At 40.8% G+C, this 132,985-nt stretch overlaps 1 protein-coding gene across 1 annotated transcript; it reads left to right on the top strand.

The window, feature by feature from the left end:
- The first annotated feature begins 58,177 nt into the window (after window positions 1–58,177).
- zfpm2b (zinc finger protein, FOG family member 2b) lies at window positions 58,178–132,736 on the top strand. The gene is made up of 9 exons (XM_060903925.1): window positions 58,178–58,229; window positions 68,715–68,867; window positions 73,179–73,280; window positions 88,031–88,155; window positions 94,863–94,959; window positions 125,373–125,517; window positions 128,320–128,327; window positions 129,936–130,160; window positions 130,518–132,736. Exons 1-9 carry the CDS (start codon window positions 58,178–58,180, stop codon window positions 132,734–132,736), a joined length of 3,126 nt encoding a protein of 1,041 aa, XP_060759908.1.
- The last annotated feature ends 249 nt before the right edge of the window (window positions 132,737–132,985 follow it).

The following is a 132,985-nucleotide window of genomic DNA, read 5'->3' as shown; positions in this document are numbered from 1 at the left end:
CTTAGGTAAAATACCCAGATGCTGGGGTCGTACAAGCCAGTGCATACTTTGTGCTGGTCCCAAGCCTGGATAGACTGGGGTTGGGTTGTGTCAGTAAGGGCATCCAGTGTAAAAACCTATCCAGTGTAAAACCAAATCAAAAATGCAGAACAGATCTGTTGTGGCGACCCGTAACGGGAGAGCTGAAAGAAGAAGAAGGAAGTTCCGACCAGCACACAAAACTATTATTAGGATGCAGTGCTGCAGCACAGCAACCTATGGGCTCCCCTAGGGGAGCCCATAGGTTGCAGTGCAAAGCACTGCAACTATTGTTCTTCTACGTGTTTCTTCTTCTTCTTCTTATATTTCTTATTATTCCTACGCAAATTTTGATTTCGAATAACTCAATAACCGTACGTCGCACACAGACAAACAATATATCAAAACGTGCGGCTCGATCGGACTCGCTATGCTATTACTTTTCTCTCCAGATTGCGATTTTTTCGCGACGTAGTCACGAAAAAATCGCCCAAAAAAACCCCATTCATTTCTATGGAATGAATTGAAAAAAAAGCACTTTTTCAAACATCCGCTGCTCTGGCATGCTTTCACCTAGAGACGTGATTCAAACTCTAAAATGTAGGAAAACTTCTCCTCTGTGGATCTGGCATTGAACTTTTCTGCTGGGTTCTACACTTTCGGATCAGTCCCAGCTCAAACGCCATGTGGGTTCTGGGAGAAAATCTGGCTTTTGAATGGGTGTCTATTGCGTTACACACCAGTGAGGGTCGTTAAGCTTAGAGTGGAGAGAGGTTGAAAATAAAGCTCAAACTTTCTCGCTTAAACTGTGTTTTCATCCACAAATTTCACTCTACAGACATGATTTTCTCAAAAGTAGTAGGAAAACTTGTCCTGATTCACACAATGTGTCTACCTAAACGATAGGATTTACGGTTTTTGAATGAGAAGCCTCAAAGTGAGGAGAGCACAGGTGAGCGGCCTCATTGACTCCTATTTTAAACGTGGCTGAAAAGTCACTCGTTTTTAACTTCCTGTAGCGTCCTCATTTTTAAGAATACAGACAAAAAAATTATATCATTTTATTCAGGAGACCCTTCTAGCGCTCACTGTGAAAGAATTTTGTGAATAGCTGCTTTCGTTGTCGAGTTATTTGTGATTGTTCGAGGCCTACTCCTTAGCAAAACACAGCAGACACCTGACATAATCTTGTGTGTGTGTCTTAACTCTCCTGTTCAGGCCCGTCACCATGCCGATTGGGGCCAGTGACGGGGCAGAGGGGGGCTGCTGTCTCAAGCACACACACAAATCATGCTCAAAATTTCAAACTTAAACTGTTTTCAGCCACAAACTTCACACTACAGACATAATTTTCTCAAAAGTAGTAGTCACACTTGTCCCAAAAAAAACCCATTCATTTCTATGGAATTAATTGGAAAAAAAAGCACTTTTTCAAACATCCGCTGCTCTGAGAAACTGAGAAGAGGGCAGCCGACAGGCCTCACCTTAGCCGCCCACTTTATTAGGAACTCTTCTGTTCGTACATACAAACTACAAACACTCTTCTTAGAGTTTATTTTATTTTTAAAAGGGACAGTGCACAAATTAAACATTATCCTTGTGGTAAGGACAGATGTCTGTCCCAGGTTAAAGCAGTACATGCTAATTTCCGCCTGTAGTCACTTTGTTTATACTGTTGAATAGCTCTTCTTCATGACGGCTGCTGTCTCAAGCACACACATAATCATTGCATTGAAACATCATTGCGGGTCACACATTCACGGCCAGCGAACATGCGTGACCGAATTGCTTCGCGCACTGCATCCTCTCACAATTTCCCCCGGGGAATTGTCCGGTCTAGTTGTCTATTGTTCCATACTTGCCAACTCTACTGATTCATGCGGTAGTCGACTGATTTTGACAGGTGAATGCCGTCAATTAGTCCTGGGTATGACTTTAAACTGCAATCGGTGGTGAGTCTCAGGTCTGGGAAGACTTAAGTATTGGGGAAAGTGGAGTTACCCCTTGATCACCATTGCTCCCAGGTTTGCTCTGACTCGGAGTGGTAGCACCTGCCTGGGTTCCAGCTATGGGCTAAATAGTCCATCACCAATAAGGCATTAGCAGCAGGGCACTTTTCAGTGCAATACAGCAGATGAACTCAACAGGGTCAATGGCACACCACCAGATGGCATACGGACGAGCCACTCAAATGGCCAACGGATGGCAACTGACTTGCAGAGTGATGTCACTGTGGGAAAAATTCCATACCTGTCAGGTCTGTGGCACTTTTGTGCACCATTTGGCATCAGGTCTGTAGGTCCAGAGAGACAACACGATGGGGGCTTGACATCGTTTGTCTTACCTTACTGTGCAAGGCACTTTGTTATGAGAGGAGAATAGTATGCGAGAGCTCACGAGGCCAGACATTCTGTGGCAGCTCGGCCAGGCCATTCGTGCCGCTGGTACGGGCAACTCTGTCGCTCTTGTGCGTGGCCTATCTGTGTTTCTGTGCATCTTAATAAAGCAGTCATCATTGCTAGTGATGGACAGCCAACGATTTACTGTCAAATAATTTTAGTTCTAAAAAAATACTGCATTACAAAATAATCAGTGAACACTGTTGGATTCATTCGTCTGATCTCGCTTCAGCTGTTTTCAGTACAGGGGATGCAAGTATATAATGTCAAATAGTCATATTAAGTGAAGCCGAGGACAGACATGCTTTACAAACGGCGCCCCATAGCCAGTGGAACGGTGCGATAATAATGTTGAATCTAAATTGTATCACTCTATTGTGTCATTCCATTCGTTCTCATTATGGTTCTAGCCAATCATCAATGAACTCGCGTTACAACAAATCGTGCCAGTGTGTGTAAAAACCAAATACACTGGTGATCGCAAACAATGAAAACTCAGAAGAAAAAAGATTTGCTATGACAACAAGTTTAAAGAGACTTGGTTGTCAGATCAGCCAGCATCAAAGCATCGAGGCAAGGTGAGAAACATACATTTTGTGAAGTATGCCGGTCCGATTTCTCGATCAATTTTCTTCAAATATGGCACTCAGAATGCAGGAGAATGCACCATTTTACACCTTTTTTTTCAAACGTTTTTTGGGAGAGCATGCCCCCTGACTCACCGAGAAGGGCACAACTATATCACACAATCTGATCTACCACTTTTCATTCTCGGGGGTTAGCAAGTATGTTCTTCTGCTCCCAAGGTAAACTCCTTACTTGGCAGTGCTCCTCTCTAAACTCCTTTCTCCATTTCTAAACACATCATTTATTTGCTGCCAGGTCTTAACCAATCATACAAGAATATATCCATTTCTTTGTTTTGAATTGACCAATCATGTTTGTCTCCCCACACCCTTATATGTGAGTAAATACTCATACTTGACCTTAGAATAAACTAAGAAACATCTCTGAACCTGGGTTCTGTCTTCAGTGATGTCACTCCTGGGCCTGTGAAGAAACCAATCGCTGAGCAGGAGATGCGCAGGGATTATATATTAATATTAATATTATTAATTATTGTGTGGAGGGCTTCATACAAGGGACTATCAACATCTTGTCCTAAGTCTTAAAATAAAATGATTCAATTCTACATAATTGTATAGAATGTATTTGTATACTGTAGCATTATAATTTCCTTTCACTTGAACTAAGAGGCTCAAACCTGTTCGAGTATGACAAAGCCCCCATGCACAAAGCAAACTCCATGAAGACAGTGTTGCCAATTTTGCAACTTTGTTGGCTTTTTGACCTTCCCTAGTGACAAAAAAAGCTTATCTAACGACAAATTTGGTGACTTCTCGCAACTTCATTCTTGTTATTGAGCAACATCAAAAATCACCTTGAACTGATTTGTGAATGACACAATTTAGACATTTCAGAGAGCTAATAGTAACTTCGAGTGAGATATTTTTAGCAACACTGGACATGAAATATGCAAATTAGACATGGTTACATGTTGTGCGATGCTATCCTACAATCTAGTGACTTTTAGCAACATTTCAAAGAGCCTATAGTGAGTTCTGGTGAGATTTATTTTGGTAACATTGCATGAAGACATGGCGTGTTAAGTTTGGAGTACACAGAGCCCTGATCTTAACCCAAATGAACACTTTTGGGATGAACTGGAGCCTCCTCACCCAAAATCAGTGACTGATCTCACTAATGCTCTTGTAGCTGAATGAACACAGATCCACCTTGAATTAAAAAAAAAAAAACTTTTAATGTAAAGGCAAAACTTCTTCTTCTTTTGGCTACTCCCAATTAGGGGTCGCCACAGCAGATCTTTTGTCTCCATTGCTCCCTGTCTTCTGCATCCTCCTCTACCACATCTGCCACTTTCATGTCCTGTCTCATCACATCCATGTATCTCCTCTTTGGCCTTCCTCGTTTTCGTGTGCCTGGCAGCTCCATCCTCAACATTCTCCTTCCAACATGCGCCGCATCTCTTCTCAGGATGTGCCCATACCATCTCAGTCCCATCTCTCTTAGCTTAATTCCCAAGCTCTCCACATGTGCTGTCTGTCCCTCTGATGTGCTCGTTCCTTATCCTGTCCAACCTCATTACTCCCATTGCAAACCTTAAAATCCTCAACTCCGCCACCTCCAACTTTGCCTCCTGTCTCTTCGTTAAGGGTACGGTCTCCAATCCATACATCACAGCTGGTCTCACTACTGTCTTATACAACTTACCTTTCACTTTTGCTGGGACTTTCCTATCACAAATGACTCCCGAAATCCTTCTCCAACTGCTCCACCCTGCCCAACCCTTTTAATGTAAAGGCAAGCCAATAGTTAAAAAAGATGAAAGAGCAAAAAATGTCCAATTTAGCTTATATGGATTGTTTAATTAACATTCACATTCAAATTAAGCTATTTCATGCTTTTCAACACCAACTGAAACAAATAAACCTATAAAACTGTCCTTGCAGTTCTCACTGTTGTACCACTAGAGGGCAGCATTTCTATAAAATACTTACATAAGTATTCCTCATTGTTCTGTTGATGCAATGTATTGTACTTTAAGCATCCAGAGAAAAGCACATCACGTGATCAGACTATGAGCTTGTTCTATAATCAGACAAAGGCAAACTGATATTAACATGTATCTCTTTCAAATCAACGAGGACATTTTCAATGTTAGCTGATAAAGCTGAAAAGTCCTTTTCATGAGACAAGTCATCAAACTGTCCCCATTCATCTGCTGTAAAATACCACAGGGCGTCTGCTTTGTACAGACTGACACATGAAGATAAAAAGTGAGAAGGATGTTACACACATCACTGAATCTTAATATCAAAACGCCCTTGCTGTTGGACACGTTTACACTCGGCAACCTTTTCACATGTTTTCTTCTTCTGAAAGTAAGAAAATATGGACATTATACTGAACAATGTGGTTTGTTCAAACTATTGTTCTTTGGAAAACCTTCTGTGTGTGAAAAAAGTAAGTGGATTCTTTAGAATTACCTGCACTTGTGTATAAATTATGGTCTGACCTTCATCTAAGTTGCAATAATGGAAAAAACCACAATTTGTTTTATCCATCCATCCATTATCTGTAGCCGCTTATCCTGTTCTACAGGGTCACAGGCAAGCTGGAGCCTATCCCAGCTGACTATGGGCGAGAGGTGGGGTACACCCTGGACAAGTCTTGTTTTAACTAGTAACACATAAATTATTGCTTTGTTCTTGTCTTTGTTTGGCAAATATTCAACTCTGTTCATGGGTCTACCATACGCAAAACATTGAACAGATTGTCTATGTCCAAGCAGGACACCATGGATGAAGGAGCTGCTTTCCAAAAAAAAAAAAAAACCCAAAAACATTGCTGCATTGTCTGAAGTTTGCCAAAGAGCACTGTGACACTCCACAATACTGCTGTGAAGATGTTTTGTGGACTCATGAAACAAGGGTTGAACTATTCAGGAAGAACACACAGCAATATAAGGGTCATTCTAGAATTCGAGGTACATTTTGCATCTTTGAGATAAACCTTTTGTTATTTTCCAGAAAAGACATCTTTATTGAATCAGTTTTGGACAATAATGCAAATTTTGACAAACTTTCACCAATAGCAATGCTTGATGTACATTTTAGACCCAATTTATCCATAAAACATTAACTAAATGACTCCCACCCCTTCCATTATTGGCTGCCTTCAACTCCTGATTCAGCTTGAAAAAACAGGAAGTGATTCAGTCTAACAATCTGTTTTTGGGACTTATTCTATTCACTGTTATAAAATCAATTGCATAGAAAGTCTAAATAATTTTTTTAATTCATCCCAATGTTCTTGTCAACTCTGATATAAAACCACATCAAAGCCACAAAGACTTTTAATAATGCGCATGACACCTGCACCAAGTGATGTCACTTCCTCTGGCGGGAAACTTCAGAAAGGCAGTGAGGGAGAGAGTATTATGTTTCTTCTGTCATTAATTTGAACAAAATGTTGAGTATTTTACACCAACAGTAGATTAATTATCCATCAAATCTGTTATTGTGATCTTGGAGTGAATCTTTCACTCATTTTTAAAAATAATAATATGATTAAAATCCATAAAATTCTGGTTTTTATACATGCCATGTGGTAGCTAGTTTGAGGTTAGCATGTGGAGTTAAGACACAAAATGGTGGAAAATATCAACTCCGTTAGCATCAATTCTGTTAATGGATTGCCCAGTTTAATGACAACAGAGTTGATGATGACAGACAGAGTCAACACTTCAAATATACATAGTTTGCACATGACGTCACAGAGTCGGGGATTCCCTAGTGGCGGCCATCTTGTGGGTCAAGCTTACCGTACGGGTCACTGAGCACACATTGTAATGCGCGAGTACAAAGTCTTCAAAAGAACCCAAGCAGGCTATTTAAAGCTAGCAATGGTGCACACCTGTTGTATTCACTGCTGTCGTAATAGGTCAGATGATGAAGTCAAGCGGAGCTTTTATGGAATTCCCACTGTATGGGAGCATGAAGGCAAGCAAACAAAGAAACTCAGCATACAAAGGAGAAATCTATGGCTTGCGAGAATCAACCGCAAAGATTATCAGCCTTCCAAACACAGCAAAGTCTGCTCTGATCATTTTCTAAGTGGTAAGTTGTTTAAATAAACAATCAATTGTGTTTAAGTTTGTTTTTAGAAACCAAAACATCGTGTATCGCGCAGATCCGATTTTTTTTTTTAGGGGGGGCATTGGAGTGTCTGATTATAATTTCAAAGTAAATTCTGTATTAAAATTACTAAATAAGCAAATCCGTTACAGTCCATGAAACATAGGAAGTATAAGGATGAGAAAAAAACAGTAAATCGGAAAGCTGCGCACATTTGCACAAAGCTGCGCAAATGTGCGCAGCTTTCCGATTTACTGTTTTTTTCTCATCCTTATACTTCCTATGTTTCATGGACTGCATGATAAATATTATTTATATGCAGTGTTGAGAGCTCTAAAATTCCAATGTTTACATACCTTGGCTGTAATTAGGACACGACTGTCACTTGTTTTTATATGGTGGACTTCACGGACCCAGCCACAGACAAAATAATTGTATGACTCCAGCGACTTGTATGCTTTGAGGTCGTCAAGTGTGTAGGCACTTTTACTATTCACGAAATAGTTCACAATATCAGGGTACGATATGGATGGCAGCCCTGCATAGTCACTTGAAAATGCATCTTTGTCCACTTCGTAGGGGTCAATTCCCCCAATCAAGGCCAGTTTGGCTGCATACTGTTGTCGTGAGATGTCGTCCAATGTATCTATATACTTCTGTTTGCTTGATTTTGCCGACATTGATCTTTATTTTAGAAAACTGACTATATAACTTCATAAATTCGTCCGAGATAATGTAGCCGGTAATGGCAATGGTCCGTTTTGTTTGACCCACAAGATGGCGGCTGGAGGGCTTTCCCCGCAATGCCGTGACGTCAGTGAAAACTATCTATACTTGCAGTTATAGAATGGCATAAATGGGACATGTGAAAACATCATCCCAGTGGTAAAGTACGGTTGAAGGAGCATCATGATTTGGAGTGGCTTTGCTGCCTTGAGCCCTGGACAGCTTGCCATCTTCGACAGGAAAATGAATTCCCAAGATTATCAAGGTATCCTACAGGATAATGATAATGTCAGGTCAGTTGAAGCTGAGTAGAAGTTAGGAGATGCAGCAGGACAATGATGCTAAACATTGAAGTACATCTACAACAGGATTGTTTTAAAAAAGGAAAATCCACTTTTTGGAGTGGCCCAGTCAGAGCCCAGACCTTCACCCAATAGAGAATGATTCACACCAGACATTCTAGGAATATGGCTGAGCAGAAGCAGTTCTGTCACAAAGAATGATCAGAATGCCTCCTGAACGTGTGCAGGTGTGATCCACAGGTATCAGAAGCACTTTGAGATTACTGCTGCCAAAGAAGGTTGAACCAAAATAAGTTATTCAATCCAAGGGTTCACTTATTTTTTCTCCCAGCACTGGAAATGTTTAATCGGTGAGTTGAATAAAGACATGATAAACTATAACTGTTTGTGTGTTACTAGTTAAAACAGATAGTCTTCATTCAATATTGTAACTTAGCTGAAGATCAGACCATATTTTAAGATCAATTTATACATATATGCAGGTAATTCCAAAGGGTTCACTTACTTTTTCTTGCCACTATACATATATGGTATATAAAACTGTACTGGAGCGATGGATATCTTCCAAATGATACAGTGTTGTGATGATGGTGGTTGAGAGCGCTGTCGAAGACGTGTCTGAATGTCATAGGTGTTGTTAAGATGTGGCAAGGGGGTGGAGTCATCCTGGAATAGACTACGCCCATCAGGACAGACTATTCATCATAGGATAAAGGTGATCAGGAAGAAGAACTTTGGGTTGATTTGCAGTGATGCTTCACTCGAAGGGGAGAAGTGGAGCCAAAATATGCCAGCGAAATAAATAAATCCCTCTCACACACACACACACACACACCCTCCTTAGTGTCTTTTTATAGCATTTCCGTATTGATGAATTGGTAAAAGCTACAATGAGGTGGCATCTAACTACAGAGTTGATGAGGATCAGGGATGAATGAGGTCACTAATGACCTGAGGTATGCACTTGATGGGGGAATAATATGAGAGAATTTGGTTTGCCACAAATGAAGGATAAATGTGCAAAATGATCCTGCGAAGTCAGGGATTTGATTGGCTTTGTGAGCTCCAACAATCCACCATCCTGCAGCCTGCTGGACCGATAAACATCAGCATGCTTGATGAAAGCTTGTCAACCCGGAGAGTGCCTTTACAGCTGATGACTGACAAGTGTGCAATCTCTCAGATGCCACGTTTCCTTTTCCAGATGTTTTCGAGTCTCTTCTCACTCGTTATCTTTTTGGAGTTTTTTTGGGTAAATAACATTTTGTCTGAGCCGTGCACTGCATTGTAGTCGAACATCTCGACTGATGCGTCCTTTTCTGACAACCATCTGTGCAAAATAGCTGTTTTTTTTCTTACACAATTAGGAATTTTAGAGTTTCGCATTAGACCCAGTCTCGTGCATCACTCTTGGAAACACGCAATGTGCACGACAAGTCTCATCAACAAAAGTGCCATATGGATTGAAGAGGTGCTTTATGGGAAACATATGGGCAAAGTAATTAACAATTACACCAAGCAACTTCACCAAGTTAAATAGCAACTCCAGAGAGACGTCTCGCTAATCTAATGACAGTTTGTTTACTTCGCTGAAACAATGTAGCTTGCATGCATTTACACTCACACTCAGTGACACTTTTCTGCCATTTTATTCTTTAATATTTCACATCTTTTTTTGGATACGTGACCAAACTGTGGAATAATAACTATCTATTAACTGAGTGTGAGGTCTTTATGGGAAAATAATAGACATCAGTCTGATATTTTCCCATAAAGACCAAGTAAGCAAGGTTAATAAGGAGTTTATGATGTGTGTTTTTTTTATTTCTAAAATTAAAAGAGACAGTCATTATAATGAGGCGTGACGCTGCTTTCAGTCACATCATATTTGTAACATAGTTGAGTCATGCATGCAGAATAATCAGCTAGCAGTGTCAGAACTGAATTTCTGTTTGCGGTTAGCGGTTTCTGAATGTTCGTCGCTGCTCATTTCTTGAACAACTCAGTAACTTGTTTGTCTTTTGTGTTTCGGCTGTATTTGATTCTGTTTAGTTTTCCAATTAATCTTTTTTTGTCAGGTTTTTTTTTTTTTTGTGCAAAATTCAAAGCTGGTGCCTTGGAAAGAAAGTCCGTTAATTGCCCACAGGCATTACGGGAAAATTCTGCCCGCCAAGGAACCAATCAGAATGCACTGAAATATCTTGAAAAATAGGAAAGTTATTAAGAAAAAACATTTGATCTCATTGGTTAATGAGGCCCATTTTGGACCATGTGATCCTCCAGGGTTTCCCCAGGTTTGACCACCATAAATTTAAGACTTTTTTAAGACCTTTTTAAGACCACTTAAATGAGAATTAAGACCTACATTGCACCCATTATGCGGTCGTAGAACACCAGATCAAATTCCCAATAATGACAAATGTTTCAAGTAAAAATACTTTTATTATAAAAGTTATATACTTAAAAGTCATTATGTGCATTGCTTGTCGAATCTTCACATTCAAGACAAAAAAACAAGTCTAAACCTGGAAGAAAGGAGCACAACGTAGGGTACAAGTCATGGCCTTAAAGGTACACAAAAATGCAATAGGCATACCAATACATTAATGCCAAAGGTGTGCACTCACCAGTCAAAAAGCCAAACTGAGGGCCTAACTCAAGGCCTAAAGAACTGTCTCTAAACTAATTATGGCCATGCACCCAGAGATGATAAACAGACAAACTCTTTGTCTTAGTTTCCCAGCATTCAACTTGCTTCAACCATTTTACATTTTCATCTCATCTCATTATCTCTAGCCGCTTTATCCTGTTCTACAGGGTCGCAGGCAAGCTGGAGCCTATCCCAGCTGACTACAGGCGAAAGGCGGGGTACACCCTGGACAAGTCGCCAGGTCATCACAGGGCTGACACACAGACAACCATTCACACTCACATTCACACCTACGGTCAATTTAGAGTCACCAGTTAACCTAACCTGCATGTCTTTGGACTGTGGGGGAAACCGGAGCACCCGGAGGAAACCCACGCGGACACGGGGAGAACATGCAAACTCCGCACAGAAAGGCCCTCGCCGGCCACAGGGCTCGAACCCAGACCTTCTTGCTGTGAGGCGACAGCGCTAACCACTACACCACCGTGCCGTTTACATTTTGAAGGATAAAAAGAAATGTAAATACTCCTAGTAAACAAGGGAGGGAGGGAAGACATAGATGTGGAGATGGATAGATAAGAGACACAATGAGATAAATAGATAGATAGGAAAGAGGTATACAGATGGATAAGAGATTGATAGGAGAGAGCGACAGACATAATATAGATAGATAACAGAGTGGTAGACAGACATAAGAGATAGATAGGAGAGAGGAGAGGAAAGATAAAAAGATATAGATAATCCACCACTTGCCTCGTTAACGTCTTTGACCAACTCCTTTGTTATATAAGGAGCAAGACTGAATTTTGTTATGTAAGACGTTTTGTTTTTTCCACAGGAGAATGTTGTAGCGACTTCTGAGTCTGGGAACACAGCCTTAAAGAGTTCGCTTATGCCCTCATTCAAGCTGTACGAGTGGTGTTCGGTAATTGTTTTTAAAATCCAGAGCACCTCTGCCCGAAGTGTCAGGGTTCCACCGACACCCATCATGCCACTGCTCGGCCCTTGTGTTGTTGCTAGCCTTGCCGATGATGGCTGGCTTGGCTGATGCTGCTGACGTTTGACAGTGGTGCTAGTGCCAACTCCAGGTGCATTCGGAGATTGAACCGTGCAGAACTGAGCGATTGGCTGGTGGCGGTGGAGGGCAGATGCGATGTGCTTTGAGCTCTTCATGTGAGACTCTAAAGTGAAATGACCTATAGTGGACAACTTGAAGGTCTTTCGACAAACACAGCATCTTGCTTCAACGTCGCTTCCAGGAACCTCCCTCACCCAATCATGATATCTTTCATCTGAAAGCCACTGCTGATTAAAACGACACTTCCCCATGCTGTGACTCGCGGAGTCTCCTCTCCACCACGGACTCCGACGATTGCGCTGGTGTGAAAATGTATAAATATTATTTCTTTCTTTGCGCATACTCCAAGAAATTCACTGATGTTACGCAAAACCCACGTTTTCACATTGTAGAATAGTATGAGTAAATTTAAGACATTTGTTTAAAAAATTAAGACTTGGGCAAAGCAATTTAAGACTTTTTAAGGCCTTAATTTTGGAATATTAAATTTAAGACTTTTTTAAGACTTTTAAGACCTCGCGGCTACCATGTCCTCACACAGAATATTATGGCAGTTTTCAAAAAATTAAGCCATTTTTTTTTTCAATCTTTGATTTGTGATATCTCAAGAACAGATAAACATTTTAATTCTGTAAAAAAAAAAAAACATGTTCTGCATTCAATTCTGAATTCAATGAGAGCAGTTTCAAGCAATTTGGATTAAATTTGAATTTTCTCCTAATATGCCTACTTTTATGTTTTAAGTGAAATCAGTTGATTCGTTCCTTGTTTTCATTTAAAAATTGAAAGTAAATGTGATCATACCAGTATTTCTGTAGATATGTGGGAGAGATGGACTGACACAAGTTAATCTGTCTGTCTGTCTGTCTGTCTGTCTCAGGAAATACAGAAACCTACAGATACTTCAAATATACAAATACATACATATACAAATATTTGCCTATTAGATCACAATTAACGGATGTAGACATGAGAGTTCTCCAGTAAAAGACAAAAACAAAGGTACTAAATAAAATATCTGTAAATAACTGATTGATATTATGCAGATTTCTTTCTCTTACCATTTTTTTTATGTCGCACACATCAGTCATCACATATCGTCAGAAATGTGCGTTTTCCCAACAGCATGGAGATCCTATAAACCCCTGTGCAGGTACAGGAGACAAACACTGAGCCAATGTCAGAGTAATTACTCCTTATCTCCTTATATGCAAGGAATATAATCTGTTTCAGCTAAAATAGCCATTTCTGATCAGCGGCGTCTCGGCGGAGCTGTTTAGGAATTCAGTGCATTTTTATTTGATCTAATCACGCCATCGAAATATTCATGACACACAATGATATCTCGCAGCGGCAGGCTGACATCCATTAGGCAGGAAACACGGGTAATTTATTAGCACTTTATCTGGACCTGAAAAGGCCTTTCACTCTTTGAGAAACGGGGAAAAATAGTTTTTCAGTGATACCAAATGATTTATAGTGGTCAGTTGTGATTTGCAATTGGGGGGGGGGCTTAATTAAAATGTATGCTTCCAATTTCATGCACAGAGCTTTAACATGGCAAATTAGCATCACATTACTTTTCTGCATGTTTTTAGTTCAGAGAGTCGATATACAGTACGGTGCATAAGTTTTAGGCCCTGTATGTTTTTCTTCATACAAACTTTGTTATAGATTTCTATTTTATAGCTACTACATTATCGAGTCAGTACAGAAACATTTTAGAGTCCAAACGTTCGTTTCTTTTTCCAGCACAAAATTAAATGTTACAGAAAAAAAAGTTTGTATCTGAGCAGCATGCTCCATAAGAGATCATTTTTCAGATGATAAAAGAAAACATAATGAAGGCTGCTGGGTTTTGGTGCAAAATGAAGAAGCGAGTGTGACAGTCAAAGTGTCCAGAAGAACTGTGGCTGGTTCTGGAAGATGCTCAGTAAAACCTACAGCTCATTTCCGCATAAAACTGCACTCACTGGACCTGAGACTACTATTTTTTTTTTTTTAAAGCAAAGGTCCGTCTCACACCAAATACTGACTTTGTTTCATTTATTATGGCTTACCGATTATTGTTTACAGTATTGTGTTAATGTTGAAACATTTTGTTTCATTATTTGTAAGCCATTTTATATTCATGTCTGGCTTTTTAATAATACGCATGACATCTGCACCGAGTGATGTCACTTCTTCTGGTGGGAAACTTCAGAAAGGCCATAAGGTATGTTCTGTTTCTTCTCTCATTAACTTCTCCAAAATGTTGAGGATTTTACACCAACAGTAGGTTAATTATTTGTCAACTCTGTTATTGTGGTATTGGTGTGGATCTCACAGTCATTTTTTTTAAAACAAAAATATGATTAAAATCCATAGAATTCTGTTTTTATACATGCCGTGTGGTAGCTAGTTTGAGGTTATCATGTAGAGTTAAGACAAAAATTGGTGGAAAATGTCAACTCTATTATCGTCAGTTTTGTTAATAGATTGCCCAGTTTAAAGTTAACAGAGTCAACAATGACTAACAGAGTCGACACTTGAAATATGCTCAGCGTAAATGAGTCCACCCCCTTTGAAAAGTAACATTTTAAACATCTCAATGAACACAATTTCCAAAATGTTGACAAGACAAAGTTTAATATAACATCTGTTTAACTTATAACATGAAAGTAAGGTTAATAATATAACTTAGATTACACATTTTTTTTCAGTTTTACTTAAATTAGGGTGGTGCAAAAATGAGTACACCCCACAACAAAAACTATTACATCTAGTACTTTGTATGGCCTCCATGATTTTTAATGACAGCACCAAGTCTTCTAGGCATGGAATGAACAAGTTGGCGACATTTTGCAACATCAACCTTTTTCCATTCTTCCACAATGACCTCTTTTAGTGACTGGATGCTGGATGGAGAGTGATGCTCAACTTGTCTCTTCAGAATTCCCCATAGGCGTTCAATTGAGTTCAGATCAGGAGACATACTTGGCCACTGAATCACTTTCACCCTGTTCTTCTTCAGAAATCCAACAGTGGCCTTAGATGTGTGTTTAGTCATGTTGGAAAAGTGCACGATGACCAAGGGCATGGAGTGATGGCAGCATCTTCTCTTTCAGTATAGAGCAATACATCTGTGAATTCATGATGCCATCAATGAAATGCAGCTCCCCGACACCAGCAGCACTCATGCAGCCCACATAAGGACACTGCCACCACTATGTTTCACTGTAGGCACCAGGCATTTTTCTTTGTATTCCTCACCTTTCCGACGCCATACAGTTTTGAAGCCATCAGTTCCCAAAACATTTATCTTGGTCTCATCACTCCAGAGTATAGAGTCCCAGTAGTCTTCATCTTTGTCAGCATGGGCCCTGGCAAACTCTAGGTGGGCTTTTTTGTGCCTGGGCTTTAGGAGAGTTTCTTTTGTTGACGGCATCCATGCATGCTATTCCTCTGCAGTGTACGCTGTATTGTGTCACGGGAAATAGTCACCCCAGTTTGGCTTTCTACTTCTTTAGACAACTGCAGTGAACTTGCATGCTGATTTTCTTCAACCCTTCTCATCAGAAGACGCTCCTGTCTTGGAGTTAACTTCCGTGGAAGACCTGGACGTCTCTGTGAGATGGTTGCAGTTCCATCTTTCTTAAATTTTTGTACCACTTTTGCTACAGTATTCTGACTGATAAGTAAAGCTTTGCTGATCTTGTAGCCTTCACCTTTGTGGTGTAAAGAAATTATTTTCTTTGGGGAATTCTGAAGAGACAAGTTGAGCATCACTCTCCATCCAGCATCCAGTCACTAAAAGAGGTCATTGTTGAAGAATGGAAAAAGATTAATGTTGCAAAATGTCGCCAACTTGTTCATTCCATGCCTAGAAGACTTGGTGCTGTCATTAAAAATCATGGAGGCCATACAAAGTACTAGATGTAGTAGCTTTTGTTGTGGGGTGTACTCATTTTTGCACCACCCTAATTTGAGTAAAACTGAAAAAATGTGTAATCTAAGTTATATTATTAACCTTACTTTCACGTTATAAGTTAAACAGATGTTATATTAAACTTTGTCTTGTCAACATTTTGGAAATTGTTTGTGTTCATTGAGATATTGTTTAAAATGTTACTTTTCAAAGGGGGTGGACTCATTTACGCTCAGCACTGTATATATATCTTGTGTTTGTTTATGCTAGCATTCCAACATGGTGTGAAATATAAGCATTGGAGGACGGTGAAAGTAGAAATGTGTGACAAACACCAAAAAAAGATCATAACTTCTCTTACTCTGCTCTATTTGTCAGTTGGCTAGTCGTCTGTCAGTGAACAGGCTAATTACTTCACAAGTATTAGCAGCTGCGGTGTACAGAAACACAAGCAGCTAAAGTCTAAGAGGACACAGGGATGCTAAAAGCATGTGAACTCTCAGAAAATATTACAGACAACACAACAAACTTCATTGCTACTATCAAAGAAGTTCTAGTGTTTCTTCTAACAGCTGTTTGAGCTTGAATGCTAACACGTTTCATTTAGCACAGAGGCTTTTGTCTTCAGCAAGCTGCTCAATTAAGTTGAACTCCCACCACTAAAGCTGCCTCCAGGCTCTGATCTAAAGCTTGATAAGACCAGAATAAATCAATATGAGCATTGTAAAGGTTAAATGGTGTTACATTTACGCTTGGTGTAGCAACGGCGCGGATCCGCTGCATTTAACAGCATTTTATTCCACAGACACTTGGAACGCTTTGTATTTAGAGCAAAATTCAGTCCATTTTATAATTCCTCCAGACCTTGGTTTTAATGTTTCTAATCCAGCAAGTGTTCAGCAATCAATCTAAATCAAATATGCTTATATATATATATATATATATCAGACCTGTTTACTCCTACGATTTGTCCGTAGTTCCTACGATTTTTCAAAACAAAATACGGACTACGAATTCTTGTCCAAAAACTATGATTTATGGCTGAAATGTTGCCAAATGTTTCATCAGGCTTTCGTCTAAACGGGGGAACAGGGGTGCTGCGCCCTCTTACTCTCGGCGTACGCCCCCTTACCGACTCCGTGAAAACATCCCAGCAACACTACGTGACAATGTGTCTGATCATCAAATACGTTATAATTGCTCCAAAAATATTCCAATCATAGTAGATACACCGCCAGACGGTGCAAAAACAATCCGAATTGGTGTTTTCCAGACTGAGGCGCCATGTTGTTTAGTTGTTTACTTGTCACGGCTGCTCTCGCGAGATTTGACATGGGTTACATACAAGGTCAGCTGACTTGTAGAGCGAGATTTCTCGAGACTGAATGACCTTTCACCCACCGGTGCGGGAGCTTTTGACAGAAGTAGTTCGCGAGTTGTTTTTGTTGACACTTGGGCATTTAAAGATGTCATCCCGCGGCACGAAGTGGAAGAAAGCCAAAGACTGTCCGGGGCAGAAGAAGATTACTTCTTTCTTTTTCAATGTTGACAGACAATTTGTTACAATTTCCCTCTCAGATAGCCTCAGAATGTCCCATTGGAGCATTTTTCAAAGGCTTTGCACGGCGGGGGGGGGCAACCGGCACCATCTCCCCCCCCCCCCCCCGCTTCGCTCCCTCGCCATGGTGAGTGCCCTCATACTAAATTTTTCTAGAAAAACCCTGTTCATGACTTACTTTATAATCATATTTATTGTGGGAATCGAACATCGATCGTATCGTCATGGGCGCGGCCATGTTTAATCACGTTTAAGCCACGTTTACCATACGTTGCATTGTGGGAAGGTTCCATTGTTTCAACTTTGGTTTCTGAGCACACAATCATGGCGGCTGCGAAGCGAAAGGCATTATTGATAGTCCTGCAAAGAAATACCAGAAGTCGTCGCAAAAATATAAAGACTCCCATCACGATCTGTGGCCATGCCTTACATCATCTAAGAAAGGGAACATGTACGTTCATTGCAACGTTTGTAATGTAGATTTTTCTTGTGCGCACACGGGTCAGAATGACTGCAAGAGACACGTCGGTACAAAGCAACATACAGAGATACTGAAATAATGAAATGTATGAGGAGTCAACAAGTAGACCTTAGAGTCTAGGCTTGGTAATATGAGGATTATGGAGCAGATCTAGAATCTTACATGGGTTTGCTTTTTGGTTCTCACAGGCGCTTAACTTGACAGAAAAAATAAGACCAGTGCTAGATTTTAATTTTTAAAATTTTGTTCATGTAATCTATCACTTACTTTCAACTTGAATGAGTACTATTATCTAATAGGCTGCTTTCTACTTTTTGTCTTCGATACAATACATAGATTGGACCCCAGTAAAATTCCTACTGACAGCTTACCAAAACTACTGACAAGATACTGCAAGACTACTGACAGGGCAAATTTGGGGTAAACAGGTCTGAGATATATATATATATATATATATATATATATATATATATATATATATATATATATATATATATATATATAATATGTAAAAGGCCCTGTAATGTTCACACACACTTTCAAAAACAATTAAACCAATGACATAAGTGTAATTACTGGCACTAAATTACTGCCACTAATTACTAGCCTCTGTAAGCAAACAGCTTAGGATCTCTCTCTCACACACACACACACACACACACTTTGCTAGCAGTAAGTCTGGAATATTTGATTCAAAAACACGCCTCAGTTTAATTTAATGATTTTCTTTTACTTTGGGGCTTCTGCAAGGTTTAGGTTGAGGAGCAAATGGCAAATGTTACACTGGTGTGTGTGCGTGTGTGTGTGCGTGCTTATACTTGCTACATATTGATGATCAGAATATGGTTTTTGGGACATTTTTGGGAAATGAAGACATTTTGGTGGGTCCTCACTTTTTCACAGGGCTGTTTGAGGGTTGAGGCCTCGTTTTAGGTTTTGGGTTAGAATGAGGTTTAGGTTTGGGTTAAGGTAAGGGGCGGGGTTAGGGTAAGGGACAGGGTTATGGTAAGGGGCGGGGTAAAGGAATTAGTTATGAGGGTTAAGGTTAGGGTGAGGGCCTAAGGAATGTATTAAGTCAATGAGTCCCCACAATGATTGAAGTACAAGTGTGTGTGTGTGTGTGTGTGTGTGTGTGTGTGTGTGTGTGTGTGTGTGTGTGTGTGTGTGTGTGAGAGAGAGAGATAGATTGTTTTTTCCCATGTCTTGTCTCTTGAACTCTGACTTTCTCTTTTTTTTCATCTGATTCTGGCTCTCACTCTGATGCTCATCATTAACTCTCATCCTTTATATCATTTCTGTCTGTCTTTCTGTCTTACTCTGATTTTATTTCTCTCTCTCTCTCTCTCTGAAGCTGATCTACAGTATCTCCACCGTAAACCGTCTCTCATCCTTTCATCTCCTGAGCTGTGTTTCATTATTCTGTCTCGTCTCTTCTCCCTGCTGTCCCTCTCACTTGGCAGTTATTTACAGATTACCTTCTCTCTTTAAGCTCTTATCAAAACCTCGACTCCTTTATGAGGTTAAAGGTTAAAACCAGGGTGAGCGTTTCCTCCTATTCCCCCCTGAACAAGCCTTCATGAGCTCCCACTAAATGGTTCAAACTGAGACCAAAAAGAACCTAAAAAGGATTTTCACCCACATGTGGCTGACTGACTCAAACTGACCAGACACAGTGCATTAAAATCTAATTTCCTGTATACAACACAGACAATGTTCAGTAGTCAACATCTTGATGCTCAGAGTTATAAGAATAAAACTGTTATTTCACAACAGACCTGCATCTCCATCAGTGTTGTTCATACTGATCAAAAGAGAGAGAGAGAAATATTTGAAAATGTACATATGGAAACAGGTGGAAATTACCGTAAAACTTTAAGACATGGTCTGGGGAAAATGGGGCAGGACACTACACAAGTCATAAGTAAAGCAATAGGGATAAAATGTAAAGATTTTGGACAATCAATATGCTGTGTCCAGTTTATTACGCAAAGATTGAGTTAAAGTTTAATATCAACAACGTGCAAGATTCAGATTGGCCCTCATTTTATTTTCCTCTTCCTTCCTAAACCTACTGCACATTATTATCTTTCACATTATTATTATTATTATTATTATTATTATTATTAACACAAGTTGGCCTAGTGGTTAGCGTGTCCGCCTCTTGATTGCGAGTTCTACTCACGGTCAGGTCATACCAAAGACCATCATAAAAATGGTACCTACTGCCGTCTGGCAAGGCACACTGCAATACAGATGTGAGTGGGGAGTCAAACTCTCGCGGTTACCAGAGGACTAGCCCCCCACTGTAACCCTAGTTAGGTAATAGGCGAGAGGCCGAGGGCTACGGAAACGGGGATCGGTGCCACCCTATGTGCCACATGGCATGGGAAGGACTATTATTATTATCTCATCTGGCCGACAGGTGATGAGTTTATGCCATAATGTGTTGTCCGTCTGGTATTGTCCATATTTCACGAAAATCACTTTTTCTCTCTCAATTCTTCACCAATTTTGATTCTTTTTGGCAGGAAGGTAGGTCTGCCTGGGGTACATATAGCTTCCACCCAAATTTGCATAATTGCAATTCATAATGAAGATATGGTGTAATTAATCAATCCCTAACGAGCAGTTTCCACACAAATCGCTTCTTCTCTCTCAATTCCTTGCCGTTTTGGATTCTTTCTGGCATGAAGGTAGGGGTACCTAGGGTGCATAGAACTTCTACCCAAATTTGCTTAATTACAATTATTAATTAAGTTATGGACTAATTAAGCCTTAATGAGCAGTTCAAGAAAAATCACTTCTTGGTCAGTTCCTCACCGTTTTGGATTCTTTCTGGTAAATAGGTCAGTATTCCTAGGGTGGATATCACTTCTATATATAGCTTGTATATAGTGTATATAGCTTGTAACATTTATCACGCAAGGAAGGTGGCCCACTTTAGATCGTTCCTTCTGGACTAGATGGGGCCGGAGTGAGCTACGCCATCATTGATGGTTTTGTTATTATTATTATTATTATTATTATTATTATTATTATTATTATTTGTTGTTGTTGTATGGGTAACTTATGTTTGACAGAAATTTTTTTTAAACAAGAGCACTTGTTCCTGACTCACGCTTCCTGAAATTGTCTGTAATAAAAGAGATGATGACAGACATGTTGTCACTTTACGCTTTCTTCCTTGTCCTGACACGCTGATGTAATTGAGACAGAACTGAACAGATATAATTACAGTGAAAGTTAATTACTACCTGCAGTGATGCTCAAACATCGGCTAATTAACACATCGGCTTTGAAGCTGATAAACTGTCACAGTGGTATGGAGTGTCTTCACTGAAAACAAACAGTCTGATGATGACTGAGTTTATTTTGGACATATGTGCAACTAAGTCATAGGAACTGGACTTTTCTAGTGTTTCTGTGCACATCAGTGGCAGTTCATATTAAATTAACATTACCACCACTACAACCACCACCACCACCACCAACAACAACAACAACAACAATAACAATTCTTCTGAGGTTCCATCTTTCATATGGACTGTGATTAAAAGTTGGGTTTCTGCCAGGAAACACACAAATTTAACTGAACTTGACTAATTCTGCCAAGAAGAGTGGTCAAATCTCCAACCAGAACTCTCCAGATGCTTGCTGATGGCAATCAAAAGTGTCTTCATCAAGGTGAAACTTGCTAAGGAACATTTAACCAAATACTGTATTCGGTGTGCTGTATGTATAATTCTGTCCCTGTTTTGATTCCAGGAAATGCAAAATAAATTAAAACTTGTGCAACAAATTCTTGTGTTTTTCTATTAAAGATGTATGATGTACAATCTTTCTGACACTGAAAAAGAGCAGTTCAAAGAAATCACTGAAAGCCCAGTATTGCCATGAGATACATGTCCATATCTGTAAACTTCTGACTCAACTGCAGTAAATACACTGTCAGGAATAGGGCTACAAACAGTCAGAGTCCATTTCTGTCCCCCAAGGTACAGTCGACATTAATGTACCCCCTAGGGCTCATTATTGGACCTCAAGGTCATCGGCGTCGCCAGGGGTATTTTACTGGGGCACGTGCCCCAGTATAGATCTGTAGTGCCCCAGTAAAAAAAATCCAGTGACGAAACGCTCTGAATTTTAAACTTGGGAATAGCTGCAATTTAATTAATTCATAACGTGGGGTAGGCTAACCGATGCGCGAAGAAGACCATCTACAATGCTTTTACATTGGTAGTTTTGGCTGGCCTCGCGCACACTAAGCAATGTGAAAAAAGTGTGCGCGTGACATGAGTAACATCTTGGTTGCTATGGGGACCGCAGACTCCAGCAGCCCTCAGATGCAATGAAATTCAGAGCAGGGGAAACCATCTCTCCGTGTTTTTCAACTGTTTACAGGTTAGTAGACAGTAATTCCACTGTCATTTTTGTAACGCTGTAGAATTAATATGTGTTGGGACATTGTTTTCGTGTTGTCTTGATTTTTTGTTTGAAACGAAGGGATATTGAAAAGTTTGCATTCATTCCGTCGTCTGCAACGTGGCAAGCCGCGAGCCCTCAGTTTGCGTGTTGCCAGATCGCGTTGATAGTTTTGTGATGGACTGTGTGAAGATAGCCACCTAACGTAATGACACACAACTGTTGTTTTGGAGGCTACGTCCAGTTGAGTATTGTAATTGAATTATTGAACCGAATTTCAATTGCACATGCACGCGCTCTGCGCACACACACACGCGCGCGCGCACAGACACACACGCGCGCGCGCACACACACACACACACAGTAGGCCTAGCGCTTGGAGAGGCGTTTTGGACTGCCATTCTGAGCAAGCCTCCACCCTACTTGTGTAGGCTACTGGCAGGTGTTTATTAGTCAAAAACACGCTGGTCATGCCAGTTGAAGTCTATCAATGCCATGATAGAACATTTTCCTGCTGTGCTTCAGTGCCTCTCCAGCATCAACAACCCTACGGCTGTAGGTCTCCATGTCAAACTTGCTAGGTTTTCCACTGTGTACCTGTTGATGATGTTTAAGACGTTGTTGTCGGTGACTGAAAACCTACATAAGTTTTTGCAAAGTGAAACGGTAGACATGGCAAAAGCTGAAGAATACAAGTGTGCTGTGTGTGACACTTTAAAAGACATGCGCACAGAGGAAAAGGCTGCTGAGGTATATGACGCCGCAAAGGCCTTCTGTGAAGCCAACCAAGTCCCAGTGACGTGTGCTGTGCCTAGACAGAGGCAGAAACAGAAGCGCATGGATGACTATGTTGTGGAGTCCAGTTGTGGGGCACTGAGTGACCTAGGCAATGCAGAGAAGCTGAGAGAATCCTTGTATATACCTTGCCTTGACAGGATGGTTGTTGAAATGGAGCAGCGTTTTTCTTCTCTCAACAGCAAGGTGCTAAAAGGTGTTATGGCTTGTAATCCAGGATCAAAAAACTTCCTCTGTGAGGAAGACCTCAGAGGTCTGGCAGAGCATTACAATGTTGATGTTAATCATGAGGAAGTGTTAGTGGCTAAAAATTATCTGTCCAGAAAGCAGGAAAACCTTCCAATTAAAGACATGCAATGTCTTTTAGGCTTGTTGGATCATGTCATGTTTCCAACATTGACACAGGTCATTCAGATATCCCTGACCATTCCAGTGTCCAGCTGCTCATGTGAACGAACTTTCAGTGTGCTTAGACGCCTCCACACTTGGCTAAGAAGCACAATGGGGCAAGAAAGACTTCATAATCTAGCCATCTTGACAGTTGAGAGAGAGGAACTCTCTAAGTTGAACCACTGTCAAGTGATTGACTGCTTTGCCAAAATGAAGCCAAGGCGTTACCGATTAAAAATGATTGTTTTGCTTGCCAACTGAGGCCCAACTTTATCTGTGTTTTTGTACTACAACTACACACACACACACACACACACACACACACACACACACACACACACACACAGTGGTGCTTTTAGAGGCTTTTGGATTGTGTTTAGAGATGTTCAATGCTGAAAATGCGTGTGCTTACAAAGATATGTTTGGTGATTTAAAAGGTATCAAGTGTGAATACTGTTGGCCATTAAGTACTCTTGGTTGAGTTTAAAAACTCGGCGGTGTTGTATTGTATGTTAATATGTTCTTTTACAATATTACCAACAGTATAAGTATTACATTGCTATTATCACAAATGTTGCAAATATTCATACTGTTATTATTAAATGATTGACCTGGATTCAGTGTCCTCGTAATCATTTTGAGTTTTACAGCTCTAGTGACTAGTTTTAAGCAGGCCGTTTCTAAATATAAATATCAATATATAAATATATATTACATAAAATATAATATATATGACATAAAATGTAATATATATTATATAAAAAATATAAATATAAATATAAATATAGTGCAAAATTTTTAGCTCGCGCGCTTCGCGCGCTCGCATACATTTCCTGTGCCCCTTTTGTGCCCCAGTATGGTCTTGGGTCTAGTGACGCCCCTGCTCAAGGTAACTATGTGTACCTTTTTAGAGCCAAAAACATACAGATATGTTCCCAATCAGTATGTAAAGAGTACAAATAAATACCTTAGAGGGTACTGATCCAGTGACAAGCTGGTGTACCAATAAAGGTACAATAATGTAGTTTATTTTCTGAGAGTGTAAATAAATCGTACCATATAACAAAAGACGGGCAGACAGATGGCTAGACAGGAATACAGACAGATTAATGGATGACAGACAGATGGACAGATAGAAGGACAGAGAGACAGACTGATGGATGGAAGCCTAGACATATGGACAGACAGACAGACAGACACACAGATAGACAGGCACATAGACAGACAGATAGGCAGACAAACACACAGACAGAGACAGACAAACACAGACAGACAGACAGACAGATAGGCAGACAAACAGACAGACAGATAAACAGACAGACAAACACACAGACAGATAGATAGACAAAAACACACAGACAGACATACAGACAGAGAGACACATAGACAGACAGACAGACAGACAGACACAAACAGACAGACGGACACATAAACTGGCAGACAGACAGACAAACAGACAGACAAACACACAGACAGATATAAATAGACAAACATAGATGGACAGACAGAGAGACACATTAACAGACAGAAATATAAACAGACAGACAGAGAGATCAATCTATGGATTAGTTAAGAATATCTTCAAGGTCATAAGACAGTCATAACTGTCGTGACTCCCATTACCTAAACATCATACCAAAGCTTCCTGACCTTTGACCCCCGTGCATCTGACGGGAGAGATGAAAGGCGCAGCTGAGGCAGTGTGAGATGCCAGTGTGTATAGCGGATGGTAATTATGGACTTTTTCCCTTTGATAAACACACAGACAGACAAACAGACAGAGAAACATACAGACAGATAAACAGACAGACATAGACAGACAGAAATATAAACAGACAGACAGAGAGATCAATCCATGGATTAGTTAAGAATATCTTCAAGGTCATAAGACAGTCATAACTGTCGTGACTCCCATTACCTAAACATCATACCAAAAGCTTCCTGACCTTTGACCCCTGTACGTCTGATGGGAGAAATGAGAGGTGCGGCTGAGGCAGTGTGAGATGCCAGTGTGTATAGCGGATGGTAATTATGGACTTTTTCCCTTTGATAATCTGGCTTGCTGTCCCACAGGGAGCTAATTAAACAGCAGGGGCATTCATTAAGTGCGCACCTGTCTAACGAAGATAATGAAGTGCACAAAGTTCACCAGAGCTGAAAATGTCACCGACGTTTCCGTTCAGCTCCCAACACCTCAGACCCTCACAAGAGCCCAGATTCATCAGCAATCCTTATTGTTTATCACACACTTCATCAGTTTCTCTCCTGCGTCCATCAGGTGCTGCAGTCGGTTTCGCTATTTATCCTATTTACCCATCTGCTGATGTGGGGGCTGAGTGGGAGCACACTGGGGGTAGATTTATTTACTCAGTTCTGTGCTGTTTACGTTACCAGATCCTCCACTCGGTCTGACACGCGTGTGAAAGACACACGATAACGGTGAGAAAAAAAGAGAGGCCGGTGAGAGAATGACTACTTATAGCTATGATAATGTATGGAAACATCCCATAACATTAAATGTAATTATACAGGGATAAAAAGTATGACATCATGAACATTAATACAGTGGAGGAAATAATTATTTGATCCCTTGCTGATTTTGTAAGTTTGCCCACTGGCAAAGATATGAACAGTCTATAGTTTTAAGGGTAGGTTTATTTTAACAGTGAGAGAGAGAATATCAAAAAGAAAATCCAGAAAATCACATTTTATAAAATATATAAATTGATTTGCATTTCGTTGAGTGAAATAAGTATTTGATCCCCTACCAACCATTAAGAGTTCTGGCTCCCATAGACCAGTTAGACACTCCTAATCAACTCGTTACCTGCATTAAAGACAGCTGTCTTAAATTGACACCTGTATAAAAGACACCAGTCCACAGAATCAATCAATCAATCAATCAATCAATCAATCAATCAATCAATCAATCAATCAATCAATCAATCAATCAATCAATCAGACTCCAATCTCTCCAACATGGGCAAGCCCAAAGAGCTGTCTAAGGATGTCAGGGACAAGATTGTAGAGCTTCACAAGGCTGGACTGGGCTACAAAACCATAAGCAAGAAGCTGGGTGAGAAGGAGACAACTGTTGGCGCAATAGTTCGAAAATGGAAGAAATACAAAATGACCATCAATCGACCTTGGTCTGGGGCCCCACGCAAGATCTCACCTTGTGGGGTATCAAGGATCACGAGAAAGGTGAGAAATCAGCCTAGAACTACACGGGAGGAGCTTGTGAATGATCTTAAGGCAGCTGGGACCACAGTCACCAAGAAAACCATTGGTAACACATTATGCCATAATGGATTAAAATCCTGCAGTGCCCGCAAGGTCCCCCTGCTCAAGAAGGCACATGTGCAGGCACAAGTTTGCCAATGAACACCTGAATGATTCTGAGAGTGATTGGGAGAAGGTGCTGTGGTCAGATGAGACCAAAATCAAGCTCTTTGGCATTAACTCAACTCACCGTGTTTGGAGGAAGAAAAATGCTGACTACGACCCAAAGAACGCCATCCCCACTGTCAAGCATGGAGGTGGAAACATTATGCTTTGGGGGTGTTTCTCTACTAAGGGCACAGGACTACTTCACCGCATCAACAGAAGAATGGATGCGGTCATGTACCGTAAAATCCTGAGTGACAACCTCCTTCCCTCTGACAGGACACTGAAAATGGGTTGTGGATGGGTCTTCCAGCACGACAATGACCATACAGCCAAGGCAACAAAGGAGTGGCTCAAGAAGAAGCACATTAAGGTCATGGAGTGGCCTAGCCAGTCTCCGGACCTTAATCCCATAGAAAACCTATGGAGGGAGCTGAAGCTCCGAGTTGCGAAGTGACAGCCTCAAAACCTTGATGATCTAGAGATGATCTGCAAAGAGGAGTGGACCAAAAGTCCTCCTGACATGTGCGCAAACCTGGTCATCAACTACAAGAAACATCTGACCGCTGTGCTTGCCAACAAGGGTTTTGCCACCAAATACTAAATCTTGTTTGCTAGAGGGTTCAAATACTTATTTCACTCAAAGAAATGCAAATCAGTTTATATCTTTTATATGAAGTTATTTTCTGGATTTTCTTTTTGATGTTTTGTCTCTCCCAGTTAAAATAAACCTACCATTAAAATTATAGAATGTTCATTTCTTTGTCAGTGGACAAACTTACAAAATCAGCAAGGGATCAAATAATTATTTCCTCCACTGTATGGTTACAGAGATGGAGACAGAGATGTTTGTTTAACGTTTATGGAAGGAGTTTCCAGTGTCAGCTGTCATGTAAAGGTTTCAGCTTCAGGACAGATGAGTTTGCTCTTTTTTTTTTTGCAGTTTCTCTAGAACATGACAAGCTGTGTTTTTGTCTTATTAACACTAGCTGTAATGCAAGCGATATCCAAAGCTAACGCGTTTTGCAGACATTCCACAGCACTGATATTAATAAAGAAATGTTGCTAGCATCGGGAAATTGCTGGGCATCAGAGATATAATACTTACACCAAACACCAATAACAGCGCTCAGCTGTCACTGATGATTTTCCTAGAACAGCACTCCTCATCCTCGGTCTTCTTCCTTACTTATCAGCTTCATTTATTCCAGATGCGAAGACAGACTGTTGTAAATTTTACGTGAAAGAAAGAGATGAGAAAGTTTTCCCAGCATGACAATTTGACATTAATTTGTTTAAAGAAGATTTTAGATGTTACGAATTTTTCAACATTATATATCATGGATTGCATTAAAGAGTGGTGCATATGCTATTACAATAACAAGCGGCTGTTGGTTTATTGTTTTTTTTTTCTATGATTTGTTAATTTGACAGCAGACATGTTCAGGAAACGGTGATACTGTTTATAGCTGATATCCTTGTCTCATTCTGTCCATGAGCCAGTTTTATAGTGACACGTAAACTCATATAATCTTGTCGTTAAATAAATCCTGATTAATTGGCTCTACTCTCACACACATGATGAAGGTAAAGACACAGAAGCCGACACATTTGTGTGTTCTCGGTAAGCGTTAAAGGTTAAAGTGTGACACCATTGCTCGTCCTCAGCGATTAACCTCTGAATGCCAATCTCCCAGACAGCAAAGCGGCCATGTTTGCGATGATTAGCAGGCAACCCCTCGAGGCTTTCATTAATGAGGCTACACCCCGAGCAAGCAATTCATAACAAATTTTAATGTGGCGTCTGAATTAATTAAGCTCACAGTCAGAGACGCAGGAGGCTCCCTCGTCTGCGTATGACCTAGTGAGAAGTGCGCTAATCATTCTTTTCAGGTTTAGCGCTTACACGTGTAATTAACTCCCATTAATAGCCAGATAAATGGAGCACTTTTCAAAAGGAAGGTGATGTCTCAATAAAGGCAGCGGAACTTCACTCCTACATCAGCTCACAAGAAGGGTTTATTTATTTTTCATTTTTTTTAATGTAATCAATTACCAAGTGCTAATGCTAATCAAACACCATTCCACCATTTTTCACTCATATAAATGTAAATAATGTGTGAAGGCACTGGGAATGATGTATAAGCCATTACATTAAGAAATGTACCCAGTGAGTATCAGGTGTGAAACGATGTTAATTTATGTAGTGTGTGAGGAGTGTGTATGTGGTAGCATTTGATTTTAATATTAACTCAGTGATGAGTGAACAGATCGATTTCAGTCTCATACGAGGATTTCTTGATCAACCAGAATAGATCTTTGTCTGTTTCAAATGAACAAATTAAGTCTTGGAGGAAAAAAAATTAATTTCATTATAACTGATCAAATTAAAAAGAAATTTCTGGACCTGATGAACCACACAGCACTTTACACATGTGAATCTTTACACATGGCTCATTTTTCACATGATTCTTTAGAAATGACTCATTTATTTACATATGAATCTTTAAAAATGGCTCATTTTTCACATGATTCTTTAAGAATGACTCGTTTATTTACATGTGATTCTTTACACATGACTCATTTTTCACGTGATTCTTTAGAAATGACTCGTTTATTTACATGTGATTCTTTACACATGACTCATTTTTCACGTGATTCTTTAGAAATGACTCATTTATTTACATGTGAATCTTTACAAATGGCTCATTTTTCACATGATTCTTTAGAAATGACTCGTTTATTTACATGTGATTCTTTACACATGACTTATTTTTCACATGTGATTCTTTAGAAATGACTCGTTTATTTACATGTGAATCTTTACACATGACTCATTTTTCACAATTCTTTAGAAATGACTCGTTTATTTACATGTGATTCTTTAGACATGACTTGTTTATTACACATGATTTTTGCACGACTGATTTATTTTCACATACAATTCTTTCAAAGTGATTCCTTTATTTACATGTGAATCTTTGCACATGACTCATTTATTTTCACATGCGATCCTTTACACATTTTCACTTGTTTCTTTAGAAATTATTCATTTATTTACATGTGATTATTTATACATCACTCATTTATTTACACGTGATTCTTTACAAATCATGTGTAAATAAATGAGTGATGTATAAAGAAACAAGTGAAAATATATAAAGGATCGCATGTGAAAATAAATGAGTCATGTGCAAAGATTCACATGTAAATAATGAATCATTTCTAAATAATCGTATGTGAAAATAAATCAGTATAAATACATGTAAATGATTAAATATGTAATCATCTTTAAAGAAAATATGTAATCATTTAATTTAAAAATGATTACATATTTACTTCCATGTGATTTTATCAGACAATTCATTTATTTTCACATGTAATTATTTCTCCACAAGATCCATTTATTTTCATGTGATTCTTTAGAAATGATTCATTTATTTTTACTTTCATTCTTTACACAAATTACTCATATTTATTTTCACATGTAATTATTTCTTCACAAGATTCATTTATTTTCATGTGCGATTCTTGAGAAATTATTAATTTATTTTCACCTGTGATTCTTTACACAAATGACTCATTTAATTTCACATATATTTTTATACATGATTAATTTATTTCCACATGTGATGTTTTGCACACAACTCATTTACTTTCACATGTGATTATTTTCACATGATCAAGGTACTTTCACGTATGCTTTCACAAATGTCATTTACTTTCATGTGATTCGTTTGACAATTTGTTTATTTTCAAATGTGATTTTTAATGAATCATTTATTTTAAGATGTGACAAAAAACACTTGCTTATTTTCAACAAATAATTAGTTTACTTTCACATGTGATTTTTTAAAATGAGTCATTGCTTTTTACATGTGCTTTCTCACATGATTCATTTATTTTCATGATACTTATTACACATTTATTTTCACTTGTGATCATTACAGATGATTGATTTACTTTCCCATGTGATTTTTGCATATTCATTTATTTTCAAATCTTACTTTTTCACATGGAGAGCATTCATTTGTATTTACTTCTTTCTATGCGATTTCATGATCTAGTTTATTTTCACATGTTGACTTCTTATCATGTGGTAACTTTTCATATGTGGTTTCATTTTTCAGATGTTATTTTCTCACACTCATAATTGAAAGCCTTATTTCCAAAACCCGCTAAGTCCAGTTAAAACCAAAACAAAATACTAAAGCATTAAATGTACCAAAAATCTTGTTGCCCGTCATAATAAATGAGAGTTACAATGAAAACCACTTAAGTCCAACATTAGGAATTTTATGTAAAATTTATTCTGTTTTCAAAATTTGCGAAGTCCCAGCAGCTGTCAGGTTCATAACTTGCTAAGTCCTTCAGCCACAGTACCAGGACTGCTTTCTCACAGGGTCTTCTGCCTTTTCAATGAGTCTTTATGCAATATTGAGTATGGAAATTAAAATACTTAATTCTTAGACACTTAGAATAGAGTAGAATAGAATAGAATAGAATAGAATAGAATGCCTTTATTGTCACTATACACATGTACAATGAGATTAAAGCATCTCCAATAACAGTGCAAACAGTGTGGAGAGAGAGAGCGAGAGAGAGAGAGGAAGGGAAAAAAGGGGGGGGGGGGGTGTTGGGGGGTAAGGTGCACAGTCCTGAGGTGTATGTGTTGTGTTACACATTATGGAGTGAGGTATTGCTCATTGCACATTATAAAGTATTGCACAGAGAGAGTCACATTATAAAGTATTGCACATTATAAATTATTGCACGAGAGGGTCACATTATAAAATAAAATATTACACATTATGAAGTTATGCAAGGTAAGGTAAGGTGCACAGTCCTGAGGTGTATGTGTTGTGTGTAAGGTACACAGTCCTGAGGTGTATGTGCTGTGTGTAAGGTGCACAGTCCTGAGGTGTATGTGCTGTGTGTAAGGTGCACAGTCCTGAGGTGTATGTGCTGTGTGTAAGGTGCACAGTCCTGAGGTGTATGTGCTGTGTGTAAGGTGCACAGTCCTGAGGTGTATGTGTTGTGTGTAAGGTGCACAGTCCTGAGGTGTATGTGCTGTGTGTAAGGTGCACAGTCCTGAGGTGTATGTGCTGTGTGTAAGGTGCACAGTCCTGAGGTGTATGTGTTGTGTGTAAGGTGCACAGTCCTGAGGTGTATGTGCTGTGTGTAAGGTGCACAGTCCTGAGGTGTATGTGCTGTGTGTAAGGTGCACAGTCCTGAGGTGTATGTGTTGTGTGTAAGGTGCACAGTCCTGAGGTGTATGTGCTGTGTGTAAGGTGCACAGTCCTGAGGTGTACGGTATGTGTTGTGTGTAAGGTGCACGGTCCTGAGGTGAATGTGTTGCGTTTCACATTATGGAGTGAGGTAATGTGTCCTACATAACATCGTTTTTGCAGCTTTATTATTCTTAGCATTAATTAAGTCAATTTGATAATAAATGTTAATTTACTGACTAACAGACCATAAGTCATCTTAGATTCCTAGAATCTGGTGCCTGGGACACTGATGCAGTGATATTCGGTGATACTGGCCGGCACTGCACTGTTCCCAATATTAAGGAGAATTTCAAAGAAATTATGCATGGGCTTTACTTTGAGCAAACATATTTGAACACTATATAACATTTTATTGCTCATATCTCATTTTACTTACACTCACCGGCCACTTTAATAGGAACTTGTTCTTGATTCTAAGATCCCTGTTCTTGGCTGCAGGAGTGGAACCCAATGTGCTCATCTGTTTTCTGTTGCATGCTGAGATGTTTTTCAGCTCACCGCAGTTGTAAGGAGTTGCTGTGAATTGTTATATCCTTCCTGGCAAAAAAAGCTCGAACCAGTCGGGACATTTTCCTCTGACCTCTCTTATCAACAAGGCGTTTGTTTACTTTCCACCCACAGAACTGTCCCTCCCTCACTCGATGTTTTTAGTTTTTCACACCATTCTGTGTAAACTCTAGAGACTGCTGTGTGTGAAAATCCCAGGAGATCAGCAGTTTCTGAAATACTCAAACCAGTCCATCTAGTGCCAACCAACCCCCATACCACAGTGAAAGAAAGTCACACTTTGAAATCACAAGTTTTCCCATTCTGATGTTTGAACACTGTGAACGTTAACTGAAGCTCTTGATTTGTATCTGCATGATTTGATGCATCAAGGGATCAGCTGATTAGAGAACCGCATAAGGTGGCACGGTGGTGTAGTGGTTAGCACTGTCACCTCACAACAAGAAGGTTCTGGGTTCGAGCCCATTGGCCGGCGAGGGCCTTTCTGTGTGGAGTTTGCATGTTCTCCCCATGTCCTCCGGTTTCCTCTGGGTGCTCCGGTTTCCCCCACAGTCCAAAGACATGCAGGTTAGGCTAATTGGTGGCTCTAAATTGACCGTCGGTGTGAATGTGAGTGTGAATGGTTGTTTGTCTCTGTGTGTCAGCCCTGTGATGATCTGATGACTTGTCCAGGGTGTAACCCACCTCTCACCCATAGTCAGCTGGGATAGGCTCCACCTTGCCCGTGACCCTGTACAGGATAAGCAGTTACAAATAATGGATGGATGGATAACCGCATAAAATAGCAGGTGGATGGGTGTTCCTAATAAAGTGGCCGGTGAGTTTTATTGAAACTAAACGATTAAGAAGAAATTGTGATATTTCTCTGATTGTGCTACTAAATGAACCCTTCAGTTCTTTGTCACATGTAATCACATTTTTTTTCATGATGTCTGGTGTTGATTTGCGTTCACATGTTCAGGACACGACATGGAGAAATAGACCCTCATATACATTATTCATATAATGATGATCATATATGAAATGTATGTGATTTTTCCATTCGAGAAGGATTTGTTTGGGGTTTTTTTCATTGCATACTATTGTATATAGAAAGTCCAATTCCAAGATTTTTGAAACTCCATGTTGACTGATATTGAAGGCGAGCTGCACTGCACTGTTTGTGTTTGAGAGAAAGAGAGGTACGAGAGCTAGCGAGTGTGGAGTAAAAGTAACCGTGAACATGTGTATGTGTGTGACTTTCTTTGCACCCCTGGCACTTGCTCTTTCCCTTTCCATCAGCTACTATTTTCAGGGGGCGTGCAGTAATTTCATGGCTCGTTGAGAGCGAGCAAAACCTCACTGTTCACTTCCACTTCGCCCGAAGCCTTTTAATGAAGTTATTAATCCAGCAAACAGAAAACTCTCTCCTCTCTGTAATGCCGAGGTGCATAATTCACGCAGTTTGTCTGCAGTCGTGCCACAACAAACCGTGTAATGACAAATTTATTGCTGTTTTTTTTTTTAAATCAAAAACTTTAGCAAGTGTGACCTGTAAAGCAGAGGCAGAATCTAGTGTCTAGTTTCTCACAACACTTCTGCTTCCTTTGGAATTGCTGTACAATCAGTGAAAAGGCAGATGAGGGTAGATTACAGATGTAAGCATCGGGAAGCTTGGACAACTGATTAGACACCACACTTGAGTTGCTGATTCTTGTCAGTATTGTATTTGACCTGGACTCGGGTTTCCATAATATTCAAGCAATGATTAAAGGGTCCAAGCATTTCAGTGACAGACTCAGTGGCTGTCGGAATGCTTGAGTTCGGCTCCACTGTGCTATTAATGCTTATAATATCCTATATATTTTTTTCTTTTCATGTTTTCATGAAGTGCCTGAACCAGAATATTCAAATTTCTCCCAGATTAAAAGAATCAGCAACAAAAATTATAATTTAATGTCAGTCAGCTCAAATGTTTTGATTCTTCTAATCCAGCACTCAGGGTGTAAGATTTGGGAATTTTACCCAAATTTTGTTTTTGCATTTTTTCCTAACTGACTGAAATTTTTTATATATTTTCCCATTTTAGCAACAAAAATGAGGAAAATGTGATGTTTTATTCTAGAGACTATTTTCATTTTTTTTAAATTGAATATTGGTGTCCAAAACTGGTGTAATCAGAGCACAAACATCAAACAGTGGAAGTATGGCCAAACACCCCCCCTCCCCCCCCCCCCCCCCAAAAAAAAAAAAAAAACCAATAACACCACCAACAACAACAACAGCAACACCTACATCAACACCACTAATAACACCATCAACAGCAACACCTACATCAACACCACCGACAACACCATCACCACCAACAGCAACACCTACATCAAAAACAACAACAGCAACTTCTACATCACCACCAACAACAGCAACAACACCAACACCTACATCAGCACCACCACCAACACCATCACCAACAACACCAACAGCAACATCTACATCAATACCACCAACAATACTACCAACACCTACATCAACACCACCAACAACAGCAACACCTACATCACCACCACCAACACCACCAACAATACTTACATCAACACCACGAACACTACCAACTACACCACCAACAACAACACCTACACTACCATCATCATCATCATCAACAACAACAACAACAACATGTATGTTTACTATGCACATGAATGCATTTAATAATAATAATAATAATAATAATATCATCACATTATCTCTAGCCGCTTTATCCTTCTACAGGGTCGCAGGCAAGCTGGAGCCTATCCCAGCTGACTACGGGCGAAAGGCGGGGTACACCCTGGACAAGTCGCCAGGTCATCACAGGGCTGACACATAGACACAGACAACCATTCACACTCACATTCACACCTACGGTCAATTTAGAGTCACCAGTTAACCTAACCTGCATGTCTTTGGACTGTGGGGGAAACTGGAGCACCCGGAGGAAACCCACGCGGACACGGGGAGAACATGCAAACTCCGCACAGAAAGGCCCTCGCCGGCCCCGGGGCTCGAACCCAGGACCTTCTTGCTGTGAGGCGACAGCGCTAACCACTACACCACCGTGCCGCCCATAATAATAATAATAATAATAATAATAATACATTATGTTCAGGTGGTAACTTTTAGACTGAGGTTAAACTCAGTTTATGTTTTGTTTTTATAAAATAAAGATATGTTTAATCATAGAATAATTTAAATCATAACCCACCAACATAAAACATTATATTACAGTCGGTCATCTCACAGGAAACATGAATATTTATAAATGGCAAAATGTAAACATCTGAGTGGTTGAGACTGAAGCCCTTGACAAAGATTCTGTGTAAGTTCTTATGCAGGTCTGAACATTAAAATCACAATGAGAGATTAAAGTTGTCACATGATTATGGAGCTCATTTTTTGCACGAGTTTTTTTTTCTTTTCATTTTATAGCAAGAAGGTGTCTGAGATCATATTTTGCCAATTTATTTTTATCAAAGGAACTAAAAATGAACTTCAAATACATCCCCTGTCATCCCTGAGGCAAAAACGCCTGGAAAAAAAATAGTATTACATGCAACTCATCACATCCCATTTCATGCCATAATTGCATCAGATATTTTTTCGAGGGTCTTCATGAACGGGAGAAGGTGACGTTGGAAAGGTGCTGAGCCTCGAACATGAGCGCAGCATCGTGTAACTGAATGAATCTGTTTTAATTTAATCTTTACCTCACTACTCAAATCAGTTTGCTCAGACAGACAGAGGAAATTTAGTATTCAGTATTGTACAATAATTTGAATATTTTCTTATTAGCAAGGTTTTGTACTCACTCAGTATAAGTTAAACTCTGACTTACAGCAGCTATGTGTAAAATTCTGCAGTTAAAGGTCTCATTGCATCGTTTTTTCATTAATTGTGCGGTGGTCTCTAGTATGAATGAATGCCCTGTGAGCCGGTTTTGGTGAAAAAAAATGCTGTGGTTCTCCTGTTTCAGGCTGTTCTAGTTTGGTGGAAGAGTGGGTGGTGGGAGAATGACAGGATTTCAGCTCTTACTCATTAATATTCATGACATGTAAACATGTTACCTCTGATTGGCTAACAGCAATCAGTAAAGGTGTTACCTCTGATTAGCTAACAGCACTGTGACGCTACCTCCAGTGGGTCAGAACAAGTAGATGTGGGTGTCTTTGTAAAAACTGTTTTGATTGGCTATTATGGTCTCGACATCGATGTTTTGACCAATAACAATGTAGATAACACGAATTTTACATCACATTCAACAAGATTTAAACGAGACTAAAGATGGCGACTTACAAATAATGTGTAAACATCGTTGGCATTAATAAAGTTTGAACAGCATGAAGGAACATACCCCAACCCCCCGAAATTAATAAAAAAAATTCTCAACGGATTTGGCATAATATAAAAAGGTCGTTTTTTACTCAGAAAAAGCGGAAATCCGCCGAAAAGCAGAAAACTCTCAGCCCTGCCTAGCTTGTGACCATGTCATGCATGCTAACGTGGAGAATATGAACATGCTATTTTGTAACAAAAACCTTCAAACAAAAAGTTCATGTTTTACTGACAGCTTGTGAGCTGGTGGTCGATCGTCTTGACTACAGATGCAAGTATTAAAAACAACCTCGAAGCAAAACCACTACTGAAGGCACCAAAGTTTGAAAAGTCACTGTGGTTGAAATGATCAGAACACAGTACTAATGCTGCATTATACTTCGCTGGTGGTGTTCCAAAGATAAATTCCAACCATTTCTTCTTCACCTCTTCTATCTTGCAACGTTGCTCTGCTTAGGTTTCGTTTTTATCGGCGGCTCCAGCCCGACTTTGGACACTCGTAACTCGGGCAGGGGAGGTCCCAGCCTCCCCAAACTTGGCAGCCAGAGACCTCTGCCCTCTCCCCAATGAACCAGCACTGCCAGGGCAGGCTAGCCCCGCGCCTCAGGAAGTAATTCGCCCCGAGGCGAGCTGCGGCGCTCGGCTTAGGTTTCGTTTCTGTCGGTGACTCCAGCCCGACTTTGAATGCTCATAACTCGCGCAGGGGAGGTCCCAGCCTCCCCAAACCTGCAATGTTGATGTATTACTGCCACAAATAACACAGGCACGAACTTGTTCAGCCATGTTTTCAACTTGCTGTTAGGTCCTCTTCATTAGCTACTGACGAGATGGGCTCTGCTATCAGTGTTGCGAGATACTGCTGACGTTTTCCAGCACAAAATATGTTCAAAACCCGCCAAAATGCACTTAAAACCACCCGAAATGTAAAATGTACTTGATGCCTATCTTGTAAAATAAAAATATGCAGCTAAAGACCAGTATACTATTTGTAAATCGAACAACAATGCAAACAACTTCTAAATGGCAACATGAGCCCGTCAGTGCTGGAGGTGAAAAATCTACTGTCTGGTACTCGGCTCCGTATGGTTGAATCAGATTATAACTCTGCAATCATCTGCTGTGTTCTGAATCCTACATGCACCAGTAGGTGACGCACACGCATAATATGTAGGCTATGTTAGGCTACGATGCATATCTAACATCTGCATTGCTGAGGTTATTTATTTTTTATTTGTCTTTTATTTATCTCATCTCATTTTCTCTAGCCGCTTTATCCTTCTACAGGGTCGCAGGCAAGCTGGAGCCTATCCCAGCTGACTACGGGCGAAAGGCGGGGTACACCCTGGACAAGTCGCCAGGTCATCACAGGGCTGATACATAGACACAGACAACCATTCACACTCACATTCACACCTACGGTCAATTTAGAGTCACCAGTTAACCTAACCTGCATGTCTTTGGACTGTGGGGGAAACCGGAGCACCCGGAGGAAACCCACGTGGACACGGGGAGAACATGCAAACTCCACACAGAAAGGCCCTCGCCGGCCACGGGGCTCGAACCCGGACCTTCTTGCTATGAGGCGACAGCGCTAACCACTACACCACCGTGCCGCCCTCCCTAGTTATTCTGCTTAATTTATTTTTGTCTACATCCATGTATTTTCTTCATCTGTTATCCTGATTTTTGTGGATTTGTTAGATTGTACCCGTTTTATATACTTCAATTAAAAAAAAGTTAGGCTACGATGCATGGCTGAATGTAACATGAGAAGAGAAAATGGAGAATGGATTGCGTCATTCTTAGTGCATTCCCACTCCTTTCTGTACTTTTTTTTGTATTTTGCCCACTTTGGCATCTTGACTAGCCATCGTTCACTAACTGCACTCTGTGTCGTGTGATGCCTACGATCTCTGATTGGGTCACAAAAGTGTTTAATATGGATTGGATTGGCTGTAGACTAGTGGACGTAGATAGTACATAGAATGTGCTGCTTCAAAGTCCTTCTAAGGCTATGTAAGTGTCTCTGGCTGCATTCTCACACAGAACGTTGGTGCAAAATATTTATAAACATCTGATAAAAACCTGCCGAATTAACGTCAAACCTGCCCGATTTTTGTCAATCAGCCCAAGCCATTTTTTGCCCGCAAAGTAGAATTCAAAACCGCCCAATCTGGCAACACTGTCTGCTATCTCTCCTCGCGCTTAAATCCGAACTTTCTTCCCATGGGCGGTCACAAGCCAAGGTGGGCGAGGCCATGAATACTAATTTTCGAAGTGATGTAAGTTCGTAGGGCTTTTTCAGATCCGCTCGTTTTTCCGACTATTTTCTTTCATAAGCTAATACAGGGAATGGGAGTAGAATTACATTTTCACATGCAGCATGCATATGCAACTCGGAGTGAACTGTGGTATTTCAAACAGAGCCAGTATTAAACGTTTTTGGTGGAAGGGTACCTTTAATATAATGAGAAAAGTCTGATTGACCCAGTAAACTGCTTAAATTCATATTTTTCTTCATTTGCTGCCTTTTATGATGCATAACCAAGTCTGAAACAATCCCTAGTACTCTACAATCACATAACAAACCCTTTAAAATGATCACGCTGCTGTACACTGTCACCCAATTAACATTTAAAATGTTTGCTTCTTTTTTTTTATAGCATCAGTAATACATTTGTAAGCAATACCGTACATATTTATTATGCATCCCAAACTGCATTAGTCAAGTCAAGTCAACTTTATTGTCAAATATGCTATACATGCTCGACATACAGCACAGATGAAATTTCAGTCCTCTCTGACCCACGGTGCAAACAGGCAATGCAATAAATAAAAATAGAATAATTGAAATAAATAATATAAACAGTATAAACACTCTAGATAAGAACTAGACATAGACTAAACACTCATATATATATATATATATATATATATATATATATATATATATATATATATATATATATATATATATATGCACACACATATAAATTGGAGCAATAAACAGTCAAGGGCACTTGAGGTATAGCAGGTAAACATGAAATAAGCAGTATAAACAATAAACTAATAGCTGTTAAGGTGAGGTAGTGCGGAATAGTGCAAATGAGTGAGGTAAAGTGAAATGTGCAGTCCCTGAGTTCAGTGTGTTAATGAACGTTGAGTGTGTGTGTGTGTGTGTATGTGTGTGTTGGGGGGGAACTGTGAAGGTGACATGTCAGATTCTGAAGGGGGGGGCAGGGGTGTGTGCAAGCAGAATCTGTGGCAGGGGCAGAGGGGGGAGGAGGGGCAGAACAGGGAGGGAGTTGAGCCTCCTGACCGCCTGGTGAAAGAAACTGTTCTTGAGCCTGCTGGTTTTGGCCCGGAGACTCCGCAGTCTCCTCCCCGACGGCAGCAGACTGAAGAGGCTGTGAGATGGGTGGGTGGGGTCACCTGCAATCCTGATGGCTTTGCGGGTGAGGCGGAAGTTATAGATATCCATTAGAGAAGGGAGAGAGATACCAATGATCCTCTCAGCTGCTCTCATGATGCGCTCCAGAGTCTTGCAGCAGGACACGGTGCAGGCGCCATACCACACGGTGATGCAGCTGGTCAAGATGTTCTCGATGGTGCCTCTGTAGAAAGTGTGCATGATGGGGGCCGGGACTCTTGCTTTCCTCAGTTTGTGGAGGAAGTACAGATGCTGTTGGGCTTTTTTGGCCAGTGATGCGGTGTTGTTGTTCCAGGGACAGGTCTTCAGAGATGTGGACACCCAGAAACTTGGTGCTGCTCACCCTCTCCACTGCAGCACCGTCGATAGTTAGTGGAGCATGCTGGGTGTGCGCTCTCCTGAAGTCCACGACAATCTCCTTCGTCTTCTCCATGTTCAGGCAGAGATTGTTGTCCTTGCACCACATGGCCAAGCGGCTCACCTCACTCCTGTAGATTGTCTCATCCCCATTGTCGATGAGACCCACCACAGTCGTGTCATCCACAAACTTAATGAAAAGATTAGAGCTGGATGTTGGTGTGCAGTCATGGGTCAGCAGAGTGAAGAGGAGGGGGCTCAGCACACATCCTTGGGGGGGGGCCCCGTGTTCAATGTGATGGTGCTGGAGGAGTTGCTGCCGACCCGTACAGCCTGTGGTCTCCCCCCCAGGAAATCCAGCAGCCAGTTCCACAGGGAGGTGTTGAGTCCCAGCTGGTCCAGTTTATGAATGAGCTGCTGAGGAATGATTGTGTTGAATGCTGAGCTAAAGTCTATGAACAGCATTCTGACATATGAGTCTTTTGTCTCCAGGTGGGTGAGGGCTGAGTGGAGGGCAGTGGAGATGGCGTCATCGGTCGAACGGTTGGAATGATATGCAAACTGGAAAGGGTCCAGGACGGGGGGGAGGGCAGACTTGATATGCCGCATTGACTAGCCGCTCGAAGCACTTCATGAGGATGGGAGTGAGTGCAACAGGGCGGTAGTCATTGAAGCAGGAGGGAGACTGCTTCTTCGGGACCGGGATGATGGTGGTGGCTTTGAGGCATGTGGGGACAACAGCCTGGCTCAATGAGATGTTGAAGATGTCTGTAAAGACATCTGTGAGCTCCTCAGCACAGTCTCTCAGGACACGACCAGGAATGTTATCAGGACCCGGGGCTTTCCGTGCATTTGTTGTCATACATTACATATACAAAACAAGATATCTGAATACCAAGGACACCACAGAAGTCCTGATTGGCTCCTGGTTGGTGCCAGTCACCATATAGTTGGACTTGTTTCATGCCTGAAGCTGGGGCATGATGAGAATTTGAGTTGGAGTATGATTTATGTGCGACTGCGAGTTGGCCTAGTGGTTAGCGTGTCTGCCTTTCGATCAGGAGATTGTGAGATCTACTTGCAGTCAGGTCATACCAAAGACCATCATAAAAATGGTACCTATTGCCATCTGGTGAGGCACGCTGCAATACAGATGTGAGTGGGGAGTCAAACTCTCGCGGTTACCAGAGGACTCACCCCCTACTGTAACCCTAGTTGTATAGGTGAGAGGCTGAGGGAAATGGAGATCGGCGCTGCCCAATGCGCCTTAAGGGCCTGGTTAGTACTGGGATGGGAGATTGCCTGGGAAGACCAGGGCATGGCGTGAGAAGGACTTACGATTTATGTGCACAAATTTCCCACCAATATCGACTGTCACAAGACCATCAGAGTGACTTGCAGCAGCTCAGGAACATCATATTATAGCAAGATTCTATATTATTGTATCCACATTCACTGGATATAAGCAATCGTGCACTCTGATTGGCTACTCTACTACTAGGATATCAGCTCATATACCATGAGTAGAGAAAAACAAAATGGCAGTGCGTGTTGCTGAACCAACTGAGGATGAAATAAAAACTCTACTTGAAAACAAAACCCCAAAAATTGTTATCAAGTATTTAAAAGAAACAGAAATAGCTAAAAGAATATAGTCCCCCCCCATATCTCCTGTTCCACACTCCAGCCCAGTCGGTGGCGGTAATGCACCTTTAAGTTGGTTTGCCAACCGCCAAAAGAAGAAGAAGAAAACTTAAAAAAAACACAAAAAACAACAAAATATGGAATAAAATTATTTGACGGTGAGTGTATTTTTTATTTTTCAAGAATTATTATTATTGCATTTTTCACAAATTTCTCTTGTCATTTCGCTGGCTTGTTTGCATTCTAAGCGGAAATTATTTTGTCAGACGTTTTGTATAAAGTTTTTATTTGTCAAATTTTGAAAAATTAAAAATAAAAATTCTGTGTTTCTCAAAACCAGTGAATGTAGATAGAATAAAACAGTTATTCCACTCAATCTCGTCATACATGGATTATAGCCAACTTGGTGCTACACGACTCATCGGCTATCAGCTTATGTACGACTCGATTTTATGGAATAACTGTTAATTATCTTTCATTTTTAACAAAATATACTATTCACTGCAACAGTAAAGCTCAGTCTTAAACGTAATAACGCATACCAGAGAACACTAATAGTTCCAGCTTGTTTTTATGTAGAAATATATTAACAATTTGTACGTTAAAAGAAAATCTTACCTTGTGGTTGCATCCTAGCGATTCACATTACGAATGCTAATCGATTTTATACATTTGCAGTTATTGACTTCCTACCAGTTCAGGAACATAAGATACAAGCATAATTGCATGTTACTTTTTTAATTACACATGAATGGTTGCAAGTTGGCATTGCATTGTTTATGTTTTATCTTGCTTCTGTCATGTTTAAGTGATAACGCCAAGTAATTTCCATGCCCTCACCCTTAATTATAACTGAATTATATGAGATGGAAATATCCATCTCATCTGGTTTATCGCCTATGGGTAAGCAAACCAAGCAAACACCCACCAGTTATACAGCTCCCCAGGTAATAGATGCCAGGCTGAGAACACTATCTGCAAATGAGGATTCATTTAACAAACAAGTGAAATTTGATAAAGCATGAATTAGTCAATGAACGTAAACAATATTAAACATTCTCTGCTGTCGATATAGTCACAACACAATGGACCTGTGTGATGAATGTTTCCATACTAGAAGGTTCTCATAACTAATACAGCGTCATCTTTGTCACCTTATCTCCCCCACCTTAACCTTTCTGAGTTAGATATGGGTTTTTACGTTTTGTCGTGTGTGATTGTATGTCAAAGAAGAGTTAAAATAAAATTCATTTTAACTCCATGTGTATTTTTTGTCTTGTTGGTACTTAAAAACAAGCATTCTTGATTACTGACCACATTAACCACATGAACTTTTTTAGTAGTCTCATGCTACATGTTTCACTACTCAGCATTATTGTTATCTTGTAGATTGTAGTAGTATAGCGTCCAGTCACTGTGCTTTAAAATTACTACTACTACTACTACTACTACTACTAGCTCCGGTTTCCCCCACAGTCCAAAGACATGCAGGTTAGGTTAACTGGTGACTCGAAATTGACCATAGGTGTGAATGTGAGTGTGAATGGTTGTCTGTGTCTATGTGTCAGCCCTGTGATGACCTGGCGACTTGTCCAGGGTGTACCCCGCCTTTCGCCCGTAGTCAGCTGGGATAGGCTCCAGCTTGCCTGCGACCCTGTAGAAGGATAAAGCGGCTAGAGATAATGAGATGAGATGAGACTACTACTACTACGATGCATTTACAACCCCAATTCCACAAAGTTGAGACACTGTGTAAAACATAAATAAAAAACAGAATATGATGATGTGCAAATCTTGGAAACCCTATATTTAATTGAAAATAGTACAAAGACAACATATCAAATGTTGAAACTGAGAAATTTTATTGTATTTTGAAAAATATATGCTCATTTTGAATTTGATGTCAGTAACACGTTTCAGAAAAGTTGGGACAGGGGTAACAAAAGACTGAAAAAGTTGTGTAATGCTAAAAAAAAACCTAATTAGGTTAATTGGCAACAGGTCTGATTGGGTATAAAAAGAGCATCCCAGAGAAGCGGAGTCTCTCAGAAGTAAAGATGGGGAGGGGTTCACCGCTCTGTGAAAGACTGCGTGGGCAAACAGTGCAACAATTTAAGAATAACGTTCCTCAATGTAAAATTGCAAATAATTTGTGGATCACATCATCTATGGTCCATAATATCATTAAAAGATTCAGAGAATCTGGAGAAATCTCTGTATGCAAGAGACAAGGCTGAAAACTGACACTGGATGCCTGTGATCTTCAGGCCCTCAGGAGACACTGCATTAAAAGCAGACATGCGTCTGTAGTGGAAACCACTGTATGGGCTCACAAACACCAGAAAACCATCATTTTTTATCATCTAATAAGTAAATTCAGCTCATGTTCCCTTCACACAGCAGGGTTTCAGCAGTGATTAATTGACATAAGCCCTCTTTTAGCCGGCAACACATGACTGACAGCAACTAAACAAATATTCCAATTTGTCTTATTAAGAACATGACACTGTGCTGGATCTTTCCAATTAGTGAACAAGCTATATGTTGAGACATCAGGCCTCATTTACCAATCTTTTCAAAAATTTGTGTATAAATGTTTGCCAAAGCTAAACTAAAATGTTCCAACAGGTTTACAAAAGTTTTAAAAAAACTGATTTTCTTGGTACTTGCATGTGTATATATATGTTGATCACCTATAACATGCAAAGCATGACCCTGACACACCTCATTTGTATGTCATGATGCCCACAAAACTCCAGAAAAGTTCAAGGGCACTGACAGCTGTGAACATGAAATGAGCGATCAGGCTGAAAAACACTCACCTCACTCACTCACTCACTCACTCACTCACGGCGGCCACAGCCGAGCCGCACGCCAGACGCTCCAATCGTGTCGATCCGCCAGGCAGGTTTTAAGCTTGGTCGTGCTGGTGGCACCAACATCCCTCCTTAGTGTGTCCACGAAGGTGGCCGCGGGACGGCCTCTGCCTCTGTGACCATGTGATGGTTCCCACAGTATGAGTTTGGAGGCAGTGATGTCGCTGTGTCGGAAGCAATGCCCGACGAGACCGAGTCGTCGCCATGCCACCTTGTCGGATATTTTTGGGAGGTTGCCGTAGAGTTCTTTGTTGGTGATGTGGTCCTGCCAGCTGATGTTTAGCGCCTTGCGTAGCATTCTGGTGTAGCAGCCATCCAAGGATCTTTCAGAAGTTGACGTGAGTGACCAACACTCAGAACCGTAGAGCAGAACTGACTCCACGGTAGCCACAAAAAGCCTACGCTTGAGGCTCGCAGGTACCCCTGACTTCCACACGTTACTCATTGAATTGAGGGCCTGCCAAGCAAGGGCCTTGTGAACCTTGATATCCTGTTCGCTGGAGTTGACCCATGAACCCAGGTACTTGAAATCCTCCACTACTTTGAGAGCCATCCCTTCACTTGTGAAGATAGGAGACGGAAGGGTTATGCTACGTGTCATTACCTTGGTCTTCCAGTCATTGAGGACTAGCCCTATTCGGCGGCACTCTCTCTCGACGGAGGCTAGAAGATCTTGCGCCTGGGTTGCGTCATTTGATATCAATGCGATGTCATCGGCAAAAGCCAGATCTGTAATGGCAATTGCTTGATGTCTGCTTGAGCGCCTAGGTCTCACTGTGAAGCCCAGTTCTAGCTCTCTGTCTTTGATCGCCATTCGAAGAGCATAGTCTAGGACGATGACAAACAAGAAGGGGGCAAGGGTGTCACCCTGCAAAATGCCAGCGGTAATAGCAAACTCCTTAGTATCTCCATCAGGAGTTACGACTTTCGCACACGTGTTGGAATACATTACTTCGATTGCCCTTAATAGCCTCGGAGGGATACCATACGCCCTTAGGATCCTGATCATCTTTCCTCTATGAATGGAATCAAACGCCTTCTTGAAATCTACGAATGTTAGTACGGCTGGAAGGTTATTCTTTCGAGTCTCCTCAAGGATTCTCCTCAGTGCCAGGATATGGCTGACTGTGGACCTGCCCTCTCGGAAACCATTCTGACTGTCACGGAGGAAGAGATCGATTGAACCTCGGATCCTGTTCAAAATCATGCGGTTATACATCTTTGTGATGATACAGTTTAAGCTTATCCCGCGATAATTGTCAGGAAGTGACATGTTGCCAGCCTTCGGTACGGGGAAGATGTCTGAAAGGGACCACTGCCTGGGTATTGCTTCGTGCATGAGAGCCTGATTGCAAAACTTGATAATAATATCATCCAAGTCGCAGTTCTTGATCACTTCAGGGGGAATATCATCGGGTCCAGGACTTTTTCCCGCCTTTAGGGAGTTCTTTACATGCCTAAATTCATCCATGGAAAAGGGGCCATCGTCTATATCAAGATCTGGAATGACATCTTCGATAACATCATCCTCTCCATCGATGTCCAGTACTCGACCAAGGAGATTTCTAAAGTGTGTAAACCATGTAGAAATCCGTTCCTCCGGACTAGCTCCGGACACGCAACTGCCTTCAGCTTTCTTCTTCCATCCACTTATTTCGTTTATCACTTGCCATGCTTCGCTGTTTTGACAGTCAGCACTCGCAGCTTCCATCCTAGCAGCTTTCTCTTCCAGATCTTCAGCTTGCAGATGGTCATATATCCTATACAGCTCGTTCCTCGCGCGGACAATCTCTTCAGATGACCTCTGGGACTTGATTGCATAGTCCAATTTTTCACGCGCTTCTACCACGGCGGGATGACTAGATCTTCGTGGCTTGTTTACCCTTGCCTTAAGGGGAACGCAGGATTTAGCTGCATCAGCAATGGCATCTATGAAATTCTGGTAACTCTCGGTTGGATCCTCAGTCATCTCTAAAGCCTGGAAGCGGTTCTTCACCTCAATAGTGTACTGGGCTTGTATTTCAGGAGACACGGTCAAGCTTTTCCAGACATAGTGAGCACGTTTCGGTTGCTGCTTGGACACCCGCAAACTCAGGCGCAGTCTAATGGAAACCAACCGGTGGTCGGAGCCAATGCTAGCAAAGCCGTTATAAGCCTCACAGTTGAGTACACTATTACGCCACTTTTTTCTCGTCAGGATATAGTCTAACTGTCTCTTGGCTTGGGTGGCACGATCCTCAAATGTCCACATTTTTCCAGGACGCGTCTTAAATCTTGTGTTCGATGCAATGAGGTTATTCTCCGTGAGTAACTCGGCTAGATATTCACCGTTCCTGTTCGTAGGCTGGTGGAATGGGTAACGAGCATCCTCGGGTCCAAGTCTTGCAAGACTTGGAAAACACTCACCGGCTACTTTATTAGGAACACCCATCCATGCACCTGCGGCTTTTTGCAGTTCTCTAATCAGCCAATCCCTTGACAGCAGCACAATACATAAAATCATGCAGATACAAATCAAGAGCTTTAGTTAATGTTCACTTCAAACATCAGAATGGGAAAACTTGTGATCTCAAAGTGTGACTTTCTTTCACTGTGGTATGGGTGTTGGTTTGAGCCAGATGAACTGGTTTGAGTATTTCAGAAACTGCTGATCTCCTGGGGTTTTCACACACAACAGTCTCTAGAGTTTACACAGAATGGTGCGAAAACCAAAAAAACATCGAGTGAGTGGGCGACAGTTCTGTGGGTGGAAACAAACGCCTCATTGATAAGAGAGGTCAAAGGAAAATGGCCAGATTGGTTTGAGCTGCCAGGAAGAATATAGTAATTCATAGCAACTCTTTACAACCATGGTGAGCAGAAAAGCATCTCAGCATGCAACAGCAGAAGACAACATTGGGTTCCACTCCTGCAGCCAAGAACAGGGATCTTAGAATCAAGAACAAGTTCCTATTAAAGTGGCCGGTGAGTGTAATATTACTAATAATAACTGAGTGCTAAAGCTTCCATTGGCTGAGATGTTTGTTTATGGATTACGGCTCTGAGCAGACAGACCTGCCCACCCTCCGTTTATATGACGCCATTTCTTTTGTCATATTTGAACATTATATTTAATTTTAATTGTTTTCAATTTATAGGTTTTTGTTGGCTTTCTTTCTTTCTTTTTTATATTCTTTAATTGATGTCAATAATATAAAATGTGACTCCAAAGAGACTCCAAAGCTCTTCTGTAAGTCACTCTGGATAAAGGTGTCTGCTAAATGCTGAAAACACAATAAAATAAGCAGTTTAACCTCAGCTGTTTGTTACAGATATAAAAGTGCAGTCTTCTTCCTTCAGCTGCTCCTGTTAGGGGTCACCACAGTGAATCTGTTCCACATACTTGATTTGGCATAGGTTTTACACCAGATGCTCTTCCTGACACAACCCTCCCCAGTCTACCCAGGCTTGGGACTGGCACTAAGTACACACTGGCTTGTGCAACCCTTGGGTATTTTACCTAATCTGCATGTCTTTGAACTGTGGGAGGAAACCAGCTCACCTGGAGAAAACCCACGCAGACACAGGGAGAACATGCAAACTCCACACAGAAAGCCCCTGTCAGCCGTGAGGTTCAAACCCAGATACTTCTTGCTGTGAGGCGACAGTGCTAACCACTACACCAGCATACTGTCCAGATACAAAAGTGCGGTGATCCATGCTAATGTATACTAATGATATGCTAGACGTCGATCAGTTCGAGGTTTAAATAGTTAGTTTGATCATGTGTAAACTGACACACACTCAGGTGCATGAGCAGGATACAAATACAAATGTTTTTCTTTCTGAATTTACAGGATTTTCATGAATACACAAGAACTTTCCTTGGGTCAACACTCATACGAATGATTTACGAATAAATGTGTTCAAATCCAGGCAGCACGGTGGTGTAGTGGTTAGCACTGTCGCATCATAGCAAGAAGGTCCTGGGTTTGAGCCCAGCAGCCGGCGAGGGCCTTTCTGTGTGGAGTTTGCATGTTCTCCCCGTGTCCGCGTGGGTTTCCTCCGGGTGCTCCGGTTTCCCCCACAGTCCAAAGACATGCAGGTTAGGTTAACTGGTGGCTCTAAATTGACCGTAGGTGTGAATGGTTGTTTGTATCTGCGATAACCTGGCGACTTGTCCAGGGTGTACCCCACCTCTCGCACGTAGTCAGCTGGGATAGGCTCCAGCTTGTCTGCAACCCTGTAGAACAGGATAAGCAGCTACATTTAATGGATGGATGTGTTCAAGTCCAGTTTGATAAATGAGGCCCATTGTTACCTCCGCCAACTTTCTTGGAGGAGGTTATGTTTTCGCCTCCAAAACAACAAGTAGACCTACTAGCTAGTTAGCTCTAGCTGGTTAGCTCATGAACTTGTGCTATTATTGGATAATTCCTGTCAGTATGTTCATACATTGTTATTAGTATAGGTAATCGTATGGGGCCGAGTAAAATTAAAGAGTAATTTCACGAGTGATTTTGAAGTTTTGAAAATTGCCCGAGTCGTGAAGCAACGAGGGCAATTTCAAAACTTCGAAATCACGAGTGAAATTGATCCTTAATTTTATGAGGAACCATACGATTACTTGTTTATAATATATGGGGCCAAATTAATAGTTCGGAAGTCATTCAAGTTCACAACATTTGTCATTCACGTTTTCTGAACCAATCAGGACTCGTTTGGCTTTTTACCCATTCCTTGTTTTTGCAAATCTCTCGCTTTTCCCTCGAGTACTTTTCGTGATTCTTGAAAAGTAACATCTTTCAGGATTGATCCCGGATATTTCTCTTGTCTCAGATACCAATCCAATGCTGCCTGCATTACTTTAAGAGAGTCTGGTTTGTATGTAGTTTTCCCCATTTTCTCTCCTCACTTCTGCATAAAGACAGGAGTGGAGGTTCAAATATTCAAACGCGGATTTGCACCATATAACCGGAACTAAATCAATCAAGACCGTCTGTATTGCTCATCAACTGAAATACGTGGCACACATCTGCAGGATGGACAATGCAGACATCAGAAAGCAGATATTGTTTGACGAGCGGTCCTCAAAATGGACAAGGTTCGAAAGACTGTTGGGCATGGATACCCAGCAGATCAGGCGACAAATGACCCTGCAAACACATACAGTTGGGGCCCACATGGGCCTTGTTTGGGCTAGGTGGGCTTCGGCTGGGCATGGGCTTCGACTGGGCTTTGTTGTTGGGCCCCACATGGGCAATGGGTGGGCATTAAATGGGCTAAATTAAGCATGGGCAATAAGTGGGCTTTGTTGTTGGAGCCCACATGGGTAATAGGTGGGCAGTAGATGGGCTAAACTAAGATGGGCTATAAGTGGGTTCCAGCAAGGCTCCAATTCAACTCCAATTCAGTTCAAAAACACAAAGAATTTTACTCTCATACCTACCAGTTGAGATGTAATAAAATAATCTTTAAAAAAACTCAAAATTAATTACAATTAAAAATAAAATTTCTCAATTTTAGAGCATAACAGATAAAGTTTGCTATAACCGATGGACAGAGAGAACTTTATGTGCCTCATTGACATGGGCGCACCCCAAGGAGCCAAGTCTTCAGAAAGGGGAACATGATGATGATGATAAAACTGCGATAGCACCTTGTCTAACTCACAGCATTCGTATGCCACCAGAGAGCCGTTTATTTGTCTTTCTGCGGCCCATTTCTTAAACATGGAAAGCCAAAGATTCGTACTTTTTTTTTGGTATTTTAATTTTCGCTTGCAGCTTGCAATTGGTTTATCATTTCTTCGTCAAATATAGCGAAACGCGGGATTGCTGAGTCAGCAGAGTCAGCCATTTTGCTGACAAAATTTGTTAATTTTTGTAACCGTAACCAAGCAACGAACTAGCCAATAGCATTTCAGAAATACAGCCCTCCTTGATTGACCAATCAGAATTGAGTAATTTGGCCCTATGTATTATAAACTATTTAATACATGAATGTTCATGAATAAAATATGAAAGTGTAGGTGAAATTGTCATTTTTAATGTTGACAGTCACTAAGGGGATACTGGTGAAGCAACTCCTGTTAGAAGGGGGAGGGGCTCGGTTAGCGTGCACCTGACAGCGCTGTACGGCAAGCCGCGAGGCACAAAACGTCATCAGTGAAACAAAAAGCGCAACGCGTTTTGGTCTGCTGTCAGTCTGCGGCTCAGAGCTCAGCGGAAGGATTCAAAGCGCACACTAAAGGAAGACTCCAGCACTCGGGTGTTGTGTCTGAGGCTTTGTAAAGAGCGGAGTGTGCTTGTTTTATAAGGGAAGTGAGATTATCCGGACTGGGCGGCCATGTCCCGGAGGAAACAGAGGAACCCGCGCCAGTTCAAACGCCAGAGTGCGAGCGCACCTCACACAGGTCACTGCTTATTTATCTCTATAGCATCATCAGCATCAGCATCATCATCAGCATCATCCTTCTGTCTTTATGCATGCACTTACAGCTCTTTCTTTGGGTGTTGGGGCGTATAGCTGTGTGTCTGTTACTTTTGGCAAAGTTTTGGGGTCAAACTATTATTATTATTATTATTATTATTATTATTATTATTATTACAGCTTTATACACTACTTTAAGATGTGCAAGTCTGTTCATGCAAAGTTTTGCATCCAAAAATGACAGTTCTGAAGATTACTACTACTACTACTACTACTACTACTAATAATAATAATAATAATAAAATAATAATGCATCTAATCTTTAAAAAAAGAAAAAAATAGTTTTATGCAAAATAACCATTTTCATTACCTTCATCTGTCAACTGAATATATTTTACTATTTTTTTTTAATAGCACAAACTATTTATTAATAAAAAATATGTAAATGTTGCACTCAGGTAGTGCAATAAAGGTCGTGTCGCTGAGGTCGTACCATCAAAATGATATCTTCAGTATGCGTTTAAGCATTGAAAAAAAAATAATTATAATAATACCGTAAGTACCAATGATCACCTCACCAGGTAAAAGATTCATAATGACAATCCAAAAGATGCACCTGCCTTCAAGTGTATTAATTATTTATTTTATTTGTTAATTCTTTATTGTAATACATACATTTGCTCTAGCCCAGCCAAACTGTTTAATATGCTGTCATCTTCAACCAAATACCTCTATATAGCTATATACTAATAACCATAGCTATATACTCATGTAGAAATACTCCTACCTCCTTTCAGTACATGTAAATATGTTGTTAGTATTGGACCTGTGTTATAATACATGTTGTTCCATTCGAAGTATAATTAGTATAATGAGTATAATGAGTATAATTTGTATCCAGCTCATCCTGCTGCAGTTTGTTAAAACGAAACACTATAATTATCATAATGTGTTCGGTTATTATATCAGTCCCTGGGTTTTCTAGTTAGTTTTATAAGCCATGTGGAGACTTTTCACAAGTCACAGCTCCATCACAGTTATAACAAAGGACAAAAAGGTCATTATGTACTTCTTGGGCTTTTTTTTTTTTTAAATCTCCGTCCAACATATTGCCCCGTTATCTAAACCTCGACGATTGCCCCATTATTTTCATATTTTGCCTATTCCATTCTCTGTGGTGTCCCTTTGGTGCACAGATAAAGAGCGAGTGCTGAAAGAGCTCCATTAATTTGCCCTGATGACTGCAGTGATAAGGGCAGATAATGGACTTGATAAAGTGTGTGTGCGTGTGTGTGTGTGTGTGTGTGTAAGTGTGTGTGGGAGCAGAGATATCATCACACACACGATTATTGCCATTAAAATTCCAGCTCTGCAATCTGCGCCGCACTGATAATCCTCTCCAGACGATAAGACAAAGGAAATCTTCTCTCTTTATTAGGTCTTCTGGATATTCCGATAATATAGTGATAAATTTAGTATTTCTCCTGACCCTCCAGTTTTTTTTTTTGAAGATCTCACTTTCTTTTTTTTTCCACCCTTTTCCTCAGTCTCATACTCTTATGAAGTGATAGGGTCATCTTTTCTGCTTTACTCCTGCTTCTACTCCCCTTAACCTTCTCAGCAGTGTGGTTTTATTGTAATAAGAGTTAGATCTGAAAGGCAGATAGTGAGGTAGGAGCATATTATCATCCGTTATCAGTCCTTCTTCACTCCACTGAGCCAAACCAGCTGTTATTCCCCCCCTTATCACCCCGTTCGTGACCGGCGGGGCAGTAAATTTGCCCCCTTTGGTGGGATAAATCTATGACAGTGGATTAAAAGACTGCGATGAGAGAGAGAGAGAGAGAGAGAGAGAGAGTGAGAGAGAGAGATTCACCTTCTTCCTGAGAGAAAGAGTAGCTGTGATGCGAATCGCAGCCCCTTTTCATGTCCCTGTTGACGAAATACTGACACAGAAACCAAGACGTATCATTTCAACATTCATCATGGATTATCATATAATCAGAATACTGTATTATAAAATAACTACAAGAAATAACTACATAAAACTACGACATTAAAGATATACAGACTTTACTGTACTGTTCTGAATAACATCCTAAGACTGTAAATCAAGTGGAAAAAAATTGCAATAAATTAAATTAAATATTAATTTCACCTGTCTTAATTACAATTTCATTTTTTTTTGCTGATGTAAAAATCATTTAGATATTTTATGATTCAATTTCCATATAAATAAATCCACTTGGTAAAGAAGACAAAATTTTTTTAATCAGCTTCTACTGGATTTTCTTATTTTATTCATTATATGCCACAGCACTGTTGAATTCTTCATTCTGATTGGTCAGAAGGTGTTGATTCATTTTCTATATCAGCAGTACTTTGGCTCTAAACTCAGAGGTTTATGTCAATACGCTCCTTCTAATGTGAAAATGATTCTGTATCTACAGTAACATTAAACACGACTGTAAATGAATTAAAGTGTCATTCTTTAAAAAAAATAAAAACTGAAATGGCAAATTGCTGTGGTTTAAAAGAAATAAAATGTTTCTGGATATCCTGTTATAAGAAAACTATTAAATTCAGGGTGGTAATAGTAGCTATGCTTCATCACAATGCTGTATAAGTTCATTCATTTCCTGTAACAGCACAACACGGAGTGTTTTAGTCCTGTACTTCTCAGTTAAAGACTTCTCTCTGTGAGAAATGTGTAAGTTGTCATGCCGTGTCATGAAACACACATTACGAGAGAAGAGTCCACTGCTGATTTACACTCTTCAGAACATCTCTCAAGGGTTAAATCTCTCCAGGGAAACCAGTTAAGGGCCAATGTAGAACTGAAGAAAACTTGATTTCTTTGTTTCATTCTGTCTTCATTTGTTTAAACATCACATGTTTAACATCAGTCTGTTATTCTTATATTATAAAAACTGGCATTAAGCCAGCAGATGACTATAATATGTAAGATATATATTTCATACCGTAATTATAGATATAGATTTTTCATCACTGCATAAAAGCAGTGCTTTCGATGAGTGCTTGAGCAAAATATTTGCAAGAGCACAAAATCAACCTGAACAGAATAATAATATTAGAGCACCATGAATGAACCATTGAATTGTGCAGTGTTGTGTATTTCACCTCAATAAATCGCTGCATTGTCTTGTGACAATGACATCAATAATGAGATAATAATGAGCATTGCAGTTACAAATACATATTTATTCCTTTCTTTGACGCCAGAAACAACACCATGACATTTATTATGGTGCGACTCTGCTGGGTGCCTGGTGGACAGCAGTGAACCAGCGCCTTCACTTTACATCATTACTATAAAGTTACCATCCGATATTATCGCACATAAGAACTTATCGATATTGATATTGATCCGTGGTAGGTTTAGATTATCTACAACTAAAGAAAGATGCTCATAATTGCTACTGAACTATACAATAATGATGTTTACATGAGTGTGCTGAGTAAGAAATTGTTCAGGTGGGGGAAAAAAGCATACAATACAAAGATACATTGCCTGCTATGAAAAAACCAGGAGGATAAAAACCTTCAGGGAAAAAAAACGCACTGCAGAGATGTCCACAAGCACTGGCAACCGGCGGTTTTCTCTGCCTACACAGTCAGTCTGCGCCGGCTACTCGATCCCAGAAAAAAACAACAACTTGCCTTTCAATGTTTAAGCAATTTATATCGTCTCCGCTGCCCATAATTTGCTGCAAATCCAATTATTCCACTACAAAATTGTCTTTAATTCGGGTCTAGCATGACTGGAAGCGACACCATATTTGTTGACCGATTCTCGCACTCTGACTGATTGAGCCAGACCATGTGACCATGCCGTAGCGTATGTAGTTGAGTTACAGAGCCAGGCAGTGTACTACAGAGGGGAACTGAGAAAGCCAAGCACACACACACACACCTGGAGGGAAATTTCATACATATTTTACAAGTATTTTACAGGGAAAAGGTTAGTAATTTATTAGCTGAGAATGCACCAGAAGCCACCAGAAGACATGTAAATTTCAAAATTTTCTTGGGGGGGGCATGCCCCCAGATTCCCCTAGCAGACCCCCCTAGCATTAGCATGCCTTTGGTGTGCCATGGCAGCTTCACCACTGCAAATTCCAGAGCCACCTACTATATTTTTTAGCCAGTTGCTTCGGATTTTCTGGAGAACCCTGTACTGGAAAACATCCTCCTTGACCAAATGCAGCATATGGGCTCCGAGGGTTCTGCAATCTTGATATTTCAAAGTTGATGTCAAACTGGTGTCTGGTTACAACTGCCAACTGTCCAACAAGCTAGTGGACTAATAAAACTGCTTTAACTCGTTTTATATGAAACTGTCGTGAATATTTTCCGTAAAATGTGTTAGTAAATGAATAATCCAATGTTGTTTTTTAAAAAGCAAATTAAAAATAAGTGCTGGATAAAAACCCATCTATCTCATGGAAATAAAGATACAAATTTCATTGTCCAGTGATCAAGTGTTTATAAGAGACATTGCCTTGCACTTAGGATTGGGTTCCCTGTGGTGGTACATGGATATCGTTCGTATGTACGGACATCATATGGTCGCAAAAGCCATCAAAAATCAGGTTGATGCTTTACCATATTCTCTTCAGTATGGAGCTTTGGTATTATGTACATGACAGTTAATCAGACAAACATTTCTTGTCAGGTGTGATGTTGTGTCCTACACAACTGTCAAAGTACTGAATTTTCCAGTGGTCAGGTTTCCAACAGAGAGACGAACTACAGAGTCAATGGTGATCGAAATAGAAAAATAATAAGAAGAATAAAAATAATAAAGTAGAAAGATCCTGAGTGAGAGGAACAATTTGCGCCAGTGCTCCTAGCGCAAATTAAACAAAGAAATAGAAGATTAACATTTCAACATCAATAAAGTAAAATTGTAATGTGTGTTGAGTATACAGCAGCATTATAAACTGTCTGTCAGTGGAGTACATTCGAAATGACTCCAGCATCGGAAAAGTTGAATTTCGGAACATGACAATCCCAGATAGTTAGAAATAGTAGAAATTTTGATGAAACTACTGCTGAGACAAGGAAACGTGACTGTGTGGAAGTGTTTTGGTTGTGAATCACGGACTATTAGCTTATTAGCGAGGCAAAGAAAAAGCAGAAAATTGTAAACTAGTGTTTTGTTTACCTCATCACTTCCGGAATGTAAACATCCAGATATTTAGCACAGACGTGTTCTTATCCAGAGTGACGTACAACAGACTCAGAGCAGCCTGGGGAGCAGTTGGGGGTTAGGTGCCTTCCTCAAGGGCACTTCAGCCATTCCTGCTGGTCCAGGGAATTGAACCAGTGACTTTTTGGTCCCAAAGCTGCTTTTCTACAGCTGCTTCTCTGGCCATGGCTTCCCAGTAAAGCTTCCCAATAAGAGCTGGATGTACGGTTAAAAAAAATGAAAAAACATGAAAAACAACAGAAAGAAAGAGAAATGTGTTTAGTTTAAGGGTTAATGTTATTTCGTCCCCCCCCCCCCCCCCCCCCCCCCCACTACTTTAGATATGTCTGACTGAATGGATGTTTTCTTGTGATGATCAACATTCTGACCTAAAAAGCTTGCAACTGGACAAAAATCATTTTGGAAATATTATTACAGATACAAGAAGCGATGCGCGGGGTCCAAGCACCATTTCCAGATCCCACATCCGTTACATTATATTACAGGTATTTAGCAGACACTCTTATCCAGAATGACGTACAACATACCCAGAGCAGCCTGGGGTTAGGTCCCTTGCTCAAGGGCACTTCAGTCATTCCTGCTGGTCCAGGGAATCAACCAAGCAACCTTTTGGTCCTAAAGCTGCTTCTCTAACCATTCAGCCATGGCTTCCTAGTCAAGCATCCCAGTAAAGCGTCCTAGTAAAGCTAACTCATTATTTTCTGAAGTAAAATTGATCCTAACCATGAGTTTTTGGTTCACCATAAAGTGATAATCAGTGTACAGTTTTATTCAGACATTGTCCTGATATCGGAGTGAAGATAACGTTCTCCATGTTTGAGGACATTTTGTAACAGATTGGTTTGCCGTCTCCAGTCCTAAGAAGAGAAATGTCTTTCCACTGTTATCCAAAAGGGATGCGTTATTTTATTATAATATCGCTGAATATTGCGATTTATCATATAACCGATTCTCATCACACACCTCAACCATGTCGTGACAAAGCCTCTCTCTCTCTTTATTTGTGAATCTTTTCTGTCACTTTGCTGACATACGGCTGTCAGAATATGATAAGTTTCTTTCATTATTATATCCTTTCCAAGACGTCAAGGTTTGTCAGCTCATCTTTATTCTGTTTTTTTTTTCAAAGCCATTTTGATTATCTTCATCTGCCAACTGTCAGTGCTCCGTCTCTGTGAGATCGGCGTAATATAAAGCGGGGTTATTGTGTGCCAGCTTTCTCAGCAGCATCTGTTCAGCACTAATGAGCTATGAAGTGCTGTGGCTCACTGGCCTACGAAGGCAGGAAGGAGATGGATACGAGTGCGAGACGAGCCAAATGTTTCTGTACGCTTTTATAAGCACTCCAGCATCTTTTAGCAAGTCATAACAGTGATGTTTATCAGAGTAAGGAAGTATAAGACACGGGATCAAACTCCGTCCAGTATTAGAGTAGCACCCATGCTTAAAAGAAAGATGGGGGATGACTGGATATGTGCCAGTATTAAAGGAAAACTGACATTGAAGCACATTAAATATGTTTATTATTATGTATGTTTATATTTGATTGGACAAGTGGCGTTCCGAGAATGCTGATAGTTAGTATAACCACACTGGGATGTTTCAGTGTGCGTGTGTGTGTGTGTGTGTATACACATTCCACTTGTCTGTGTTCATTACGTAAAACTTCAATTCTAGCAACAGTCCCACTGAAACGGTTACTACAGTGGAGTTAGTCCATCAGCAGACATGGAAAATGATGCATTTTTACTGAATTTAACTTCTGACTTCATATATGAAAGCTCATCAAATGAAGATGAAAAGGCTTGAAGGAATGCAGTTTCACTTTACCTTTAACAGGAATGTACAAATCAATGTTAGCGAGCTAGCCAACTAGCCGACAGGCTATAAAGTGAGTGTGGCTTCTTCAGGCTCTATTTTCATTTGTGGAGCAAAAACAAACAAATTATTTGGCCATATTGTGTCTGAAATGCCACTCATTTTTAATGTAATATTTATAAAAATGATATATAAAAGCAAAATCACAGTCATGCGGTTATACTGAACATCAGCACGGCTATGATTAGCTACTGTATCGTACCTATAGCCAAATCACAGCGGTGTCAATATATTCAGTATAGCCGCACTCTTGGTCCTGTGATATTGCTTAAATAATATGGGATGTGCTTAATGATTCTGTTGATAATTTGTTGTTTTTTTCGTGGCATGTTTTCATTGTTCCGCATTAAGCACCAGCACTATTTTCTAACTGTTTTTTTCCTTTTATACAACAGCAATTCAATTCATAGATTGTGTTTTTCATTCTTTATTAAAATAGTATTCATCATGCTTTTTAACCATTTACTGATGTTTAATGCCTCAGAATCATGTTACTTCCTGATGCTTGTTACTTGTTGATTCTGATTGGTCAGGAGCTGTTGATTAATTTTCTATTACAGCAGCTCTGACAATAGTGTATCTATAGCAACTTACACAGAAACGTGTACAGAGGACACTTGCAAAAATGGTTAAAAACATCACAGTTTCTTGGTAACATGATGAGAGAAAAGAGAGGCTGGTGATAGAGCAACTGTTTCTAACTTCTGTAACATTAGCAACTAGAAGGACCTAGCATATCTCTGCTAAGCCACATATTGTCAACATCAAACTCGAATCACTTGAACCTAGAGTAATACTAAAGCTTTCCTCCAAATTTCATCCAAATCCATTCACTACTTTTTGAGTTACGTTGGGAACAGACATCCTGGATCCACATACATATCCGGATTTGCATCAGAATCTACTCAATTGTTCTTTAGCCCATGGCTCACCTTTCCCCCAAATTTCATCCAAATCCATATACTAGTTTTTGAGTTATGTTGGGAACAAACAAACAAACAAACAAACAAACAAACAAACAAACAAACAAACGGATGTGAAAACATAACCTCCTCCAACAAAGTTGGTGGAAGTCATAACAGGAATTAACTTGTGTCACAGATTTTGCACAACATTTTATGTAATTATAAATGGATAATCTATTTAAATAGAAATTGTAAGTGCTGTTACAGGAAAATAATCACCCCGTCATGGATTATTTTTCTATAACAGCATGCTGTGCTGTGTTTTCTTCCTTTCATAATCTCAAGAGTTGTGTTTAATAGAGTTGTGACTTGATTGAAGACAAAATGCCATAGAACCATCCTCGTCAAATCAGCACATCAGTTTCCTGGTTTCTGTACAATAAAAGAAAGTTGTAATTGATCAAACTTACCAACTGGAACATCATCAGCTGTTTGGTGTTCTGGTCTCCTACACATGGTATCCCAAGATAAGATTAAATTTAACAATGTCGAATCATCAGTTGTCAGCTTTAGTAGATGCGCTGTCAGTGATGATCAGTGATGTCCAGAAGGCAGATGTTTATTGCTCAGCCTTAATACAGACAAAGTTACATTGTCTTTAAAGACTAACAATGTCTTGGATTAACATTGCCATGTTGGGGGGAAAAAAAGAAGAAAGGATGTTTATTTGACAGCCGTTAATCACTATCAGTGATGTCTGGCCACCAGACGTTTATCACTCACTCCATCATTGAACCAGGAAGCTCGATGCTGATCGATGATCAGTGCCTTTGAACAAAAACAATGATGCAATCGTTCAGTCTGGGTTACACAACTGGTTAAAAGACTTGGCTTTCAGCCATGGGTGTCTTTGAAAGTACGAGACAAAGGATGGATTTTCAGATCGAACCCTTTTCATGAACCCTTGTGAAGCTTGTCAGGGTCATGATGATGATCACCGTGTCTTTAACATCAACTAAAAAAATTCAAGTTGATGTTAAAGACGGGCGGCACGATGGTGTAGTGGTTAGCGCTGTCGCCTCACAGCAAGAAGGTCCGGGTTCGATCCCCATGGCCGGCGAGGGCCTTTCTGTGCGGAGTTTGCATGTTCTCCCCGTGTCCATGTGGGTTTCCTCCGGGTGCTCTGATTTCCCCCACAGTCCAAAGACATGCAGGTTAGGTTAACTGGTGACTCTAAATTGACCGTAGGTGTGAATGTGAGTGTGAATGGTTGTCTGTGTCTATGTGTCAGCCCTGTGATGACCTGGCGACTTGTCCAGGGTGTACCCCGCCTTTCGCCTGTAGTCAGCTGGGATAGGCTCCAGCTTGCCTGCGACCCTGTAGAAGGATAAAGCGGCTAGAGATAATGAGATGAGATGTTAAAGACTTTCACTATTATCTGGTTTCTCTATTATTTGAACATAAAGCTAAGAAATTGTGCCTGGTCATGTAATGCAAATTTAGGAAATTTGAATACGTGTAACCAGAGTTGGTTAAAGGTGATGTATTATACCACTTTTCCACATGTTGACCCGGTTCTCTGAGGTCTTAATGAAATGTCTGTGACATGCTTTGGTCAAAATATTACAAGGATAAAACACCACAACTCTCTTCTCCCCTTGTCTAAACAGCCCTGTTCAAAACGCCTGATTTGAGGAACGGCCTGTTCCTTTAAATGATAATCAGCCACTGTTCACCCCACCCCCTCTTCTGCCAGCCAATCAGGTAGCACTTTCCTCTTTAATATTTATTTGCAAAGGCAGCTCTCAAGCCATGAGTGGAGATACGATATTCAGATGAGGGGGCAGGATCATTCTAATAAGCTCCCCTTGTGACATAGAAAGAGGAGACTAGTCTGAATGGCTTGTTGAAGCTCATGTTTTCTGAAATAGGAGCCGAAAAGAAACTGACTGGGTGTCTTATTTCAGAGTTTGTGGGTTGTTGGGGTCCAGACACTCAAATGTATGTATATACTGAAAAAGCCTTAGCTAACTTTTTTCCTTGACTAATTATATAAATTCACATCTCACATGAATTCAGATGTGACAAAATTTATTAAATTAGTCTTAGACTTCTTCTCAGTGTCTGGGGTCAAATCATACCAGCACACCCAGAAATAGAAATTTGCTAGCTGCTTAGCATGTGACTTTGTTAGCAAGCCAGGTTAAGGAGAGCTAACTATGAGTCTGTATACTTTGCATGCAAATGGAAGATAATTTAGCTGAATAGCTTTTTATTTAGCCCTACACTATTCTAATTGCTTAGCATGAGGTAGTTAGCAAGCTAGAATTTTGGCATTTTAGATCATTAGCAAGCTTCTGAATAACAGAAATCGACTGCCTACTTACCTGTTTCAGCTACATTGCTTGTGCAGTCTAAGTTGAGAAACCACTTCCATTGTGCTACAAGAGATTTTACAAACATTATAGATATTTTATAAACAGTCTAAGGCACGGATTACGCTTTTATGATTAGGGTTTGGCTGGATGTTTAGCGATGTAGCGAGGACAGATTATTAGCAAGATTTATGATCATTAGGCAGTTCACAAAGTATAAGCAAATCTCAGATAACTCAAATCTTTGAAACTTAGCTAGCTGTTAGTTAGCAAAGATTATAGTTTTTCTCTGTAATCACATCGCTAACACTCGACCCTCCAGCTCATATAAAGAAGCAGCACATGAGGCATCGTTGTGCTGATACAGCGGACTGGAAAAGAGAGTGAATAAGGAAAAAAAGCTTTATTATGCTGCAGCGATTCAGCTCCTATTCATGTCTCGCTGCTGTGTAATCATTCCTCCTAATCTCATTTACAGATACAGCAAAACAAAGCGAAAGAGAGAGCGAGAGAGAGAGAGCATATAAGCATATTTGAAGTGGATTTGCAAAGTTTTAACATGATTAATTCTCTAAATGGGAATATAAACAAGTCAGGACATATACAGTATACAGGGATGAGAACAGGGGTGTAGTGGGTGTGGTACGCGGGGGTACGCCGTCCACCCACTTCTCCCGAGGTGAGATTCAAAAAAAAAAAAAAAGACAATAAATGTAAAGAAATACTCAAGTCTTTAAGAAGGAGTGCATGGTAGGGCTTAACCCAATGGCTGCATGTCATGTATTTTGTATACGCAGGTGCCTCAATCGCGCCAGACTAAATGCTTGATTTATTCGATTGGTGCCTTTTATAATAAATTTCAGCCCATTGCTGGTTTGTATGCGATGTGAGTGAGTGACGTGACTTTTTTTGAACTTCTGGACACATGCTGTAGCTGTTGCCACGGCAGTAAGTAGGCTAGTAAAAATATCGAATTCCGAATGCAGCTCGGCTCAAATGAACATGAATCGAACATGAACAAAGGTGTTTGTGTACCATAATTTCCAATATTTTGGCTTCACGCCTGATAGTCCATGTTAAACCTATGCAAGGTTTATGTTGAGTTCCAGCAGCAGAGTGGTGCTGTCTACGACGATGTATTCGGAAGGAGAAGGCGAATTTGTTCCTCTTTAGCCATTTCGGCATATTTATTGGAGACAAAATAAACCGCGGCTTTTCGCCATAACAGTTGGGCTGTACTGACAAACACGAATGAAAATTGCACACATAAAAATGTCTGAAAAAAAGTGTCTTCTTGTGCCCTCTTGTGTTGTTAAAAGAACGTAACATTTATACAAATCATTCATACCAAACATAGGCGACCAAACAAAGGCTACCGCTTCTGACATGATATCAAATCGATGACGTCACGAATCGTGTACCCCCACTTTAAAAATCTCCACTACACCACTGGATGAGAATGAAAAATATTAAAAAAGTCTGAAAAAAGCCGGGGGTTTGGGGACCGCAGGCACCCAGTGGGGCCCAGGGGCAGAGCCCCAGTGGGGGCCCCGGGGTTCGGGAGCTAATGATTTTTGGCTATTTTTTTTTTTTTTTTTACCCCAAAACCATTAATTTTATCAGCAAAAAGTTGAAATTTATTTGGAAATAAATTCCCCTTCTTGGTGAGCTATCAGGTGAAAATGATTAATAGGGTACAAGAACCTGTTTTTAATCAATTCACATTTGATGATTTCAAAAACTCAGTGCACCTTTTAATATAAACGAGCTCTACGGTATGATATTTCTGCATTTTTGCTATTCATGTCTTTGAATACTCTAATCCAGGGGTGTCAAACCTGATCCATAAAGGGCCGTGTGGCTGCAGGTTTTCATTCCAGCCATGCAGCAGCACCCTGATTTGGCTTATTCAATCAACTGACACACCCACCCTTTAATCAAGGGTGGGTGTGGCTGCAAGTATTTGACTGTGTGAAGACAGTTCAGTTGATTGAATGAGCCAAGTCAGGTGTGTTGCTGCATGGCTGGAATGAAAACCTGCAGCCACAAGGCCCTTTATGGATCAGGTTTGACACCCCTGCTCTAATCCTTTAAAATGAAGTGCAAACCAGAAAAACGTTCGATCATATAATTCTCTTAAGCTTTCTTCTGATGTTATCATGGTAGCAGGAGGTCTTACATATTAAGCAGGCAACATTCAACATCACTTATCACTTCCCTTTCAACTGTTGTGTGTACTAACTAGGTTTTATCTGGACAGGATGTTGTGTAATGTAATACATATACCATATGGTCAATTTGAAGATCAAGATGGTGATTTTGAATTAAAGAACAGGCATGTACAATGGGCATTACATATTGGAAATTTTTTTTAAAATCAAAAACTATAAGTTCATCTCGGCCTAAAAAATTTGGGCAGACGCTCCCGCGTGGCACATGCCAGCAATTCCCCCCGTCCCCCTATGAAATGAGCAATAAGTAGGAGAGTTATCCATGGTATCTCATCTCATCTCATTATCTCTAGCCGCTTTATCCTTCTACAGGGTCGCAGGCAAGCTGGAGCCTATCCCAGCTGACTATGGGCGAAAGGCGGGGTACACCCTGGACAAGTCGCCAGGTCATCACAGGGCTGACACATAGACACAGACAACCATTCACACTCACATTCACACCTACGGTCAATTTAGAATCACCAGTTAACCTAACCTGCATGTCTTTGGACTGTGGGGGAAACCGGAGCACCCGGAGGAAACCCACGCAGACACGGGGAGAACATGCAAACTCCGCACAGAAAGGCCCTCGCCGGCCCCAGGGCTCGAACCCGGACCTTCTTGCTGTGAGGCGACAGCGCTAACCACTACACCACCGTGCCGCCCATCCATGGTATCATACCTAAAATTTTATCAGAAATATAGATGAGATACTATGATTCCCCCCAACATGCTACATTAGATAAGCTAACCCCATTTATAAAAGATACACACTTATATGACATGTATTTGAGACACCATGGCAATAATTCGTGCGATATACATTATAAATATAATGCATCATTGAACAGGCAAAATCATTTTCAACCTACCTTTGTGTGTTTTTTGGTGTATATGTGAAGTTCGATAGTCCTTGCCTCTCTACTAGCGTAGTTTATCATGTCAGAACACAATGAGCAAAGTACTTTTCCTGGGACATCTATTTTCCATATGTGATCACCGAGCTTCATTGTGACAGTCTGTTTGTCGATCTCGACATTCAGTGTTCTTTCTAACCAAGCCCATCGAAAACAGTTCTTTATTCCTGCACCTTTATCAATCTCCCTCGCTCGATCCTCTTCTTTCTTATCTAGGACTTTTGCCATTGTCGATATGCTAAAATATCCCACCTGAATACGTGTCTTTCCGATGTTACCAATGCGTATCATCAAATAGTGTGTCCGGTCGGAGAACGGCGACTGCAAGCCACGCGTGGAGAGCATGCGCACTTGTGTTTATACACTGCACGCAATGGGATTTCCCGAAAATTCTACCGCAAATAAGTCGAACATTGTCACAAAAGTGAATGTTAATTACGACATGTCGAAAGACTCGAGTGTGTTGACCCGGAGCCTACCAAGAATCAAGACGTTATAAGGTGACCACAGATCGTTAACCATACCCCCCCCCCCCCCCCCCCCGAAAATTTCTCAGCGGATTTACATCGATCTCAAAAACGATCATTTTGGTCTGAAAAAGTCGGAAATCCGCCGATTAGCGGAAAATTCTCATCCCTGAGTATATGGCATGCTGCAGTTATAGATTTAATTAGAGACATGCATTTAATTTATAACCTTCTTTACTTAGTGTGTCAAAATCATAAACAACAAAAGTGCATCAATTTTTGGAAATGGACCAATCAGACATCACATTATCTACCACACAAATTATCTTAACTTCATTCTACTTGTGTTTCTAGTAATTGTGTCCAGAATATCTGCATTTTTTATTCATGGTTCAGTTTATCCTGATCAGGGTTGTGGTGAATCCATCCAGAGGCCCTGGGAACACTGGGTGTGAGGCAGGATTGGATGGGACTCCCATCACACACACTCACAACTGGGGTGAATTTAGCATTGGCAATCCACAAACTGACCTGTTTTTGAGAGGCAGAAGGAAACCAGAGAACCCAGAAGAAACCCACATGGACACAGGGTGAATATGAAACATTGCACAGAGAGTAACACATGCTGAGGGTCGAACTGGGAACCCTGGAGCTGTGAGATGGCAGCGTGCACCACGGTGCTGCCCTAGTTAGCTATCTAGCTCTGTATTACCTTATTTTAAAGCTAAGCTAAGTAGCTAGTTTTTTCGTGTGTAGCTAGCATATCCAGTATTATTCTGTCCACATTCACTGGATATGAGCAATCGCACGCTCTGATTGGCTACTCTACTACTAGGATATCAGCTCATATACCATATACCATGAGTAGAGTAAAACAAAATGGCAGGGTTCATCAAGTCAGATATATCACTTTATTATCAAGTATTTAAAAGAAACAGCAATAGCTAAAAGAATATAGTAACCCCCCCAGTATTTCCTGTTCCACACTCCAACCCAGTCAGTGGTGGTAATGCACCTTTAAGTTGGTTTGCCAACCACCAAAAAAATCCGAAAGAAGAAGAAGAAGAAAATGGTGGCACATGTTGCTGAACCAACCAAAGACAAAATAAATATTACTCGAAAACAAAACCCCCCAAAATACAAAAAAATACATAAAAAGGAATGAAAGTATGTCATGTTAAGAACATGTCTTTTTTATTTTTCAAGAATTATTATTATCATATTTTTCACAAATTGCTCCTGTCATTTCGCTGGTTTGTTTACATTCTAAGCGGAAATTATTTTGTCGGACGTTTTGTATAATGTTTTTATTTATTGAATTTGCAAAAAATGAAAATAAAAATGCTCTGTTTCTCAAAATCCAGTGAATGTAGATAGAATAAAACAGTTATTCCACTCAATCTCGTCATACATGGCTTATAGACAACTCGGTGCTATGTGACTCGTCAGCTATCAGCTCATGCACGACTCGATTTTGTGGAATAACTGTTAAATGCCAGCCAATTCCTATAGCGTAATAGTAGGTAATCAGTGAAATAGAGACCACCACTGTGCCACCCAGAAGGGGTCCAAATTTTTTTTATTCATTTAAAACAGAGCAGATAAACTAGTATGATGGATCGAAGAATATCATCTCCAAGTCTGCAGTGATACCTAACATATAAATCTAAGTGTTGCGTTCAAGGTAACAGTGAAAATCCATGAAGATTAACTGAATGCTGGGGGAAAAAGGGAAAAGAAAAAATAGGTCTAAAACCAGGATCCATCCCTCAGCAGAAGCATCCTCATCTCTCTGTCTGTGTTAGTGAGATCTAGGCGTCATGCCACTGAGACTGAGGCGTCCACGTCCTGTGCCAAAGAGCCCTGTTGTGTGATTGATGCAGCGTGTGTTAGCGTCTACAGGGATGCATGCAGAGTCCAAATTTCTCTCTCTCTCTCTCGCTCACACACACACACACACACACACACACACACACACAGAGAGAGAGAGTGAAATCACACTGACAGAAAATTCCTGAGTTTTACTTTTACCTCAGTATTTGCTAATTGCTATTTGACAGCTACAACCACAAATTCACTACTCTAACAGATATTTCGTGAAAGATTGTGTGAATAAAATGATAATTTTTTGCTAATTTGTGCTAAAAGAGAATAATATATCACCTACATCTTAATCAAACCTTCCTGAAGTTCAGAGTTTTCTGAACACAGTTAGGAGCAGCTTAGCCTCAGTAAGATTAGCTAAGCTAGTTTGCTAGCTCATCATGTTGTCAGTCCACAAGTGTGAATGTGTTTGGATTGTTAAATGTGATATTTCAAAAAAAATAAATAGATTAATTATCCATCCATTATCTGTAGCCACTTATCCTGTTCTACAGGGTTGCAGGCAAGCTGGAGCCTATCCCAGCTGACTACGGGCGAAAGGTGGGGTACACCCTGGACAAGTCGCCAGGTCATCACAGGGCTGACACATAGACACAGACAACCATTCACACTCACATTCACACCTACGGTCAATTTAGAGTCACCAGTTAACCTAACCTGCATGTCTTTGGACTGTGGGGGAAACCGGAGCACCCGGAGGAAACCCACGTGGACACGGGGAGAACATGCAAACTCCACACAGAAAGGCCCTCACCGGCCGCTGGGCTTAAACCCAGGACCTTCTTGCTGTGAGGTGACATTGCTAACCACTACACCACCGTGCCACCCCTTATAGATTAATTAATTAATTAAAAATATTAAATATTAATAATTAATTTAAAAATAGTTTAATTACCTTTATTTTATTTCTAAATATTATAATAAAATATTAATATAATATAATACAATATATTCCTATATAATAAAATATAATATAATATAATATAATATTAATAATTAATTAAAAAATTGTTTCATTACCTTTATTTTATTTCTAAATGTATTTTATTTCATTCACTGTAGTTAGCGTAGAAGAAAACAGGAAGTAAACAGCTAAACAGCAAAAGTGGCTGTTATTTACTTTTCTTGCTTTTCTCTCTCATGTCCTGCAGGAGGGTTTGAGAAGGGACAGTCAGAGGTGGAGGAAAGAGAGCATGATGAAAAAGAGATCCTGAAAGATGTAGAAATGACTGTGGACCAAGAAACGCAGTTCCCTTTATACCCAGCAAATTTTCACATTAAAAACGAGGACGATTCCAGAGCAGGTGAGGTGGTCATTTTAAATCTGTACCTCAAGTGTGTTTAAGTGAAAAATAAATAAATAAATAAATGCACGTTTCTCATAACCATGAACAAACCACAGTATGTTTTATTCCTCCTATACCACAGCAGTTTTCCAGTGATTGCATATTTATATTTATTAAAGAAAAGAATCATTGTACGTTTAATATTTTATATGTTATATATATTTTATATGTTCTAGCAGCTATGAACAATCTCAGTTATACTAATTATAGTTTAGCGTAGTACGTAGCACGTTACACACGACATTAAACAGTGTGAAGATTCTGTGAACGAGCTGTTACTATAGAAGCGATAATGTATTGTTAGTACTGCCATGCTGTTATAGGAAATGAATCAACACCTTCTATTCAATCAGAATTCAACAGATTATTATTATTATTATTATTATTACATTTTATTTACATAGTGCTTTTAACAATGGACATTGTCACAAATATGGTGGTGAGGAAAAATTCCCTGAGACAACATTAGGAAGAAGCTTTCAGAGCAACCAGTCTCACAAGAGAACCCATCTTCTTCTGTGTGATGCTGGATAGGGCAATTATGAGTATGTATTATATTATTAACATGAATGTTTCCTGGGTAGCATAGTGGTACTATTGCCTCAAGAGTAAGAAGATTCTGGGTTCTGGGGCAGCCATGGCCTAATGGTTAGAGAAGCAGCTTTGGGACCAAAAGGTTGCTGGTTCAGTTCCCTGGAACAGCAGCAATGGCTGAAGTGCCCTTGAGCAAGGCACCTAAGCCCCAACTGGTCCCCAGGCTGCTCTGTTGTACATCGCTCTGGATAAGAGCTAAATGCCTGTAATGTAACGGGTTTGAACCTCTTGGTCAACTGATCTTGGTCTTTCTGTGTGGAGTTTGCATGGTTGGTTTCTTCCTACAGTCCAAACACATGTGGATTAGGTCAACTGGCTATGCTAAATTGCCCATAATTGTGAATGTGAGTGTAAATGGATGTTCATCTCTGTGATAGATTGGTGACCTGCCTGGGATGAACCCCACCTCTTGCCCGAAGTCAGCTGGGATTGGCTCCAGCTTTTCCCATGACCCTCAAAGCATAAGCGGTGTAGATAATGGATGGATGCTTCATATGAATAATGTTGCCATTTGTAGTATCTGAGGTTTTTTTTTTTTGCAAATCAAAGAAATTCAGATAAATTGTAAATAAGCAATCTCCATTTTAAAATAGCTGGGCCTATATGACAATATATTGACACACTGTTGGTTCATTACAACAAAATCTTTGGTGGAAATCTCAAAGCTGAGCCGTTGAAGGTTAAAGTCAGTGTCTCAGTCTGTCAGTTCTGAGATTTGACCTCACAACCTTCTGGATCTGAACTGATGAACTTCCACTGCTCACCAGCACATCCCAAACAGGGTTACTGGTCCTAGTAAATATTAACAGAGTATTTCCCATTTGCCCTCAGAGAAAATCATTAACTCTTTGAAATTTCTGGAATTCAATTTATCTTGCCCAATCCTCAGGAGTGTTCATAATTTGGCTTAGTCTCTGTGCTGCTTTTAATTTCTGGCTCACATATGATGAATCTGCTCTTTTGAAACGCCTCTGCATTTCCTCTTAAAAGTTTGGCATGTGGAAATTGGAGTGCGTACACCTGTTTCGCCTCTCAGCGAGGAATTTTCAAAAGCGTGAGCAATCTTCCGCTTTTTTTTTTTTTTTTGTCTTGAATTGGCGGAAAGACGTACGTCTGCGCCTTTTGTTGTTTCTGAAAAGAATCCGGGCAGGCGAGCTCATTTGAGTTGGCATGCAGATTGTAATTTATTTTACTGTGTGCTTCTAGTTTCAGGCTTTGTTTCAGTTTTAGTTTGTGTTTTGTAGTAAACAAGAGTGAAGACGTGATCGCTCAAAAATGAAAATGAATATTTATTGTTCAAAGATTTTAATATTTATTTTATAACAAGCATCTGTCGCACTGGACAACATTTGGACCACAAGGCAAACTTTTCTTTTTAAACTTTCTCTCCTTATTCTGCTCACCCAGGTGGCCTCTTCAGACCTCTTCCACTCTCAAAGGAGAGGCTTCTTGAAGGGCTCATAGCTTCCTGAAGGGGTTCTCTGATAGAGAAACACTGTGTTAAGGTTCTATGTAGGACTTTTTAGGGTTCCTTTAGATGGACAAGACAAAAAATTAAGAGTGTAGATATATTTTTTTATTCTGGATTGTGATTAGTTAGAAGGTGTTGATTAATTTCCTTTAGTGCAACTCCAAATCTCAGGTTTATATTAATGCCTTATTGTTTCTACAGTATAGTAACAGATAATTCACTGTAACTTCTATGCTCCTGTATGCAATGACTTGTAATTCCTTTAGGGCTGCTTTTGACATTATTCTGTATGTAACTATATATGGTAAAAAAGGATGATGTGTCACTGATTAACAAATGGAAATTGTAAACGTTGGGAAATCACTGTGGTATAAGATGAAGAAAACACTTCAAGAAAGATGTGCTGCTGTAGAAAAGTAATCAAGTAGCATTAACGCCACTTCATCACACCAACCTGTCACTGACTGTTTTCTTATAACAGCACAACCTCAAGTGGTTTATTCCTTACTTTTACGATATTTTCCTCTAACTTATGATTAATTGACAAGTTTGTCATCTCATATCTCATTATCTCTAGCCGCTTTATCCTGTTCTACAGGGTCGCAGGCAAGCTGGAGCCTATCCCAGCTGACTACGGGCGAAAGGCGGGGTACACCCTGGACAAGTCGCCAGGTCATCACAGGGCTGACACATAGACACAGACAACCATTCACACTCACACCTACGGTCAATTTAGAGTCACCAGTTAACCTAACCTGCATGTCTTTGGACTGTGGGGGAAACCGGAGCACCCGGAGGAAACCCACGCAGACACGGGGAGAACATGCAAACTCCGCACAGAAAGGCCCTTGCCGGCCACGGGGCTTGAACCCGGACCTTCTTGCTGTGAGGCGACAGCGCTAACCACTACACCACCGTGCCACCACAAGTTTGTCATCTTACCTAAAATTGTATGTGTGTGTGTAAACACCAGTGGCAGAAAATCCTTAATCACTGTTTAATTAAGGAATTGTCCTATAGCTTCATTTCATTCCTGTGCTGGAATTAAACATTTCCAATAAGTTTAGTCACACAGCTTAACACAGAGAGAAAGTGTGTGAGAGACATTAGCATCTCTATCTCTCTCTCAGAAATCTACACACACACGCACGCACACACAGAGCTACAACAAGGAAATGTAACTCTTATACTCAGTAGGGAACTTTGCCCCAGTTTAGGGCTGTTTTAATACTCCATTAGGGATCATTTAAAGCTACTTTAGAACTATTTTAGGTTTTCTTTTTTGGGGGCACTTTTGGGACTCCTTTAAGGCTCCTTTAGGCTTTAGGGTTTCTTTAGGACTAATTTCAGATGCTTCTAGACTCTTTTATGCTTAATGGCTGCTTTTGGGCTCCTGTAAGTTGCTCTAAGTCTATTTTAGAACTCCTTTAGGACTTCTTTAGAGCTCCTTTAGGGCATTTTTAGATGTTCCTTTAGGCTTCCTTTCAGGTTACTTGAGGGCTCTTTTAGGGTTCCTTTAGGGTATCTTTATGGATCCTTTAGGGCTGCTTTAGGGTTCCTTTTTGGCCATATTTCTGGTTCCTTTGATCCTTTATTAGAGTTCCTTTAAGACATCTTTATGGATATTTTAGGGCTGCTTTACCATTCCTTAAGGACACCTTTAGAGTTCCTTTAAGCCTTTATTAGGGTTCCTTTCAGGAATTTTTATGGATTCTTTAGGGCTGCTTTACAGTTTCTTTCAGGCATCTTTTGGGTTCCTTTAATCCTTTATTAGGGTTCCTTTAGGGCATTTTTAGATGTTCCTTCAGGCTTCCTTTAAGGTTCCTCTAAGGATCTTTTAGGGCTGCTTTAGGCCTTCTTTAGGGCATCTTTATGGATCCTTTAGGGTTGTTTTAGGGTTCCTTTTGGATATTTTTAAGGTTCCTTTAGGACTGCTTTATGGATCCTTTAGGGCTGTTTTAGGGTTCTTTTAGGGAATTTTTAAGGTTACTTTAGGTATCCTTTAGGGCTGCTTTACGGATTCTTTAGGGTATCTTTAAGGTCCCTTTAGAACTGCTTTACACATCCTTTAGGGCTGCTTTATGGTCCCTTTTTGTTTTCACACATAAATTTGTTTTCACACACTTAAATTTTTTCTGAACTCTTTCTGCAAATCAACAATTATAAAAGCTTACAGTTTAACCTTTAACCTCTGTGTTGAACAGGGGATGTGGGTCGAAGTCAGGAAGCACAGAAAGAAGGCAGTGAAGGACATGAGGGGAACAACCCGAGCAGCCCAACTGCATCAGAGGAGTGGGACGGCCCGAGTAAGTTCTCTTTCCATCTCTAGTGATGTTGTGCTGCACTGTAGATATTTCTTTTAATTTCAAGGCTTTGTGAATTTGTAAGTCAACACCATGTCAGTAGATTTTACGCAACTAAGGCTGATGGAAATAATCATTAATGCAGCTTTGTTTTACACACACACACACACACACACACACACACACACACACACACACACACACACACACACAGTCATAACAGGGCTTCTGTATTGTGAAACTTGTGTTTTTCCCACTAAAATAAAAATTTAATTAAATTATTTAACACATTGATTGATTGATTGATTGATTGATTGATTGATTGATTGATTGATTGATTGATTGATTGATTTGGTCAAAATTAAGTGTTTATTATAATGCACATTAAAGGATCAATATAAATAATGAAAAATAATCAAAACAATACATATATAAGAATTACTAAGAGTAATTACAGTTTAATTAACAAAATATTGATCTTTTATAGATTGTGGCTATGTTTCTGTCTATTTTATATTTCTATAAAGTTTACTGGACCAGAAAAAAGAAAACATTAAATGTGATCAGCTTTAGCATGAGTGCTAATGATTTAAAACAAACTTGAATGTGGCTTTTAGTACAGCTTTCTAACCGCATCAAATCTGACATCATTCTGTGATTACACATTGCTTATGGAACACTAATCAGCATTTCTGATGATCTCCAGAGCAAAATGCCTCCATGAGAGATATCGCTCTTATCTGCTTTATATCTCATCACGATCACTGCTCTCTCTCTCTCTCTCTCTCTCTCTCTCTCTCTCTCTCCCTTCCAGCAGAACATGATTATCTGAGTGAGATAGAGTTTTTTTTTTTTTTTTAACAATAACGAGCCTCAGTGTAGTTTTTATCTGATTATGTTTTTTGTTCTGTTTCCTGGGTGAAATGTGAGCCCAGAGCTGTAATTATACTACTTGTGTGTTCATTATGGTGTGTGTGTGTGTGTGTGTGTGTGTGTGTGTGTGTGTGTGTGTGTGTGTGTGTGTGTGTGTGCGTGTGTGTGTTTAATAAGAGAAACACAGTTTTATGAGTGTGTACAGTGGGGCAAAAAAGTATTTAGTCAGTCACCAATTGTGCAAGTTCTCCCACTTAAAAAGATGAGAGAGGCCTGTAATTTTCATCATTTTCATCCTTTTTTTTTCGTTTCCGTTTCCGGTTGAGAGTGCGTCGTGCGCATTCTGGCTGCCGCTTCTCACCAGAGCTTTTTTTTTATTTTATTTCTTTTTCAATTTTCATTTTATTTATTTTTTTTCTGTGTGTTTGTGTAGTTTGATGTTTGTTTGAGTGTTTTGTCCGCCGGTTGTGGTGTAGCTCCAGACCCAGTTTGGGCGTCAGTTCCCTCCAGGCCTTGGTTCACTGTGGGTGATGCCTGCGCTCCCAGCTGTGGACTGCAGTGAGCTCGTTGCTCATTTTACATCGTGGTTGTCCAGCGCCCTGCGCTTTAACGCTTGGCATGGTGTTCCGAGCGATGTTGCTCGGTGGCGTCGTGGCGGCTGTGCCGGCGGTTTGGGACACACCAGCGCTCTGCGTGGCGGTGCTTCTCTGCTCGCTTTGTGGATCCATGGCGTGGTGTTCGAGCGATGTTGCTGGCGGCGTCACGGCGGCGGTGCTGGAGATGTGGGACTCGTTTTCATGTGCCTTTTGGTGGGACTGTGGCTGCTACACTACTGGAATTACATCTTGATCCCTACTTGGTGGACTTTTTACTTTGATTTTTTATTATTTATTCATTTATTTATTTATTTTTTATTGTTATTTTTTTTTCTTTGTCTATAATTGTAAAGCGTCCTTGGGTTTCTTGAAAGGCGCTATATAAATTTAACTTATTATTATTATTATTATTATTATTATTATTATTATTATTATAGGTATACCTCAACTATGAGAGACAAAATGCGAAAAAAAATCCAGAAAATCACATTGTCTGATTTTTAAAGAATTTATTTGCAAATTATGGTGGAAAATAAGTATTTGGTCAATAACAAGTTCATCTCAATACTTTGTTATATACCCTTTGTTGGCAATGACAGAGGTCAAATGTTTTCTGTAAGTCTTCACAAGGTTTTCACACACTGTTGCTGGTATTTTGGCCCATTCCTCCATGCAGATCTCCTCTAGAGCAGTGATGTTTTGGGGCTGTTGCTGGGCAACACAGACTTTCAACTCCCTCCAAAGATTTTCTATGGGGTTGAGATCTGGAGACTGGCTAGGCCACTCCAGGACCTTGAAATGCTTCTTACGAAGCCACTCCTTCGTTGCCCGGGCGATGTGTTTGGGATCATTGTCATGCTGAAAGACCCAGCCACGTTTCATCTTTAATGCCCTTGCTGATGGAAGGAGGTTTTCACTCAAAATCTCACGATACATGGCCCCATTCATTCTTTCCCTTACACGAATCAGTCGTCCTGGTCCCTTTGCAGAAAAACAGCCCCAAAGCATGATGTTTCCACCCCCATGCTTCACAGTAGGTATGGTGTTCTTTGGATGCAACTCAGCATTCTTTCTCCTCCAAACACGACAAGTTGAGTTTTTACCAAAAAGTTCTATTTTGGTTTCATCTGACCATATGACATTCTCCCAGTCCTCTTCTGGATCATCCAAATGCTCTCTAGCAAACTTCAGACGGGCCTGGACATGTACTGGCTTAAGCAGGGGGACACGTATGGCACTGCAGGATTTGAGTCCCTGGTGGCGTAGTGTGTTACTGATGGTAGGCTTTGTTACTTTGGTCCCAGCTCTCTGCAGGTCATTCACTAGGTCCTCCCATGTGGTTCTGGGATTTTTGCTCACCGTTCTTGTGATCATTTTGACCCCACGGGGTGAGATCTTGTATGGAGCCCCAGGTCGAGGGAGATTATCAGTGGTCTTGTATGTCTTCCATTTTCTAATAATTGCTCCCACAGTTGATTTCTTCACGCCAAGCTGCTTACCTATTGCAGATTCAGTCTTCCCAGCCTGGTGCAGGTCTACAATTTTGTTTCTGGTGTCTTTTGACAGCTCTTTGGTCTTGGCCATAGTGGAGTTTGGAGTGTGACTGTTTGAGGTTGTGGACAGGTGTCTTTTATACGGATAATGAGTTCAAACAGGTGCCATTAATACAGGTAATGAGTGGAGGACAGAGGAGCCTCTTAAAGAAGAAGTTACAGGTCTGTGAGAGCCAGAAATCTTGCTTGTTTGTAGGTGACCAAATACTTATTTTACCGAGGAATTTACCAATGAATTCATTACAAATCCTACAATGTGATTTCCTGGATTCTTTCTCCCCATTCTGTCTCTTATAGTTGAAGTGTACCTATGATGAAAATTACAGGCCTCTGTCATCTTTTTAAGTGGGAGAACTTGCACAATTGGTGGCTGACTAAATACTTTTTTGCCCCACTGTATCTGATTAAACAGTACTGTCTGTCTTATTATTATTAGCCATGTAGAAAACGTAATTGGTTTCACTTTTGGGCCATTAGTTCAGAATAGTTCAGCTTTTTCTACAGTACAGTGGTTTGAGGTCATAAAAAGAACTTGAGTTAGAAGAGCTGTTGTCATGGTGATGAAGTGGCTCAATGTCCGAGTACTTGACGTTGCTGGTGATGGGTTCCAGACCTGCAGGATCTCTACACTGATCGTACTGATGGAGAACCAGAATTTTTGTTTGGGACAAACAGGAAGTGGTTCAGGATTAACCACAATTGGCACCTTGGAAAAAGAGAATGAGAGACAGATAGACAGACAGAGAGACAGACAGACAGAGACACAGAGACAGAAAGAGAGAGAGTGACACAGACAAAAAGAGAAAGACAGCGAGACAGAGACACAAAGAAAGAGAGACAGAGAAAGACACACAGACAGATGGACAGAGAGAGAGAGACAAATAGACAGATAGACAGAGAGAGACAGAGAGACACAGAGACAGACAGAGAGAGAGAGAAACACAGAGACACACAAAGATAGGTAGACAGAGAGACAGACAGATAGACAGAGACAGATAGTCAGAGAGAGATACAGAGAGAGAGGGAGAGAGAGGGAGAGAGACAGATAGGCCAAGAAAGAGAGAGAAATAGACAGAGACAGAGCACAAGTGAGGGCGGCATGGTAGTGTAGTAGTTAGCACTGTTGCCTCACAGCAAGAAGGTCCTGGGTTCGAGCCCAGCGGCCGGCGAGGGCCTTTCTGTGTGGAGTTTGCATGTTCTCCCCGTGTCTATGTGGGTTTCCTCCGGGTGCTCCGGTTTCCCCCATAGTCCAAAGGCATGCATGTTAGGCTAATTGGTGACTCCAAATTGACCGTAGGTGTGAATGGTTTGTGTGTCTCTCTGTCGGCCCTGCGATAACCTGGTGACTTGTCCAGGGTGTACCCCGCCTTTTGTCCATAGTCAGCTGGGATAGGCTCCAGCTTGCCTGCGACCCTGCACAGGATAAGTGACTACAGATAATGGATGGATGGACAGAGCGTGGGAGACAGATAGAGATAGATAGACAGAGATAGCCAGAGGGAGACAGATAGAGAGAGAGAGAGACAGTTAGCCAGATGCCAGTGTCTTTGGTCTTTTTCCTATAAAGACTTTGTGTCCACAGTTTAAAGGAGAAGCCGACCCTGCACTCACCTCCTTTACCTACAGCTCACTTTCAAATCATTTTATCCATAAAAACATCCATATAAAATTTGTTCACCAGGATAAGCAATATCTATGATTAGAATCTCATCTCCCATATACTCCACGTGATGCCACTTTTTCAGAGGGATGATATTATGAATTGATAAACAGTGCCATATTTACAGTATGTGTGTATAATAAAGGCCTCAGACTGAATTCTGTACTGTTTCGGAGTGTGTACAATCTCCAACCCATCAGTTTCAGTGGGATATGTTGGGGTTACATCAAACCACACAGTGAGGCTGGAGTTAATATAATATTTCGCCCATGTGTCTGACACCGCCCATACAGTGGGGCAAAAAAGTATTTAGTCAGTCATCAATTGTACAAGTTCTCCCACTTAAAAAGATGAGAGAGGCCTGTAATTTTCATCATAGGTATACCTCAACTATGAGAGACAAAATGCGAAAAAAAATCCAGAAAATCCCATTGTCTGATTTTTAAAGAATTTATTTGCAAATTATGGTGGAAAATAAGTATTTGGTCAATAACAAAAGTTCACCTCAATACTTTGTTATATACCCTTTGTTGGCAATGACAGAGGTCAAAGTTTTCTGTAAGTCTTCACAAGGTTTTCCCACACTGTTGCTGGTATTTTGGCCCATTCCTCCATGCAGATCTCCTCTAGAGCAGTGATGTTTTGGGGCTGTCGCTGGGCAACATGGACTTTCAACTCCCTCCAAAGACTTTCTATGGGGTTGAGATCTGGAGACTGGCTAGGCCACTCCAGGACCTTGAAATGCTTCTTACGAAGCCACTCCTTCGTTGCCCGGGTAGTGTGTTTGGGATCATTGTCATGATGAAAGACCCAGCCACATTTCATCTTCAATGCCCTTGCTGATGGAAGGAGGTTTTCACTCAAAATCTCATGATACATGGCCCCATTCATTCTTTCCTTTACACGGATCAGTCGTCCTGGTCCCTTTGCAGAAAAACAGCCCCAAAGCATGATGTTTCCACCCCCATGCTTCACAGTAGGTATGGTGTTCTTTGGATACAACTCAGCATTCTTTCTCCTCCAAACACGACAAGTTGAGTTTTTACCAAAAAGTTCTATTTTGGTTTCATCTGACCATATGACATTCTCCCAATCCTCTTCTGGATCATCCAAATGCTCTCTAGCAAACTTCAGACGGGCCTGGACATGTACTGGCTTAAGCAGGGGGACACATCTGGCACTGCAGGATTTGAGTCCCTGGCGGCGTAGTGTGTTACTGGTGGTAGCCTTTGTTACTTTGGTCCCAGCTCTCTGCAGGTCATTCACTAGGTCCCCCCGTGTGGTTCTGGGATTTTTGCTCACCGTTCTTGTGATCATTTTGACCCCACAGGGTGAGATCTTGCGTGGAGCCCCAGATCGAGGGAGATTATCAGTGGTCTTGTATGTCTTCCATTTTCTAATAATTGCTCCCACAGTTGATTTCTTCACACCAAGCTGCTTACCTATTGCAGATTCAGTCTTCCCAGCCTGGTGCAGGTCTACAATTTTGTTTCTGGTGTCCTTTGACAGCTCTTTGGTCTTGGCCATAGTGGAGTTTGGAGTGTGACTGTTTGAGGTTGTGGACAGGTGTCTTTTATACGGATAATGAGTTCAAACAGGTGCCATTAATACAGGTAACGAGTGGAGGACAGAGGAGCCTCTTAAAGAAGAAGTTACAGGTCTGTGAGAGCCAGAAATCTTGCTTGTTTGTAGGTGACCAAATACTTATTTTACTGAGGAATTTACCAATTAATTCATTACAAATCCTACAATGTGATTTCCTGGATTCTTTCCCCCCATTCTGTCTCTTATAGTTGAAGTGTACCTATGATGAAAATTACAGGCCTCTCTCATCTTTTTAAGTGGGAGAACTTGCACAATTGGTGACTGACTAAATACTTTTTTGCCCTACTGTATGTGTAACTCCGCCCATGTGGGTAACTCCGCCCAACTACCGAATTCCGTCAGAGGTCGTTTGTGATATTTCCTCCTCACTATATGCACAGACCTCAAGTTTGAATCCAATCACTTCAACACACATTTTAATGAATAACAACAAAACAGAAGCTAATAAAATGTGAGTGTCGAAAACACGCGTCGAATAACATGCCTAGCTCAGAGCGTACACGTCAACTGTTTGATTTAAATGTTGTATGATATACTGTAGATTTGAAAGAAGGAAGAAGATGAAGCAGATGTTCAGTTTGGTTTTAGTTCCATATGGATTTTTATTCACACTTTCCCTCAGTTTTTGTCAGTGATGAATTAAACACAGCCCGCAGTGGAGATGCCTGTCAGCGGAATTAAAACACCACCTCATAATAATAAAAATGCTAATAATAATATAGATAATGACACTGATAAAAAGGCTAATCTACACTGAACAAAGCAGTGTGTTGCTCACTGATTGCTCGTGTTGTCGCCGTATTCAATTAGGCCGCTCTCGCTGGCGTATTAATCATCTTTTCAGCAAACAAGTCGGCATTAATTAAAGCCGAGCCGGTGGATAAAGACATGTTGCTGGATCATCATTCTGTTTATCAGCCATGCACACACACACACACACACACACACACACACACACACACACACACACACACTGCCTCTTAGCTTGGAGGAGTTTTTGAGCTTCGTATTCAAAGTGTGCCAAAAAAAAGAAACACTGGAATTTGTCTTTTTTTTTTTTTTGTTTTCAGCTGAAAGGATTTGGATTGAAAGTGAATCAGTAGAGAATGAATTGTATTCTTTAAAAAAAAAAGTAACTAGACGTAGATTGATGCACCATGCTTGCTTGAATTTTAATATTTAAAGTTACAGTAAATAACAGTGTTGTCCGTACTTATTTCAAAGTTTGTGGCGAAGTTTTCTGTTTATTTCACATTTATGGAAGGAGTCTCCAGTCATCATCGTTATATCTTGTCACACCACTGTTGTATCCATGGGAGAGAAGTGTTGTTTGCTTCCATTAGGTCTTGGTCAGAGTATGTGGGTCTCAGTTTTTATTGTAGTCAAGACCGCCTAAACCAAGACCAAGTCATGACCAAGACCAAAGTGTATCAAGACGAAGACAAGACCAAGACTTTGAGGGGTTGAGATCAAGTCAAGATCAGGACCAAAGTGCATCGAGACCAAGACACGACCAAGACTTTGAGGGGTTGAGGTCAAGTCAACACCAAGACCAAAGTGTATCGAGACCAAGACAAGACCAAGACTTTGAGGGGTTGAGGTCAAGTCAACACCAAGACCAAAGTGTACCGAGACCAAGACAAGACCAAGACTTTGAGGGATTGAGATCAAGTCAAGATCAGGACCAAAGTGTATCGAGACCAAGATGAGACCAAGACAAGACCAAGACTTTGAGGGGTTGAGGTCAAGTCAACACCAAGACCAAAGTGTATTGAGACCAAGACAAGACCAAGACTTTGGGAGGTTGAGATCAAGTCAAGACTAAGACCAAGGCAGAGCAAGATCGAGTCAAGACCAGGACCAGACCAGTGGATGTGAAGGGGGTTGGGGGAGGGGTGACAGCTTTTAACAGGAAGAACATTTTTGAATAGGCAGTGAGTCACGTTACTGGTTGCATTTGAAGCAGGGAATTTTACATCCAATGACAGTAATGATGTTAACAAATAAACAAATAAATCAGACAATTTTGTGAAATCCACACAGTTGTGGCTTTGATTGGTCTTGAAATAAAATCCCAAGTCCTCTATGTCTGAGACTGAGACAAGACCAAATAAAAATGCAGTCGATTCGGACATCAGACCAAGACCTTCAAAAAGTGGTCTTGAGACCAAGACTGTTCTCAAGTACTACAACACTAGTGCCAGTGAACATCTACAAAGGATCTGGTCAATGGTCTGTAGTGTCTCACCATAGGGACACACAGCACTAGTGATGAATCCCCACTTATGGAGATTGTCTCCAGTTTTGCCCACTTTTGCTCTTGCTCTATTCAGGGTTACCCAGTGTTTTCTGGTGAGAGTTGTTCTACTGGGCAGGCTTTCACTTAGACTTGGCAGGACCTAATTGGGTGGGCAGCAGTCACTCTGCCTCCACTTTATTGGTCACTATAGACCCCTTCGCATGTTTGTAAACAAACCGACCGTTGCCAGGATGCGCGCGCAGCCTGGACCCAGAAACAATGGCGCTGCCCATAGACCGGCATTATGAGCTGTCAGATTATGCAAAACAATTGTCGTTACAAGATCGAGAATGCTACATAAATAAGTTAACTCTAACAAGTGGACATCGCCTACCGGATCCGCATTTAATAAAAGAGTGGACGGACGATGTTAGTAAGTTCCCTGGTATACAATAGCCAGATATATACTCGTACCTTATTGACAAGACTTCAGTGTACACCCACGAAAAACTTCGTGCCTACAAGTCTTTAGATGCATATGATTATGTTATGTGCGGGCATGTACAACTTGATTAACAATGGGACATTCATATTCATTTTGTTTTAATCAAATTATGCCAGTGATGTGATGGCAATGTGGCTTTAGCTACAACAGCAAATACCGACACTAAACAGCAATTTGCAGGAGGTAATGGCATGAAAGGAATGATAGTGTAAAGAGTGCAGCTAAGAGAAATCAGAGCTGCGTAAAAAGCGAGAGGCAGAGACCAGAAATGAAACTGAATGGGGCGGGAGCTAGGTTAGAGCAGTCAACGTAAGTTGGCATTTAGAGTGAGGGCACACAATTTTACCTTTCCATCCTTGCTTTAAAATTGTGATTTTCGGCATACACAAATAATGATGGCACAAAATCTGGACTGCTTGAGTCAAGCGAGACCTCTCCTACAAACAAAATTGCATGCAAAGCTAAGTTAACATGCTAACAATATTCATTACATTGTGTAACTATGACCCAGCTAATCAGACAAACGTTACCAAAGTATTTTGCTACATCAATAAACGAAGACTAGAAAGAATAAAAAAGAAAGATTTAATAAATAGCCTGATCTTACCTGTGATGAAGTGGGCGCTGCAAACCCGTGCATTTTTGATAGTGCTTTCATCCCAGTCTACACGTTTGATGGCTTGTAGCCATAGACGTCGGCGATTTTTTTGGAATGGGTGAGATCCTGCTGGAATTCTGAACATTTTAACCCAATCACTGCTACGATTCTGACACCCGAAAACACAACAACTAGGCATTTCTGAGTCTTTTTTGGGTCCAGGCTGCGTGCGCAATTTCCGCTTATGTATGAATGACGTTTACTGCGAAGGGGTCTATAGACACAGCAGTATCTCTCCTTCCACTTTTCCAATCTATAGGCTGTGGACTGGGTGGCACGGTGGTGCAGTTGGTTAGCACTGTCGCCTCACAGCAAGAAAATTCTGGGTTCGAGTCCAGTGGCCAATGGGGGGCCTTTCTGTGTGGAGCTTGCATGTTCTCCCCTTGTCTGTGTGGGTTTCCTCTGGGTGCTCTGGTTTCCCTCACAGTCCAAAGACATGCGGTTAGGTTAACTGGCTACTCTAAATTGTCCATAGGTGTGAACAGTTGAGTGGAGAAAACCTCTATAATAATCCAGTAGAAGGCAATGGGAAACCACTACTGTAATGTTCCCTAGAAACTCTGATGGATGGACCTGCCATCAGGCAGAACACTAAAGAAGAAGAAGGTTGTGGGCTGTGTTTGCTCCAGGCCCTCCACTACTATGAGTCTACTGAGGAGTCAGTGCTTTGTAACAATGATCTGTGACCGAGTTTTCCAACATCTTCAGGACAGAAAAGTTTATGCTTTGTGGTTTCTCTGTAACATAAGAAGCTGAGTTTTTTGTTTTTGTTTTTTAAGAGAAATTTAAAAAATGAGAGAGTGGATAGGGTGGCATGGTGGTGTAGTGGTTGGCACTGTTGCCTCACAGCAAGAAGGTTCTGGGTTTGAGCCCAGTGGCCGACGAGGGCCTTTCTATGGTATGTGGAGTTTGCATGTTCTCCCTGTGTCTGCATGGGTTTCCCCCACAGTCCAAAGACATGCATCTTAGGCTAATTGTTAGCTCTAAATTGACTGTAGGTGTGAGTGTGAATGGTTGTTTGTCTCTATGTGTCAGCCCTGCGATGATCTGGCGACTTGTCCAGGGTGTACCTGGCCTCTCGCCCATAGTCAACTGGGATAAGCTCCAGCTTGCCCACAACCCTGCACAGGATAAGTGGTTACGGATAATGGATGGATGAATGGAGAGTGGATGGGGAATGAAAGTTTATAGCCACTTTGACATTAGTGAGATTAGGAACTTGTTTCAACATTAAATGTAACTCTAAACAGATAAAAAGTACTGTATAATGTGTCGTTCTTTAAATTTAAAAAAATGCTAGCTTTTGCATATTGCTGTAATACCAAAGAAATAAAACACTTCATGACATGCTGTTATGGGAAAATAATCGACTCTAAACTCTAATCGATATGAGATGCTGAACTTGGGGTTGAGGACATATTCCTGACTTTCCACGTCGGAACTCCAGGTTCGAGTTCTGAGTATCCCTCAAGCACTTCCTACACAGTCAGCAGCAATTCCAGCTTCTTGAGTAAACAGGATCACGTGAGTGTAAAACGTGTTTATTTTTGACACACGGTGAAATGAAAGCTCTGTAGTGCACCTGAGCTCTGCGTGATTTTGGCGGAGAGTCCATCAGGAAGTCACTCCACACTCCACAATCCTTTTCTTCTTCAGCTGTTTGAGTTCAAACACACTCAGCCAACCACACTAAGCAGCCATCTCCGTCTCTTTTTTCCTTTTCTCTCCATCCATCCTTTCCTCACTCTCGAAGAAATCACAGCGGAGAGGCGAGAGAAGTGAAACCCTACCACAATGAGCCTGAGAAATATCAGAGTGGTGGGTTTTTTTTTATCCCAAAGATGGGCCGTCTCCCAAATCCTCGTGCCCTATCAGACAAATTAAAGTAAATCAAGCATGAAATGAAGCAGGAGAGCCTGGAGATAAGGTTCCTTTAAGTCCTTCACTACAGATTAGAGAGAGGGAGAGAGAGAGAGAGAGAGAGAGAGAGAGCACGTGGGTAAGTAGTGGTCAGGGGGTTGGAGAGATAAAGAGAGAGACAGAGTGAGGAAAAGTGGACAGAAAAAAGTCAAAGACTGTTAATTTAGCGCGAAAAGGAAAGAAGGTACAGTGGTCAGATGTTTGGACAGAGAGAGAGAGAGAGGAGATGACGGTGAACTTGAACTTATGATGCTGTGCCTCCGTGAATTAGTCTACTCATTCTCAGAGCTATTCTATTCATAGCATAAAATAAAAGATTTGACCTTGGGGAAAGAACTATTTAAGGAAACTGCGTGCTTGCTATGTGATGGTCTGTTGCTTTATGATATCACAGTGCATTTCAAATAGGAGCCATATGGTTTGACTTTGAGGTCAGTGTATGAGGCATGGATACAAATACAAAATATGAATACATACAGAGTAGAGTACAAAAGTCTCAGGCACATGCAAAGAAATGCTGTAGAGCAAAGACACCTTCAAAATTAAAGAAATTAAATCTTTCTACATTAAAAAAATGCTATAAAGAGCAGTCAAAAAAGTCAAAGTCCTTCCTGTGCCATGCCCTGGGCTTCCCAGGCAGTCTCCCATCCAAGTACTAACCAGGTCCTTAAGGCAAATGTGGCAGCTCTGGTCTACGTTTCTATAGCCCTCAGCCTCTCACCTATTACATAGCTAGGGTTACAGTGGGGGGCTGGTCCTTTGGTAACTGCAAGAGTTTGACTCCCTACTCACATCTGTATTGTGGCATGCCCCACCAGATGGCAGTAGGTACCATTTTTATAATGGTCTTTGGCACGACTCGACCGCAAGTAGGTCTTACAATCTCCCAGTCAAGAGACAGACACACTAACCACTAGGCCAACTCACGGGACATAAAGAGCAGTCAAAAGTCAAAGTCCCTCCCATGCCAGGACCTGGCCTTCCCAGGCAGTTTCCCATTCCACTACTAACCAGGCCCTTAAGGCACATTGGGTGGTACCAATCTCAGTTTCTATAGCCCTCAGCCTCTTGGCTATTTATATACCTAGGGTTACAGTGGGGAGCCGGTCCTCTGGTAACTGCGAGAGTTTGACTGCTTGCTTGCATCTGTATCATGGCCCCTCACCAGATGGCAGTAGGTACCATTTCTGTGATGGCCATTGGTATGACCCGACTGCAAGTAGGACTGCACAATCTCCCAGTCGAGAGGCAGACACACTAAACACTAAGCCAACTTGTGGTATGCAAAGGGCAGCAAACACTAATAAATTAAAGAAGGTCAACATTTGTTGTGACGACCCTTTGCTTTAAAGATAAATGCAGTCTCAGGTACAATGAGTGCAGTTTTATAAGGAAATGAGCTGTAGGTTTTAGAACCAGCCATAGTTCTTCTAGTCACACTTGCTTCTTAATTTTTGCAGTGAAACCCAGTAGCCTTCATTATGGTTTTTTTTGTCTGAAAAGTATCTCTCTTATGCAATATGCTCAAACATTTTTTCTGTAACATTTCATTTTGTGCTGGAAAACTGTTTGGAATCTAAAACATTTTTGTAATGACTCTATAATGTAGAAATCTATCCATCCATTATCTGTAGCCGCTTGTCCTGTTCTACAGGGTCGCAGGCAACCTGGAGCCTATCCCAGCTGACTATGGGCGAGAGGTGGGGTACACCCTGGACAAGTCGCCAGGTCATCGCAGGGCTGAAACATAGAGACAAACAACCATTTACACTCACATTCACACCTATGGTCAATTTTAGAGCCACCAATTAACCTAACCTGTATGTCTTTGGACCGCGGGGGAAACCGGAGCACCCGGAGGAAAGCCACGCAGACACGGGGAGAACATACAAACTCCACACAGAAAGGCCCTCGCCGGCCACTGGGCTCGAACCCAGGACCTTCTTGCTGTGAGGTGACAGTGCTAACCACTACACCACCGTGCCACCCTTAATGTAGAAATCATCAAATAAAAATCTCTAACAAAGTTTGTACTGAAAAAAAACCAGGGTGCCTAAGGCTTTTGCACAATTCTGTATATTGCTTGAAGTAAACAGATAATTTGTTCTAAACAAATACAAATACGAACACAGATAGAAATAGGAGGTTCATTATTTGCTTTATTTTGTCAAAAGAAAGTTTGCCAGAAAGGATCACAAGGTATGTGGTTGAGGCTAAAGATGTAGCGCTACAGAGGAGCACTAGTGGGAGGTATTCCATCACCCTCAAGCAGACAGATGTGACACTCATAAGGGGAAAAAAGATGTTTATTTACAGCATACATTCATTCATCCTTAGTAACTGCTGGTTCGGGTCATGGTGATTTATCTGCAAATTTGTTTATATTTTGGGAAATAGGACAACAAAATGTACAAATTTATCATCAGCAGGTACAAACAAAAAAACCTGTGCCATCGAGAGTTGAAAAAAAAAACCCAACAATAACAAACAGTCTCACGTACATTATATTGAGCAGTTATATACTGGAGTGATGTAGCTGAGGTTGAGGAACTGTCAGCCAGAATTCACATACCACGCTGACACATTTCTACCTCTGAGCATTTGCGAGTGTTTTAGTGGACATCATAGGACAGTTCATATTTAATTTAAAAGAAAAACTTTCCTTTTTAACATTTCATTTAACAGTTCATCATACAAATATCCTGAAGATCCTGGGAAGAAGAAAACTAAGTTCTAATGAACTTTGCATTCTACTTTATTTTCAGTGATATATTGTGATGAGGTCACTTTGAAAGTGTAGCACCATTACCCAAATTATAGACTTAAAATAAATTACATTATTAATTCAAAAGAAATACATTTTATTGAAAATTTTCAAACATCCTTAATGTGCGCTCATGTTAACTAAACTAAACTGACAACTAAATTGTTCTAAGATTTAACTGAAGCTGTCGTTTTTTGATAGTGAATAATAAAGATTACAAATTGTATTCGATTATGGCATTTTTCTTGTACAAAATTACATTATTACAATTTTTTTATATAATCCAAAATGCTTTTCCTTCTGTAAAGATTTAAATCTCTGTTATTAAACTGTAACTTTATTTTTAAACTCTTTTTTTTTCCATGACTCTTTTTTTGCAGGAGAGCTGGAGATGGTGCGCATCGGAACAGAAAAAGGCGTTCGTTCCCGTCAGGTGCTTCCTCCAGGCACCACATGGGGGCCGTTCTCTGGGAAAATAGAAAGATCCACCAGAGGAAATGATGTCGTAAGGCTCTTTTTGATGATTAACTCATTTGCTGCAGGGCAAAAGGTTATATAATGTGTCACGTAATAGCGCAGTGCTGCTGAATTCGAATCTTAGATCAGAATATTAACTTGTTATGGTTTATGTCATAACAGCACTATAACTTTACAGGAGCTTGTACAGTGGACAGTCCTCATGCAATGTGCGAAATACCTGGTTGCGCCGCGCAACCACATTTTGCTTGGCGCAACATAATTTAAAACATTTTGCAGTAGGGACACCGCTTTTCCCCTGCCTATTAGCTGTACAGCAGCGAGTTGGGAACTACAAGACTTGGACACACGTAACACGACCCGCATGGGAAGTGCCGCTATACGGTATGTGCCGTTACCATGGCAGCAGCCCTGGCGACAGCCCTCAGATGTGGCACCTGGACTGGGTGTGCCCGCTTACACGGCAAATTCAATTAACTGGCCACCAATCACAGCCAACAGTGGCGTCAACAAGCGGTAACGCCAAGTCAATCACCAAGAAGCGCGAAACTTGACGAATAACCCAGGAAACTGCGATGTTTCCCGAGAACTCAAAATATGCCCGTGATTGGTTGTATACAATAAATGGAAATTTCTGAACTCCCGAGCCTCGGTATCAAATTTTCTGGAAAAGTTTTGTGAGCACTTGTCGCTTGTAAACATGGCAGGGACCGGACAAAATACCCTATTCAAGTATTTCGCCAAGGCGTCAACCAGTCAAGAAGAAGATGACGACGTGGAAACTGTTGCTCCTACTCCAAGTGTTGAGGGACAACGACAAGGGGCAGCGGTGGAGTCAGACGCCGACACCGATCGTGAGGAAACGACGTCGGGGGAGCTCGAGCCTCCCAAATCCAAGTGCAAACGTGTCTATAACTATGCTTTTCAAGAAAAATGGTGCAAGAATCGGCTGTGGCTTCGTCACATCATTGACGAAGACGGTGAGAAGATGGTGTGTGACGTCTGTTTACAGTTTGCACCAGGGGGAAAAACCTCCTTTGTCGATGGTTGTAAAACTATGAAAATCACCAGTGTAACGGTTCACGAGGCCTCTGATACACACACGGCTGCCGAGAAAAGAAAGAGAACCTCAGAACTACCGTGTCAGGTTCGTAATAAATTCCATTTATTTCCCATCAAAATTCATTTTAAATCGTACAAGGGCTGGGTGATTCCGAAATACGTTTAAAAATAAACCCTATCATCATATCTCTGCGTAATTTTCTTTGCATGGTTTAATTTTACCACATGAAAACAATGTTGGATTTTAAATAATTTTAAACTTGCGCAAGGCAAAGTAGGTCACTCTGCGCCCATGAGGGCGAGACAGCTATCAGCTAACGATTCAATGGGGGACAGTCTTTTTTTGTGCGTGCCTTGGTGCATTTTTGTAGGTTAATTTGTTGGCACATTTTGATTCTTTTCATGAAAATAATTATCCCCCCATTTTAATAGACTTTCCTAAGAGACTCTTTGCACAGTATTAAATGATGCCCAACTGGAAAAATAGCGTATTTACTGGACACTTCTTTTTATTATAACCTGTAGGAAAGGCCCTTACAACGAGCTATACAAAGAATGGAACAGCAGGAAATTTCGCAAATGCAAGTATTATTCCGCTCAGCGTTCTACTTGGCGAAGACTAGAAGGCCCTTCAGAGACTTCAAAGGCCTTGTGCAGTTGCAGAAATGCAATGGTGTCAGTGTTGGAGCCACATATTTGAATGAAAAAAAAAATGCAAGAGCTTTTGTTATGTACATCCATGAAGCAATGTTTGCTGATCTTAAGATTGCAGTGGCTTTTTCCAAGTTCTTTTCCATCCTATGTTCTACGGATTCATCCAATGTTCAAGAGGAGATTGTGTACATTCAAATCCTTCAAGACGGTAAACCAGAAACAAAACTCGTTGCATTAAAACCTGTGCAAAAGGCAGATGCTGAGTCAATCACATGTGTTGTTGTTGAAGCTATGGAGAATGATCTACGTGTGACTGATTGGCGTGATAAGTTAATCGCTGCAGGTGTCGATGGAGCAAATGTAATGATTGGGCATGTTTCAGGAGTTGTCACTTGGTTGAGTAGTATGTCTTCCGGCAATCATGTTCTGGGCCTTCATTGCTCAGGTCACAAGCTTGAACTGGTGTTCAAATACACTCTTAACGAGGTTCAGTACTTCAGACATGTAGTGGACACACTCCAGACATTGTATAAGTTTTACAAGAATTCTCCACTGAACCTTTCTGGCCTGAAAGCAACAGGGAATGCATTGAACCTCACAGCTCTGAAGCCTCTAAGTACAGTTGGCACTAGGTGGCTTGGCCACACAGAGAGAGCACTTAGTGTGGTAGAAAGGAGCTATGTTGCACTCATCACATACCTTGAACAGGTGGTAGAGACTGGCACTGGTGACATCAAGCCAAAGGCCAAAGGTCTGCTACAGACTTTGAAGTCATTAAAGTTTATGTTTATGCAGTTCCTCCTCTATGTGTTCACATTTCTGGCACCCCTAAGTGCCAGTTTCCAGAAGAGAGATGTCACTCTGGAGGTGGTGACAACAAAAGTCACAACAGTGAGGACGAAGATGGAGGAGCTAAGTGAGGACAGAGGAAAAGTGAAGACGAAAATGATGGAGGGGTGGAAGAAGACGATGAAGGAGTAAGGTACAAAACACTCTCTCTGACAAGGGGATGGGCAAGAGAGGAGGCAGTAGTGGAGGAGGCTGTGCAAGTTTTGTCTACCATCAACTACCACCTTGATAGCCGCTTTAAGGATACGTTATTGAGTAATGATGTTATCCATTCAGTGCTTGTGTTTGATCCCTCTACATGGCCACCTACTGCTAAAGAACTGGCCAGCTATGGTGAGGAGAAGATATCTACCATCTTCCATCACTACAGAGTTCCACTAGAGAAGGCTGGTCACAGTCTTGCTAACTGCCTTGTTCAGTGGGGTGAACTGAAAGTCATCGTCAGAAGAAAGTTGTCATTTGGCCGTATCAAATTTCTCGACCTGTGGCAGAATATTATACACGAACACTCTGAAAGATTCGCGGATATTCTGGCACTGGTCCAAATCATCTTGTTGTTGCCAGTATCTCCAGCTGAATGTGAGAGGGGATTCAGCCTCATGAAGAGGGTAAAGTCTGACTGGCGGAACAGGTTGCGTGCAGACACTCTCACTGGCCTTATGGCTATTACACTCTCTGAAGAGGAAGTAGACACGTTTTCTCCTGATGATGCCATTGGATGATGGTGGGCAGCTGGCAAGAGCACACACTGGCCAAGGACTGCACCGTATGGGAGGAGGTGCAGGGAAGCCGATCAGTCTCCAGACTATACCTCTTCAGAATCTTCAGAATCAGAAACTGAAGACTTGTAACTTGTTAAAGGTAGCATTGTTAAAGGCTTTTAGTTAAAAGCTATTAGTGAGGTTGTTAAAGGCTGTTAGGTAATGTATGTACTTAATTTGAAAAAAAAAAGTCACTTGTAGGTGGAGCAACCTGAAAGTTTGACGTGCAACCTAGTTTTTGAGCCAGGTTGCCCACTGGGCAACCTAGCTCAAAAAAGTATTTCGCACACTGTCATGTACATGTAGATGTGCATAATTAACAGTTATTCCATGAAATCGAGTCATACATAAGCTGATAGCTGATGAGTCGCGTAGCACCGAGTTGTCTATAATCCATGTACGACGAGATTGAGTGGAAAATAATTGTTTTATTCTATCCACATTCACTGGATTTTGAGAAACAGAGCATTTTTATTTTTTTGCAATTTCGATAAATAAAAACTTTATACAAAATGTCTGACAAAATCATTTCCGCTTAGAATGTAAACAAACCGGCGAAATGACAGGAGCAATTTGTGAAAAATGCTATAATAATAATTCTTGAAAAATAAAAAAAATATATATACGTTCTTACCATCAAATACTTTTATTCCATATTTTGTTGCTTTTTTGTATTTTTTGGTGTTTTGTTTTTGAGTAGAGTTTTTACTTCGTCCTTGGTTGTTTGAGCGACATGCTCCGCCATTTTGTTTTTCTCTACTCTCGGTATATGAGTTGATACCCTAGTAATGAAGTAGCCAATCAGAGCACACGATTGCTCATATCCAGTGAATGTGGGTAGAATAATTGTTGATATGGTGAACTTTTCTGGTTAAGGAGTTTTTTTTGGAAGGAGTCTCCAGTGTCAGAGGTGAAGCGACACATTGAAGCTTTTCAATGCAGCAAAGTAACAGGAATGAACTTGTTTCCAGGACATTCCAGAACATTCAGTGTAACTCTAAATGGATAAGTCTCACATTTTGTTCATTAATTCATGATAAAAATAATTGTTGTCAAATTGTGGTGGTAAAAGAGGAATAAAACACTTCAGGATTTGCTGTTTCTGGGAAAATAATCAACATCGGTGTGGGACAGTGACTCAGTCACAGTAAATCTTTGTGTTGTGTGTGTGTGTGTGTGTGTGTGAGAGAGAGAGAGAGAGAGAGAGAGAGAGAGAGGTGAGTACACTGAGTACAGTGTTTTAGTGTCCAGTAAGGAAGAGGTTTGAGAGAAATAGAGCGTGCAGAGTGCATCGTGTGTCAGAGAAAGAGATGAGTGAAAGTGTGTGTGTGTGTGTGTGTGTGTGTGTGTGTGTGCGCGTGTGTATGTGTATGTGTGTGACGGGTAATCTGTGCCCGTGGCAGGTTCCTCTCTCTGTATCACTGAGCTTTTGTTGTTGCTTCTGTCAGAGTGGGGAAAGGCTGATGGAGGCCTGCGCAGACCTGATAAGGAGAAAGAGGATTCAGCAGGAGAAAGAGAGAGAGAGAGAGAGAGAAATAGGAGTGTGTACTCTCTCTCTCTCTCTCTCTCTCTCTCTCTGCCTATACAGTAGAGTAACACACACACATTCTGTTCAGGTAAAAACGATCCATTTCGATTTTATACTTTTCATGTGTTTCATTTTCTACTTTTTATTGTTTTCTTTAAAATCCTTAAATTCTTTAAAAGGGCATGATTCGTGATATAAGGTGGACCAGAAGGCTGCAGGTTGTTGTACTGAATATCAGCACGGTTGTGATTCGGCTAGAGGTCATAACCTTTTGTGTTTTTTTTTTACGTGTGAACCTTATGCAGGTTCACTGCTAAGCAACAGTCACCGCACATCGCAACAGATGCAGAAAAGCCTTGTTCAGAGCTTCAGACTCAGATTTGAAGCCACACACAGATTCTTTAAATTCTTTCTCTGCTCGTCTCAGGAAGCAGTGTGATGTTGCTGATAGTGAAGGTACAATGTGGCTAAAGATCAGAGCTCACACTTCACCTGCTGCTCTCTCACACACTCCCAAAATCCCCATGGGGACGAGACGGGATTAGAGAGCTCACTAACAATGAGGTCATTCAGAAAGACATGTGTGGTGTGCGCACATACACACACACACACACACACACACACACACACACACACACACACACACACACACACATACACACACGTGCGCACACAAACTCTCTCTCTCTTTTATTTAATCATTTACCAATGACTAATACATTTTATCAATCTATTACAAAGTTTGGGAAGGTAATAAACAAGCTTTTGTTCTTTATTGAAGGAATATGCTGTTATAGGAAATTAATCAAAGCTGCGGTTGTGTAATGAAGCAGAGTTACTGCCCCAAAGTTGGTTATTTTTTCTGGTTACACCTTCGTGTCTTGAAGTGTTTTATTCCTCTTATTCCACAGCAATCAGCCAACAGTTACAATTTTTAATATAGCCGCAAGCAGCGACGAAGGGCCCAAGTACCTCCAGTACACCAAATCTGGCATGAATCCAGCAAACTGCCTAGGAGAAGAACGTCAAAATGTAACACGTGTCAAAGTGCACAAAACCAAAAATAACTCACTTCCTGTTGAGTACGGCTAATACAATGTACCTGACAGTTTTGTTCATCTTGGGGTATCCCACACACCTACAAAATTTGACATGGATAAGTGAAATTATATACTGGGCAAAAGTCTCAATGACATGTGGGGGCAGTATGGAGTCCCCCGGACACACCCGGTGCCAAGCTTCTATCCATGAGTAGTGGTGGCCAGGACTGATGTGTCTACCAAATTTCATGAGTTTTCGCCCATGGGAACAACCTCAAAAATAGCCAAGTATTGAAGAAAAAGATGGAAGAAGAATGACAAAAATAACAAGAATCCTTAGGAAAACAATAGGGCTTTGCCTTATCTAATTACAGTAGTCACATTTGAAACAAGTTTGTTCCTGTTATCACTTATGATTTGGCAGCTATAAACAGTCGTTCCCTCACCATATCTTTACCAAAAAAAAAAGCAGTCTGTCATGTTACTGACAAATTGCAAAGCATAAACTCCTCTGTCGGGAAAACTTACCTGTGTTTAAAAGTGTGTTGGAAAATTACAGCTTTACATCTAATCATTACAGAGAATATTAAATAAATGTATCTTCATGAGAACAAAAGCTTTCCCATGATGCCATATGGAGAACGAGTGATTTTATATAATGCTGTGATGTGTAGCTCCACTACTATCAGAACTGCAGTTCTAGAAAATTAATCAGCACCTTCTGACCAATCACAATGCAGAATTCAACATCGCTGTGGTATCAGGAAATTTATGAAATTACTTACATTACTTCCTGTTTAGAACTTGAGACTTGTGTGATTTTACTCATGACTGGTTTCAGGTACCGTTGGTTCTGACTGGAGGTCCACAGTGGCTGAAGAATGTGACGTGGGTCAGCACAGAGGACTTGAAGAGTAACTGTGTGGTTTATAGTAAAGGTAAAAATAATTTATTTCACCATTTCCTTCTCGGCCTCGTACACACCTGCTGCTGTTTCAGATGTGTTTCCATAAAATGTCAACAATCACATGCAAGAGTGTAACCTGATGGATCCAGGACCCTTCTGTGGCTGTCAGTCACAGTGAAGGAGGTGTGGCCTTTGTGCTTGTCACTTACAGTTAAGGAGGTGTGGCCTTTGTGCTTGTCACTTACAGTGAAGGAGGTGTGGCCTTTGTGCCTGTCACTTACAGTTAAGGAGGTGTGGCCTCTGTGCCTGTCACTTACAGTTAAGGAGGTATAGCCTTTGTGCTTGTCACTTACAGTGAAGGTGGTGTGGCCTTTGTGCCTGTCACTTACAGTTAAGGAGGTGTGGCCTTTGTGCCTGTCACTTACAGTTAAGGAGGTGTGGCCTTTGTGCTTGTCACTTACAGTGAAGGAGGTGTGGCCTTTGTGCCTGTCACTTACAGTTAAGGAGGTGTGGCCTCTGTGCTTGTCACTTACAGTTAGGAGGTGTGGCCTTTGTGCTTGTCACTTACAGTGAAGGTGGTGTGGCCTTTGTGCCTGTCACTTACAGTTCAGGAGGTGTGGCCTTTGTGCTTGTCACTTACAGTTAAGGAGGTGTGGCCTTTGTGTCTATCACTCCCAGTGAAGGAGGTGTGGCCTTTGTGCTTGTCACTTACAGTGAAGGAGGTGTGGCCTTTGTGCTTGTCACTTACAGTGAAGGAGGTGTGGCCTCTGTTCTTGTCAATCACAGTGAAGGAGGTGTGGCCTTTGTATATAAGTCACAGTGAAGGTGTGGCCTTTGTGCCTGCCACTTACAGTGAAGGAGGTGTGGCCTTTGTGCTCGTCACTTACAGTGAAGGAGGTGTGGCCTCTGTTCTTGTCAATCACAGTGAAGGAGGAGTGGCCTTTGTATATAAGTCACAGTGAAGAAGGTGTGGCCTCTGTTTTTGTCAGTCACAGTGAAGGAGGTGTGGCCTTTGTATATAAGCCACAGTGAAGGAGGTGTGGCCTCTGTTCCTGTCAGTCACAATGAAGGAGGTGGTCTCTATTCCTGTCAGTCACAGTGAAGGAGGTGTGGCCTCTGCACTATCTCAGACAAGTTGTTTACATTTCAGACAACCACAAATGCTTTGAAGGAGGAAATGTATTTAATATCAGTTCTTTAAAATCAGGTTTTTCTGTGAACAAACTTAAAACACAGCTTTATCCCCTGACTCCTCCCTGCTGTACTCACGGTTTCATTGAGCATAAAGATAACTCTATTAGCCTCTCTTTTCTTCTCGACTGTAAAAATTATATTCCTCCTAAACTCCCTGACTCTTTCATTCATCTCTAGTGGCTTAATAGATTAATCTCTCCATGAAACATGTGTAAGTTTGTGGAGAGAACATTTCCAGTGCAGCGCAAAAGGACCAGAGGAAATAAGAGATTTAAGAGCTGTTATCGCTCTTAATCAGAGAACAGAGAGACAGCGGGGAGAATAATAGCCAAACATCTCCAGCAATGTCATACTTCATTATCAGCACAGTGGAACAGCAGCGTGCCTGCGAGGAGTCAGGAGTTTTAATTACAATACATCACAATGAACTGAAGGGAGATGAATGAGGAGTTGTTCACAAATCATTGACGGATTGAAAGGAAGCTGAGCGGTTGAGGAACAGAGAAATGTTACAGAGAAACTACAAAGCGTAATCTCTTCTGTCTCTAAGGTGTCAGAAAACTTGCAGTGACAGCTTTACCTGTTACAAAGCACTGACACTGGAGACTCCTTACGAAGATGCTTCCTTGGAGAAAAGTTCACCTTATCAAGGAAACCACAATATGATAAAATCTCATTATTGTGTACTGTGACAGAATTTATCACAGTATGGCTATTATATATGTCATTATATATAATTGTGGGTATTACCCATAATGCACTGTGAGCATAAGTAACTGATAAGACAGAAAATTGTAATATACAAATAATTGTGTAACATAAAAAAGCATTATAGCTTTCTAGGTCATTTTTTATCATGTAGCTGCAAGTTGTTTGTGTCTTCTCTGATGATTCTGTTAATTTATGTAGAGGATTAGCTGGCAGGCTATAAACAAATACACTACAATACTAGAAAGTGCACGAGTGGTAAAAGCAGAGGGAATAAAACGGTTAAGCGTGTGTTTTATACCTGCTCTCAATCCAGTCGGAGTGATTTCGGCTTATCTCGAGTGACTGTCACGCTAGAAGTGTCAGGTGCTGCAGGGAGGAGGGAATATGTGAGATTATAGAGCTGCCGGATGCTACGAGGTGTCGTAAATCCCGGTTTGATCACAGCAGATGAAGGGATGAGGAGGTGACGAGGCTTAAAGGGCTGAAGCTTCACTTCATTCTGGTCATTAGATAGTGCACACCTCATCATCTGGGCCTCGGACTTATCATCTTTCTCTCTATCTGTCACTCCGCCCAGCTTATACGCTCTCACCTCCTGTCTGGGAGAGTTCATGGCAGTCTGTAACTGTAATGAAATGAAAGGGAAATGGGAGGATGTTGTGGTTCACGTGAATCATGTATGAGTCACTCAGCGGCCACTTTAATAATGTTCTTGATTCTAAGACCCCTGTTCTTGGCAGCAGGAGTGGAACCCAATGTGTTCTGCTGTTGCATGCTGAGATGCTTTTCTGCTCACCACGGTTGTAAAGAGTGATTATATGAGTTACTGTATCCTTCCTGAACCAATCTGGCCATTTTCCTCTGACCTCTCTTATGCATTGTTGAATGCATTTGTTTCCACCCACAGAACTGTCCCTCACTCACTCAGTGTTTTCTGTTTTTCGCACCATTCTGTGTAAACTCTAGAGACTGTTGTGTGTGAAAACCCCAGGAGATCAGCAATTTCTGAAAACACTCAAACCACCAGTCCATCTGGCTCAAACCAACACCCATGCCACAGTGAAAGAAAGTCACACTTTGAGATCACAATTTTTCCTATTCTGATGTTTAACTGAAGCTCTTGATTTGTATCTGCATTATTTCATGCATCAAGAGATCAGCTGATTAGAGAACCGCATCAAACAGCAGATGGATGGGTGTTCCTAATAAAGTGGCCAGTGAGAATGAAGGGTTTATATTAGAATTTAATTTAGAGGTTTTATACAGCATAAATAGATATTGAGTGACAATTATTATTTTTTTTTTTTTTGAAAAACAGTGTCATGCTTTGTCTTTGCCTGGTTAGTTGCTGGGTAAAAGAGTAATTAGAGGTTAAGGTTATGCTAACCCGTCCAATAAAGATTTAAGGTTTAACTCCGTCAATAATTATTCTATCCACATTCACTGGATATGAGCAATCGCACACTCTGATTGTTGACTCTACTACTAGGATACCAGCTCATATACCGTGAGTAGAGAAAAACAAAATGCTCAAGCAACCGAGGACGAAATAAAAACTCTACTCGAAAACAAAACCCCCAAAAATACAAAAAAGCAAGGAAATATCGAATGAAAGTGTTTGATGGTATGAAGGTATCTTTTTTATTTTTCAAGAATTATTATCATCGCATTTTTCACAAATTGCTCCTGTCATTTTGCCGGTTTGTTTACATTCAAAGCATAAATGATTGTGTCGGACTTTTTGTATAAAGTTTTTATTTATTGAATTTGCAAAAAGCAAAAATAAAAATCCTCTGTTTTTCAAAATCTAGTGAATGTAGATAGAATAAAACAGTTATTCCACTCAGTCACATCGGACATGGCTTATAGCCAACTCAGTGCTACGCATCTCATCAGCTATCAGCTCATGTACGACTTGATTTTGTGGAGTAATTGTTAAATGTGACAATTTTTTCCATAAAAAATGCTGAACCTCACATAGAATTACACTTAAACTTGTGCTGGTGGTTAAAAATCAAACCTTCAAGTGTGAAAACAGACTATTTCTTTTTCTTTTTCTTTCTTTTTACTATCCAGAAGTCTTGTTAGACTTAATTCTATTTATTCTAGCATTGAGACAGTTTTTTGAATGGTTCGTCTTCTAGTATAAACACTCGACCTTCTAGTATACTAGGATTCAGTATAAAACCTAAACATTATAGTAGTATTTCATATCGAGCCAGCCTTTCCTACTGACTTGCTGGTTGCTGGCAGTCAGGTGGTAATAAAGGTTGGTAATTTTCCCAGTGTGTAGAATACAAGCTTTCAAATGATTACATTAGCTAAGCTAATTCATAAATGGAATTTAAAAAAATATATAATAATGGTGTTACTCATGGTGTTGCTGTCATTAGTATTCTAAATGACACTTGTTAAGGGGTATTAGGCAGCATGGCCAGTTCTTGAAGTTGATCTGTTGGACACAGGAAAAATGGGCAAGCGTAAGGATCTGAGTTACTCAAGGGCCAAATTGTGATGGCTAGATGACTGGGTCTGAGCATCTTCAAAAAAGCAGGTCTTGTAGGGTGTCCCTGATATGCAGTCATTAGTACCTACTAAAAGTGGTCCAAGGAAGGACAACCAAGAACCTGTGATGGGCTCCCAAGGCTCATTGATGTGTGTGGGGAGCAACGAGTAGCCCATCTGGTCTGATACCGGAGAAGAGCTAGTGTAGCACAAATTGCTGAAAAAGTTAATGCTGGCTGTGATAGAAAGGTGTCAGAACACACCATAGCTTGTTGTGTATGGGGCTGCGTAGCTGTAGACCGGTCAGAATGCCCATGTTGAGCCCTGTCCACCATCAAAAATGCCTACAATGTGGATGTGATTATCAGAACTGGACCATGGAGCAGGCCCGCCGACAGGGGGGGACAAACGGGTATGTTGTCCCGGGCCCAGGAATGGGGAGGGCCCAGAACTGGGCTCTCATGAAGTTGTGATTATTTTATTTCATTTTAAAATGTGTTGATTTGGGGGAGAAATGTGCTATATTTGCATTCAATAAATGATTTCTAGATCTTTTGCCTTTATTGTCTTTGAAAAAGGCGTCAAGAACCCCCTACCACCCCTAATGCAAAAATGGTTTGATCTGACTCTTTGATTAAGGGGAAAAAAATGACATCGTTCGATCATAGCGCTTCGACAATCAGCGTGCGTGCCATTTGCCAACATGCACAAGTCAGGAGCACAGAAAAGAAAAGAAAAGAAAAGAGAGGAAGAAACCAAGAGACTCAGGGGCTCACTGCATAAATATTTTAAAGATTCGGATGATGCAGCAGGTACTAGCAAAGGCAGTGGGGCAGCTGAGCCAGGTAAGACACAGACAACTTTTTCCAGCCCCGTAAAGTAACCCCAACCAAGGCACGCGCGGCATGCAATTCATGTTACAAACGAGGGGAGAGCAAGTCACACTGAACACCATATCAAACGCACAGGGCATTGAATCATTTCATAACCACAACGGCTTAATAACATTGTGTTTCATATATCTGATTGAAGCTAAGAATATTCACATTAGCCCGCAATCATATCCCGCCGTTTCTCGAGCGGTGTGTTCTTCTCTGCTTTTCACACTGGACAGTACGCACGCACAGTATACTATGTTCGCCCCCAGCCCTGCCCGAAATCCCCCGTCCATCGCTGCTCCTTCAAGAGCACCCCAATCGCGTGATTATAGTAGACTATCCACGAGTTTAGGAAGGCATTGCGGGGGCTGTCGCATGCAGGCTTGGGGCGTAACGGAATACATTTAATGGCGTTCGGTTAAAGGATACAAAATAACAGTAACCGCTTATTCCGTTACAGTACAGGGGGGAAAGATTCAGTGAAATGTTTTTTGAATACCTGTCATTTAAGGGTTGGAGTGAGTAGAGACTGGGAGACTGGGATAAGAGAGGTGGGTGTGTGTGTGTGGGTTGGCCCGGGGGGGGGAGGTTGTTGGGGGGGCCCATTCAGAGCATTTTGTCCCGGGCCCAGCCAAAGCTGTCAGCGGCCCTGCCATGGAGCAATGGAAGAAGGTGGTCTGGTCTGATGAATCATGTGTGTGTTGCTTGCCTGGGGAAGACATGGCACCAGGATGCATTATGGGAAGAAGGTAAGCTGGCAGAGGCAGTGTGATGCTCTGGGGAAAGTTCTGCTGGGAAACCTGAGTCCTGGCATTCATGTGGATGTGACTTTGACATGTACCACCTACCTAAACATTGTTGCAGATCAAGTACACCCTTTCTTGGCAAAAGCAACAGTATTTCCTAATAACAGTGGCCTCTTTCAGCAGGATAATGTGAGCTGCCATTGTTCAGGAATAAGATGAGTTCAAGGTGTTGACATGGCCTCCAAATTCCCCAGAATCTGATTGAGTATCTGTGGGATGTACTGGATAAACAAGTCCAATCCATGAAGACTCCATCTCACAACGTACAGGATAAGCTGTTAACATCTTGGTGCCAGATACCACAGCACACTTTCAACAGTCTTGTGGAGCCCAGGTCTCAATGGGTCATGGCTCTTTTGGTGACACAAGGGGGATCTACACAATATTAGACTGGTGGTTTTAATGTTATGGATGATCGGTGTGTGTCCAGGGCAGAGCTAAAATGCCAATGAGGTAAACAGAAAGTAAATAAAAGTTAATAAATGACACAATTCATTATGATGTACTGTTGACTTCCTTTTTGCTTTGGTTCTGGCTTTTCCACTCATCACTCTTCACACACTAACATTTCTTTCCCCTGGAACATTTTTTATTACTTATTCCCCAAAAAAATAAAAACATTTTCAGGGGAAATATGACTGGAATGTTATCCACACGCTGGAGGAACTTCTGTTTGATAGAAAAATTTGGTGGAGAAGTTTAATTGAGTTTTTTTCCCTGAAACCAATCGAGAGCAGTGCTGGAAGCTAGCGTATAATCCTCTCCCTGCAGAAACGCCCGCTCGAGGGGCATTGCTCCCTTCCTCCTTCCTCGCTCTCTTCTTCTATCCCATTACCTGGAAAAAATAGAGCATCCTGAACCGTGATTCTGTGGACGCTGTGATAAAAAAGAAAGTGAAAGAAATTGTTTTCCAATGAACTCGTGGACTAAAGACATTCTTGCTAATGTTTTGTTTGAAAATAATCAAATCACTGTAAATGTGAAAGACCGAGCTGAGGGATGATCTGTTCGCTGAGATAATAACGTGATTTACATGGAGTGTCAGTCACGGAGTGAAATCCTTTACTGAGGCGCTGCGATTATTTACTCAGTGCATGCTGGGAAAGATGATGGTCTCTCATACACTCTCATCATCATCATCATCATCATCATCTATTGCCTTCTATCTGAGCTTTTATTTTCTTCTCCTTATGCTATATTTGACATCTCAGGCAAACCAGGACACTTTTCAACAATATTTATGATTTTCTTCGTGAGTGTCCTGTTCCCTTTTCACCAATGAACAAACCCCAAAACATGGGAGGAGCTTTTAGAGCTCCAGATTATGAAGACTCACATTAGCTAAAGATCCTGTGCATTGGGGTTTCTCAATTCAGATTCAATTAAGTTGTATTTGTAGAGCACTGGTAACAATTGTCATTGGTACTTATTTATTAATCATGTCGTAAAGTTATGTGAAAGTGATTTCATGAACCAAACCGAACTGAAAATTTCAACCATATTTACAAACTTTTAGCTGATTTTCTTTGTGTTCATGCATTCACGGTAGTGTACCTAACCCGAGACCAAGTCAAGAACAAGACCACAGTGCATCGAGACCAAGACGAGACCATGACTTTGAGGGGTTGAGATCAAGTCAAGACCAAGACCAGAGTGTATCGAGACTGAGACAAGACCAAGACTTTGAGGGATTGAGATCAAGTAAAGACCAAGACAGGGCGAGACCGAGTCAAGACCAGAACCAGACCAGTGTGTGTGAAGGGAGTGGGGGAGGGGTGACAGCTGTTGACAGGAAGAAAAAAAATTCAAATTAGCAATGAGTCACATTATTTGTCGCATTTGAAGAAGGAAATTTTACATCCAATTACAGTAACGATGTTAACAAATCGATCAGATAATTTAGTGAAATTCCCACACTTGTGGTCTTGACTAGCCTTGAAATAAAATCCCAAGTCCTCTATGTCCGAGAACGAGACAATACCAAGGAAAAATGCGGTCGATTCCAAGATGAGACCAAGACCTTCAAAAAGTGGTCTTGAGACCAAGACTGTTCTCAAGTACTACAATACTAGTTCATGGCACATAAAGCTGAAAATGACAAAATGATGACTAAACACTGAAAGAGTGCCTCCTAATTATTTACCAGAAATGAACTTTTAAGCATTCCAGAAAAATCTGGCCACCTCGGAGGCGTGAGCTACACAGGTGATTTATGTAGTCTGAATAAAAAAGACTTAAGCAGCTCCATAACCTGAACCTTTGTACACATAACCTTCCTCACACACACTGATATAACATTTTGACTTAAAAATCCAGTGTGAAAGGTGCTGCGTTTGATTTTCCTCAGAAGTTGGAAGTCAGAATTATGTTGTTTTTGTCTCCGTGTTCGTGTAACTGACTGTGAGGAGTGATGTACTGGATATTTACCTCCTCAAAACAGAGAAGCAGAGAGTCCTGGGATGAGCAGAGGAAAGTCTTTATGGCTACAGCAGCACTGTTTAATAAGCACTATATTACAGTGCTGTAATAAACTCTGGAGACGGCCTGGGTGTAATGAACACAAGACAACGGTGGGGATGTGTGAGAGATGGAGAGAGGAAGGAGGGGGAGAGTCTGTCTATCTTAAGCAAAACTGGCTCACTTCTCTCCATATTCATATTCTCCACCAGCTGTTATCGCTTAAAAGGCTTTCTAATTACAACAACAAGACAAAAAAAAAAAACTTCTGGATGCAGTCCAGACTCACGAAATGATAAAATAAGCCTTCTCTCTCTCTCTCTCTCTCTCTCTCTCTGTTAATCTCCACAAAGCACCTTGGAGTCTGTTCACCCAAATACATGCCAATGAATGAGGGAAGTGCCATTCGGAGATGCAGGTGTCACGTTCGATAAGAAACTTCTGGATTTTTAAAAAGCTGTGGCTAATGTGGGTGAAACCACAGGCAGGATTGTTTTTGGCCTGATAACATTCCTTGCCCATGTGGAAACGCCAAATTCCATCGTTTAATAAACAGCCCGGGACTCATTTCATTAAGACGAGCTCAGGAGGAGGGGGAGGGGGTTCAACATGGCCATGCACGTGTGTGTGTGTGTGTGTGTGTGTGTGTGTGTGTGTGTGTGTGTGTGTGTGTGTGTGTGTGTGAACATCCTTCTTCATTCCTTCCTTTCAAAGTCTTTGCAGTAGAGCCTCTGATGTGCTGACATATCAATCAAAAAGCTTATTGGTGAATGGCAATCAAGATCAAAGGTCATTGCCGTAGTGGTCAAAAATCTTATCAAGGCGGAGAAAGAGAGAGAGAGAGAGAGAGAGAGAGACACTCTGGAGGAGAGAATAGAATGAGTAGACAGAGAGAAGGTCAAATAGAGAGAAAGAGGGCATGAGAAAGACAATGAACAGATAGAAAGCAGGAAAGGAAAAATAAGATTGACAAAAAAGCATAAAAATGAGATGGAGGAAGAGGGAGGAAAACAACTGAGAATGATTTGAGAAGGAAAAAGAGTGAAGCAAATACGAAAACAAAAAAAATTAGACACAGGAATGAATTTGTGGAGAGAGAGAGAACAAACATACAGAAAAAAGATAGAGAGAGAGCAAACATACAGAAAAAAGATGGAGAGAGAGAACATACAGAAAAAAGATGGAGAGAGAGAGAACAAACATACAGAAAAAAGATAGAGAGAACAGAAAAAAGATGGAGAGAGAGCAGACATACAGAAAACTTTGTAGATAGATAGATAGATAGATAGATAGATAGATAGATAGATAGATAGAGAGAGAGAGAGAAGGGGAAAAGAGGACAGAAGGCTCAGACCTGTCAATCAAAGTGGGCTTAGTTCACTCATCCAGTAAAGTCGTACTCCTCAGGTTCTTCCTTCTCGGGGAAAAAAACACATCAAATCTCAAAAAGCCAAAAAAAAAAATCTAAAATGAAAAGGACATTTTTTTTTTTAGTTTGAGTGTGAGGGTGTGGTTTCAGGTTCAGCCATCACACTGTGCTGTCCTTTATCAACTTCCTGTCCCTGCCAGATGACTGACCGAGTCTCAGAGAGAGAGAGAGAGAGAGAGAGAGAGAGAGAGAGAGAGAGAGTTTGATGTACTGTGCATCACTTGCACACAGGCGTGGGGACTGATGGGGCAGACAGGGCAGGGCTTTGACTTATGGGGTGAAGGTGCTGTGTGTTGGGAACCTTAGTACTGCATACAGTGAGCTGTAATATGATGGATAGAAAGATGGCTGTATAACAAACAAGCTGATTCTATACAGTATTTATAGACACACCAGCGCTTATAGCTGGGGGCAAAACTTTTCACAACTCCCCCCACCCCGTATTTTGAAACTGGAAAAAAAGCCAAGGGTTTTTATGTGGGGTCTTATACCACAGTGCAGCAGAATTCTGGGTTCTGATTGGTCAGAAGGTGTTGTCTGATAATTTGGTGGATGTGCTGCTTAATCTAGTCTTCATAATCAACACGTTTTAAAAACATGCTGTTATTTAGTATAGAAGAGGTGCATAAATCAGTGATCAGTTTTCAACGATTGAACATTTATGGAAGGAGTCTCCAGTGTCAGTGCTGTAACAGTCAGAGGTGAAGGGGTGTGTAGGATTAACTTCAAGACCAGGAAAAAGAAGGGTTTGTGAGGAAACGACTCTGGCATGGCATTTTCCTGTCTCACAAGAACAATATCGTGCGGACGAGATATGATCACTTTTATTATTATGATACCAACACAAAGGCTGTACAATATCCATCCATTATCTGTAGCCGCTTATCCTGTTCTACAGGGTCGCAGGCAAGCTGGAGCCTATCCCAGCTGACTATGGGTGAGAGGCGGGGTTCACCCTGGACAAGTCGCCAGGTCATCACAGGGCTGACACATAGACACAGACAACCATTCACACTCACATTCACACCTACGGTCAATTTAGAGTCACCAGTTAACCTAACCTGCATGTCTTTGGACTGTGGGGGAAACCGGAGCACCCGGAGGAAACCCACGCCGACACGGGGAGAGCATGCAAACTCCACACAGAAGGGCCCTCGCCGGCCACGGGGCTCGAACCCAGGACCTTCTTACTGTGAAGCGACAGCGCTAACCACTACACCACCATGCCTCCCGCTGTACAATATAACAAAACAAAATAAAGACAATAACGCATAGACCGGGAATACAAGATGTGTAATGAACAAAGGGAAGGGCCAGAATTTTCATCTCATCTCATCTCATTATCTCTAGCCGCTTTATCCTTCTACAGGGTCGCAGGCAAGCTGGAGCCTATCCCAGCTGACTACGGGCGAAAGGCGGGGTACACCCTGGACAAGTCGCCAGGTCATCACAGGGCTGACACATAGACACAGACAACCATTCACACTCACATTCACTACAGTCAATTTAGAGTCACCAGTTAACCTAACCTGCATGTCTTTGGACTGTGGGGGAAACCGGAGCATCCGGAGGAAACCCACGCGGACACGGGGAGAACATGCAAACTCCACACAGAAAGGCCCTCGCCGGCCCCGGGGCTCGAACCCAGGACCTTCTTGCTGTGAGGCGACAGTGCTAACCACTACACCACCGTGCCGCCGGGCCAGAATTTTAAAGTGCAAATTAAATCCTAAAGTGATTTATACAGTATCAGTGATTTGTACACGGGCGATTGCTCTAAGACAACGAGGGAGGCTCAGCCTCCTCTAAAAATGCCCTTATAACTTTAATGTGCGCGTGAGTTTCTCCCCCTTGTGACAGCGCGATGCAGCGCAGCCTCAGTGCACTTCAATGGCATTTGGGAGCTCTGCGCTTTCAATCTCAAAATGCAAGACGATTATTGGACAAATACTGCGAAAACGCCCGCCCACGGACTCCGAGCCTCACATGGCAGGGACATGGCAGTTTCCGCGAGGAGACTGGTGATTGGTGAAAGCGGCCGGGTATTTTCTTTGATTGACAGCTCGTTTCAACTATAGACAGGCAGCGGTACAGTGTTGCCAGATTGGGGGGTTTCCCGCTCAATTGAGCGGTTTTAAGTGCATATTGGCGGGTTTTGAACATATTTTGGGCTGGATAACGTCAGCAGTATCTGGCAACATCAGTTCAGTCCCATGCAGATTCGCGAGTGCTGTGGTGTATTGTAAGAGATCAGCTTACATTTCGATTTCATTCATTACATACGGTTTCTACCAGCTTTTTTAGTTTGTATATATTTTCATTGTAAATAAAGTGTAAATATAGTGTTGTCAAGTTTGCTATCTTAGTTCCAGAAATGTCGTTTATTTGAGTGACTGAGCTTGAACTTGAGGGGGCTAGTCAGCTAGCAAGAAAGCTGCGCACGGAATGCCAAGCATTGCTGATGTAATTTTGGCGAAGCCATTTGCCAGTCTTCCTTTCGAGGAAAAAATTAAAATTAAAGAGCAGGGTAGACCAACGCCTCAAATTGACTTGGTGAAAAAGGTAGGGAATAATACTCGTTCCTTTCAGCTCTCCTGGTACGAGAAAGTGAATTGGCTAACAGCAAGTGACCCACATCAACAACAGTAAATAGGCTACTTTAGTAATATGTCATGGATGGACCAAAAATATAGAATCTATTTAAAATGTTTATGCTGAGTATATTGTATTGGAATATATATCTCTCTGGATATGAATTAAACACAGCTACAATTTGGAAAACATTTTTAAACAAAAACACAGCCGAGAACATTTCACACTACAGACCTGGATTAAAAGTGAAGGGTTATCAAAATTGTCAATAAAACATTTCTCAGTCAAAATAAGTAAAATATAGGGAAAGTGTCATTGAATGAAATGTGTGGCACCCAGCTCTACTGCTGAGGTTCCTGACAAAGAGCTGCTTTCAATAATGATCAATTTTTAAACAACATGCCACAATTTTAAAATATAAAATGTTACAGGGTGCTTGCGCAAGTCTTGAAAGTCTTAAAAAGTATGGAATTTTGAAATGCTGTTTTCCAGACCTTGAAAAGTCTTGGATTTTGTGTGAAAGTCTTAATAAAGTATGGAAAAAAAATCTCAAAGACACAGATGCTCAAAGACACATAATATTGTGAAATAAGAAACAGGAAGGGTGTAAAAACAATGATTTTGCTAACCGGTCACGTACCCAGACAGCAAATTAGGTCTTGCCGACGTTGGGGCAACAGGCGCCGCCCGACATATGGTGCATCGGTGAGATGTATTATGGAGATCGGTAGCTAATTGGCAAGATATCGGGAAGATGTTGGCATTAGAATGGTGTCCGAACATGAGCCAACGTACACCCGACATAACTGTGACCTATGCAGCTCATGAGCCAACGCACACCCGACATAACTATGACCTATGCAGTGCGATCCCACTAGAGCGGGGAAAGCATTTGGATGCCTCACTCTCCCATTGACTTAACACTGAAACAGCTGACTTTCACGGCATCGCTGGAAACACCGCAGCACGTTTGAAAATCAGCCCTTCCAAAGTTAAGTCAATGGGAGGGAGGCATCTGAATGCTTTTCTCTGCTCTAGTAGGATCCCACCGTCTTATTGATTTGTTTAGGCTGCATCAAAATCTAAAACCCTTGTATGTTTCACAAATGAAGAGACCGAAGGTTCAAAGTCAGAAACGTCATTTCATTTATTTTGATATAGGCAACATTACAAGGCAAGGCAAGTTTTTGGCACCTTAGCTTAGGCTACTTTTACGATGCTTGCGCAGCTCATCCATGATGTCCTGCAGCCACAACTTCGCTGTCATCTCAGCCTCAGTGGAATTAGGAAGGACTGAATTTCTTAACACAGCACCTAAATAAAATAAATAAAGCAACAGGGGAAAATAAGACAAATAATGTAACTGCAACAGATGTCAAAGGTTATCATATAATCACTTCTACTATGAGAGAACAAATGTTTTATCATCTTAGCTGCTTAGCAAGTTAGCAGCTACAGGTATGCTAACTACATAGCTTGAAGCCATAACTTACTTTTCACAACTTCTCACTGTCATCTCAGATTGAATTTCTTAACATAGCACCTAAACAAAAGAAATAAAGCAACAGGGGAAAATAAGACACAAATAATGTAACCACGACAGGCGTCAAAGGTTATCATATAATCACTTCTATGAGAGAACAAACATTTTATCATCTTAGCAAGTTAGTAGCTATGCTAACCGCATAGCTTGAAACCTTAACTTACTGTTTCCAAAAAGTTAGCCTACACCGGATTGTGACTATGCATTCTACCAAATCAAATAATATATCATATATCACATCATATATCATATCATATAATTTTACACAAGTTGAACGTACCTGAACTCGTGCTTACACAGCCGGCTTGATGTGGTGTGGCAGCATCACTTAAGCTGACCCCACACCACACGATTTTGAAATCTTATAAGTTTTTTAAAATCGGGACTACGCCACACACATGAAGAGAATCTTGACCGATATTTTCTCTCTCCGACTGTAAACACGCTCGTATAAGATTCGAACGCACAATGAAACACCACACACTACACGACAATCATGCCCGATTGCTTCTCCCCGATTCTGACATTAGGCTACCAGTCATGGGCTGTAGGCTATCTGAGATAGGCTATTCTCTCATAATGTTTGAAAATATGCACCAAATATGCCACATTGCTTTGAACACCTTAACTTGGGATGCGCCATCACTTGGCTGTTAAATAGGCTTGTCCACAATCAAAATACCAAAATAGCCTACCTGTCACATAAATTCTGTTAACCGTTTGCAGCGCCAACCGAGTTAACTTGTGAAACGGTTTTATTTTATTTGTTAAAATATATTTTCTAGAGGTTCATATAGGAGTGAATGAGTGGGAATGATGCGTTCAATCCAAACATAAACTCTACTTTCAGAGCCTAGCCCGTTAAGTTCAGCAGCGGCCAACCGATTTTAAAACCCCACGGCTCCCCACCGTACATGGAGACGTTGTTGCTAAAGGGCAAAGAAAATGGGGATTAGAGAGTTTGTCCTCAGAGAAAATTTTGAGAATTCCTGCATTAAAATATTGTGTTGTGTCATTTCAGATGAGATGGTGTGGTACTGTTTGAATCAGAAAACACAACCCAACCTTGAATTGTCCCAGTGCCATCATCTAGTAGGCTAATTTTCCCTAATGCCGCTGGCATGCGTGCACAATGTTTTTTGGTAGGTCCGTGGAGCGGAGGTCCATTTATGATTACCAATAGAGCAATGCCTATATTTAGCCATAGTCTCATAAAAATGCTTTACTTCAAAAGCTTGAGAAACTACACAAATATGTAGTAGCCTAGGCAAGTCATCTTTGGAGCTCTTCACTCACCATTGCCTGGACTGAACAATACCTTATTATTAATATTGTGGAAAAAAAGTAATTTAGCCGATATTTTGCATGCAAATTTTCTTTGGGGAGAACCCCCAATTTGTAGGATACATTTGTTCTTGCATCTCCACTTTAAAACTGCTTCCATCACCGATGATCTATGCCTAATAAGTTTTTATGTGTTTTTATGTGTTATCTTGCTAACACTTTCTGAAAGCAACAATTAATTAAACATAAAAAGTCCATCTGCAACGTTTGCTCTCATAAGTTACAATCAAGTAGGCTAAGGTCAGAGATACAGTGGTGCTTGAAAGTTTGTGAACCCTTTAGAATTTTCTATATATCTGAATAAATATGACCTAAAACAACATCAGATTTTCACACAAGTCCTAAAAGTAGATAAAGAGAACCCAGTTAAACAAATGAGACAAAAATATTATACTTGGTCATTTATTTATTGAATGAAAATGATCCAATATTACATATCTGTGAGTGGCAAAAGTATGTGAACCTTTACTTTCAGTATCTGGTGTGACCCCCTTGTGCAGCAATAACTGCAACTAAACGTTTGCGGTAACTGTTGATCAGTCCTGCACACCGGCTTGGAGGAATTTTAGCCCATTCCTCCGTACAGAACAGCTTCAACTCTGGGATGTTGGCGGGTTTCCTCACATGAACTGCTCACTTCAGGTCCTTCCACAACATTTCCATTGGATTAAGGTCAGGACTTTGACTTGGCCATTACAAAACATTAACTTTATTCTTCTTTAACCATTCTTTGGTAGAACGACTTGTGTGCTTAGGGTCATTGTCTTGCTGCATGACCCACCTTCTCTTGAGATTCAGTTCCTGGACAGATGTCCTGACATTTTCCTTCAGAATTCACTGGTATAATTCAGAATTCATTGTTCCATCAACGATGGCAAGCCGTCCTGGCCCAGATGCAGCAAAACAGGCCCAAACCATGATACTACCACCACCATGTTTCACAGACGGGATAAGGTTCTTATGCTGGAATGCAGTGTTTTCCTTTCTCCAAACATAATGCTTCTCATTTAAACCAAAAAGTTCTATTTTGGTTTCATCCGTCCACAAAACATTTTTCCAATAGCCTTCTGGCTTGTCCATGTGATCTTTAGCAAACTGCAGATGAGCAGCAGCGTTCTTTTTGGAGAGCAGTGGCTTTCTCCTTGCAACCCTGCCATGCACACGATTGTTGTTCAGTGTTCTCCTGATGGTGGACTCATGAACATTAACATTAGCCAATGTGCGAGAAGCCTTCAGTTGCTTAGAAGTAACCCTGGGGTCCTTTGTGACCTCGCCGACTATTACATGCCTTGCTCTTGGAGAGATCTTTGTTGGTCGACCACTCCTGGGGAGGGTAACAATGGTCTTGAATTTCCTCCATTTGTACACAATCTGTCTGACTGTGGATTGGTGGAGTCCAAACTCTTTAGAGATGGTTTTGTAACCTTTTCCAGCCTGATGAGCATCAACAATGCTTTTTCTGAGGTCCTCAGAAATCTCCTTTGTTCGTGCCATGATGCACTTCCACAAACGTGTTGTGAAGATCAGACTTTGATAGATCCCTGTTCTTTAAATAAAACAGGGTGTCCACTCACACCTGATTGTCATCCCATTGATAGTGTCAGGTGTTTTCAAATTTCACCTTCAAATTAACTGCTAATCCTAGAAGTTCACATACTTTTGCCACTCACAGATATGTAATACTGGATCATTTTCCTCAATAAATAGATGACCAAGTATAATATTTTTGTCTCATTTGTTTAACTGGGTTCTCTTTATCTACTTTTAGGACTTGTGTGAAAATCTGATGATGTTTTAGGTCGTATTTATGCAGAAATATAGAAAATTCTATAGGGTTCACAAACTTTCAAGCACCACTGTAGCCTAGAACACTGCCATACATAACATGAGGTTAAAATAAAATTGGAAACCTAATGTTAAGCAAACGAAATTGTGCACAGAAGAGAAAGGAAAAGGCAGCTGGAAAAGCTGCTGCAAATTAAATCTAGGGAAGATATTTCCCTATCTTGAGGTGTTTGCAATGTGGAGATGTAGCCTGAAATAAGTAACTTCACTGAATGGAAGGACAAGTGAACTTCTAAGGGTGAGTTACAGACAGCTTTCCTCTATGTAATCAAGTAGGCTAACGTTATTGTGGAGTCGAGTCAAGATAGCCTTACTGCAGCATCTGTCACTGCTTGATATACAGTATGAGGATAGCGATTGTGCCCACGTTTCGTGTTGTGCATTTGATAGCTGCTATAGCTGCTATTTGCTTGTGTTGGTGCATGTTGATGAAACATTTAGTAGTGCGCATAGGCTGTCCATGCTCACCATGGCTATACAGTCTACAAATTATTTCGCTGTTTGTTTACAAGCTGGTGATAAGCAGGCTATGACAGATGTTTGAAAGGGGAAGTAAAGGCATATTGGCTTGGTTGTTCATTTGTTGAGCTGACGTGAAAGGGGGTTTACTGGTGGCGGGTGTTGGGGGGGCCGATGCGAGAAACTTGCACCTGGGCCTGGCTTCACCGTTACACCACTGCCTGCGGGGCACGTAACTATGGAGATAAATTCCTTCGAATTTCTAGTTTTGTAGGCTAGGTGAATACCACAATGAATAAGCAAGCTCCGTAGCCTAGAAATCTAGACGTACCCTATATGTTATAGTCTGGCTTGTCAGGCTACAAGCTCTGCCCTCCTCGTCCAAATACATTTTTAAATAGGCAACTGAGAAATAACAATCAGGATAATAATAGCGGCTACCTGCGGGGCGCATATGGAGATAAATCCTCCGAATTTCTATAGTTGCTCATGCACTTGTTGCCTTCTTTCATTCTTTTTGGAGGAAAACATAACCATATTGTATAGGAATGCCTCAATGATAAGATCTGCCCTCCTTGCCAACAGTAGATTTTTAAATAGGCAACTGACGAAAAAACAATCAGGACTGCGAAAGTCATGATGTCTATTCTCATTATCGTGTTCTACAGTCAAAAGAAACATTTTTATCCTGAAATCATTTTTGTTAGTAAAACATAATTTAAACATCATTTTGTTCATTTTGTTAATTCGATTTTATTAAAATGTACTAAACACAACTGGTACTATCTCAACCAATAAAGTAGGCAGTAGGCACGCAAGTGTAAAAGTACATAAAGTCAAGGTCTTGGGAATAAAAATCTCAGTTTTGAAAAAGTCTGGAAAAAGTCTGGAATTTTAATTTGGAAAAAGAGCAAGCACCCTGTGTTAAAATATACCCCCCCCCCCCCCCCCCAACACCACCATCATGTATATTGGACAGTAGGCTAATGGGCCAAAAGAACCTGTTATTTCACAGTTTGTGACGCTGCCAACAATCAGCCAGATCAGAGGCAAGAGTATGGGCAAAATTGATGTTTTTTCTTTTAAAATCTGGAAATATCGTAACCGACCAGCCTCCCCTGTTTGAAAGACTACCAGCCGCCACTGGATTTGTAGTATATACATTGTACCAGACAAAAGTTTGTACACCCCTACTCTACTCATTCATAGGTTTTTCTGTATTTTGAACATTTTCTACACTGCAGAATAATACTGAAGACAACAAAACTCTGAAGCCACATATGGAACATGTGATAAACAAAAAGTGGTTTTAAATTCACATTTTAGATTCTTCAAAGTGGCCACCGTTTAGCCTCCCACAGGAATGACAGACCAAAAAAGAAATAAAGGGATCTAAAAACTGGAACAACAGAGATAATAGAAATAAAAGCGCAATGACAAAAAAGACAAAAAGTAGGAAAGATAAACTAAAAACAGATTAAAAAATAAAACACACACATAAAAACAAACAAAAAACCCTTGTAATACTGATTCAACTTTTTAGAACTGCTATAACAATTTGTTTTGTGGACATTTCACAACATTAAATGTTATCATTAGAGTCTGAGCAATAAATCAGTGTCCTGATATGAGCTAATTCCAACTGAATCTATATCTGTATTTATAATGGCCCGATGAATGACAAAAAAAGAAAAGGAGTGACGGTGGATGGAGCCTTCAACCATGTTATGAGTGTTGTCCTTCCATGGTTTTTCACCAGAGGGCACACTACAACTCCACTGTTGGCAACACATGCATTTAGAACACCGTAAATCACAACAATCAGCTGATCCAAGCAGACTCAAGCAGGATTTTTTAACAGTGTCTCTTTGATGTTTATATGGCCAAAAAAAAAGATATATAAATATTCTCAAACACAGTACTGTTCAAAAGTTTGGCACCCTATTGTTTTCTTCATGCAAACTTTGTTATAGATTTCTAAATTATCGAGTCATGAACCTACAGTCTGAGAGAGAGTTCTACACAAACACACTGAACTTTACAACAGCTGCATGCATGTGAAATGGAAATAAATTGACTAAGGCAGGAAAAACTCATCTCATCATCTGTAGCCGCTTTATCCTGTTCTACAGCGTCGCAGGCAAGCTGGAGCCTATCCCAGCTGACTACGGGCGAAAGGCGGGGTACACCCTGGACAAGTCGCCAGGTCATCACAGGGCTGACACATAGACACAGACAACCATTCACACTCACATTCACACCTACGGTCAATTTAGAGTCACCAGTTAACCTAACCTGCATGTCTTTGGACTGTGGGGGAAACCGGAGCACCCGGAGGAAACCCACGCGGACACGGGGAGAACATGCAAACTCCACACAGAAAGGCCCTCGCCGGCCATGGGGCTCGAACCCGGACCTTCTTGCTGTGAGGCGACAGCGCTAACCACTACACCACCATGCTGCCCGGCAGGAAAAACTATTTTGGATAAAATCGTTATTGTCCGTTACAAGTAAAAGTAAAAAGTAGCCAATAACCAAACTTAATAATAAACTTAATCAATAACCAAACTTCAACTCAATGTGCGATCTTCATTTTATGTTGTAATTCACAACTATTCTATGGTTTTCCTAAAAAAAGGAGTACTCACAAAATAGGGGGCAAGTGATAATATTGGGGGGCAAGTGGAAATTAACCCCCACTTGCGCCCCAGGGCAAGTGGGTTGAAAAGTTAATGTCAAGCCCTGAGTAGTACTCTGTAGTTTATAATGGATCTAATATTTTTTGCAAAATTTTTTTGTGTAATTTTATATATTTGACTTTTATTTATCAAAACGTTAATATAGTTTGTTGTACTTTTGTTCAAAGTATTATTTACGACACTAAAGCAAGTTTATTTTTGAATTGGGTGATGTCATGTTAACTTGGTGAACTCTTAAATAACAAAACATGACAAATGTTAAGAAAAATCTTGTGTTTCTGAACAAAAAAAGAATAACAGAGCTTATTCTATCCACATTCTCTGGATATGAGCAATCACGCACTCTGACTACTCTACTACAACCCTGATTCCAAAAAAGTTGGGACAAAGTACAAATTGTAAATAAAAACGGAATGCAATAATTTACAAATCTCAAAAACTGATATTGTATTCACAGTAGAACATAGACAACATATCAAATGTCGAAAGTGAGACATTTTGAAATTTCATGCCAAATATTGGCTCATTTGAAATTTTATCATAGCAACACATCTCAAAAAAGTTGGGACGGGGCAATAAGAGGCTGGAAAAGTTAAAGGTACAAAAAAGGAACAGCTGGAGGACCAAATTACAACTCATTAGGTCAATTGGCAATAGGTCATTAACATGACTGGGTATAAAAAGAGCATCTTGGAGTGGCAGCGGCTCTCAGAAGTAAAGATGGGAAGAGGATCACCAATCCCCCTAATTCTGCGCCGACAAATAGTGGAGCAATATCAGAAAGGAGTTTGACAGTGTAAAATTGCAAAGAGTTTGAACATATCATCATCTACAGTGCATAATATCATCAAAAGATTCAGAGAATCTGGAAGAATCTCTGTGCGTAAGGGTCAAGGCCGGAAAACCATACTGGGTGCCCGTGATCTTTGGGCCCTTAGACGGCACTGCATCACATACAGGCATGCTTCTGTATTGGAAATCACAAAATGGGCTCAGGAATATTTCCAGAGAACATTATCTGTGAACACAATTCACCGTGCCATCCGCCGTTGCCAGCTAAAACTCTATAGTTCAAAGAAGAAGCCGTATCTAAACATGATCCAGAAGCGCAGACGTCTTCTCTGGGCCAAGGCTCATTTAAAATGAACTGTGGCAAAGTGGAAAACTGTTCTGTGGTCAGACGAATCAAAATTTGAAGTTCTTTATGGAAATCAGGGACGCCGTGTCATTCGGACTAAAGAGGAGAAGGACGGCCCAAGTTGTTATCAGCGCTCAGTTCAGAAGCCTGCATCTCTGATGGTATGGGGTTGCATTAGTGCGTGTGGCATGGGCAGCTTACACATCTGGAAAGACACCATCAATGCTGAAAGGTATATCCAGGTTCTAGAGCAACACATGCTCCCATCCAGACGACGTCTCTTTCAGGGAAGACCTTGCATTTTCCAACATGACAATGCCAAACCATATACTGCATCAATTACAGCATCATGGCTGTGTAGAAGAAGGGTCCGGGTACTGAACTGGCCAGCCTGCAGTCCAGATCTTTCACCCATAGAAAACATTTGGCGCATCATAAAACGGAAGATACGACAAAAAAGACCTAAGACAGTTGAGCAACTAGAATCCTACATTAGACAAGAATGGGTTAACATTCCTATCCCTAAACTTGAGCAACTTGTCTCCTCAGTCCCCAGACGTTTACAGACTGTTGTAAAGAGAAAAGGGGATGTCTCACAGTGGTGAACATGGGCCTTGTCCCAACTTTTTTGAGATGTGGTGTTGTCATGAAATTTAAAATCACCTAATTTTTCTCTTTAAATGATACATTTTCTCAGTTTAAACATTTGATATGTCATCTATGTTCTATTCTGAATACAATATGGAATTTTGAAACTTCCACATCACTGCATTCTGTTTTTATTTACAATTTGTACTTTGTCCTAACTTTTTTGGAATCGGGGTTGTCCTAGGATATCAGCTCATATACCATGAGTAGAGAAAAACAAAATGATGGAACGTGTTGCTGAACCAACCAAGGATGAAATAAAAAATTGTACTTGAAAACAAAACCACAAAAAATAGAAAAAAAGGCAAGAAAATATGGAATGAAAGTATTTGATGGTAAGAACGTATCTTTTTATTTTTCAAGAATTATTATCATAGCATTTTTCACAAATTGCTACTCTAATTTTGCCAGTTTGTTTACATTCTAAGCGGAAATGATTTTGTCGGACGTTTTGTATAAAGATTTTATTTTTCAAATTTGCAAAAAATAAAAATAAAAATGCTCCATTTCTCAAAATCCAGTGAATGTGGATAGAATAAAACAGTTATTCCACTCAATCTAGCCGTACATGGCTTAAAGACAACTTGGTGCTACATGCCTTGCCGGCTATCAGCTCATGTACAACTCGAATTCATGGAATAACTGTTAATTATATGTAATCCAATATTGGATTTTAATTCTTGAAATCTCAAATATTGAAATCAGTATTGGTTTTAAAAAATCTGATATCAGTCGCGGTCTAATTATCATCATGTAATCATACATGGTGTGTCATTCTGTAATAAATTCAACATGTAATTGTTAGCAGATTGCTGCAGTGTTAGATGGTTATATGATTATTTGATGATTTGATTATCCAAAAGCATGAATAATAGTGTTTTGTTGTCGGATCCGAAAAGGTGAAATGATTCGTCGTTTGTTAAATCGAGGCTTGAACCTGCACCAGAAATGGAGGGGTGTTCAACGGATTAGAAACAGCAAATGTTTCCATGAAGGAAATACGTGATAGTGGGCTTATAGCGCTGGATGCAGACATCAAGAAGTACAATTATGTTCCTGAAAGTGGAAATGAAAGGAAGAAGGTTTCTTAGTAATTATTTCTGAAAAGCTGTAATTGGTTTTAGTGCAGAGAATGAAAGAGTTTGTGATGTCTTGGAATTTTTTTTTCCTTTCTGTTGTTGTTGATTCACAGGAATAAAATGTACAGATGTGTAAAATAGTGAACAATCCTGTTTCACTATGCATGCGTGTGTGTGTGTGAGAGAGAGAGAGAGAGAGAGAGATGCTGCAATATTTTTTTTTATACGTGTACCTTTTTTTGCACAAACTGATCAGTGGTCGGTTTCCCAAAAGCCTCTTAACACTAAGAGCATCTTAACTAAGAGAGAGAGTGTTCATTGTGCTGCTCACACTACCATTTAACAATGATCTTTGTGTTAGGATGCTTTTGAGAAACTCAGCACTGAGCAGATCTTCAGCGTTTAAAGTTCAGTTGGATTTCCCAGAAGGTGGATCGGTGTGTATGATTTCATGAAGACAGTCCATAAGGATGAGACTGAACCGGAGCTTGATCAGTTAGGAAGAGATGAACATGCAGGTGCTGGGAGAGCTAAAGATTAGAGTACAAGATGAGATAGATAGATAGATAGATAGATAGATAGATAGATAGATAGATAGATAGATAGATAGATAGATAGATAGATAGATAGATAGATAGATATTTAGATAGATAGATAGATAGATAGATACCTTTATTTAAACTTTAATAAAAAAAAACAACACGGTAGTCCAATCAGTGGCTATACGCCTCTGCTATCAAAAGGAGCCCTGTTACAGATATACAATATATAATAAATAGAAACTAAAAAAGGAGCTCATTATTATTAATATTAATTTGCAAAATTTAAATATGTATATATTCAGTATATTCAAATTGATTATAAATATGAAAACTATATAAATAAAATACATGAGTGTATGAAATATAAAATATGAACTATAAACTATAAACCTAATCTATTAAAGATGATACATCCATGACAATAAAAGGATTTCTTGGCCAGCTCAAGATGAGATAATGACTCTCTAAAATGCACATCAGCAACAATACGTTCAGATCTTTAGTATTAAATATGCAGCGAACGTGCCTTCTTATGATTACAAACAGTGTTGTAGTTGAGTCACTAAACCTCGAGTCCGAGTCCAGTCTCAAGTCCCCAGTGTTTAAGTCCAAGTCGAGTCCACTATTGCTCCGAGTCAAGTCCGAGAACAAGGCTCCAACTGCACCATTTGACGGTGTCTGTTGCTGCTACTGTGTTGGACTAACGTTACTGCTCGACTGCCCCATTTTAGTTAACAGGCTACAGATAAAAAGTTTGTTCATCGCTCAGCAAGCCCTGCCCACTATCAACAGGGCAAATACCATGAGAGAGGGTTAGCTAGTTCATCACTCAGCAAGCCCCACCCACTATCAACAGGGCAAATAGCATGAGAGAGGGTTAACACTAGCTAGTTCATCACTCAGCAAGCCCCGCCCACTATCAACAGAGCAATGAACATAGCATATCACTTCCTTCTCTGGGTGGAGTCTCACCAAATGATGATTGAAGTTCGAGGTTGTCCCCGTCGTCTCATCAATAGTTCTTCTACATATGGAACACACAGCAGTGCATTTTTTCCCCACTGCACGAGAATTCTGTATAAGCAAAGTGGACAATCCTAGGGGCGTTCTCTCCAGGCATTTTAGCACTATTAACGTTAGCTTGTTCCTGAACATTGACGTATGAACAGGTGAATGTGCATTCTCTTGCACAAAATTAGTATAAAAAAATTAATATAGATATAAATATCTTATGCCAAGTTATTATGGCATGTTACAAAAAATAAAGAAAAAATCAGAGTCCTCGTCTCCAGTTTACGAGTCCAAATGCAGTTAATGCACGAGTCCACGTCCGAGTCATCAGTGCTCAAGTCCAAGTCAAGTCACAAGTCCTTAAAATTAGGGCACGAGATCAGAAACAATAAACAAGCAGTAGGTCGGGCAAAGCATAAATAGAATATCGTAGGCACAGACAAAGGCAGAATCAAAGGACTAGGAACAGGAACTAGGAATTCAGAAACCAGGAAATCAAAATAACACACGGCTCGGTGATGTGTCTAAACAACTCAATGCTTTGTAACCTGAGTTAGTCTTTGGCGTTCTTATATGTGCGCATGGATTGCGCCTTAATCCACTGCCAGTGTGAGTCAGTAGCAGCGCGTGCACGTGAATCAGTTCACAGAGCGCGCGCAAGAGTCAGCGAACACGCATGGGTGTGACAGTACCCTATAGATCCGAAACGGTAAGAGATAGAGAATGACGCTTAGTGAGGAAAAGTTGTGCCCTGCTGTCCTGAACAAAAGTTAAAAAAAAAAAAAACTGATTGAAAAAATCATGACAATTGACAGCGATTGAAAAAATCCAGTTTTTCATGGATCATTCCGGATCAGTGACCCAGATCAGCACCAAAAGTCATAGCAATGTAATTCAGCCCAGAGGGATTCTTCATGTGAAATTTGGTGATGATTGGTTGAAAATTGAGGGAGCAATAGCGTCCTAGAAAACGTTAGGAGAAGAAGAAGAAGAAGAAAGTAGAAAGATCCTGAGTGTTCTCAGGCTCTTTCTACTTTAAAGATCCTAACAATTTGTGATACTGCTGCATGCATGAATTACTTACAAGCTGAGAGCACTTCGATGTCACCACGATGTCATAATTACACCTTGGGAACATGTACTTTTCTTCCAAGTTTCTATTTCTGTTGGTTTCAGTAATAAAACATCATGGTTGCTGCTCATATGAATGTGACATTTGAGGGCACATACTAAGATTTAAGTGTTAATTTTGCATGTCAGCTGTTCTTCATTTTCTTTCAGTAAGAAAAAAAAACTTCTTGAACTTGGTACAAATGATACAAAAACCTCATTTTTTCCCCACACCAGCCAATTCCTTTCTCATACTGTCCAAATTTATGACCAAAACCACTTCAACACACACCATGTCCTCATCACAATCTCAGAACTTGTACACTACTTGAACTTTCAAGCTTGGACCTGAAGACATCGTTACTCCATGCCCCCATGTCCATGTTTTTGTGGCTTCATTTCGATCCCAGTGTCGAGACTCATATTATTCTTCACTGAGATAACGAGATTCTTCACTGAGAAACACACTGGCCCTAATAACACAAAACAAATGTTAATGTCGCATTGCTACACAGCAAACATTTCCAGGTCTGAGCATTTTTACCAAACCAGAACCCAAACCCAGTCCAGGTCAGTCTGTTTTTAACTGTTTGGCATGTCAGAGCACAAACGCGTCTTCGAACATCAGCAGCACACGAGCTGCGTTTTCATTGTCCAACAGCCTAATTAGTGTGTGTCCTAATTCCAGCATTTAGAGGCGGTGTATCATGCTTCGGCTCGTTATCTCTCCCTCCAGACTTTTGTAAATAGTCATATTTTAAAACTTTAATCCCCTTAATGGAAGATGAAGGCAGACAGAGAGCCTGTCATTTCCTGAGATAAACGTTATCTCCGCCACAAAGCGCTCTTCTTCTCTTTTTCGCCACGCTAATGAGTTTGTTCTTAAGGACTCCCATGGAATGTTTCATCCGCGGCACCTCAATTAGATAACGCAGCACTTCTATCCAAGATGTCCATTCCCTTTTTTCTTGAGGACAGACAAAAACAGCACACACCATATCGTCTCTCTACTTGTTTTCTCATCGCTTCAAAGACAAGCGAGCATGTAGACTATGAGCTCAGAGCGCTGCGCTGCATGGGTCTTCACAAAAGACATGGGGATTTTTACTGCTGGTACATGTGTTATTTACTAACTCACAGATCAAAGACAAACCGGAACTTTACCTTGTAACTTTAGTGGAGAGATATACAGACACATTCAGCGATGAAAGCATGAAACATTATCGTGTTTAAATTAAAAAAAGCTTGGATTTGGTATGAATGTGAAACTTGATTTCTCATACTAGTAATTTGAAGAAAACCAAAAAATCTCTTTGTCACATGCTCTTGGCATAAAGCATGATTTTTTTATGACAGATGTTTAGTCTAAAATGATCACAGTTTCACAAGGATGTATTATCCATCCATCCGTTATCCGTAATCGCTTATCCTGTGCAGGGTCACGGGCAAGCTGGAGCCTATCCCAGCTGACTACGGGCGAAAGGTGGGGTACACCCTGGACAAGTCACCAGGTTATCGCAGGGCTGACACATAGAGACAAACAACCATTCACACTCACATTCACACCTACGGTCAATTTAGAGCCACCAGTTAACCTAACCTGCATGTCTTTGGACTGTGGGGGAAACCAGAGCACCCAGAGAAAACCCACGCGGACACGGGGAGAACATGCAAACTCCACACAGAAAGGCCCTCACCGGCCACTGGGCTCAAACCCAGAACCTTCTTGCTGTGAGGCAACAGTGCTAACCACTACACCACCATGCTGCCATTATGTATTTATGTATTTAAAAAAAAAAAAAGCGGATTGTGCATGAGATTTGTTTCCTTCTACATTAATTTTGATATGTATCAGGTTTTATTTTTTTTCTATATTTATACCAATAAGTAAAATCTCTGGCCTGAGGAGGCTCTCTAGTCTCTGTAGCACCACATGCTGTAAAAGTGAGAAGAAGAAGAAGAAGAAGAAGAAGAAGAAGAAGAAGAAGAAAACAATTAAAAAAACATCCAACCAATTAGAACATGGAGGTATAATTAAATACATAGTGCCGTATTCAGTCAGTGACTCAAATCTAAAAGTTACATTTATGATGGTGTATTAGGGGCACTGTAGTTAAAAAACTTGGAGCGGGTGTGTGTGTGTGTTAATATTCCCAGAAAATATTTCCGAAAGTTAAGTAAAAAATTTATAGGAGCAGCATGGTGGTGCAGTGGTTAGCACTGTCGCCTCACAGCAAGAAGGTTCCGTGTTCGAATCTTACAGCTGATGGGGGGCCTTTCTGTGTGGAGTTTGCATGTTCTCCCCGTGTCTGTGTGGGTTTCCTCCAGGTGCTCTGGTTTCCCCCACAGTTCAAATACATGCAGATTAGGTAAAATACCCAGCCACGGGGGTTGTACAAGTCAGTGTATATTTAGTGCCAGTCCCAAGCACAGATAGATTGGGGAGGGTTGCATCAGGAAGGGCATCTGGTGTAAAACCTATGCTAAATCAAATATATGGAACAGATCCACTGCTGTGATCGCTAATGGGAGCAGCCAAAAACCTTGTCAGAAATTCTGGGAGATTGTAGTCACAGAAATTCTGGGATTAAAAAGTCAGAAATTCAAAGATTAAGAAGTCACAGATTAATGAGAAAACAAGCTTTCATGCTTCCTGGCTGAAGTGCATTCTGAGAAATGTAGTTGAAAATGTCTTAGTGCTTATTCTTTTATGTTGTGTGATTGAGAAGGAAACACTACATTTCCTATAATTCTTAGCTCAGCAGTGTCATCTCTGGTGTGATGAAGTCAGTTCAACCCTGCAAAGTGAAATGATCTGGTTCCTTGACACCCCCCCCCCCCCCCCCCCCCCCCCCCCACACACACACACACACACCACCACCACCAATATTTTTCCAAGGGTTTATTTTTTCCTCATAAATTCATGACTTTGTAATCTTGGAATTTCTGAGTTTTTTACTCATAAATTTATTAATTTAAAATCTCAGTATAGAACTCCCTCCATCAGCCCTGTATCTTTGTAACCTGGGAAAGTTACGCGTATTCAGTGTTGAATTACACACCTGCTTAAATTCAGGGACTCCCCATTCAGATAATGCAATTTACTGAGGTTGCCAGATATTTCCTGAGGGGGATTGTCAATAAAGTTCAGACCATCATCTGTACACACAAACACTTGGCTTCTACCTTTATTATTCAGCAGCGTATAAAATAGCAATTGATCCAGCATATCCTATTATTTTTAATACCCTGCAAAATTTCTTCTTGAATTTTATCATTTTTTTTGTCAAGTGGCTGTAACATTTACTCATCATTTCTTAGTTATATTAGCTATTAAGTATTAATTCTATCATCAAGTAGAGTTTGCTTCAAGTGAGTAATTCCAACTTCATCTGATTATGTTCCATTTACTTGAATAAATGATGTTGATGAAGATACAAATAAAGTGTTAAGAGTAAAGTTACCCTAATCTAAATGCATTACACTGAAAAAAAATCAGAAAAATTGACTTAAAAAAATTTAAAAATGCAACTATTTGCATTTGCTTTTATTTTTTTAAGGTAAAATGAACATTGCATTAATTTACTTGATTTAAATGTTTTTATGGATAGTTTATCCCTCTTTTAATTCAATTTTGATTTGTTGATGGAATAAAGTAATGGAAATTTCAGGAGGTTAATTTCATGTCCTTTCCTGTAGTGAAAACAAGCCTGCGGTTTGAAGGATAAGCTGACCTAGCAAACTTCATAATACCGCATTTCCATAAAAATTAAGTCATTGAGATAGTGCAGTATGATCGTATTAATTCACTGCGTCATATTTCTGGACCTGGGCGACACAGCAAGAAGGTTCTGGGTTCGAGCCTGGTAGCCGACAGGGGCCTTTCTGTGTGGAGTTTGCATGTTCTCCCCGTGTTTGTGTGTGGGTTTCCTCCGGGTGCTCCTGTTTCCCCCACAGTCCAAAGACATGCAGGTTAGGCTAATTGATGGCTCTAAATTGACTGTAGGTGTGAATGGTTGTTTGTCTCTGTGTCAGCCCTGCAGTGATCTGGTGACTTGTCCAGGGTGTACCCCACCTCTTGCCCATCGTCAGCTGGGATAGGCTCCAGCTTGCTTGCCACCCTGTACAGGATAAGCAGCTACAGATAATGGATGGATGGATATTTATGGATCTAATATTGGCCTCAAATGGAAGTTCATACTGTTTTTGGAGTGTATTCCTAGTCCAAAATATCAATATCAGCATGACATATTGCATTGCCCAGTTGTCAAATAAAGATTTTTCTAAACCCTTTATCCTCACATCTTTTGTCCGTACTACACACTGTTGTGTTACACTCATCCAGTCACGCTGGAGGTCTGTATAATCATGTTATGTCTATGTGATGTGGCCTGTTTGCTTTGTGTGCTTTATATACGCACAAATAAAGACTTTCTGATTTGTGATTTTCGTAGGAGGACATGTGTGGTGCTCGACCACGAGAAGTGTTATCGAGGGAGAAGAACTCGCAGTGTGCGTGGTGGACGTTTCGTCAAGACTCTCGTCCATCCAGCTCCTTCCTCAACAAGCTGCCATAGCGTCTGTTCTCCCCAACAGTGAGTGTGGCCTTATTACGGGATGACAAATAAACAAACTAATTAAAGAGCTTGGCTAAAAAAGAAAATCCCATGTCCTGGCTTTGACATATGAGCTTAGAGAGAATAATAAGACAACACTTTTTCAGGACAGAGAAGTTTACACTTTGCGGTTTCTCAGAAACATGACAAGCTGGAGGTATTTTTGTATTATTATTAAATGCAAGAGAGAAAAAAAGAGAAACTGGTGATGGAATGACTGTTTATAGAAACATGTGATAACCCCGCCTCTGTTGTTGGCTGCTGGGTTGGCTGCATGTCTGTGTTTTATGTTGCAGATGCCCAGTAGGTGTGGCTGACCTGTTATTGGGAACACCTGGGCCCCGTGTTCCTGGTGTTTAAGAACACACCACACTTGTGCCCAGGGTAGAGAGAGATGTGGAAGTTTCAAAATTCCATATTTTATTCAGAATAGAACATAGATGATATATCAAATGTTTAAACTGAGAAAATGTATCATTTAAAGAGAAAAATTAGGTGATTTTAAATTTCATGACAATAACACATCTAAAAAAAGTTGGGACAAGGCCATGTTTACCACTGTGAGACATCCCCTTTTCTCTTTACAACAGTCTGTAAACGTCTGGGGACTGAGGAGACAAGTTGCTCAAGTTTAGGGATAGGAATGTTAACCCATTCTTGTCTAATGTAGGATTCTAGTTGCTCAACTGTCTTAGGTCTTTTTTGTCGTATCTTCCGTTTTATGATGCACCAAATGTTTTCTATGGGTGAAAGATCTGGACTGCAGGCTGGCCAGTTCAGTACCCAGACCCTTCTTCTACGCAGCCATGATGCTGTAATTGATGCAGTATGTGGTTTGGCATTGTCATGTTGGAAAATGCAAGGTCTTCCCTGAAAGAGACGTCATCTGGATGGGAGCATATGTTGCTCTAGAACCTGGATATACCTTTCAGCATTGATGGTGTCTTTCCAGATGTGTAAGCTGCCCATGCCACACGCACTAATGCAACCCCATACCATCAGAGATGCAGGCTTCTGAACTGAGCGCTGATAACAACTTGGGTCGTCCTTCTCCTCTTTAGTCCGAATGACACGGCGTCCCTGATTTCCATAAAGAACTTCAAATTTTGATTCGTCTGACCACAGAACAGTTTTCCACTTTGCCACAGTCCATTTTAAATGAGCCTTGGCCCAGAGAAGACGTCTGCGCTTCTGGATCATGTTTAGATACGGCTTCTTCTTTGAACGATAGAGTTTTAGCTGGCAATGGTGGATGGCACGGTGAATTGTGTTCACAGATAATGTTCTCTGGAAATATTCCTGAGCCCATTTTGTGATTTCCAATACAGAAGTATGCCTGTATGTGATGCAGTGCCGTCTAAGGGCCTGAAGATCACAGGCACCCAGTATGGTTTTCCGGCCTTGACCCTTACGCACAGAGATTCTTCCAGATTCTCTGAATCTTTTGATGATATTATGCACTGTAGATGATGATATGTTCAAACTCTTTGCAATTTAACACTGTCAAACTCCTTTCTGATATTGCTCCACTATTTGCCGGCGCAGAATTAAGGGGATTGGTGATCCTCTTCCCATCTTTACTTCTGAGAGCCGCTGCCACTCCAAGATGCTCTTTTTATACCCAGTCATGTTAATGACCTATTGCCAGTTGACCTAATGAGTTGCAATTTGGTCCTCCAGCTGTTCCTTTTTTATACCTTTAACTTTTCCAGCCTCTTATTGCCCCGTCCCAACTTTTTTGAGATGTGTTGCTGTGATGAAATTTCAAATGAGCCAATATTTGGCATGAAATTTCAAAATGTCTCACTTTCGACATTTGATATGTTGTCTATGTTCTATTGTGAATACAATATCAGTTTTTGAGATTTGGAAATTATTGCATTCCGTTTTTATTTACAATTTGTACTTTGTCCCAAGGGTGGCACGGTGGTGTAGCAGTTAGCGCTGTCGCCTCACAGCAAGAAGGTCCAGGTTCGAACCCCGTGGCCAGTGAGGGCCTTTCTGTGTGGAGTTTGCATGTTGTCTGCGTGGGTTTCCTCCGGGTGCTCCGGTTTCCCCCACAGTCCAAAGACATGCAGGTTAGGTTAACTGGTGACTCTAAATTGACCCTAGGTGTGAATGGTTGTCTGTGTCTATGTGTCAGCCCTGTGATGACCTGGTGATTTGTCCAGGGTGTATGCTGCCTTTCACCCATAGTTAGCTGGGACAGCCTCCAGCTTGCCTGTGACCCTGTAGGACAGGATAAAGTGGCTAGAGATAATGAGATGAGACTTTGTCCCAACTTTTTTGGAATCGGGGTTGTACATACTGACAGTACAGGTTTACTGACTGTCACACCTCATAACCTTTTTGATGTTTTGACTGTTGGAGTTGCTTTTGAATAAATTAAAACCTTTTCTTTTTGTGCCTCCTGTAATTTGTCATGATTTTGAGCCAGTAGTCACAAAGTAGGGGCTCGTCTGCGATATGGTTATATGTGCCTATCAGTGGATATCAAGTAAGATGTGTCATTCAGTAATTAAATAAAAAGTTGCTGTGAGGAATAAAAAAGAGGAATAAAACACATACGGTGGTGCTTGAAAGTTTGTGAACCCTTTAGAATTTTCTATATTTCTGCATAAATATGACCTAAAACATCATCAGATTTTCAGGCAAGTCCTAAAAGTAGATAAGGACAACCCAATTAAACAAATGAGACAAAAATATTGTACTTGGTCATTTATTTATTGAGGAAAATGATCCAATATTACATATCTGTGAGTGGCAAAAATATGTGAACCTCTAGGATTAACAGTTAATTTGAAGGTGAAATTAGAGGCAGGTGTTTTCAATCAATGGGATGACAATCAGGTGTGAGTGGGCACCCTGTTTTATTTAAAGAACAGGGATCTATCAAAATCTGATCTTCACAACGTGTTTGTGGAAGTGTATCAAGGCACGAACAAAGGAGATTTCTGAGGACCTCAGAAAAAGCATTGTTGATGCTCATCAGGCTGGAAAAGGTTACAAAACCATCTCTAAAGAGTTTGAACTCCACCAATCCACAGTCAGACAGATTGTGTACAAATGGAGGAAATTCAAGACCATCGTTACCCTCCCTGGGAGTGGTAGACCAACAAAGCTCACTCCAAGGGCAAGGCGTGTAATAGTCGGCGAGGTCACAAAGGACCCCAGGGTAACTTCTAAGCAACTGAGGGCCTCTCTCACATTGGCTAATGTTAATGCTCATGAGCTCACCATCAGGAGAACACTGAACAACAATGACGTGCATGGCAGGGTTGCAAGGAGAAAGCCACTGCTTTCCAAAAAACCATTGCTGCTCATCTGCAGTTTGCTAAAGATCACGTGGACAAGCCAGAAGGATATTGGAAAAATGTTTTGTGGACAGATGAGACCAAAATAAAACTTTTGGTTTAAATGAGAAGTGTTATGTTTGGAGAAAGGAAAACACTTTATTCCAGCATGAGAAACTTATCCCATTTGTGAAACATGGTGGTGGTAGTATCATGGTTTGGGCCTGTTTTGCTGCATCTGGGCCAGGACAGCTTGCCAGCATGGATAGAACAATGAATTCTGAATTATACCAGCAAATTCTAAAGGAAAATGTCAGGACATCTGTCCATGAACTGAATCTCCAAGAGAAGGTGGGTCATGCAGCAAGACAACAACCCTAAGCACACAAGTCGTTCTACCAAAGAATGGTTAAAGAAGAATAAAGTGAATGTTTTGGAATGGCCAAGTCAAAGTCCCGACCTTCAATGTTGTGGAAGGACCTGAAACGAGCAGTTCATGTGAGGAAATCCACCAACATCCCAGAGTTGAAGCTGTTCTGTACGGAGGAATGGGCTAAAATTCCTCCAAGCCGGTGTGCAGGACTGATCAACACTTACTGGAAATGTTTAGTTGCAGTTATTGCTGCACAAGGGGGTCACACCAGATACTGAAAGCAAAGGTTCACATACTTTTGCCACTCACAGATATGTAATATTGGATCATTTTCCTCAATAAATAAATGACCAAGTATAATATTTTTGTCTCATTTGTTTAACTGGGTTCCTTTTATCTACTTTTAGGACTTGTGTGAAAATCTGATGATGTTTTAGGTCATATTTATTCAGAAATATAGAAAATTCTAAAGGGTTCACAAGTTTTCAAACACCACTGTAACATCACTCCATTTTTTCACCACATTGTTGATTATTTTCCTTAAACAGCATGACCCAAAAGGGTTTTACTATATGTTTACATATTTTAAAATGTAACCAGAACAACAATGCAGCTTGTCTCAAATCAAAACAGATGAAGTTGCTAAAGAGGACACTTTGTTTTTAACCAGAATTTTCCCACCTGCATGACCTTGTTGTTGTTGTTTTTTTATTATTATTATTTTTTTTTTTGTAGAAGATATTTACCCCTGTAAGACATGTGGGATCTGGTTCAGGAGTGAGAGGAACCTCCAAGCTCACCTCATGTACTACTGCAGTGGACGGCCGAGGGAAACCGAGCTGGCTTCAGAGAAACAGACCAACACGAACCATCAGATGCCCCGTACCTGCACTTACCCACAATGCAACATGAGCTTCCTGGGTCCACAGGCTCTCAAAATGCACCTGTCCACACATTCTGGTGAGGAGGATTTTATATATATATATTTTTTTTTAACAATCCCTTCTGATCAAATCTAGAGGACAGGTTTTCACTTCCGTCCCTTCAGTTCTGTATAGGAAAATAATCAACTTCAGAGTGGTATCAGTAACTCCACTTCATGTCAGGTTGCATCACACAACCCTGTCATTGATTATTTTTGTATAACTCTGAAATCCTGAAGTGTTTTATGCTTTACTTGTGTGTGTTGGAGTTGTACTGTATTTAAGGTGCATTAAAGCAGAAAGCACACTAAAATGTGTATGGGAGACAAAATTGGTTCTAGATTGTATATTGTGTAGCATATTTATAGGTTGTCCTTTTTTTTCACCTGTCCAGCTTTCAAGACTGATGAGACATCTCCTGGAAGCAGTCTGAAATGCACAATTTGTGACTACACTGCTGACACACTGATGGTCCTTCAGCCCCACATCCTCACTCACCTGTCTCAAACAGGACTCCGGTGCAGTCAGTGCCACTTCACCTTCCAGACACCTCAAGATCTATCAAAACACCAGGAGATTCACAGACATAATGGTCTGGAGAGCAAATCTATGAAAGAGAATCAGACCGAGCCCTTAGAGTCTCTTGGTGTTGCAAGTCCGAAAGCTCATAAAAGCATTGTGGAAAGTCCAGTTCATCAAAATATGGAGCAAGAGAAGAGCGAACAAGTGCAGGGAGCTAGCAAGGCTGAAGTCGGGCCTGGAATCAAAGCGGGTTTTTCATCCAGTAGAGTAAAATCAGAGCCATCCAGCCCTCGTTTGGCTTCTTCTCCGATCCAGAATCATATGACCCCAGCATTTCCCGTGCCACCCTTCCTGTCTCCTGTGCCATTCTCACAGGATATACCCGCAGTCCCACAGGCTTCCGAAATACTGGCTAAAATGTCAGAGCTGGTCCATCGCAGGCTACGTCACGGAGGCACCAGTTTCCCCCCGGTTATGTATGGTGCACTGGTTCCAAAAGGAGCAATGTGCTTCGAATGCAACATTACATTTAGCAACCTTGATAATTATTTAGTGCACAAGAAGCATTACTGTAACGGTCGCTGGCAACACATGAGCAAATCTCATGATTACGGCATTTTGGACAAAGCCGCAGTGAGTCCGAAAGCTGGGGGTGGCTTAGCTAGCATCCTGAATGCTGGCCACCAGTTTGAGGTTAAACCTCATAATCCCACTCAGTTCAACACATCTCTAATTGATCCTTTCAGTGCAGGAGGAAAAGCAAGTGAGGAATTTCCACTGAGTGGTAAAAAAGCGTCACCGCCATGCGATGCGGAGGAACAACCAAACAACATCATGTTAGATTCAAAGAGTCCAAAAGCATCAGAGAGTGAGCTGGACCACAATCAAAAAACGTGTGAGGCGTGTAAGATCACGTTCAGTCGGCATGAGACCTACATGGTGCACAAGCAGTACTATTGTGCCTCCCGTCACGATCCGCCTGCAAAACGAGCATTGAACAACAAACACATCCAGAAATCATTTCGTACCCGAAAGAGAAGAAAGATGCCAAGTCCTGATCCCGTGGTGTCTCAATCCTGTCCTATCAGTAGTTCCTATATGTCCCAGGATACAGTAGAGAGTCTTAAGGATGTGCTTCATCAACGGTACAACATGATCCAGGGTTTGTTTCCAAAGCATCCTGAACCTTCTTTGACAGTCACAAAATCAGCTCTTGCATCAAAGTGTAATGCAATAGCTCAAGAGGAAGGTGATGCGCCGATAGATCTGAGTAAAAAATGCACAACACAGTTTGGACAAGTTTCAGGAATCCTGGACTACCACGAATGCACAATGTGTAAAATTAGCTTCAACAAAGTCGAGGACTACCTGAGCCACAAACAGAACTTCTGCCCAGGTGCCCAGGTCATGGAGAACAAAACACCAAACATAAAGGAAGAAGGTTCCAGTAATGGAAATGCCCCAGATAGTTTCAGTACTGAGCATTCAGTTCAAAGTGTCAGTACTTCTATGTCTGCTGAAAAGCAGCCGTCTGTAAAGGATGAAGACAACATGATGAATTTTGATAACTATCCCGGTGGTGCTAAGAAAATCAGACCAGATGAACAGATCTGGCCATACTATGAGATTAAACCTGCTGACTATGCCACAGGGGTTTTTGCTCCACAAAATGAGAGGAGGCAAAGCCCAAACGAGGGCACTGAAGGTGAAAAAGAGCAACCAATGCCAGACGGCAGCCATGTTGGCTCTGAAAATGTGGACAACCCAAAAATAAAGTTATTAAACTCCAGTCTCCTGGGTGATGACAATCCAGGAAACGAGTCTTGCAGCACATCAACCTCAAATGTCCCCTTCACGGCTTGTACTCCAGATCAAGAAGGAGCCACAAAACCTAGAGAGAGTATCTCTTCTTCACCAGCCTTCAAAATGGAGGAGATCTCAAGCTTGAAAGGGAGTTCAGGTGGATCGCTCTCGGCAGCACTTAACAGTAAATACTGCTGTCCCTGTGATATCCAGTTCAACAACTTGTCAAACTTTATAACTCACAAAAAGTTTTATTGCTCGGCTCATGCTACCGAGCATGTTAAATGAGACCTTGATACTGCGTCTCAGATGTTTATACGACAGCAAGAGGACAATCAAATCAGGAGACTTTATCTTCCAGTGGTTTAATAGTGAATATATTTGTTGTGTGTGGTATTTTTGGCTCTTTGTGACGTATTTATTTAATTTAAAAAAAAAAATCAAGCACTGAACGAAATCCGACTTTACACTGTACAATTTTTGGCCAATTTTGCTGTTGTGCTTTTACGTGCTTTACAAAAAATAATTCTTTGCTTG

Source organism: Neoarius graeffei, chromosome 22, assembly GCF_027579695.1.
Source record: "Neoarius graeffei isolate fNeoGra1 chromosome 22, fNeoGra1.pri, whole genome shotgun sequence".
NCBI classification, from domain to species: Eukaryota; Metazoa; Chordata; class Actinopteri; order Siluriformes; family Ariidae; genus Neoarius; species Neoarius graeffei.
The sequence above is the reverse complement of the archived record's forward strand: the minus strand, read 5'-3'. Positions and strand labels throughout refer to the sequence as shown.

Coding starts and splice junctions, on each gene's coding strand:
- zfpm2b (XM_060903925.1), top strand. CDS start 58,178: ATGAAGTGCTGTGGCTCACTGGCCTACGAAGGCAGGAAGGAGATGGAT. Junction 58,230..68,714: donor CAGGAAGGAGATGGATACGA/GTGCGAGACGAG, acceptor CATGTCCTGCAG/GAGGGTTTGAGAAGGGACAG. Junction 130,161..130,517: donor GCACCTGTCCACACATTCTG/GTGAGGAGGATT, acceptor TCACCTGTCCAG/CTTTCAAGACTGATGAGACA.